The sequence below is a fragment of the Vipera ursinii genome (genome assembly GCF_947247035.1).
Source record: "Vipera ursinii genome assembly, chromosome: 1".
Classification (NCBI taxonomy): domain Eukaryota; kingdom Metazoa; phylum Chordata; class Lepidosauria; order Squamata; family Viperidae; genus Vipera; species Vipera ursinii.
The window spans coordinates 245,914,359-246,058,537 of NC_139512.1; positions in this window are offsets into that span (position 1 = coordinate 245,914,359).

Sequence of the window (144,179 nt, forward strand, 5' to 3'; positions counted from 1 at the left end):
AATAAGGAAAATGTTATGAATTCTGTGTTCAAAAAGGCTAAGGCTGAAGCTTAATGTACCTTGTACAGCATAGTTTCCACTTAATTAATGCAAAAGGGGCAGAAGAATAATAGACTGAACGTAAGCAGAGTGAGACCTTCAAAATCAACACATGCTACATTTTGGGTAATATGAAATAATATGGAAATAACCTATACCCACTGCTAGGAGTTGAAAATGACTTGATGGCACAGAATCAATCCAATCAACATTTGGACAGTTTCTTTCATAGATAAACATCGTGTCCACTTCATACATAACATGCTGTGTCATACAGTATGCTTCTACTTTGCAAAGTCGTATCTTCTAAGAGACTTTTTTAGTCCATTTAAGCCAGAGACCAACAAATCTTTACTGAAGTACACATTGGTTTATTGACCAATGTGGGAGAAGACAAGCCTAAAGAGGAGAGAGTTTATAGTCCCTTTTTATACAGTTATGCAAATTGCAGTGTGCATTCAATCAGTACAGCAAACGATTTCAATGAGTTCCAGCAAAATGTGTATCAGTGAGGTCAGGATGGAGAGATAGTGGGGTAGATACAATAGTTTAGCTTGAGCTAAACAGAGAAGTTTTGGAATGTGTTTTAGTAAGAAGTTACTTTTCTTTGGTGTCCTTGCTTCTCAGTGCCACATCAGCATTCCTTGTGTCTTGGTTTTATGGCTGAGATAGCAGTTTATTTTCCTTTGCAAAAATGCATGTAAGGGGAGAGCGAGTGCCTTTGAGGAAGGGACAATTTACTTGCCTACCCTAATCTAATTTTCTCCTTCAATCAAGTGTTTCTTGCATCTAATTAATTTATAGCTCAGCTAGTGTTTTGTTTTTCTCTGAGAAGTTATATCTAGGTTGGGGACTTTTTCAGCATGACCCTCCCAATTCTAATTCAACCTCATTGTACAATTGTTTCTTTATAACTCCCCAAATGAAAAAGAAAGAATAATAAATCCTCTACTTACATTCATTTAGTGACTGTTGAAAGTTACAACATCACTTTAAAAAAGTAACCTTATGAACTTTCACACCGTTGCAGCATCCCCATGGTCATGTGATCAAAATTCTGACTGTTGGCAACTGTCTCACCTTTATAATGGTTGCAGCGTCCCGGGATCAAATTTAGTAACCTTCTGACAAGCAAAGTCAATGGATAAACCAGATTCACTTAACAACTGTGTTACTAACTTAACAACTGCAATGATTCACTTAACAACTGTGGCAAGAAAGGTCATAAACAGGGCAAAACTAACTTAATAAATGTTTCACTTAGCAACATAAATTTTGGGCTCAATTGTGGTCGTAAGTCAAGGACTACCTGTACTTCTTACCTATCCTTTAACAATACAAATAGGCTTCAATAGGATGAATACAGCTTAGGGTGGCACAAAATATGTGACAGCTTTCACGGTGGATAGTGTCCAAAATCCTTGAAGCCCAACTTGACTGCTCATGGTTGAGCTCATGGTTGAGCTCTATATTCATATAAATATTCAGCTAGTACTATCTGTCAGGAACAATCAGAAACATGACTGTGGTCTTAAAGTTTTCTTTCCAAAATATAAATCTTTAAATTATGATTTTTATTCTTGCTTGTTGAGTTTGGTTAAGCGTAGTGAACAGATTGAGAGTTTCATCTATATTCAAGACGTTGGGTCTAGGCCAGGGGTAGGCAACCTCAGCTCTTTTATGACTCATGGACTTCAACTCCCAGAATTCCTGAGTCAGCATAGCATAGCATAGCATGAGTCCATGAGTCATAAAAGAGCTGAGGTTGTCTACCTCTGGTCTAGTCTAACATTGTGAACTGTGCAGCAAGTAAGAGCTGCAGTAGCCACATAAGAGTTTAGATCAGAGATTCCTTACTATATTCTTAGTTCCTCTCATACCCATCTAGAGGACTTTTCATCAAAGAATAAATCACTACCCCTGGTTGTATTTTAGACATATATGGACGCTATTTGTGGTATATTGGAATTAAGAATATGTTTTTATGTACAGCACATTGTATATGATTTCATAATCTACCACTAAGATACCACATGGGAAACCAGTATTTCTATAGCATCAGAGGGATTGCAATAAACATGGCTGCCCAATCCCTGATTCTTTTCAAAGCAGCCAAATATTGCCTCTATCTGGAATATCCTCAAAAGAATACTGAGGTACGTCTGTACAAAATTAGAGTGGGAACACTAGGTAATACATTGCAAAAACTAGGTAGCCATAGAGCAAAAGGTCAGTTAGAAAACTATGGAAACAGAATATCTATGGAGATTCTCAATCATCCAGGTCATGGTTGTCCCAAAGCTGGAATGGGACAACATGCTACAGCCAGCTCACTGCAGCCAACTTGCCATGAACAACTAGATGTGGGACAACTCGCTGCGGGACAATTTAACAATTTAATTTAATTATTTAAAATAAATTTTAAAAATATTTTAATTTTCATCATTTGTATTTCATGTGATCCTTCCTTTCACATCCTTTCTTTAATGATACTATTCAACCACTTTTTTCATATTAGTATAACTCTTGTCCCACAGCAAGTTGGCCATGGCAATTTGGTTGTGGCAAGTTGGCTGTGGTGAGTTGATCATGGTGAGTTGGCCACAGTGAATTGTCATAGGTACCCACCCCCCAAGGTGCTTTGTCCAAAAGGCAACTTGACTTTCTTGATTTTTTTTCTATGAAAACGTTTAACTTCTCATCCAAGAACCTACTTCAGTTCAGTCCACACCTTTGGGATATGGAAACAGAAACACAAAGTTAAATTTGCATGACAATGTTTGTGTGTGTGTGTGTGTGTGTGTGTGTTTGTATTTTATTCTTTAAAGCCTTAAATATTGAGAGATGGTGAATATTATCCATCTCAGCGAACCAAATATGACTGTCAAATTTCACTGTTTTATCACAATCACAGAAGCAGCTGAACATGTCTGAAGTGACCAATGTCAACTGAATTTGTTTTGTTTGGATACATCCACATTCAGTTTAGGAAACAACAAAACAAAATAGGGAAAGTGCAAGATTAATAGCAACATATCCCTTTTATTTAGTGAGCTAATGGATTCATCTGACTTTCAGAAGATAGATCACATTAAACCTCAATACAAAGATTAGGGATCTTCTTAGCCTAGTTTCACAGAATAGCCCAATACAGAACATTTTAGAGAAACCAACCTGTACATTAAAACAAAATTTATAACAGTAAAGCTTCACATCTTTTCTTATTCCTTTATATAAAAAACCCATTTCCAATGCTTTTAGACTTTCTGCTTGTGGCACTCTGAATTCAAACCAATATGAATCACAAAAAGCCAATTACTGCATACTGTTGCCATACCAGCAATGGCATTCATATTTCTTTAATATTTCCTTGAACCTTATTTCTCCCGTGAGAATAGCTACTGCTTCTTGTTCAAACTTGGTAGCCATGATAGGGGTAGCTGTCAGGCAGCCATAGTTCCCCTTGCTAATTTCAAGCTCTATTGAAATTCAAGCTGTGGCAGGACTATCATTCAGCATTTAGGAATGGACTCAGTGGGGGGGGGGGTGTAGAGGGAGAAAAACACCTAAGGAAATATATAGATAATACTGATGGAAGGGGAGAGAGAGAGAGAAGGATGCTTTTATGAAAGTATCTACTGTTACTCACTTCATTATGATAAACAAAACAAGTGTCAGGAATGAAATCTGAGACTTTGAAACTCAATCAGCTGCCAACAGTCATTAATACATCAATTTGGAAGACTCAATGTTATTACACATTTTTAAAGGCTCCAGTAAAGGGGAATTGTTCCATTTACCACCATTATGCATGCTTGTAAGGTCTTGACCTGTTTGAAAACTGCTATTTAGGAAGGTCTTTAAAGATAGTAGTAAGAAGGAAGAAGAAGAAGAAGAAGAAGAAGAAGAAGAAGAAGAAGAAGAAGAAGAAGAAGAAGAAGAAGAAGAAGAAGAAGAAGAAGAAGAAGAAGAAGAAGAAGAAGAAGAAGAAGAAGAAGAAGACTCTACTCAGAATAGAGCTTACTATTCTTTTAGGAACCAAATACCAAAAAATAAATGAAATATACACAAAAACCTTGGTTTTATAGGATGCTGAGATCAGAATCAGCCATGCACATTCTGGGTTAATATTGCTTCATCAAATAACAATAGACTCCATTATCTGTGACTTGTTACTATAGAAGTATTATTTAAGTGGTGATCCAGGTTTCATATCATAGCAATACTTTTTATTAAGTCAGAGATTTTGGGATCACAAAATTGTATGCAAATGGCAAAGTTCTTAAGAACCCTTTAATAGGCAAGACAGGAAGTAAAACGGGAGAAAAACAGAAAAAATGTTTAAATTCTGGATTTAATTTGAGGTTGTGTGAGTCTAGTTACAGATATTAACATTAGCTTCTATGAAATACTGTGGTTTGGGAAAATGCTAACAAAGATGCTTAAAAAGAGCCTTGGTGGAGCAGTGGGCTGATGCCTCCTTAAGTAACACCAGCTGCCTGCAATTAGTGCAGGTTCGTATCCCACCAGGCTCAAGGTTGACTCAGCCTTCCATCCTTCCGAGGTAGGTAAAATGAGGACCCAGATTGTTGGGGGCAATTAAGCTGACTTTGTAATAATGCCATTTGGGGGGGGGGTGTATGAAAGCCCTAATAAGCAGGCATATACATAGAATGAAGGCTACTGCTAAGCTTGTAAGCTGCCCTGAGTCTTCGGAGAAGGGCGGGATATAAATGGAATTAAAATTTAAAAAAAATTAGAATCTATGAGCAAAAATGGTAGACATTCAGTGCTGAAGCCCAGCATTTGCAGCCAGAACTCAAACCATTATTCTTTCAACCCATTATTCTTAGGTTGAGAGAGAAGAAATCTACTGTATCTCTTCTAGTTGCCAAATCACTATGAATCATCAGAGACCAACCAGTTCATCCTAATCTATCACATGTTCATGCTTGAACTATCTGGTCTACAGTCTTTCCAAACAACCCTGCAAAGTATGCAACCATGATTTCAACATCAGATTTTATTTATGGATTGTCAAAAAATTTGTTCACACCATTCTGTCTCAAAAAGACTCCAAAGACTCTTCTTTTAGTGAAATTTAACACTTAAATTGAATGGCATTGGAGCAGAAATTTGTGGTTATGCTTTGATATTTTTGTGGTGGCTATGGTGGTGATAAACCTATTCTTTGTTGGGAGACTAGCAGTAGTTATGAAGGGATGGATATTTAAAGTTTCCATGTAAAGTACCACTCAGAGTCATTTTTAAAAAGTAGGATGGAAGTTTTGTAAAATACATACATCTTCTAAGACTATAGAGATTTCTATTTTTGAACTGATAATTTCAATTGAAAGACTCTACAGTTAATCTTTTTCAAAACTGATTGGATGCTGCTATACAGTTCTATTCCCTTTCACCATAATGTCTTCTGAAACTAAACTAAATTCCAGGATAAAGTCCACTGTTTGCTTGAAAAGTATGTTAAGATATGGTCACCTAAACTAAATAAATTTAAATCTCCAAAATAATGAGATGCAAACAAGATTCCAGAGAAAATTCATAAGCTACTTTCATCTCATGGAGTTCTGAGTTAAATTATGCAGAGAATATAATTAACTGTGCTGTGTTAAATCATAAGTAGCATGTTAAGAGATTAGGAACCATCTGTCATCGTAAGCAGACATAGTACAACAACTTGTTTTAAGATAAATAAAACCTTAGTAGACATTGAGTTACAAGGTAAGAATCTGTAGGGGGAAAAATCCATCCAGTCATATCACTATAATCGAAACCACAAAATAGATGTTAGGTAGAGAATTTGAAAAGATGAAAACAGCATGAAAAGCTGAGCTTGAGATGAGGTTTATTTATAAGTGATAAGGTATCTATGGGATAACACAATTTCAAGATTTACAAGGAGGAACAGCATGAAAGAAACTTCTCTTACTGTATTATAACAGAAGGATTGAAACATAGTTATCTATATATAATTAAGAATTCAGATTCGTAGAACAACATATTATACAATTCTTCTGCTCTGCTCTGCTCTGCTCTGCTCTGCTCTGCTCTACTCTGCCCTAGAAATGCCAACCCTCTATATGAATATTTGCTCCAGTAAGTACTGGGTGACAAGTTCTCCCTCTTGGCTCCTGCAGATACTTCTCAATGAAATCAAAACATATTTTGATGGTATATGGAAAACCATTGAGCAAATAATAATTGAACACTTCTCATTTCTAAAAGAAGAAGGAAATAATTGAATTCAACTAATATTTTTTTTTAAAAAAATAAATTATTTCTTCATTGTTTGCCTAAAGATCAAGTTTGCAATACATGAATATAGAGTTTCAAAGAAATAATTTGTCTGCATCAAAATATTTCCATGCTGAATTGCCCCATCACTTCTTATCCATTTGTGATATTGAGCATGGACTTCCTTCAATCAAATATCCAGGACTGCATGATATAAAACATATTTTGAGAGCACATAGCTAAGTATTTGTGTAAATTAACTAGGGAAGTAAAAATTGAACATGGAAGCATTATTGGCACCTGACATCAAAGGCAAACAATAGTGTGATATCATATGGAATATATTCTGACCTGTTAATCTTGAGTTTGTGTATAGAATTCTCTGTGACATTAGTTCTTCCATTTGTGGACCTGATGTTAATTCCACCTGTTCGATGTGCCTCCTACCTGCCTGATGAAAATCAGAGACATGATAGGAAGTTGGATATGAATCATAATTAATACTTTGGACAGTGGGCAGTGGCATTGCTTGAAGTTGGTGAAGGCTCAAACAGCCATCCTTTAACCTAGTCTGTTTCCAATCTTCCCTTCTGTCAGGAAGGTTTGTTGAGAAGGTGGGAGGCTACACTTGCAGAAATACTGGATGACTTTGATGTCTGGACCTGAGACAAGGGAAGTATTTCTCAGCTTCCTTTAATACCACAAGGCATGATATCCTGGACTACCTATAAAACCTGGGAGGCAGTGTGTTACCATATTTCTCTGCCTTCTCTGCCTTCTTATGCAGTTCCAGTCAGCTGTGCAGAAGAAAGAAGTTAAGACCCCAAGCTCTTTGATTTAAGATGCCACAAAATTTGGCCATCTTGGACATCTACCTGATGTCAATGGGAGCATGTCATTCATTGACGTGGGGTAAAGTTTCATCAATATGCTGATGATAGTTTTATATTTCCATTCTATGTTGAACATGAGTTGCATTTAAAATTCCATCTTTAATCCATAGGATCTTAAGATGTATTTGGGGGTCAACCATGCTAAAACATAATACTAGCAAGATGAAGTAGATGTAAATTTAGAAGCCTTGTGATTGTGGAGGAAGACTTTCTTTAATTCTGAAGGAATTGTGCATTTCTCCAGAACACACTAACTATCCATGGATCCTTCTGGGCTCCCAATCCACTATGACCAGGAGACCTTTTGCATAACTTAGCTTCTGTGCCTATTGTGGTATAATGAGAAGCTTCACATTTTCTTATCTCCTCACATCTGGCCTCTTTGATCTTGTTTTAGATAAAACTGCTCTTGAAAGCTATTTGGAAGCTGCAGTCCAGGTAATGATGGGCTTCATTTGTTTTGTCTATATGATACCTCTACTATACACCTTCCTTTACCTGGAAGCTTATGGGCATATTTTAAAATGCTGGTGATAATCTTTAAAGCCCTTCATGGCTTAAGGAACTGGAACATAACTTAGGAACTAGAGTAAGCAACTAGATTGCTTATTCTATGTGGAATCTGCCCATAAAATGCTATTAAAGAGGAGTGGCATGTTATGGTCCCTTCCCCAGAGAATGTTGATCTGCAGGAAAGCAGAAGTGAACTTTTTTCATTAGGGCCTCCCACCTCTGGGTCAGCTTAGTCCTAGAAATAAGGATGACCCTGTCCCTTTTATTTTCCAAAAAGTCAGTTAAGATCTGGTTTTTCTTCTGCGCCTTTAGAAATGGAATAGAGGTATGATTATTTGTTCCTGAGATAAAACATGTTTCAATCTCAGAGGTCTTATAGGATCATACTGTCATTTTTTAATGTGTTGCTATATAATTTATATTTTAATCCCAATTACTGTAAAGAGCAATTTTAAGCTTGCAGAATCTGATCAAATGGAGCTTCATAGATGCTTAAGAGTGTGTGTCTAAGAGGGAGAGACAGTAAATATTGGCTATTTTTATCTCCACATTACACAGATATAATAATATGCTCATTCAACATGGATTTGTGATGATCAAATACATTTTTTGGTTATTGAGGCTTAACCAGTGGTGGGAATCATATATGTGAATAACTGGTTCTCTGTGTGGATGCCGCTTCCAGAAGTCCATTCTGGGCCTGGACAACAAAAAATTAGCTACTGGTTCTACCGAAGTGGTGCAAACCAGCTGAATTCCACCGCTGGGTTTAACTAATGAAATTCTTGGTTCAGTTTTCAGAAGTTCTTAACTATTTTTTATAGTCTGTGGACGGTATCCAAACAATGGATTGTTAAGAACTGTCATTAAGAAAATAAGAAATATCATTTAAGAAAATTAAGAAAATGACAGCTCTTATGTAAAGAAGGTAGTGCTTTAACTGTCACAGAGTCTTATTTCTGAAACAGCATGCTCCAAAATTAGAATGGCTCTGACCTTTTTGGCCTTGAAATCCAGAATGATCCTGCCGTTAAAAAGTGGTGAATGTTATATAATTGTAATTTTGGTATTGGTTGTACTGAATAGTATTGTGCATTATAATGTCTGTATATGTTACATTTCTTACTTTATTTTGTGTTTTTAATTCTATGTCACCCACCTAGAGTAACAATTTATGAATTAGTTAGCCACATACATAATGTCAATCAATTAATCACTCAATCAATTACTCTGAATTTTAATAAAACTTCCTTCAGTTTCATATGATTTTTTAAAAAAAATATTCACAATTCTCATTTTGAGTCATTAAATTTAAAAATTAAAATTAAATTAAAAATTAAAAACTTCTAAAATTCTACTTTCTACTAACCTGAGTATGCACCTTTGATATAAGAAATGTGGGTTTTTTTGGTCTTTACAATGCATCTTAATCTTCAATTACTCTTTTTCAATACATCTGGTATATGATGACAGATACCTATATGAAGGAGCCTTCAATCTAATCTTGTCATAATTGATATGAAAAGAATAGCAAGAAATACTAATGTCTTTAACCCAAAACACCAAGGAATTATCTTTCTTGAAATAAACCTGGGCACAACATATTAAAAAAGTTATTCCATCTCTGTTTGTAATGATGGTTTTAAAAGGATAATGGTTATCCCTGAACATAAAATTGCATCATTGAACTTAATAAGCTGATTTAAAAGTGGAAATATTTCTCTGATAGATTTTTACCACTAAGGGAACAGAATCTTAGACCTTTACTGTCATTACAATTGAAATGAATTCTCAACCTCTTTGATTGCATTACAAAATTACTAACATATAAGATATCGCTAAATAATTTTATGTTGGTTGTACAGTGGTTAGAATGCAGTACTGCAGGCTATTTCTGCTGAATCCTGGCTGCCAGCAGTTTGGCAGTTCAAATTTCACTAGCTCACAGCTGACTCAGCTTTCCATCCTTCCAAGGTTGGTAAAAATGAGGACCCAGATTGTTTTGGGCAGCATATTGATTCTGTAAATCATTTAGAGAGGGCTGTAAAGCACTGTGAAGTGGTATATAAGTCTAAGTGCTATTGCTATTAAAATAGAACTTTATGCAGCTGTTCTTTTTGTGAAAGATGTGGTGGTGGCAGCTAATGACTTCAAGTCATCTTGGCTTCTGGTGACTTCATGGAGATGCCAACAAAGTTTTCATCAAAAATCAGGGTATTGATCTGTCATGGTGGTCATATTTAGAAATGCAAGTGAGATATGATAAAGATGTTAAATTGTATGGATTTTTCATAATCCCCTTCATGGATTACTGCCTTTTCGTCACGAAGGAGCTTGCGTAATTCAATGAAACTATGAGCTATGCCATGCAGGGCCACCCAAGATGGACAGGTCATAGCAGAGAGTTCTGACAAAACGTGATCCACTGGAGGAGTAATAACTCCCTAAAAAACCTTGGTCCAGCTGGCCCGGCTGGTAGCACCTCATAAGGGCCCCTTTCCAGGGTTACAGGAGAAGACAGTCAATGGTTTTGAAGGCAGAAAAGGGCTCTATGCCCCAACAGTGGATAAAACGGCAGACCAATCTTCTAGGAGAAGGGAAACTCTGATTTCAAACCTCCACTGCCTTCTGGCTATATCTACTACTGGAAAAGGCTTCAGGAGTCAACCTTAAGGTAAAACCCAGAGCCGGAGTCCCAGAAGCAGTTTGTGACTATGTACAATCACGTTCTGGTAACTCCTGCGACGCAGCTGGAACTAATTGTATCGGTCTCGCTGTTCCATTGGACTATTTCAGCGACATGAAGAGGAGGGATCTTCTGCTTGGGAAACAGTCTATCCTCCACATTAATCTACCCAGGTCTTGTGCTCTGGAGAGGACACCCCAGCTTTGCATACAGCATGGAAACAACAGGGGAAGTGGCAGTTACCAGTTATAAGTCTTTGCTTGATTGGCATAGAGCATGATGCCAGGGGTCACTTTCGATGGTGGGAGAGGTCATTGTACCTCACTGGGCAGCTACCATCCACCTTAAGCTGGGCAGCCCCAGCCAGTAAGGTGCTGCCCTGCCACAGTCTGTTAACCTCATAGGGTGCATGGGGTTTAGAGTCAAAGCCAACAAGCAGATCGATAACTGCATCATGCAACAAACATAAGAAAACTTTAGCCCTAAAGTTGGGCACTTGGAATGTTCGGACAATGACCCCCAGCCTTTCTGATGATTTGCAAGAAATAGATGACGTACATAAGACAGCTGTCATCCACATGGAGCTGAGCAGACTGCAGATGGACATCATTGCCCTTCAAGAGACAAGGCTGTCAGACTCGGGTTCTGTTAAGTAGAGAAACATCTCGTTCTTTTGGCAGGGAAAACCATCGAATGAGACTAGGGAATATGGGGTTGGCTTTGCGGTCAGAAACACCCTACTAGGATTCATTACACCACCTGCTGCAGGAAGTGAAAGAATTCTGTTCCTGCAGCTCCACTCATCAATAAGACTGGTTACTCTTATTAGTGCATATGCACCGACATTATCAACTTCAGCAGAATCCAAAGACAAATTCTACAACTATCTGGCTGCTACTATCAAGAAAATTCCTGTTTATCCTTGGCGATTTTAATGCCAGAGTTGTAGCTGATTATAGTTCTTGGCCCACTTGTTTAGGTCAGTTCGGTATCAGGAAGATGAACGAAAATGGCCAACGCCTGCTGGAGTTTTGCTGCTACTATGGTTTTTGTGTTAGCAATACATTCTTTAAAACAAAGCCTCAACACAGAGTCTCTTGGAGACATCCAAGATCGAAACATTGGCACCAGCTCGACTTGATTATTACCAGGCACTCCAACCTTCCCAGTATTACAATCACACGCAGCTACCAGGGCACTGATTGCAATACAGACCACTCCTTGGTGTGCAGCAAAATAAAACTGAAAACAAAGAGATTGCATCACTCGAAGAAGGAAGGAAGACCATGAATTGACATCAGCAAGACTCGCAATAAGGGCAAAGTGGAGGAATTTGCACAAGCACTCAAGGAAACTTTCCCAGGCCCGACTGAAGCAAGGGCATCTGAACGATGGGAATATTTCAAGAATGCTGTTTATAACACCACCTTGTCAGTATTTGGTAAAGAGATCAGAAAGACAGCAGATTGGTTTGAAGCCCATTCAGAGGAGCTGACGCCAGCCATCGAGGAAAAAAGCAGAGCTCTAATTGCATATAAAACCTGTTCCAGTGAGCACAACCTACAGGTTCTGTGAGCTGCTCATAGCAAAGTCAAACAGACCACCAGGAGATGTGCTAACGACTATTGGCTGTAGCTTTGCTCTTGGATCCAGATAGCAGCTGACACAGGCAACATCAAGGGGATGTATGATGGCATCAAGCAGGCCTTAGGTCCAACACAGAAGAAATCTGCCCCTCTGAAGTCTCCTACAGGCAAGGTTATCCAGGACCAAGCACAGCAGATGCCATGCTGGGTGCATCATTACTCTGAGTTATATTCCAGAGAAAATGGGGTAACTGAAGAAGCATTAAATAATATTGAGTGCCTGCCTGTCTGGGAGGAGCTTGACAGTGAACCAACTTTAGAAGAACTAAATGTGGTCCTGGATTCCCTTGCCTCTGGCAAGGCACCCAGGAAATATAACATCCCTGCTGAATTTCTGAAGTGCTGCAAAGAGAACAACCCCACCAAACTGCAAGAAATCTGTCTCTGTTGGAGGGAAGGTGGACTGCCACAGGACATGAAGGATGCAAATATCATCACACTGTATAAGTAGAAAGGCAACAGGGGTGACTGTAACAACTACCACAGCATCTCTCTTCTCACTGTTGTAGGGAAGCTGCTTGCCCGTGTCGTACTGAAGAGGCTCCAGGTGCTTGCAGAGAGAGTCTACCCAGAATCACAGTGTGGATTCCAAGCCAACAGGTCCACTACTAATATGGTATTTTCCCTTAGACAGTTGTAGGAGAAATGCAGGGAACAAAGACAGCCTTCATAGATCTTACGAAGGCTTCTGACTTAGTTAGTAGGGATGGCCTTTATAAAATTCTCCCCAGGATTGGATGTCCACCTCAGCTCCTCAACATCATCAGGTTCTTTCATGAGGAAATGAAGGGCACTGTAGTTTTTCATGGCTTAACATCGGATTCCTTTGACATTTGAAGTGGAGTAAAGCAGGGCTGTGTCCTCACGCCAACCTTTATTCAGGATCTTTTTTGCTGTCATGCTGAAACACGCTTTTGGAACTGCAACAGAGGGTATTTATCTCTGGACCAGATCAGATGGAAAACTGTTTAATCTCTCTAGATTGAGAGCAAAGTCTAAAGTCCAGCTGAAATGCCTACGGGATTTCCTCTTCACTGACAATGCTGCCATTACTGCTCACTCTGCCAAAGACCTTCAACAACTTATGGACTGTTTTAGCAAGGCCTGCCAAGACTTTGGACTAACAATCAGCCTGAAAAAAAAAGTCATGGGTCAGGACGTGGATTCACCTCCCTGTATTACAATCTCTGCACAAGAACTGGAGGTTGTCCATGACTTTGTGTACCTTGGCTCAACCATCTCCAACACCCTCTCTTTAGATACTGAGCTGAATAAATGTATTGGTAAAGCAGCCACCACATTTTCCAGACTTACAAAGAGAGTATAGCTTAATAAGAAGCTGACAGAACATACAAAGATCCAGGTCTATAGAGCCTGCGTCCTGAGCACACTCTTGTACTGCAGTGAGTCTTGGACCCTTTATGCATGGCAGGAGAGAAAGTTAAACACCTTTCATATGCACTGTCTCCGATGTATTCTTGGTATCACCTGGCATAACAAAGTTCCAAATAGCGCAGTCCTGCAATGTGCTAGAATTTCTAGCATGTATTGAAACAGTGATGTCTATGCTGGCTTGGGCATGTCGTGAGAATGGCTGATGGTCGGATTGTGAAAGAACTCCTATATGGAGAATTAGTGCAGGGAAAGCACCCCAGAGGGAGACCAGAATTGTGATATAAGGATATCTGCAAGAGGGATCTAAAGGCCTTGGGAATGGACATTAACAGCTGGGAAACCATGACCTCTGATTCCTCAGCTTTGAGGCTAAAGATGCAGCATGGCCTTCTCCAATTCGAAGAGACACTTGTGCAACAGGTGAGACAAAGAGGCAGTCCCAGAACCAGCAAAATCTGGGGGGCTGGACAGGGGACAGATTGCATCTGCCCTCAGTGTGGAAGGGACTGCCACTCTCAAATTGGCCTTTTTAGCCACACCAGATGCTGCCTTAGGACCTCTTTCCAGAGCACAATACCTTATTCTCTTGAGACTGAAGGATGCCAATGTCAATGTAAATTGTATGGATTTTACAGAGAGCAAATCTTGTTTGAATAGATAGTATTAACTTCTGATGAGAAACTAATCAAGAAAATGTAAAACTTTTTACTTGAATTTGGTAGATGAACAAGTAAAAGAAACAATGATAATATGGGCAAAGAATTTTGGGTATAATATAAATTTAGAGAAATGGCAAAGCTTGTGAGAAAGAAATTATAAATTGACAATGTCAATCTCTCATAAAGAAAACTGGTATAAAATGTTTTATAGATGGCACTTGCTACCAACAAGATTAGCAAAAAAATGTTTTAAAATATGTCAGATAGATATTGGAAATGTAATCACAAATCAGGTACTTATTATCATGTATGATGGACATGTGTTAAAGCAAAGAGATATTGGACAAAAATACATACTTGGCTAGAAAGGATGTTGGGAAAACATGTAGATTTTAAATCTGAACTTTTTTATTAGGTATAATGCCAGAAAAGCTTGACAAACAAAGTATATACTTAATTTTACATGTATACAACAGTGGCAAGGATCATATTCACACAATACTGGAAAAATGAAGAAACACCACCAGAGGAAGAAATAATTTAAAAAATATTAGACTGTGCAAAAATGGACAGATTTACTCTGAGGTTGAAAGAAAAAGAAGAGACTTGGGACTTATTTTATCAATGACTGGAGAAACAAACAAGGGATCAGGAATTTAATTTGCATTAGGTAAAGGTAAAGGTTCCCCCGCACATGCGTGCTCGTCGTTTCCGACTCTAGGGGCCGGTGCTCATCTCCGTTTCAAAGCCGAAGAGCCAGCGCTTGTTTGAGGACATCTCCGTGGTCATGTGGCCGGCATGACTGGACGCCAAAGGCGCACGGAACGCTGTTACCTTCCCACCGGAGTGGTCCCTATTTTTCTACTTGCATTTTTACATGCTTTCGAACTGCTAGGTGGGCAGAAGCTGGGACTAGTATCAGGCGCTCACTCTGCTACGCGGCACTCGGGATTCGACCCGCCAAACTGCCGACCTTCTGATCGACAAGCTCAGCGTCTTAACCCACTGAGCCACCGCGTCCCAATTTGCATTAGTGAATGAAAAACTCAGACAACGCGTTTGTTGAATAAATACTTTTGAATTGTATTTTAAAAATCAATAAAACTTATATTAAAAAAAGAAATGTCCATGAAGTTTTCTTAACAATATTTTTCAGACATGGTTTGACCTTGCTCTGTTTCCTAAGCCTGAAAAAAGTCTCTGGACCAAGGTCACCCAGATGGTTCTGTCCCTAAGGCAAAGTAGAACTCTTGTTATTTGGTTTGTAATATGGTTCCTGTTGTGTACTGGGATCTTTGAGGCATTGACGAGGTGAAGGTGAAAGTAACAGAACGTTTATTAGGTTAACACAGAAGCGGCTCTAACAGTCGCCTTGACATCTATTTATACGGACCGCCGATAGGCGGCAACCAATGAAATTGAAGCACTTTTCCCGCCCAAAACACAAGCTTGCAAAACTGCAGACAGACAATTAATGTTTAAACAACACAGCCGTTATTCATTTATAATGGCCCGTATAATTTACTTCAATACATAACAGTTTCTTTATAGCATTCATATACCTGGGTAATATTAATTATAATTAACATTTTCCAAGGTTTTAGACTCTGTAAGTATTTGTTCATTTATTTCTCTTTGTACTTTCTTTTGCACTGACGGCAGAAAACTAAATCCACAGGAAACCAAGTCCAATAATCTACATGTTTATAGAGCATCTAAATGATCGAGAACATTTGCTTGGAAAAAATTATGTATGCTAATGCAACAATCAGCCATGAATTGTTACAATCAGTCGCCATTTGTGAAACTCAAATCAGCAGCATCCATCTTTCAAGATTAAATATACATTTAAAGTAATCATCTCCCTGTAACTGATGTATAGGCAGATGCAAATTACTTGGTTAAACCTCAGACAGGCCTAAGTCTAAATAATTGTGAAGTGGGATGCTTTCAGATCCCTAGATCATCAAGTTAAGTCTTTGTACTTTATTACATGGAAGTCAGATAGACAAAAGTGACTTAATCTCTAATAACTCATTCTAATCATGGCATTAAGACAGGAAATAGCTAAATGACATCCTAAAGACATTTCTGGAATTCCTTTGGCTTTGGCCTATAAGTACTGTACATTATAGATCAGGGGTGTCAAACTGCCAGCCCGCAGGCCGGATGCGTCACAAAGAAACTGCACCCACCCCATTGCCGGCAATGGGGAAAAAGTTCCAATACGTGATGTCACGAGTTTGACAACCAAATAATATACCTGAATTAATTATGTGCAATGCCAGTTAGAAGACTTCATGTGTGCATGCACGCACACAAACACACACCCACACATACCAAACAGACAAAAAGGGGTAGTTGACATTGAGTTCAGTTGATATATAGAGAACTGTTTGCTAGAATTCATGTACTGCAGTACACTTCCATTTACTTATATAGTCTAGGTGCAGAATTTTCCCCCAGGAAGTAACATTATGGAGACCCTACTGCAAAAAGCTAATTTGTACAATTGGAAGAGCTTCTTCCATCCTTGTTTACATAACTATTGATCCACCTAACCTTTTATTTTTAGAGCAGTGACCTGCTGGGATTCTACTACACTTATTGCAGCTTTGTTTTCACTAGCTGATATACTATGTCCTTTCTCTAAAACAAAAAGCAAGATCAAGATAAACTTTAGAGGGCGAGGAAACAACCACTGGAAAGGAGAAATAAAAGCAGAGGGAACCCAAAGAGCCCAACTACAAATTCTCGAACTACCTTTGGCTATTTGTAAGAATTTGAATGCGCTGTACTTCATGAACTGCCAATGCATAAAACTTGACGTTGAAAAACCAATCCGCTATCTCCTTAACTGGTTAGCCTTCCGCAACTTACTCTCTTTCATGCAATCTATGTTCAGCTTCATGACAGAAACCAGGGAAGGTCTTCCTATGCTTCTTTTTCCTTGTTTTCCTTAAAAGTATTTTCCTCTGTGACAATAATGGTAATGCATTTACTCTTTTCTGGGGTTATATTTTCCACAGCTTTATCTGAAGGCTGTGGGGGAAAAATGTGCCTTTTTCATGTCCAATGATAGGCTGTAAGACATGGATAGCACTTTCTAATTTATTCTAGCTGGAAGAGGAATCAGCACATAAAATTAGAATAGAATAGAATAGAATAGAATAGAATAGAATAGAATAGAATAGAATAGAATAGAATAGAATAGAATAGAATAGAATATGAATAGAATAGAATAGAATAGAATAGAATAGAATAGAATAGAATAGAATAGAATAGAATAGAATAGAATAGAATAGAATAACAGAGTTAAAAGGGACCTTGGAGGTCTTCTAGTCCAACCCCCTGCTCAGGCAGGGTACCCTATACCATTTCACACAAATGATTGTCCAATCTCTTCTTAAAAACTTCCAATATTGAAGCATTCACAACTTCTGCAGGCAAGTTGTTCCACTGATTAATTGTTCTAACTGTCAGGAAATTTCTTCTTAGTTCTAGATTGATTATCTCCTTGATTAGTCTCCAACCATTGCTTCTTGTCCTGCCCTCAGGTGCTTACGGTAACTTTAAATCACTTTAATTGTGTTGCAAGAATATAGCTTGTTAGTTGGTCTACAACCAACAAAAGGCAATACAAAAATGTGATGAATTTTCTCATGTTCCAATAAAGACTATTGCCTGATACAGCTCTTCAAAGTCTTCAAAAGAGCTGTTTTATGATGCATGGGATCATGGATTTAGTGCCTTCCATTGAATCATTCAGAAAACCACAGCTCTGCAAAACTTGCATACTGTGTGGGTGATTCTTCTGACGTGGCTTTACATATATGTGCATGCAGTGGTGGGATTAAAATATGTGAACAACTGGTGCTCTGTGTGGATGCCACTTCTGGAAGTCCATTCTGGGCCTGGGCAACAAAAAATTAGCTACCAGTTCTGCCAAAGTGGTGTGAACTGGCTGAATCCCACCACTGTGTACATGTGCAGACAGGCAGGACCAGCTTCCAAAGTAATGGGATAAGCTTTGCAAAAAAACATGGCAGCTTTAATTTCCTGAAGAGGGTTCCTACCTACTGTGAAACTCCCTTTCAAAGTATTTACACAGCTCTATTACAAGGCCCAAGAGTAAAGGTAGTCCCTGACTTAAGGCCGCAACTGGAATCAGAATTTCCACTACTAAACAAAGAGGCTGTTAAATGAGTCACATCGGATTTTAAAAACTTTTTTTTGCCATAGTTGTTAAGCGAACCACATGGTCATTAAACATATCTGGCTTCCCTCATTGACTTTGCTTGTTAGAAGCCATCTGGGAAGGTTGCAGGTGGTGATCACATGACTCCAAGAAAGCGCCACCATCATAAAGACATGCTGGTTGCCAAGAGTCCAAAATTGATGCTGTGACTGTGAGGATGCTGCAACAGTCATCAGCGCAAGGACTGCCCGTCAGTCATTTTTTTCACTGCTGTTGTAACTTCAAAAGGTCACAATGAATGGTTGTAAATTACTATGGCCAACAAATAGAATCAGTGCCACAGAATTGCTGACAAAAGGACTTAATTCATTTCTCATATAAATCCAAGGCTGTAACATGTAGGACCCAAAGTTAGGACACCAATAATAATGCATGAGTATCTTCTTATTTTTTTACTAGGTAATCAATAAATATAATGACCACAATATCCTTTATTAAAGGAAAGCATTGATTGGCAGTATATCAATTCAATGCAGCAATTTACAGACCCAATTCTAGCGCATAATACAGTTCCTAAAAATGAAATTACTCAAACTGATAAAATCCTTATTTTGTCTAACATTCCAAATTATTAAGATTTTTTTTAGTAATTCCTTTTATGTGCAACCTATAAAATGATGAAAGAAAAAAAAGAGAAATGAACAAGAAAAAGAAACAAATAGCTTTTCCCTGGTAATCCTATAAAATTCAAAAGTCTTCTTTGTTCCTCTGCCAGAGCCAAATGTAATCTAAGTATCATGGAGGGTGGCTTTAATATCCTTTTATTCATTCCCTTTCATATTAAACCAAGTCCCAGTCCTGAAATTATCTGAGCCTTCATAGAGCAAAAGAAAACCGCACATCTTCCCTTTGCAAGAGAGGTGACATAATGCATGAATTGGAGAATCCATTTAAGAATCTAATCTTGCAAGTGCAATCTTGTACGCTTGCAATCTCCGAACCAGGGGATTTTATTTATTTATTTATTTTATAAAATTTATTTGCCACCCATCTCCTCTCCAATGATTCTGGGAGGTTTACAAGATAAAAACATTGAAAAACATGAAAATTTATTTATTTTTATTTATTTTATTACATTTCTATACCGCCCTTTCCCGAAGGACTCAGGGCAGTTTACAGGGTAATTAAAAAACCGAAATACAAAAGTTAAAACAGATTTTAAAAGAAAAAGTTGTATGTGCCCCTGCCAAATAAAACCCCAGTTAAAATAAGATTGATCCTCAGCCTGGGCCAGAGAGCTCGAAGAGCCAGGTCTTCAGGCCCCGGCGGAATGAACAGAGGTCAGGGGCAGTCCTCAGCTCCACTGGCAATCATCCATTGGAGTAAAAAAACACAGCAGATAAAAATTATTAACAGATTTTTTTAAAAAAATCACCCAGCAAAATATCTGCGCAATCATATGTTCTTACACAGTAACTACATATATGGAATTCTATCAGGATGGTACTGAAGATGGTACTGCTAGAAGAAAATATTTGAAGCTCAGGGTTGAACTGTGGGGTCCCTGATGCTCTCCCAAGCCTGATTGTTTTCTTGCAGACATTTCATTACCCAATTAGATAACATCATGCACTGATGATATTACCTAGTTGGGCAATTAAATATCTTCAAGAAAACAACTGTAGGAAGTCAGCAAACCTCCCCCCCAGAAGGAAATATTTTGGGGGATATTAAAAAAAAGGCAGAATATTATATTTCTGCAAAGGAATAATAGAAAACCTTAGACAGAAGCCAGCCCCCAGAAACCAGCCCCCTCTCCCTGCCCTAAGGAGAAACCAGCTCTGTAAAAAATGCAGATTTCATAATCCTTTCAGAAAGACTGGGCCACCTATTCGTAAGCAAAATGCCTTCAGCCATTGTCCCGAAGAAGGTTTGAGCTGATGGGATTAGTTAAACAAAGACTCCAAGGACGAGTCTTTAGACCTTTAGGAGGATTAACCCACCATCATTAGAATACCAAAAGGGCATACTCAACCTCAGGTCAAAGGAACAGGAAGACCCTCTCAAATACAAAGCCACAGGAAGAACAAAAAGTACAAAGCCCAAAGAAGGTTATAAAAGCCCACAACTCCCAGCTCCATTTTGTCAGCTTTCCCAGAACTGCGTGCTGTTGCTGTTCTGTTCTTCAATGAACTTTCTTTCCTAAGCAGCCTCCATTTTGTTTATTCCTGGCCTGGACTGGACCCTGAAGATTTTTCTTTCAATACAACCAAGCTCAGAGAGCATCAGGGACCCCTTGAGAATAGTGCCCTGCTTTTCTCTTTCTCTAAGGGCCTGGACAACTGTATGAAGAAACAGGAGTCCCCAAGAAGATATAGCTAATATCCCTTTTCAGCTAAATGTTTGGTCTCACTTACTGGTTATACAAAATTAGACACATATATAACCTTCTAAATGAGTCTTACCATATGAGCATTTCTCTGAACGTTAATTTATTTTAAATATTAAGGCTACAGTCCCTTATTACTGCTGCACTTTTGTAGGAAACCTGTTGCTGGTAGGCACTGGAAAAGTTGGACTCTTCTGGGGTTCCGGCCTCCAAGGGCTTGATGGAATTCTAATATTTCTCTGTCCAGTTTTCATCAACTACGTCCACACTTCAGTGGAGCATGAAGTAATTGTTGCTAAAAGTTGGGTTTGGTTTAGGAGACAGTCTGTGGGAACAATGCAATACGATTCCATCTCTACTGCTGATGGAATGATATGGACAATTATTTCCTGGAAATCCAGGCCATCTTTAGATATCTCCAACAGCAATGTCAATCACAATTGCATTTTATGGCTACAGAAGCTGCTGTTTCTCAGAAGGGCCTCTGCCATTTATAATAGGATTATAACTGCCATGTTGCACCATTTTGCGTATCCTACAGATTGTTGATTTTTTTAAATTATTTTTTTTGCAAGCTACTTCAGATTTACTCCAATCCGCAATGGCAATATTGGGTCCATGTTTGCTTGTTTGCTTGTCCATGTTTATATATATATATATATATATATATATATATATATATATATATATATATATATATATATATATATATATATCCGGGACACGGTGGCTCAGTGGGTTAGGATGCTGAGCTTGTCGATCAGATGGTCGGCAGTTTGGCGGGTCAAATCCCGAGTGCCGCATAGCAGAATGAGTGCCTGTTACTCATCCCAGCTTCTGCCAACCTAGCAGTTCTAAAGCACGTGAAAATGCAAGTAGAAAAATAGGGACCACTACGGTGGGAAGGTAACAGCGTTCCGTGCACCTTTGGCGTCTAGTCATGCCGGCCACATGACCACAGAGACGTCCTCGGACAAGCGCTGGCTCTTTGGCTTTGAAACGGAGATGAGCACCGGCCCCTAGAGTCAGAAACGACTAGCACGCATGTGCGGGGGAACCTTTACCTTTACTATATACATACATACATACATACACATATACACATATATATATATATATATATATGTATATGTATGTGTGTGTGTATATGTGTGTGTGTATATATATATATATATATATATATATATATATATATTCGCTTGCATAAGCACGAAACCGAAGACACCAGCCTGAAGATGACGAGTGGGACCTCGTCAAAACGTTGCCAAGACACCTCAATCCTACACGGGAAAAGACCCGAATATGCCAAGACCTACGTATATATATATATATGTATATATATCATTACTAGCATGATGATACCTATGTGGGTAATGAAACATCTGCAAAAAAAAACAAGTGCTGAAAGCACCAAAGACCTGTCATTTCAACCCTGAGCCTCAAATATTTTACATATGGGTTAGCACTCCATGCTGAAGTCTGCAGATGAATTAAATTATGCTAAATACTATGAGCCATCTTAAATTTTCAACCAAAGATATTCTTATATAGGCACATAAAATTTTAATTAAGATCCACCTGCTGTACACAAACTGCAAAAAAAGCTATTATCTAATCAAAAATGGTTTATATTTATTTAAGAAAAAATATGCCTTTAAAAGTGATTCACGTAATAGTATTCTTTTATCATCTATATTGGTGAAATAACAAGTACTGGTTGCACAGAATAACTCTGTGTCTGAAGGATAGTGATATGCATCTTGAAACCCTGTTGCTCTATGTATTCATATTATCAAGTAATCAATCTCTGAAAATATTTTAGATTCCATCTGGAAACAAGAATAATAATTATTTTACTATCTGGGAAAGGAAATAAGGGAATTGTATCATCTATAATTTTATACATCTGGGAACACATTTGTAATCTATCCTTATATCCAGATGTGTTTTTGTACATAATGGAAGCTAGAAATATTTGCACAATACAGTTAATGATACAAAACTGTATAGTATATAAATACGAAATCCTCATGTCCACTGGTCCATGAAGGCAACAGAAATTGGACAAGGACCCTAGTTAACTGGTTCTCTGCATCCTGGGGTCAACTCTCTCATTGCAAAGAGATAATGATAGAGCAGGCACCAGTGTTGGAAAAAGTGTTAAGATATTGAAACAAAGCTATGCACAAGATATTGAAATAACTCTGTATAGAGATGTGTGTTTAGAGCTGTTGTCTTGCTACATGACCCACTGTCTCTTGAGCTTTAGTTCATGGACAAATATTTATATTTGTCTTACTTATATTTAAAATACTTATATTTTCCTGTACAGTTTGCTGGTACAATTCAGAATTCATTGTTTTATCTATGATCACAAGCCACCCTATCCGGAGGCAACAAAGTGGCCCAAATCATACACTGTTTCACAGATGGGATAATAGTCTTTTTTCTGGAATGCCGTGTTTGCCTTTTACCAAACATCTAAGGAGGGTAATGTTCTGAATTGCTTCCATTTGTACACAATCCATCTGACAGTGGACTGGTGAATTTAAACTCTGGAAATAGTTTTGTAACCATTTCAAGACTGGTGAGAATGAACTGTTTATCAGAAGTCTCAGAAATCTTCCATGACATGCTTCCATAGACCTGTGTTGTGAAGATCAGACTTTGATAGTGAATATCCAAAATCCTGTTCTTTAAAAATGGCAGTATCTATCATATTTACCCCTCATTATCATCTCTTTAATTGAAACTTCTGGCTCCAATTTCTTTTTCAAATGAACTGATAATTTGAAAGGTTTGCATACGTTTGCCACAAACAAATGCATAGCTTTGGATTATTTTCCTCATAAATAAATGAAAAAGTATCATGTTTTTGACTCATTTATTTAATTGCATTTTCATTATCTAGTTACAGGATAACTGTGCCTGTGTGGAGAACAGATCACATTTTAGATCATATTTATGCTGAAATCTAAATACAAAATGGTTCATAAACTTTTAAGTATCACTGTAAAGTGTGCTAAGATTAGTGCTGTGCAGAGTTTAGGGAGGGTTATATAATATAAATAGCAATAACAATAACACTTAGACTTATACACCCCTTTACAGTGCTTTACAGTCTTCTCTAGGGGACCAGCATATTGCCCCCAACAATCTGTGGCCTCATTTTACCGACTTCGGCAGGATGGAAGGCTGAGTCAACCTTGAGATGCTAAGACTCGAACTGCCAAACTGCTGGCAGTCAGCAGAAGTAGCCTGCAGTACTGCATTCTAACCACTGCACCACCATAAATACTTCACTTATTTTAGAAAGGAGCCTTACTATATTAACTGGGCTTCCAGATCTTCAGTGCATTGCTTAAAACCAAGTGGCAGTAATAGCCCATGTTTTAAAATGACTCCCTTTTCTCCTCCTTTTTTTTTCTTCTTAAATATTATTATGATTATGAATTCTGAGGTGATGTTATCTTGTTATTACTCCTTATGCATACCCTTTCTTTTTCATGAGTTTGATAATTATTATTATAAATATGCTGTACACCATGAGGTTCTCTATGAGGATGGCATTCAGTATTCACGACAAAACCATTGGAGGAGACAGAACAGAAAGACTTGCAACAACAACAACAAAAGTATTAAAAATGAAAGAAAAGCGAGCCAGAGGAGAAAAATGGATTGAAAAGTCAGAATGGAAGGAGCAGAACAGGAAATGGAAAATGGAAGGGTAAAGGGAATTGTGGATAAGCAGTATAGACTGTATTTGGGAATTAGAGTACCGGTAACTGGATTAGATCACTATGAAATGAACTTTATGCTTTTTTTGTTTTAATTATTATCATTGCGGTTGGTCATGTTTTGGGATTGTACCTAAGGCATCTATTACTATTATTGTTATTATTTTATAGGACCTAGAGAAATGCAAATCCAATAGGACAAAAAAGAATTCTATTGCATTGAAAGTCATTAACACAGATTCTCTCCAGGTTGATCTGTGACTATTCACTGGTGTCACTATACACAGAAATTGTGACAGCATTACGGTGACATAAAACATGAGTGCTAATCACAGATAACTATATCACAGTGGTTTATAAGGTATCCTTCCAGACCTAATTTCCCCACTGTTGGTTCTACTTGATACTTCTTCTCATTGTATTGGGTTGAATACTGGCTTGTCTAACTCAGGACTACACCTTATAAACTGGCAGGTGCTTTCAGTGTATCAATCAGGGGAGTATTAAGTTTTCAGATGACAAACTAAAACTTCTGTATCTGATTTTATGTGAAACGTAGCACAGGCACAAACTAGAGAGGAAGCATCAAAGCATCTTTTGGAAACCAGCTTCCAGACAAAATAGGAGTGTGTCAAATGATTGTTGGAAAGTAGAAGCACTAGGAGGATGTATCATCTTGAATGACACACTTATGGATGTGCCATCCTGTACCTGTTAGTCCTGCCTCATTGAACTACCATAAACTAAAACATAGTCAAATACATTGCAGCAAAGTTACTTATAAAGCGAAAAGAGTCTGTTAGATATGGAATTGAAATGCTTGTATGGGATATGACAATTTTATAATAGAATACTCAGGACAATAGTACTATCAAAGCAAATTGATTAGACAGAATACATTTTAAAAAAAACAGCACAAAATTATTTTTATGACAATTTTTAGCAATTTATTTGTTCTTGTTTTCAGTTCACCATCACATTCAGTGACTGACTTAGATCAATTTTTTATGGTTATGAAATTGATTTACAAGTTTATTTTTGAAATGTACTGAGGAGGAATGTGTGATGGATGATGCTCTAGTCTAATCAATTAATTATAAACAGAGATAAAGAGGCAATGTTATTAAGCTGAATATGGTAACAGATTACATATCTGAACATGTGCCTCCCAATACAGCAGCAAAACTAATTCAGAAAATCTGAGAAGTAGAGTTTCTGAACTCATGATCTATTTATATTCAGAGACAAAGATGAAAACCCTGAAGATCAGGGACGGTTGTCTTCTCACCGAGCATTTATCTTATACTAGCACAAGGCTAGGGTAATAAGTAGTTTGGTGACATTTTCCAGATTGTTGTACAAATACTTTCAGGTATAAAATGTAACAGATTTATATATGTATTCTAGAAGGTTATAGTTATCTATTGTAATTAGCATCCTGTTTCAATGTCCACAAGCTGGAAATTAGGACAATGCCAATGTAAATGCACATTATTGCTGTGGAATCTGGAGATAGCTTATAATTAATGGTATTTATTTAATCCCCCTTTTAAAGCTATTCAGATTAGTGACTATTATCCATTTCATAAAAAAGTTAATATATCATTGCAGGCTGTATGAAGAAGTGCTTCATTTTGTTCTGAATCTCTTAACATTTCATTTCATGGCTTGACTAGTTTCTAGCATTTTGAGAAAAGAAAGCAGCATTCTCTATATACATTTTCTCCAAAATACCTATAATTTATTCAACTATCATGTTCCTTCCACTGTTTTTTTTACTATATAGCTATAACTTCTTTGGCTTACTTACTCTTTCAGTCTCTCATAATATTCTTTTTGAGACCTGGTAACCAAAATACACTATAATGTATTGTACTGTACAGGTGAAACTCAAAAAAATCAGAATATCGTGCAAAACTTCATTTATTTCAGTAATGCAACTTAAAAGGGGAAACTAATATGTGAGATAGACTCATTACATGCAAAGCAAGATAGTTCAAGCTGTGATTTGTCATAATTGTGATGATTATGGCATACAGCTCATGAAAACCCCAAATCCACAATCTCAGAAAATTAGAATATTACATGCAATCAATAAAACAAGGAGTGTACATAGAACAGTATCGGACCTCTGAAAAGTATAAGCATGCATATGTACTCAGTACTTGGTTTGGGCCCCTTTTGCAGCAATTACTGCCTCAATGTGGTGTGGCATGGAAGCTATCAGCCTGTGGCACTGCTGAGGTGTTATGGAAGACCAGGATGCTTCAATAGCGGCCTTCAGCTCTTCTGCATTGTTCGGTCTCATATCTCTCATCTTTCTCTTGGCAATGCCCCATAGATTCTCTATGGTCAGGTGAGTTTGCTGGCCAATCAAGCACAGTAATCCCACGGTCATTGAGCCAGGTATTGGTGCTTTTGTCAGTGTGAGCAGGTGCCAAGTCCTGGTGGAAAATGAAGTCAGCATCCCCATAAAGCTCGTCTGTGGAAGGAAGCATGAAGTGCTCCAAAATCTCCTGGTAGACGGCTGTGTTGATCCTGGACTTAATGAAGCACAGTGGACCAACACCAGCAGATGACATGGCTCCCCAAATCAACACAGACTGTGGAAACTTCACACTGGACTTCAAGCATCTTGCAGTGTGTGCCTCACCATTCTTCCTCCAGACTCTGGTTCCTTGGTTTCCAAATGAGATGCAAAAGTTGCTCTCATCAGAAAAGAGGACTTTGGACCACTGAGCAACAGACCAGGTCTGTTTTTTTTTTAGCCCAGATAAGACGCTTCTGATGTTGTTTGTTGTTCAGGAGTGGCTTGACAAGAGGAATACAACATTTGAAGCCCATCTCCAGGATTCGTCTCTGTGTGGTGGCTCTTGATGCACTGACTCCAGCCTCAGTCCACTCCTTGTAAAAATCCCCAACACTTTTGAATGGCCTTTTTCTGACAATCCTCTCCAGGCTGTGGTCATCCCTGGTGCTTATGCACCTTTTTCTTCCACATTTTTCCCTTCCACAAAACTTTCTATTAATGTGCTTTGATACAGCACTTGGGGAACATCCAACTTCTTTTGCAATTACCTTTTCAGGCTTTCCCTCCTTAAGGAGGGTGTCAGTGATGGTTTTCTGCATAATTGTCATGTCAGCAGTCTTCCCCATGAGCCTAGAATATTGCACCTTTTCACAATATTCTAATTTTCTGAGATTGTGGATTTGGGTTTTTCATGAGCTGTATGCCATAATCATCACAATTATGACAAATCACGGCTTCACCTATCTTGCTTTGCATGTAATGAGTCTATCTCATATATTAGTGTCCCCTTTTAAGTTGCATTACTGAAATAAATGAACTTTTGCTCGATATTCTAATTTTTCAAGTTTCACCTGTATAATACAAAAGGATAGAATAGAATAGAATAGAATAGAATAGAATAGAATAGAATAGAATAGAATAGAATAGAATAGAATAGAATAGAATAGAATAGCTTTATTTGACCTTTATTAGACACACAAGGAATTTGTCTCCAGTGCAGAAGCTCTTTGTGTACATGCAAAATAACAGAGTAGTAATAATCATAATAATGATACCAATAAGAGAAGGTAGTAGAAAAGATGATACAGCCATACTATCTTGGTAAATATACATAAGACAGTACAGTGGGAATTAGGTGTTCAGCAGATTGATGGCATGAGAGGGGAAAAACTGTCTCTGTGTCTAGATGTTTTGGCATACAGTGGCCTGTAGTGGCATCCCAAAGGGAGAAACAGTTTATGTCCAGAATGTGAGAGATCTGTAAATAACTTCTCAGCCCTCCTTCTGACCAGTGCAATAAACAGGTCCTCAGTGGAAGGCATGGTGATTGCAATTGTTTTTTCTGCAGTCCTATCTGTTGATGTCTGTACATGTCCTGCTTGGTAAGAGATGGTAGAATAGGACGGCTCTTCCAAAAAAATCCACTCACATCTCTACAGTTTTAATTATGTCAGTTCAAGATTGTTCCAGTTACACCCTAGGGCCAGTTGTTCAACGTCTTGTCTATATACACTATGCAGACTTATCACCATCTCTAATGAGACAAATGACTGTTGTATCATCTGCAAACTTTAGTAGTTTAACAGAAGAATCCTTAGAGAGCAGTCATTGGTAAGGAAAGAAAAGAGTAACAGAGAGAGCACACAGCCCTGAGGGGCACTTGTGCTAATTGTTCAGGTATTCAATGTGATTTTTCCTAACTTCACCTGTTGCTTTCTATCTGTCAGAAGCCTTATAATCCACCTGCAAGTAGGGACAGGCATGGGTAGCTGAATCAGTTTAGAGTGAGGAATTTCTGGAATAATGGTATGGATATTGAACTGAAATCTACAAAAGGGAGATGTGCATCAAGATTCAAGATATAGTTCAGTGCCATAGTGACAACATCACCTATTGCCAAATAATATCACTATAAGGTTTCAGTCTTCTTCCTAATGGTCCACAACATCACATTAGGCTTTTCACAATCAAAATATTCTGCTCCATAGAAATGACAGGCTGTTTCCACAATGAAAACAATCTCAATTTACATTGCACCACAATTTATGTCACCAACACTTCATCCATAGGACAAGGATAAATAGAGGTCCCCATGTCCTGTAATGATACATAAGAACTCGGCTGCTTAGTTATAGTTATGAAAATTACTTCTCTACTTCTTCTTGAGCTTTATTGAACAATAAGCAAGCATTACTATATTGTATCTGGTTTTGCACCCTTGTACCATGATCATTTCAGGTCTTATGAAGTGCACCTTTGTGGGTACCCTTTAGATCTGGAGTAAGAGGTTGAATGCTTCAAGAACAGTAGTTCAGAAGATCCAATCACTTTTGATATTTAAATTTATCCATTTCTACACTGGATCATTATTTGCCTCTTTATCCTGGTTGTATATCTGTAAGGTTGGAATCTGAGGAGCAGTCACATTATCCCAACTCATTTATTATCTGTAGTTGGAAATCTTTCCATTTATCCAATGAAGAGAAATGTTTGTTTCAGTATCTAAAAAAATATAATCATCTTATTTACAAAAAAGAGGAAGGGAGGGAGGGTTCAGTATTTTCCCTCAGTAGAGGGGAAAATAATCAGGGAAAAAATGAAATTAAAGACAGTGATAAGATGCAAAGCATGTATATGTTAGAACCATTGCGGTTACTGGAACAGAAAGATCACAGGGTACAATTTAACATTGCAGCCCTAGCATGTATTAGGAAGTGCTCAGAAGATGAACATTAGAAAACATGAGCTCTGTAAGACACAAATCTTCTAAACTTCCTTGCTCAAATTTTGGCACTTTATCACAAATGCAGGAGTTCTTTCCAGCATACATTTGACCATCTTTGCATTACATAGATATGTACCTTCCAGCTGCTTCCTGAGAAATTTCTTAAATACACGTGGGGAGAATAAAATAAAAAGCTGTGCTTAATTTGTGGGCATAAAAATGACCTTAAGTGGTTCATAACATTATATGAGCTGATGTAAAATAAGTAAATGCTCAAATAGTCGTGCTGTATCTTAGTATTCCAAATCTGTGAATATTTATCATGTACTGTTTGGTGCTCTGAATCCATGTTTATCATAGAACTCTTTGATAACCTCTACTTGACTATGAGGCTGAAGCAGCAGTAGAAGATCAGGAAATTATGGCTGTTGGAGAGGGGAAAACCTTAACCTTTCTGAAAGTCTGCAGCTACTGCCCAAATTTATCAAAGAATGTTATCCATTTATTTTTATGCTACATAACTGGACTTAAAACTTTGTCCTCCAAAGAAATACAAATACACATCTAAAATTCACTTTGTTTTTGTTAACCGGAATAAGAAAGTGGGGATTATTTACTTGACATCCTTATGTATATCCCATAGTTATAGAATTTACTAACAGGCTGAAAGCCATCATTTGTCATTAACTAATGATAGGAAGCCATAAATCTTGCTTATTATCTGCAACATCTTCAGCAAATTATGAGGACATCAAATTGATAAGCTTTAAGTAGGGATGCTGTGGCTCAGTGGGTTAGGATGCTGAGCTTGTTGATCAGAAGGTCGGCAGTTTGGCGGGTTGAATTCCGAGTGCTACATAGCAGAGTGAGCACCTGTTACTTGTCCCAGCTTCTGCCAACCTAGCAGTTCGAAAACATGTAAAAATGCAAGTAGAAAAATAGGGACCACTACAGTGGGAAGGTAACAGTGTTCCATGCACCTTTGGCATCTAGTCATGCCGGCCACATGACCATGGAGACATCCTTGTCCTGGCCCCTAGAGTTGGAAACGACTAGCACGCATGTGCGGGGAAACTTTTACCTTTACTTTTTTAAGTAGTGGTGCCATCATGCAGCTGCCATCAATGTCTAACATCAGCACATAAGTCTTGATATTTGCATAATGATGTCATCTGTTTTGTTGCTTGTCCCAATGTTGCTTTTTCAAGAGGTAACTGGACTTTCTTGTTTTTCTTTGAAGATGTCTTCTTTCATCTTCTTTCATCTTCTTCTCATCCAAAATGCTGAAGAAGCTTCTTGGATGAGAAGCAAAATGTCTTCAAAGAAAAACAAGACAGTCCAGTTACCTCTTGAAAAGGTACCTTTGGGACAACCATGACCTGGATAACTGAGAATCTCCATAGACATGTTTTGTCTCTTGCTCCTCCTTCTGTCTCTCCTTCAGATAGTAATGGTTATTACATAAATAAAATTGTGGATTTTGGTTTTGCAGAACATATATTCATGCATTCATATCATACCATTATGCTTGAGATGCAATCTTCATTCACATTATTTACATCATCATGCTACGTATTAAACAGCACTTAATTTTCATCATATCCACATACATGAATTGGGTATGAATGCAATGCAAAAGTTCAATCCTGGTGTGTGGTGTAGTTGGTTCACATGGTGTGGTAGGATGGAGGGTTTGTTGTCACTGTGTGTTGGGGGGAGAGAGTAGGGGGGGAGGCTCAGCTAATCTCAATGTACACATGTTGTACTTTGACAATAAAGGTTTATTTATTTATTTATTTATTTATTTATTTATTTATTTATTTATTTATTTATTTATTTATTTGAATCCCACCACTGACTAGAGCTCATGGTCTCCTGATTTCTAGCTTGATGCCTTAACTACTAGACCAAGCTGGCTCCCCTAATGTATTGAAATGAATGTATAAGACTCCCCATCCCAATTAATAAAACAAATTATTGAATTAGAACAAGAGTTAAGGAATGAAAAAGATATGCCATCTCCAAATTTTAATTTATATATCAAATAAAACAATGATAAAATCTTGCAATTTGATAAAATAAAAGACTTCACTGGAATTAAGCAATACCCCTTCTAATCAATGAAATGTTGTATATTTTAGTGGAAAATATATTCATTTATTTTTACATAAATTCACAAAATAGCAATCTGCCTTTCATTTTGAAGGTAACCACTTGCATTCACTAACATCAGGGAAAAAAGGAAATTATACTCCATTGATTTACATCAGCTTTTCTAAAAACGCTGCAGCTAGCAAATCATTGGCAGCTGAAAGCTGGTGTTTGTGTGTCTGTGTGTGTGTGTGTGTGTGTGTGTGTGTGTTTTCTCTTAGCCCCTCTTTCTTTTCCATCCTTAGTGCTAGTCAATCTCACCTGCTGTGTTTTCCTTCTTGTTGCAACTATCTCCTCTCTTCCTTTCTCTTCTCTCACAATACCCTCTGCAGAATGGATGATAGATCAAGTGATCAGTTTTGCATATGGAAGCCTTGTGTTCTCCAGACATGATATATCTCATTTGAAAGGCATATGCCATGGATTAAAATACAGATGGGGGAAAAAGGTCATTGCATAATTTACACAGGGTTCTGATACTAGCCTTTGAATTCAGTCTCAGAAAGGACTTGCAAGGAAAGTATTCTCTGTAACTCCTCCTCTATCATCTCTTGACTTTAAGAAACATTGATCTAACGCTTTGTTGTCCTCTACTTTTAACTACAGTGATACCTTGGTATTCAACTGCTTTGAAACTCATTGAATTTGGTACTCAATGCATTTTGTTGTGAAAATGTTATCCCAGTACTCATCCTTTCTTTGGTACTCAATGCACACGCTAGATCTTGTCAATGTCAGCTGTCTTGTGACTCACTACATTATTCCTTATAGGATTTTTTTTTTGTTTTGTTACTCATCATTTTTAGTACTCATCAGGTCTCCTGGAACCAATTAACAATGAGTACCAAGGTACCACTGTATGGTTTCGCTGCTGAAATGTGGTACATGTGAGTTCTAATTCTGGGAGATTTGATGTGATTGAAATTCAAGGAACCCACAATTGAAAGTGATCTACAAATGTTAAGAATGCATTTTTCCTTAAATCCATTCTATTTAATCTGAACTAGATACTCTTATTTGCCAAGTTAGTACTTAATATTTTCTCATCTAAATTTGAAAATAGATTATGAAAGGGCTTATTTGAGATAAGCCATGCAAGTTAATATCATTCAGAATTTATAATTTCATCAACAATATTAAGCCTATTCCTGGAATGACTTATTTTAGGTGCACAGCCAAACATTTATTCCAAAAAACAGAGAAACACATACAAAATTCCATCACATACATGGGTAATATTTTGCAGGAAATGGGTAGAAAAAAATTGAAATATACATTCAGTTTATTACTGTAGCCATGATGCTAATGCAATTTTGTCATGATTGAGAATAATGCATGGTATTGAGATTTTTATTGCAGCCTTTGGCATTGTTTTTTTTTAAAAAATTTCTCTTTTTCCCAGCTGATGTTGATAATTATATTTTTATATTTGTTTACCACTCAGAGCTTCATTGGTAGATGGGAAGTCATATAAATGCATCTAATAGATAAATAAAAACATTCTGATGCTGGGATAATAGCTAAGATCTAAAAGATGCCAAGAATTTTCAGTTTTATTGGTCTATAGGGTGATATTACAGTGGAAATAAACACAGTTCAAACAACTTAATACTTGGAAGATATGCCAAGCCAGAAAAAGTGGATGCTTAAAAGAGTAACATATTTTAATGTTTAAGATTAATATCTATGAGACCTAAAGCCTAAGGATATTACAAGTGAATTAAGCTTTGAATGCTTTTAATTTGTGCAGAATTTTCATTAGAGGAGGGATCAGTATGAAGGGAATGAGCTAACAGATTTTGTGGCTTCCTTCTTGAAGTCCTGGTTTCCGAATAATATTTGTTAATATCCAATAACATGATAACCTGGATAAGGTGGAATGATTATTAAAATTCAAACCAATACAGAGGTCAATATAATGGTGTTATGCAGCTACGGATGAGTTATTGTAAGAATATCCATTCTAGTGGGTGGCCATCAAAGGGACTGGAAATGTTGAACATCAGTTCCATATATGGTTACATAAGTATGGTATTGCTATTGGTGAGCTTTAGGGACAAACTAAAATATGAAATATTTAGCAACTTCCCTTGCTGGAAAGCTTCCTATTGATTTGAAAATTATTTTCAAAATAATCAAGACAATAAAATTCTGAGTAGCTTAGATCAGGAATCTGAAATGTTAATTTTGAGTGGCTAGATAATTTCTTGGGTTCCAAGAAGCCATTGGATTTGTCAAAAATTCAATTCTATATCTAGTGCTGTATTTTGAACATGTGTAATGGAGAGAAATCATACAAAGACTACCAGTGAATCAAAAACAAGTCTTCAATTTAATATTTATAGCCAGCCATCAGTCTACAAAAAAGTGTCTCGCCGAGATAATGAACTCTCAATCTTCATCCTATCTGAAGACCACCAGCATCCAGTGAAAGCCTATGAGATTGCTAAAAGCCTAATTTGTTTTAAGGTCATAAAGGGAAAGAAGTATAGATGCTTTTTATTTTATTAATGGAAGAGAAAAACAGCTTCTGCTTGGCTATGATTCATTAATTTGTCCAAATATACAACTCAGTTCTAGCATTGCCCTTTAACTGTCTTTTAGGTAGAAGGCTACATCCATCCTCATGAATAAAGTTTTGCAAAATTAAGTTCAGTCTTTCAACTAAAATCATTGTAAACCACTTATAATCATTATTCAATAATGATATTGGTCTGCAGCTTCTTGCTAAAATCAATTCTTGCCCTCTTTTTAGGTATTAATGTTATTTTAGGATCTTTCCAGGTCTATGGCATCTTTCCTCCTTGTAAAATAGAGTTCATTATGATTTGTAGTGGTTGTAACAGTGCATCTTCAAACACGTATAATACAGACTTGATAATCTTCTGGTCCAGGCACTTTTCCAGATTTACTCTTAATAGCTTTTGAAACTTCTCTTATTGTTATAGCCTCATTCATCATTTGTTTCTCTTCTATAATCCTCAATATATTTTATTTTCTGGGATATTGCTCTATTTTCTTCACCAAAACACATGTCCTGCATACAAATTAGAATATTATTGATAAAATGTTTTTGTATAGCCACATTATTCATTAATACTGTATCTCCCTCTTGTAATTTCTGTATCATTTTCTTTTCTCTTTCTCTTCATGATTTATAAGCCAACCATTTCCCTGGTTTATTCACAAATTCAATTTTATTTGTTTCACATAATTCTATTTTTTCCATTTATTTTATTGCTAACGTGGATACTTGCTGCTATAAAATTTTAATTTGTTGTTAACTAATTATATTCCTTCAGGAATTCTTTAATTTTTTATTTCTTTTTATCTCATCCAAAATATATTGTATTTTTCCTTGACTCTTGCACTTAAATTCAGAATTAGGTTGTATCAGATAACCTCTAGTAAAGGCTTTACTTGCATCCTAAACCATCCTAATATCAATGCCTTTGTTTAAATTATTTTAAAAAAAATAATAATTCCTTTTTGCAATCCTCAAAGAAGCAATTTCTTCTTTCCGCAACAATGCTTCATTTAGTCTACATCTTCAAGAATTCGATTTTTATAAACCAAATGCCCAGAATTATCCTCTTAAAAAGTCATTGGTAAAATTTCTACTTTGGAAATTTTAATAGCCGAATATTTTGAAGTTTAACTCATATCTATTCTTGAAAAAGATTGGTATCTTTCTTAAAATTAAATATACTCTCTTGAACTATCATCCTTCTGTCTCTACATAATCAACCAACCTTAAATTGGCCATCAAATCAAAGACTTTTAGTGGTTTACCATGAGTAATTTTAATATTTTTATCAGAAATCCTATCTAATTGAAAAGAAATCTCTTCAGTCCAGTCCCCCTTAAATGCCAATTTTCATAAGAGGAATCTATTAGTCTCTATAAGTTCTTTGTAAAAATTCACTTTACCTTCATTTAGGGCATAGACTCCTAGCACCTTAGTTTTTAACCCATGTGTATTAACTATCCCAACAAATCTCTGATGTTAATACAAATTCTGGGTTTAATTGGGGTTAATATTCAAAGCAACTCCATTTATCTTCTTGATATCTGGTGAAATGAATTCTTCACCCAAGGATTTATAAGTCAGATATTTTATGTATTTTTCTGAAGTCTCTTCTATGCAAATAATGTCTTGCTTTAGTTTTTTTTAATAGTGATTTTTTTTCTCTTTTCAGGAGCAACTGCTTTATTTATTTGTGTGTTAGTTTGTTTATTATTTATTTATTCCATGTTGAACATTCTTAATTCAACTCAAGTCTGTTCCATGACCCCAGATTGATACAAAACAGTTAAAAAAAATGAGAAAAGGGAGGAAACATTTTATGTTCCACTTATTTTTTTAAGTTTAAAATTCAGAGATGAATATACCATCTTTGTACAAGCTGGCCTATGAAATAGTTTAGAAGTAGCTTCAAGTTGTGCTGAGGGGACATATCAGTGTGTGACTCTCCCTATGAGGATTGGATATGCATCATAGTCCCAGAATACTCTCTAAATTTGGATGGGGTAAAATGAGATAAAATATCATAAAAAACAACAAGGCTGCTTGACTAAACCACCATTACATTATCAGAAATCATATGTTTAAATTCTAAAGTGATATGTGCTCAAATACACCTGATCAATCCTCTATGAAGCCAGAAAAAAATTAAATATCTTAATAACTGGTTTTATAGCCTACTACATATATGGACCCCTTCATGGATTACTGCCTTGTCATGGCGAATGGGCTTGCATAATTCAATGAAGCTATGAGCTATGCCGTGCAGGGCCACCCAAGATGGACAGGTCATAGTAGAGAGTTCTGACAAAACATGTTCCACTGGAGAAGGAAATGGCAACCCACTCCAGTATCTTTCCCATGAAAACCCCATGGACAGTACCAAAAGGCAAAAAGTTATGCCACTGGAAGATGAGCTCCTTGGGTCGGATATGCATCCAATATGCTACTGGGGAAGAGTAGAGGACTAGTAGTAGTAGCACCAGAAAGAATGAAGCGACTGGGCAAAAGCCAAAAGGACGCTTAGCTGTGGATGCGTCTGGTGGTGAAAGGAAAGTCCGATGCTGTAAAGATTTTTTCTCCATAGGAACCTGGAATGTAAGATCCATGAATCAAGGAAAGCTGGACATGGTCAAAAAGGAGATGACAAGAATAAACATCAACATCTTAGGAATCAGCAAACTAAAATGGACAGGAATGGGTGGATTTAATTCAGATGACCCTCAAGTATACTACTGCAGTAGTATACTACTGAATCACTCAGAAGAAATGGAGTAGCCTTCATATTCAATAAAAGAATAGGAAAAGCAACACTGGGATACAATCCCCAAAATGACAGAATGATCTCAGTTTGAATCCAAGGCAAACCATTCAATATCATAGTAGTCCAAGTCTATGCCCCAACAACCAGTGCTGAAGAGGATGAAATTGACCAGTTCTATGAAGCCATACATCACCTTATAGAACTAACACCCAAAAATGATGTCCTTATCATCATGGGAGATTGGAATGCTAAAGTAGGAAGCCAAAAGATAACTGGAATAACAGGCAACTTTGGCCTTGGAGTACAAAATGAAGCAGGGCACAGGCTGACAGAATTTTGTCAAGAGAATATGATGGTCATAGCAAACACTTTTTTCCAACAACCCAAGAGATGGCTCTACACATGGACATCACCAGACAGTCAACACAGAAATTAGATTGACTATGTGCTCTGCAGTCTAAGATGGAGAAGCTCTATACAGTCAGTAAAAACAAGACCAGGAACTGATGGTGGGTCGGACCATGAGCTTCTTGATGCAAAATTTAGGCTTAAACTTAAGAAAGTAGGAAAAAGCACTAGGCCACTCAGGTATGAACTAAATCATATCCCTGACAAATATTCAGTAGAGGTGAAAAATAGATTTAAGGAATTAGATCTGATACACAGAGTGCCTGAAGAATTATGGATGGAGGTTCGCAACATTGTACAAGAGGTAGCAAACTAAACCATCCCAAAGAAGAAGAAATGCAAGAAAGCAAAATGGCTGTCTGAGGAAGCTTTGCAAATAGCTGAGGAAAGGAGAGAAGTGAAAGGCAAGGGAGAAAAAGAAAGATACACTAAATTGAATGCAGAATTCCAGAGAATAGCTAGAAGAGATAAGAATGCCTGCTCTTTAGAAGGCCAGATCCTGAAGTTGAAACTCAAATACTTTGGGCACCTAATGAGAAGGAAAGACTCACTGGAGAAGAGCCTAATGCTGGGAAAGGTTGAGGGCAAGAGAAGAATGGGATGACAGAGAATGAGGTGGCTGGATGGAGTCACTGAAGCAGTAGGTGTGAGCTTAAATGGAGTCCAGAAGATGGTAGAAGACAGGAAGGCATGGAGGAACATTGTCCATGGGGTCGCGATGTGTTGGACCCGATTTCGCAACTAACAACAACAACATATATTGAACACTGAACATTTAGAACAGGGGTGGGGAACTATGGCCCTTTTGTGATCTGGCTGGCTCAGTAATTCTGGAAGTACATAGAACACAAAAGGGCCATAGTTCCCCACCCCTGATTTGGAGCATTGCTCCAAATAGTCACCATAGGCTTCCATATGTCCTATTCATGCATTAACAGTGGGGAATAGATGAACTAACTAACTAACAAATATGAATTCCTGTATTTTTTAAAAAAAATGTTTTCATTTTTAAAAAATAGGACATACTGCTTTTATTATGAGCTCCTGAGATATAAGAGCTGTAATATTATTGTAGCAGCAGTTAAAAACCTAGCGTAGCAACAAAATCCACTCAAAAAATATTTTATGATTGAGAATCATAATTTTATGAATTTTATGATATTTTAGGAATGAGAAATATAGAAAAACTACTTGAAGGTACGAGGTGAAACCTATAGTGTGCATTGTATAACAAAGCAAAAGAAAGGAGGAATATCACAGCCTAAACAAAAATCCCGAGCTGAATGCACATTCAGAATTTCAGTGATGTGATACTGGTGACCTTCTGCTATGTGATGTGCAAATCAGAGCATGCAATGCATTGCACATTCTAATCTTTCCCTTTAGACATCTTCTTCCAAATATCTATCAGCCGCAAAAAATAAAAGTACATTACAATGATTTGTAAAAAGCTGATGGCCAGACTCTTGGAAGTTTATTTTATCTTGCTGAATTCTTTGAATATCACATTTTAAGCAAATTTTCATGCCTCAGAGCAGCTTACCACACCCTAAACAACAATAAAAAATATCACAAGAATTCAACATTAAATATAATATTTAATAACAACTAATTAAAGTCATATCATTTCTACAGAGCTGGTTTCTGCTTGGGGGAGGGAGACAGGGCGATCAAGAAAACTGGGCATGTTTTTCTGCCTCTTTAAGATCCTTTGAGGAAATATATTTTTCTGCCTTTTTAATATTTCCTTCTCTTGAAGGGGTGACTTTCCACACATGTTTAAGATGTTGTGTATAACAAGCACTATATAATAATAATAATAAAATAATAATAAAATAATAATATAATAATAATAATAATAATAATAATAATAATAATAATAATAATAATAATAAAGTTGGAAGGGACCTTGGTGGTCATCTAGTCCAACCCCCTACTCAGGCAGGAAACCTTATACCATTTCATATATATATATATATATATTTCTGATATATATATATATATATATTTCAGATATATATATATATATATATATATATATATATATATATATATATATATATATATATATATATATATATCAGTCCCTTCCAACATTATTATTATTATTATTATTATTATTATTATTATTATTATTATTATTATTATTATTTTATTATTATTAGATAGATAGATAGATAGATAGATAGATAGATAGATAGATATAGATATAGATATAGATATAGATATAGATATAGATATAGATATAGATATAGATATAGATATAGATATAGATATAGATATAGATATAGATATAGATATATAGATATATAGATATATATACACAGACACACACATATATAAGGCTATGGTCTTCCGAGTTGCAATGTATGGCAGTGAAAGTTGGACCATAAAAAAGGCTGAGCACCAAAGAATTGAGGCCTTTGAACTCTGGTGCTGGAGAAGACTCCTGCGAGTCCCTTGGACTGCAAGGCGATCAAACCAGTCAGTCCTAGAGGAGATCAACCCTGACTGCTCTTTAGAAGGCCAGATCCTGAAGCTAAAACTCAAATACTTTGGCCACCTAATGAGAAGGAAGGACTCACTGGAGAAGAGCCTAATGCTGGGAAAGATTGAGGGCAATAGAAGAAAGGGACGACAGAGAATGAGGTGGCTGGATGGAGTTACTGAAGCAGTAGGCGTGAGCCTAAATGGACTCCAGAAGATGGTAGAGGACAGGAAAGCCTGGAGGAACGTTGTCCATAGGGTCGCGATGGGTCGGACACGACTTTGCAACTAACAACAACAACATAACAAGCACTTCTCTGGTTTGGGCAAATCCAGATGGAGCAAGCAGTCATGTAAATACTTAGGTGTCCAGCTTTCTAAGCTTTCTAAATCAAAGCCAGCACTTTGAATTATGCCCAGCAACCTATTGGCATCTAATGTTCGACAAAATAGGGACAATATTTTCAGGCAGTTAATACCAGACCACAGAAGATCAGTGAACATAGCTTCCTTGGTCTTTGAAGTGGCTGGAACAGACCACTCACGACAGCTGGTAACTTTAACAGATTTATTAGAACAGAGCAATAATAACAGGAGCCTTTCGGCTTTTTATAGTCTGGCGTTGGTCGTCTGGTCCAATCACCGGCCGGTCTTTTTCCCGCTTCGCTTCCGCTCCAATCAGCTCCGCGGAACGCCTGACAGCTCGGCTCCTCGTGCTGGCGGCGTGTGTTGCTTTGACAGCTGAGAGCTGTCAGCTAGTGCGCCTGCGTAAGTCGGGAGTTTTGACAGCTGTCAAAACTCCCTCGTGTTCGGCTGTCAAGCGCTTTACCTCATGGCCAGCTGTCAACGCTTTTACCTTATGTTATGAATCACTTAATGAACTATATACATATAATACACCCCTTACCCTTCCCCTGGATCGTTTCCACCCCCGTGTGTTTGTTTGTTGCTTCCTCCCCATTCATAGTCCTGTAAATAAGCCGGTGGTTTCCTCAATCGGCTGGACCATCGCGGGGGAGCCTCATTTCCGAGTTCTCCTTCCTCCTGTGGTTGTTGTGGCTGTGCCTCTTCGGGTGGCGGAATACTTGGTATGAAGGGGGGTAAAAGGGGTTGTTGAGATGGTGGAGGTGTGTTTTGTGGCTTGCGGATTCGTAGTTGATCTAAGTGTCGCCGTAGTTGACCTTGTGTGTCTGAATGAATTAAGTATGAGACGGGTCCGGTTTGCTTTATTATGACCCCTTGAATCCATTTTTGGTTGCCGGTGTAATTTCTTGCCCAGATAGTTTGGCCTGGGGTGAAGGTTCGTGGTGCGGATGTAGGAAGTTCTTGGTCATTAGGAGTTCTATCAGGGTGCAGTCTGTCTAATCTCGTTATTAGCCTCCTGCCCCATCGTAGCTCGGCTGGTGATTTTCCAGTGGTGGTGCTGGGTGTGGTGTGTTGGGCTAGGAGGAATTGGCTGAGGCGTCGGTGCCAGTTCCCTTTTATGAATTTATTAAGTGCCTCTTTTGTTGACCTCACCATTATTTCTGCCATGCCATTAGTCGATGGGTGGAAGGGCACGGACGTCACCAGTCTAATACAGTTCCTCGAAGCGAACATCTGAAATTCACGAGAGGTGAATTGTGGGCCGTTATCTGAAACTATGACGTCTGGGAGGCCATGTGTTGCAAAAACTTTTCTAAGTGCTTGTATAGTGGAGTATGTTGTTATTTTATTTAGGGGTATCACCTCGAGCCATTTAGAAAAGCTATCAACAATTATTAAGAAATTCTGCCCTCGGATTGGTCCCGCAAAATCTAGGTGGATACGGGACCATGGGTTTTTTGTTGTTTCCCATTTATGGACTGGGGCATGGGGTGGTTCGCTTCTTGTTAGTTGACAAGTATAGCATCCCCCTACGTGTTGTTCTATGTCCTTATCAATTCCTGGCCACCATACATAACTTCTTGCAAGTAGCTTCATTTTCACCATCCCCGGGTGCCCTTCGTGCAGGGTTTTTAATGTTTGCTGTATGTTTATGTGTGGTATCACCACTCTATTTCCCCATAGCAGGCAGCCTAAGTGAGAGGTTAGTTCTAGTTGTTTGGAAAAAAAGGGGCGGAACGTTTCCTCTGGGCATTTGTGTGGCCATCCTGTTGTGACCCATTGCAGGACCCTGCTGAGAGTTTTATCCTTAGCGGAGTTGTCAGCAATGATTTTTGCTGTCAGGGGGAATTCTGGTAATTCATTGATAGCCAATATGTTGCCAGCGGGGGCTGGGTCTGGGTCGTGGCGTTGTATAGGGAGCCTGCTTAGACAGTCTGCATGACCTAGTTCCCTGCCTGGCTTGTATACTAATTTGTAGGAGTATGCTGATAAAAAGGTTGACCAGCGCAGGATTCTAGGGGATAATATTTGGGGGGTTGTTTTATTCCAGGTAAAGATGCCCAATAGGGGTTTGTAGTCTGTAAAGATAGTGAAGGGTCTGCCATACAGATAGTCATGAAATTTTTTAACCCCGGCGACGATGGCTAGAGCTTCCCTATCAATTTGAGCGTAATTTCTTTCTGTTTTAGTCAGGGTCCGGGAATAAAATGCGATGGGTCTTTGGGTGTCGTCCTGGTCCAGGTGGCTCAAGACGGCTCCTATTCCGTATGGGGACGCATCGCAAGCGATGCAGACAGGGGCGTCCTCCTGGAATAAGGTGATAGTGGAGCTTTTACAAATGATGCTCTTAAGTGACTGAAAACTATTTTCATGCACTTTTGTCCAGGTCCAGGGGTTTCCCTTGTCTAATAACCTATGAAGCGGCTCTGCAATAGTAGCCTTCTGGGGAAGGAAGGCATGATAAAAATTTAATAGTCCTAAAAACGCCTGTAGTTCCTGTTTGTTTTTGGGGCTGGTGGCTGCTTGAATGGCTTTTAGTTTGTCGTTTGTAGGGTGGATGCCCTGGGCGTCAATTTTGTACCCGAGGAATTCCGTAGAGGGAACTCCTATAGAGCACTTTTCTCTTTTTAGTTTAAATCCGGCAGTTCTGAATCGCTCTAGTACAGCTGACAGCCTGTCAGCTAGAATGGCTTCTGTTTCTCCGGCGATGAGTACATCGTCAAAGAAAGGGGAGACCCCGGTAATTCCTTTTAATGTTTTTTCCATAATGCTTTGGAATATGCCTGGGGCGGTCGAAATACCAAATTGCAGTCTTGTCACTTTAAATGCTCCGCGGTGTGTGACAATTGTCTGGGCGACCGCGGTGTCATCGGTCACAGGCAATTGCAAATACGCCTGCGTGAGGTCTAATTTCGCAAAAATGGCGCCGGAGCGAATAGAAGCTAGGACGTCCCTTACTGCTGGAATGGGGTAAGAGTGGGCATTGAGCGCTAAGTTTAGGGTCCCCTTATAGTCCGCGCATATTCTAATTTGCCCGTTAGGTTTTACTGGTGTTACGATGGGGGTTTCCCAACTGCCCCCGTCAGTAGGTTCTAACACTCCCAGCTTGACAAGGCGTTCCAGTTCGTCCTCAATTTTTTGTTTGAGAGCGAAGGGGACCCTCCTGGCCCTAATTTTGATAGGTTGTATGGCGGGGTTTAAGTTAAGGGCAATGGAAGGGCCTGTATATTTGCCTAAGGAACCGTCGAAAATGTCTGCATATTTTCTGCAGACGGCCTCGAGGTTTGAAGTTTGTACCGCATTGATGCCGGTAATGGCAATTCCTAAGGGGCTGAACCAGTTTAACCCTATTAGATTAGTGCGATCCCCTTGGGTGACTATTACTTCTAGAGGTCCCTTGAACTTTTTGTACTCCACCCAGACCCTAGCCTTGCCCTTGAGTTGGATCGGTGTTTTCTGGTAGTCTGCTAACTGAACCTGTGGGTTTTCTAACGGTATTGTTTTTTTACTGCGCCTGCAGATTTCCCTAAACGTCTTTAACGAAATTAGGGTTACCGCTGAACCTGAGTCCACCTCCATGTCACAATAAACTCCCTGCAGCTTAGTTTTAATTTTTACCTTAGGGCTCAAATTGTGCACCTCATCAACTGTCTCCACTAATACCTCTGGGGGCTTTCCCTTACTGGCTCGGTGGGTGATCGTACCTGGGGAGGTAGCCTCCACTTCATGCAGGTTGTCGCGGGGACGGCCTCTGCAGATGGGTTTAATGTGGCCGGTCTTGCCACAATTATGGCATTTAGCGCTCCGGAACCGGCAATTTGCCCGGGCATGGTTGCCCCCGCAGCTGGCGCAGGAGTTCCGTTGTTCTCTTTGAGCTGAGGTGAAGTTTCTTGGGTTGGGACGATCGTTGTTGTCACTTCGTCTATATTGCCTTCTCTCCATTCGGCGTTGTATCGCGTCAGTGTCTGTCAGGTCTATGGACTCTTCGTCGCTGAAAGATGCTTCGTCCTGATGGACGCTGCCTTGGGGTTCCATTGCTGTTCGGTTGAGGGACTTCTTGTGGTTATCTTCATACGCCAAGATCTCCCGGGAGACCTGGGCGAGTGTCATCTCGGGTTTTGACGTGATTTTTTTCGTGAGGCGTTCGTCTCTCAGGCCGATGACCACTTGGTCCCGGATCCGGTCTTCTAAGTCTGGGAAGTTGCAGCTCCGCGCAGCGTGCCGGACTCCCGCGATGAAGTCGTTTGCGGCTTCATCCGGCCGCTGCCTTCGCTGGGCGAACTGTACCCGCCAGTACAGTTCTGAACGGGCCGGCATGTAGCGCTTGCTGAGCCGGTCGACGAGTTCGGAATGTGGAACCTCTCTGATCGGCACGGGGCTGAATAGCCCGACAGCAGCATAGTAGACGGGTGGACCGCTGATGTATAGAAGTGCTGCTGCTTTGGCTCTGTCATCTGTAATTTTGCTGACAAGGAGGAACCCCTCGACCTGCCCCAGATGCGACTCCCATCGCTCGGGGTGGCGAGTGTCGAATTCCCTCACTCGTCCGAAATTTGCCATGCTGTCTGGGCTCGGTGGTCCGCTTCGCTGTGGAAGTTAAAACTCCCAGTGACTAGCTCTGCCGGCCGAGGACTCTTCCTGGCCGTGACTTCAGCTCTGGAAGCGGATCCCACCTTCGTCGCCAGTGAAGTGGCTGGAACAGACAACTCACGACAGCTGGTAACTTTAACAGATTTATTAGAACAGAGCAATAATAACAGGAGCCTTTCGGCTTTTTATAGTCTGGCGTTGGTCGTCTGGTCCAATCACCGGCCGGTCTTTTTCCCGCTTCGCTTCCGCTCCAATCAGCTCCGCGGAATGCCTGACAGCTCGGCTCCTCGTGCTGGCGGCGTGTGTTGCTTTGACAGCTGAGAGCTGTCAGCTAGTGCGCCTGCGTAAGTCGGGAGTTTTGACAGCTGTCAAAACTCCCTCGTGTTCGGCTGTCAAGCGCTTTACCTCATGGCCGGCTGTCAACGCTTTTACCTTATGTTATGAATCACTTAATGAACTATATACATATAATACAGTCTTATCCTCACTTCTGGGTTGCCCAATTGCTAATACAGGCCAGCAGTTATTTCTGAAGGGCAGGAAAAAGATAACATCGCTCTTTATTCATTTCCTACCATTGCAAATGTGACCTCTAGAACTATTTTATTGCTCCAGTTTAAAAGTAGTTTTTCTCCCTTATGCCACCTCAAATGTTTTAGACAATTCTGGAGGGAGCATTTTATTTCATTACAGCATAACCTCAGCCATTTTCTAGCTCTACTAGTCACTTAGTCTGAGGTTTGTGATATAGCATGTGGCCTAAACATTTGTTGTTGAGGAAGCTTCAAAGCTATTACTTGCTCTTTTGCTTTTCATTTTGAACAGTGCTCAGTGCTCACTGAAGAATTTGATTGTGCTTGTGGCCTTGCAATGACAAAATATTTTCCATTTCTTCCCTACTTTCCCTCAAGGCTAAGCTGGTTTCAGATTTATGTTTTTATTTTGTCCTCATTGTCATCCATAAACAACTCATGTGGTAGTATAGTACTATTGTCTGTTTTCAGATCTGCCATTCTGCTCATTTCTTGTGTCTTTGTCTCTTAACATTTTAATATATTTGTTGTACTGAATTGTCTATTATGTGTCTGGGCTTCTAAATTCATTTAGACAGCATCTCAAGCATATATTAGAGAATCCTAATGTTGGAGCCAGAAAGGGAAAAAAAGTTTTTTAAGGATATTGTAGAAGTGAGAATTGGAATGCACTGTTTTATTGGCCCTTTTTAAATTAACAATTTAGAATAAAATATGAAATAATATCACTAAGATATACACAGGGCAACTGGGAATAAATTATTGCCATTAGCTATGGTACACAGAAATGATAGATAATTTATTCAACAATTATAGAATAGCAAAGTTTTAAAACAGTTTATGCTGACTTTTTACATTTTGAGGGCAAATGACTAAATCCTTGGATAATGCGTGTAATGTCATATTTAAGTATACTATTATAATTTGTGATGCATGGGCATCACTGTCCATTTTTTTTCTTTTTATGACCTTGTAATCCCTTGTTTCGGGATGGGTCAGGATGATTGAATGAAACTAAGCATTTACTGGGTGGATGCCCTTCCTGATACCTACACAGAGATCACAGCAGATATTTTCTCTGTGCGCCCTGATAAATAAACGTCTGTCTCTACCTAGGATTGAACTCTCAACCTTCTGAATGGGAGGTGGAGTCTCTTCACCTCTACACCACCGCGCCTCTCACTGTGCATTTAATTTTGTTTTTTAAAAAATACTCCTAATTATATATGAGTAGTATGAAATGTGAATGCTCTTCTTGATGTCACTTAGAGGGATTCTTCCTTGGGTAAAAGGAGCTAAATATTAGTTGTTTTCCTAAAAGCAACATCATTCTAGGCATCTGAGAAAGATATCTATAAAGCTTTTCCTAGGATCTGATATTTAAATAGTGCCTAATCTGATGCTGTATCCAATAATACAAAACTCTGTAATTTTGTACTGTGGCAAAAACTGTCTAAGAAAGAATCTCATTGTATAACTGAAAATGCTTTCATTATTTTCCCACTTTTCCTGGATCAGCACATTTTCTAAACAATGATTTATACTGTTTTTACTGTTGTTGTTTTTTACTCTATTTTCAAAATCACAATGAAGGAAGATCAAGAGAATTATGGATCAAAAGACATTCTCTACTGGGACATTTTCTAAGGAGACCATAAAGAGTTGAATTGGTACAGTAAGTATATGTAATAGAAGGAATATTTAAATCTGCAGATTAAGCAATGTTAATAAAAACTAGACAACCCATGCCCCATTGGGTCATTGGTTCAGAGATATTTCCTTACCTAAACAGAGAAACAGAATCACAAAGGGCAGGCAAAAAACAGTGGGGGGAGGAGCAATTTTCAACTTCCTGCCAGCTTCTCCACTGAGTTTCCTTTTGCAATGCTGGCAAGGAGCATTATACATTTTCCTTCCTTCCTTCCTTCCTTCCTTCCTTCCTCCCTTCCTCCCTCCCTCCCTCCCTCCCTCTCTTCCTCCCTCCCTCCATTCCTTCCTCTCCCTTCTCCCTTCCCCTCCTCTCCCCAAGCAAGAGATTGGGAGACTGGCTGGGAAACTGTCATGGAACATTGAAAATTAAGATCATGTGACCACAGTAGCAGCCCAGTAGCACTAAAACAACCATAACTTTACCAAAGTCAATTCCCTTGAGAGTCATGGATCTCAGATTTTGGTCACATTCTGTAAGTTAACCCAATTGGTTCAATAATTGTTACCCCTCTGATGCCCCATTTTGCCCAGTTAAAGGTCATGACAACAATAATTTTAATAGTATGTAAATAGCCCAGTACTCAGAAACAAAATTCAAAGTGGATCTTGTAAGCTTAGAAAAATGGACTGAAATAATACAATAAAATACAATTAAATCTAGGAAATAGAACTAAAGCTCAGAAAAAGAAATCAAATACAGATCTAATTGTTGGTATTACCTGAGAAAAAGATAATGAAATAATAGTTGATTGCAAATCATTATTTGTATATCAGTTAACTGTCTGAAAATAGTGGCAAAAAAGACAAATACAGTTTTAGATGTACCTTTACCTTTTTCAGATCATGGGAAACAACAGCTCTGTGTTTATTGTGTTTTGGCCAAACTGTCCTATGCTGAACATCACATTTTAAGAAAATTTCATGGAAACTGGTTCAGATTCAGAGAAGTGTCAGGAGGATAATCTGGGTGGTAGATAATAAATTCTTTGAAGACAGATTTAAAGTGCTGGGCATGTTTAGCCTTGAGAACAACAGGCTGAGGAAAGATGCAATACCACCCTTCAAATATCCAAAAGAACATCACAACAAAGTAGATCAGGACCTGTCCTCTCTCATTCTAGAGGGCAGGACATAGACAAATTAATTTAAAGTAACATCTCCTCTGAGACAGGTTTGGCTTCTGATGGCTTGATAGACAAGAACTACGTTGTTCTCTTGGCAATCATACAGATATGGATTAACAGATACTTGAACTTTACATCTTAGAAAAAAGAGCAGCAGTTTTAAAGAGTTCTGGGCATGCTCTATATTCAAGCTCAGGTTGCTCCCAGATGATCCAAAACACTTTTTAAAAATAAAATTCAAAATGCTGCACATTCTGAATAAATATTCCAAAGCATTTATTTATGATACAAAATAATATATTTCTACTTAGAAATTAGCCCCATTCAGTGAAATGGCACTCAGTTCCAGTGAAGTATTGGCTGCACTGTAAGTTTACCATCTATCCACATTTACATGGAAGTGTAAATCTGTTCAATAGTGACTGCTCCTGACTAAATATATGGTTGGCTTTGCCATTTTAAACTGTAATTAGGTAAAGATAAAGGTTCCCCCACGCATGCATGCTAGTCATTTCCAACTCCGGCCAGTGCTCATTTCCATTTCAAAGCCGAAGAGCCAGTGCTCGTCTGAGGATGTCTCCATGGTCATGTGGCCGGCACGACTAGACGCCAAAGGCGCACAGAACGCTGTTACCTTCCCACTGTAGTGGTTCCTATTTTTCTACTTGCATTTTTATGTGCTTTCAAACTGCTAGGTTGGCAGAAGCTGGGACAAGTAACAGGCGCTCACTCTGTTACGCGGCACTCGGGATTTGACCTGCCAAACTGCCGACCTTCTGATCGACAAGCTCAGCATCCTAACCCACTGAGCCACCGGCGTCCCTTTTAAACTGTAATTAGCTGTTCCTAATCTTTAATCCTTGAAAGCTGATGGAATATTGCTTCTCAACTTCAGTCTTTATTCTAAAGCATTAGCATAGTCATACTGTATCAAAGTAAGAGCCCTCTAATGGCAAAAATTAAAATGACTATCTCAAGTGTTTGTTTATTTTGTTTCTTTATTGATTATAATGCTGTGAATGCTGATTTCTTATCTCTCATCTACATTAAGAAGCCTTATATTCACAATGATTCTTAAAACAAGGAATGTTCATCACGTGATATTGTACCTGTTGGCATTTTTGATTGCCAATACTTCATTTTTTAAGTTTCAGTGCCAAAAGACAATCATCCTTGTCTTTCTCCAAGTGGTGTAACATCTGGCAATAAGTCAAACTGTGATTAACTCATTGTATATTGTGAGGAATCTCTGGTACAGTCTAAGCCATTGTTTTACTGGTTAGATTAGAATGTATTGTTAGATAACATATAATGCATCTGCCTAACTAGAAAGACCAATGCAGACCTTTATTAATAGGATCCATTTTTAGATCCATTTAAATTAGGCTTCAGAACCTGTTTTGTAAGTAAATCAGCCGGATTGCTTTATGGACTTTATTAGAAATTACTTTTGTGACTCAAATTACTTTTCACAGTTTTTTAGATTTAAAACCAATAGAAATCTTCTCTGGACATAGATAACTATAAAACAAAATATTCCCATTCTAGTAATTCCTCATTTGGACAAGATGGTGTGATGCAACATTAAGCAAATGTCTTGGCACGTGCACTGGCTTCCAGGCATTTCAGGGTCCAATGTAAAATTTTACTGTTAACTTTTTACAACCCTTAATGGCTTGAAGAATTGTCTACTTTGATACATACCCATTTGAACCTTAAGGTCATCTTCTTTCTCTTGCTGTCTCCAAAAGTGTAATGGATGCCACTGGCAAAGTAAGTCTTACAAAAGCTTCCAGAAATAATGTGAAATGACTTCCCAAGAGTCATATCTTATGAAGAATATTTCCCCCATAGGCCTTTTAATCTTAAACTCTTTGGGTAATCAATAGACCCTTTTGGTATTTTTAGAGTTTTAAGATCTTTAAAGATGAGTCATTTTATTCTCTATTGCTTTTATTAAACTGTAGGGTTTAATGGTTTTGTTCTTTATGGACTTGTTTTTATTTTTTTATCATAAGCTGATAAGAAAACTTTTATTTATATTACTACTCAGCATATAAATTTCTTCTGCGCGTATGTGTATGTATATTAAACATTTCTCAAGTGAAACCATAACATTTCTTGGAATGCTTTTAATTGTCTTATAAAATGAAGTGTCTGCATAGTAGTTCCTCCTCTTTCCATGCTCGCACATATACACACTGGATATTCACAATCTGCATTGAGAGACAGTTTATTATCAATTTTGTATCCAAAAGAACTATATGTGTTTTTTCCTCCTGCAAAAAATGCAAGTCCAAATGCATGTAGTCCTCAATTTACAATCACAATTGAGCCCAAAATTTCTGTTGTTAAGTGAGACATTTATTGAGTTTTGCCCCATTTTACAATTTTTCTTGCCCCAGTTGTTAAGTGAATCACTGCAATTGTTAAGTTAGTAACATGGCCTTTAAGTGAATCTGGCATCCCCATTGACTTTGCTTGTCAGAAGGTTGCAAAAGGGGATCACATGACCCCTGGACACTGCAACCATTATGAATATGACCCTAGTAGCCAGGCAACTCAGTTTTGATCATGTGACCATGGGGATGCTTCAATAGTGTGAAAAATGGTCATAAGTCACTTTTTTCAATGCTGTGGTAACTTTGAACAGCCACTAAATGAACAGTTGTAAGCTGAGAACTATCTGTAAAAGCCCAACTTTCCTAAAAGGGCCTTCAGGAGAACCTCTTAATTTAGTAAGCAATTCAATCCCTGGCAGGTTCTCTGGAAGTCATGTGATACTTCTTTCACTGATGATCATCTAGTGCAGGGGTAAGTAACCTTGGCTCTTTTATGACTCATAGACTTCAACTCCGAGAATTCCTGAGCCAACCATGCTGGCTCAGGAATTCTTGGAGTTGAAGTCCACGAGTCATAAAACAGCCAAGGTTGCCTACCCCTGATCTAGTGGAAACACTCATGAGATATTTATCATGGAGGTTTTAGACAGTCTTCTCAGCCAGGGAAGATTGGTATAGCTAGAATGAATGCTAGGCTTTTTCCAGACTGAATAAGTGGTGGATATTCCATTGATACCCTTGAGAAAAATTACAGGATGAAGAAAGAGAGAGAAAAAATCTGTGATGCTTGCTGACAGTTCAGAAATAAAATCACAAAAGAAGGGAACATAGCAGAAAGGCAGCCATGACATCCAATAATGGCTATTTTTCAAAGACACCACATGTGGAACAGTCTGAAAACACCAAGTCCAGGTCTTGTTGAAATTGATACTTTATACAGGAAGATGTAGGATGTGAAAATTAACTACTGCTCAAAGCCTTGAAATAGGTATGGGAATTATTACTGCCATTATCAGTAATTTCCTGCCCATTCCTATTTTCCAATGACTTCAATTTCATTAAGGGCTTTTATTATTTGGCAGTATTTGTGACATGAAAGCCTACAGCTTTCTGTGACCTAAAATATATACTACCACAAATAAAAGGCAACAGCAGAAAGCTTAGTGGCATAATTTGTATATATTCACAGCAGCTCTCTTTCAAACCAGCACTGGCAAGAAGCCATAAACCTGAATGGATTTGTTACCTTTTATTTATTAGGATAAAGAGGCTGCAGATTAACTTCCCTTGTGCCTTATTTATTGTTGTTTGATTTAACTGTGCATACTGAGACTGGCTGCTGAGTTCAATCAAAGAGTGACAGGTTTTCTGATATTTAATTTGATTATTTTTTTTGATACAAGTCCTAATTTCTGTTATTTTAAACTGTCAACATTAACTTCAAACAAACTGTATTTTAATGGCCATTCTTACTTCTTACAGTAAAACAACTATATTTCCCTTTGTGCCTGATGGAAATATAGATTCCAGACTTATGCATGCATAAGTAAAGGTAAAGGTAAAGGTTCCCCCGCACATGCATGCTAGTTGTTTCCAACTCTAGGGGCCGGTGCTCATTTCCGTTTCAAAGCCGAAGAGCCAGCCCTTGTCCGAGGACGTCTCCGTGGTCATGTGGCCGGCATGACTAGATGCCAAAGGCGCACAGAATGCTGTTACCTTCCCACCGTAGTGGTGCCTATTTTGCTACTTGCATTTTTATGTGCTTTCAAACTGCTAGGTTGGCAGAAGCTGGGACGAGTAACAGGCACTCACTCTGTTACGCGGCACTCTGGATTCGACCCGCCAAACTGCCGACCTTCAGATCGACAAGCTCAGAATCCTAACACACTGAGCCACCTCGTCCCCTTTATGCATGCATGTGGTCCACCAATATCTGGGAAATTATTAATAATTTGGTCTTATGTCATTTTTCTCTATATTCTGCTTCTCTTGGCAATTCTGATTAAAGCTGCTGAGCAGATTGAGAGGTATAGCTGCAAAGGGAGGAGTGGAAGAAAAAGGGAGGAGTAACCAGAATTTGTTCCATTGGCAGAAGGAAACAATGAAATGCAAGTGTAAGCATCATGGTTCTTCTAGTTCTTTCATTCAATCCGTTGGTTATAGGTAGATGGCATGATGCAGAGAATCCTTATCCAGTGGTTAAAAGACATGTATTTTAAGGAATACCATTTGGAGACTTAAAACCAATTCAGAATGTTCTTATTTGTTGGGTAAACTAAAAATAATAGGGGGGCATGGTCTAGTAAGGTGGTGTTATCATGGGTTCAAGGGAAGCTGGGTATCAGCTTCTGATGGATGCTTTAATTGGATTTTTGCACTGAGCAGCATGTTGGCTTTAACAGCCTAAATGGAGCTTATGATTTATTGTTCATTTTCCAAAGGTAATATAGAATTGCAATTTATAATTTATATGGAGATATAAAGTGGAATTTAGATAGTTAGGTGCTGAGATGCACAACTCTGAATCAAGTGTGAGATTTCCTTATCCTGTACTTGAGGTTTGATTTGTATTCTTATAAAAAGAGAGAAAGTCCCTTGTAGACTATGCAATGCCTAAGACCAAAATGTCCAATCTTGTCATCTTTAAGACTTTAAGACTAAACAAGGCAGGCTGAGGAGTTCTGGGAGTTGAAGCCCACAAGACTTACAGTTGCCAAGGATGGACCCCTTGCCTAGGACAAGGACGTTTAGATATTTGATGTATCCAGTGAGAACTAATTGGATATTATTGTTATATCTGTATACATAAAGCTGATGCAGAAAGCCAAATAATCCAGCTGGAACTCACTGTTCTATTCAAAGGGCGGTATAGAAATCCAATAAAATAAAATAAAATAAAATAAAGACAATTTAATTAGAAATATAAAAGCTAGGACACATTTCTACCAAAGCCAAGTACAGCTGCAATGATTAATTTTAAATTTTTATTTCATGCCAAATTTAGGAGATTGCTATTGCTATTGCTATTTCAAAGCTGCAGAAAAGCAAAACAAGAGACCAAGAGAAACCAACTATTCTCTGTTGTGTAGAACACCTCCGACCAACTGCCTTCAATGATTGACTCAATAATTTCCACTACAGATAAGAGTAATTTCCCTAGAGTTCTCCATCATTCTTGACAGTTATTCCCTCTAGATTTACATACCCTTTTTTCGGTTATAGATCATGTAAAAAAAACCCACAGAAACACACAGACACACAGACACACAGACACACAGACACAGACACACACACACAGAGACACACACACACACACACACACACAGAGAGAGAGAGAGAGAGAGAGAGAGAGAGAGAGAGAGAAGGACTTCTGTAAATCTTTTTTTTTCCCTTGGTTGTTTTAATTAAAGTAAATGCACTTTCTGGTTTTGTTCAGAGTAGGGGATATAAAATCCAGCACCTCCCCAAAATATAAATAAATATTTATTATTGAATGTATTTAGGTTATATAGCAGCTACTTGTTTTCTGTTGAACTTTAGCAAATTTGTTGTCTTCATTGACCAGATCTCTCTTTTTGTCTGGTTGATCACTATACTTCAAATACAGTTTTTCCAAGGCTTTGCTTTTCATGGACACTTGCCACAATGGAAAGTTCCAGGTGGTAAGGAAACGAGGTCTTCGGTGTAGGGTGCCAGTGTCTTCCCCCTCTTACTATTTAGTATCTTCCTGAAACTAAGGGAGGTTATTCAATGACATAAGGTGAAATATGCTCAATAAACTGATGGCACTCAGCTTTGTATATGCTGAGTGAAAGAGAAACCAAATGGAGAGAATCGGGTTTATTAAAATTCAGCAAAAGAGAGTGACTGTGGATTTAAGAGGTCTCTTGATTCTGGAGCAAGTCCATCTTTGGCTTTAGATGGGATTACCGAAGAAACTCAGAATCGGAGGGTCCTTTTGAGTACTCCACTGCTGCTGAACAGGAAGAGGCTATGGCCAGGAGGATCTTTGCCACTACAGTTCTCATATAGCAGAAAGTTTTATCATTCATGTTTGGGCTATTGGAGCACACTATACATGTGGCTGTCCTTGAAGATCATTTGGAAACTGCAGCTTGTCCAAAATGAGGTATCCTGGATAGATGGGCTTTGTTGTTCATGTAACACCTTTATGTCAAGAACTATGCTGGTTATTAATAAGGATGCAAATCAGTGTATTTTTAATTGTTGTTACTTTTAAAGTCCTTGTTGGTTTAGGACCTTGATATCTTAGAGAATGCTGTCCATCCAGAGGGAACAGATATTATAAGTCTCTTTTTCAGGGTACACTGATGAAGAGAACAGGAGATGAGCTTTCCCAGTTGTGTCCCCTCCTTTGGAACTATTTATTCTAAGAGAGAAAGATAGTCCTATCCCAATTAAAGGACTAAAGTGACATAGAAGTCTAAGTAAATAAAATAATAAAAATAATATCATTTTTGGAGTAGATTAGTGAATGAACCTTTTATTGTCAAAGTACAACCATGTACACATTGAGATTGGCTGAGCCTCCCTTCGTGCCCCAACCCCCAACTTACAGTGATATAACCCTCCATCTTATTACACCATGTGAGCTAATTGCACAATGCACTGGCCTCGCAAGTCAATCATGCATAAAGTTTATAAAATTATTTCCCATTCAAAGGCCTAACAGCCCATTTTTTAGTAAAATAATTGGTTCATTTAGCTTAAGTTGTCACCTTCTTACATGACTACTGTGCACTGTGGTGATAGTAGATTCCTTTGTATTGATGTATCTGAGCTCTTTTTATATTCAAAAATGCAAAATTGTATCCATCTGTAATATAGTGAAATTTATTTATTAAATTTGAAACAGTCTCTAAATGCATTTTCATTTAATCATTCTTGTCTCTGAATTTTTCAGGCTCAACAAGAACCATCCTAACGTAATTAACGATACTCATATAAGTCTAACCAGTATGGCCAATAGTGTTGGCATGAGGGCCATTTTAGAATAAATCTGGAAAAGCGATTGTTGGCTCAAATTACGATAGTTTTTTGATATGTGTAACAAATACCCTGTGACTGCATCATGGAAATGTGTTAATTAATATTAAAACTCATATCTATTGACTATTATTGTAGTTCATATCTTATAGATATCTTATAGTTCATATCAAAAGATTATTTAATGTTGATTAATTACCTAGAAATTTTGGCAATAAATATAGGTACAAAATATTAACCTGGTTACTTTGCAGTTGGGTTTCTATAGGCTTTATACTTTTCAATGTATATTTTGGTACATAATAATTATATATTTCAATGGTACAACCAAACATTACAGGAAGCAATTGTTGGCAAGTGTAGAATGGCAGTCTGTCTCTCCTAAAGTCTATCCCCTTTTTCTCATTTTGTTAAACTGTAATGATTTCTCCAAGTTCCTATCCTCAAATAATCTTGTAGATTTCTTTAATAAAAGAAAGAAAATCCCGAACATAACATATAACCTGCCAATACGTATTCTCCATGCTGACACACTAAGTTGTCTACCTGTCTTCAAGGATGACTAATAATTGTTATTTATTTTCCCTTGAAAGTATTGCACTCCAATGAAATTATGTATCAGGAATCATTGGCTCTCCATCTTGGGCATTATCTGCGTAGTTGTCTCTTTCTTTATCTGGAACTATCTTTCATTTTTTATGACTTGCATTGTCCCGTGAAACAAACAGAATGAGTTGGAATGACATCTTGAATTATGTACTCAGGTAGAGTGGTCAGAAAATTTGAAGGGTTTGAAAAGGTCACTGGAAAATATAATTAATGACTTTAGTAATCCCCCCCCCAAAAAAAATCCTGGTACTCAGCAATGTCTACTCCAATCAAAATGTAGAATTGCAAAATAGCACCCTTTACTGTGCACCCTGATCACACAAAAAGACATAAAATGTAGATTAGCAAAGGGTGTGATGAATGATGGGCTTCTAGAAGAAGGAGAAGAATCAAATAACAAACTCCCTCTGTGAAGAGCACAGCATGTTGCATTCTCAAGCTAATCAAAATGCATAGTGCATATTTCAGCAGATTGAAATCAATTGCAACATGAGATAGCCTTTTATTTTATTCATCTTGACGTTACTGAATGATTACTTTACCTTCTGCTGCTCAGCAACTTTCAGGATAGTGCACAACTCTGGAGGCTAGCTTAATATTATGTGCTGCACCTCTATTTAATTTATTTTGCCCAGTTTACCAGCAGAGATGGCTACAGCCTTCAAAGAAAGGCCTTCGTAAAGAGCAGTCAGGTCAGAAATTTGCTTATGAAAATAATTTAAGTTTTGTGGGTTTGAAGCTATGCTTAGCATTATCAAGTGAAAATAAAAAATGTATAAACAACTCTAAAGGTTAAATGAATTAAAATTTCAAATTGGCCTTAGCCTTGCCCAGATTTTAATTCTATGGTTTTGTCTTCATTCCAGCAGATATTTTTGTTATTATGTAATGACTTATGTAAATAACATGGACTTCCTTGTCACTTGATTTTCATTTGAAAATGCTAAGCATAGCTTCAAACCCTCAAAACTTAAATTGTTTTCATAAACAAGTTTCTAACCTGTTTGTTCTTATAGTTCCTGCCTTGTAGTTCTTCTGTGTTGTGTGTATGGGATAAATCCCACAGCCACATTCACAGGTTACAGTCTTAGAGGGGTTCATATACAGTTCAGCACAGAACCTATGTTTTGTTTCTGATGTATTTTAAAAAATAAAAAATGATTTTATACATTAATAAAATATACATATGTACACAGGGGAAGCTGTAATCTGGTTTGCATTGCATTACTGAAAGTCTGTTCTTTCCTAATTTGTTCCTTAAAGTTTTTGTACATAGCAGTTACTAGACTTTTAAAGAAAAAAAACCCATAAAATAGTATTTAGAGAAATTAAAAAATCTCAAAGCATAGCCTTCATCTATTTTACAGCCAAGTTATAAAATGGGGAAATGAAGAAATTCAAAAAGGAGCGTTTGTTAAAATCTGTTCAGAAACTTAATCAAATGCTTAAAAAACAGAAAGAGGTTGCATAATATTTCTAGTGTCTAGATTAGAAATGTTTTTGTGCTGAAAAAAGGCTAAATGCTTATCTGTAACACTGCAGTGGAAGGAGCAACAAACCATGTGGGCAGGACAAAAACCAGTATGCTGCAGAGGTAATTTCCTGTTAAAGTCAGTGCTTACTTGTTTATCATTATTAGAGTCTTATCCTTACTGCAATCAGAGAAAGGACCAAAAAAAGAGTATACATAAATAGGAAGGCACAGTTGTAGAGTTCAGAATGGCTGTAGATTTCAGTTTATAGCATAAAAGCTAATAATTCATCCTGTCCTCCTTTCTCATTTCTCCTGATGGATATCTGTTTTTCTGGATAAACAGCATTTACATTGGATCAGTTTAATTAACGTTAGCATTTATCAAGATCTGCATAACATTCTTTATTACTTTTTATAGATATTTGCTTTTTTCCCTCCAAGGTCCATCTAATTTTATCTTCAGATAACAAGCTTAGAAGATAGTGTAGAATAGTATAGGCTTAGAGATGTTGAATAGCCGCAAATCATCCTGTATCACATTCCACTAGAATCAAACTTAGCTTTACCCAGTTCTAGTTCAGTACTTAACCACTGGATGCCCAAAGATCAATTCCTTTTGAGTAGGCCATTCAAGCCATTAAATCCAGCTCTTTGCTCAATGCAGGACTTCAAATTTAAAAACTCCCTGTACTTGTATATACTAATGAAGAAGCCATTAGTTCCTTGAGCAATTATTTCCAACACTGAATTATTGTTATGGTTAGGAGGCTTTAATCTTACTTTAACTCAAATATGCCTTTAGTTTGAAATAATTTAGTATCTATCATTGTGTGTTTTCCATCCTGGAATGAAGGAAAATTCCTTCTTTCTTTCTTTCTTTCTTTACCATTTCTACCTCTTTGACAGAAACAGAATGAAGCTATTTCCCAGGCACCCTCCCCTTCCTCCATGTCAATGAACTGATCATCAGCAGTATAGTAAACGTCAAAAAGAATTTGTAAATCCAGTTGTTTTTAGGAGATTTTAATATTTTGATTTGGTCATGCTAAATTTCTGAATATTCTAGTTTATGGCATGCCACATGGTTAACAGATATCAGTTACATTTTGAAAAGTAAATAAATGCTGACTTGAAAGAGTATGAGTCTTAAATCCAACAATCTGCAGAGTATCAGGTTAATTAATATATTTATATTTGTATGCAATTTGAACAATTGGCTTCAATAGTTTGACTGAAGTGAAAACTTATCTACTAAAGGAAAAGCTATAGTTATGCCCTGTCTATACAGAAAAAACAGTCAACAAATGTCTCAGTGGTTCATGAACATTTTATAATGTATGGGCTCTTATTTATTCTATAGACTTGAGTCAGGTCCTTGAACTGTCAGTTCGGTGTCAAAGCTTTACTGACATAGTCTTAAAATAATGGGACATAAAGTCACATTGATGTATCAGTGGGATGCAGGTAACTGTTTACTGCGTATATAGAGGGTTGTTTAGTTTTGCAAATATAACATGGGGGGCAGGAGGAAATACAGTTTAAGGGTAGGGGGGAAATACAATAGATGAAGAAATCTGCTACCAATAAATTACTTATTTTAACCATAATGCATAATTCACAACATTACATCATAGTAAGCTCAGTTTAAGCTTCCTAAAACTCACGTTCTATGTGTCAATGCTGCTAACATCAGATGATCTTGACTACAGATGAAAATGAAACCATTTTCTCTATGCTTTTAGAATTGGTTGGTGCTGGAAGGGGGGAGTTGGGATGAGAGTTCAGTTAGCCATAATAATAATAACTCTGCTGTGGAAATCCAAGGACAAACTGGGTGCAGAGCTGATAACGTTTGGCAGGCTGGAGAGCTGGGGAAAAAGCCTCTGCTTCAAGCTCATTGGGGAATGTGATTTATGACAGTTTATTGGGGGTGGGAATTGTACTTTGTTACTTTGTATGCAGGGGAGGGGAATTTAGTTTTTGTGTTCAACTATGTAGTGCCGATACTTTGTTTCCCACATAAAAGATTGTTTAAGGAAAACAATGCCTCAAAGTTCTTTTGAAGGGTTTCATCTGTTGGAACCATGACACTATGCTAATAGCTTTATGAGACAGTCAGCTAAGAAAAGACACATGCTATTTGGAAACTCAACCCCAACCGGTCATGTATTGCAACAAATATTACAAAAGGTAATATGTGCATAAGTGAAAAGTTTCAGTTCATAATTACTGCAAGAGATTTGGTCAGGGACCTTGGAGAGGGATGGGGAGATCACTCTGTCTCCCTACTCCTTGCAGTCCTGATACTTCATAAGTTTCTTCTATAATTATTATATGCATATCCAAAGTGGTCCTGTTAAATGTAATAATAAAATTCATGTCTCTTCTGTTTTGGACTCAGCCCATTTATTTGGATATACTGAAATAGGAATCAGTTATCCAAAATTACAGGCCCCTAATCACATAAACTATATGAACAATCACTGAGTCAAAATCTTGTTGCAAAGCAATCTTGGTCTGAAGAGTTTTCAAGAGCCACTAAAAGGAGAACTTCTGCCCTAAATAAACAAAATACAGATTACAACCTAATGCACTCACCCACCACCACCACCACCACACACACACATATATACTTTGAGAGATGCTTTAGCAATTTAAACTTTTCCAACAAGGGAAATACATGACAGAAATAACTTTTAATATACATTTTTACTTAATTTCTATATGTTTTTTTAACCAAAGGCAAGAGAACCGGATTCATAAAAAGAAGAAAAGGTAATAGTCTTTTGTTGTTATCTGAAGAAGCAACCTTCCATTTCTTTCAAGTAATTACCCCCATGCATGGCTACAGACACCAGAATGGGTGCCTTATTGATCTGTCCAGTATACATTGTGGTGCCATTTGTAAAGTGTGTAATGATACCTCATGAAATAAATCTAAATCTGAATGTGCTTATTTTTGAAGAATCGCGTGCCAGGGAGTTGTTAGTATGTGGATTATTGCTTTTCCTTAGAAATGTACATTTCCTGCCACTTAATATGATAGATAACAGCAAAGGTCGTACACTGTCAGGAGGAGATATAAATTTGGACATCCTATTTAAAATTAATAAATGGTTTGTGTCTCAGAGGTGAGCAGTCACAGAGTAGCTATTGAACCTTTGAATGCTAATGTATCTTCGTTCCCCTTCTATGTAACTTTGGCTAGAGGGATGCGTTTCTAGGATTGCCTTTCCATCTTTCCACCTAAAGATGTCTGTTTGCCAGTATTTATATCTCATTGTGTCTGATTTAATTGCAGCTAATTATAGATGCTGTGTATGACTTCAGTTCATGTAAAGCAGACATGTCAAACACAAGGCCCGGGGGCCGGATCCGGCCCGCGAAGTGGTTTCATGCGGCCCGCGAAGACATCCTGGAAACAGTGAGGTAACGGCCCCCACTGCCTTGGCCCTGGCCTAGAGACCCTCCTTCTGCCAGAGACCCTTAGATCTGTCCCACTCCTGCCCAGGGCCCCATAGCCACCCTTGATGTGAATGATGTAGAGCTGGCCACGCCCACCCAGTAGGCCATACACACTCTAGTCACGCCCACCCAGTAGGCCACGCCCACCCTGGCCATACCCACCCAGCCCCCTGAGGGCAACCGCAATTCTGATGCGGCCCTCAATGAAATTGAGTTTGACACCCCTGATGTAAAGCATGAGTTAACTGAATATTTAAAGACAGCAAAAGAAGTAGAAGGGTATGATGTCACTGACATCCACTGCTATCACCTAGAAAACTGTAACTCACAAGATCCAGTTATTTTAAACGGGATCAGGGGACTGTCTGTAAATTTATGATAGTAAGAATGCTGCTTTTTTAATATGTAGAATCATTTCTAGGTCTCATCAATGAATAGGTATTGCTAATTATAGACCTTATGGTACATAAATAACATTTTAAAAAATCAAACACATATAAAATAGTATGTATTCTATTTGTCTGGAATTTTAAAATAAAAATTTATGAATAATTGTCATTATAGGTGTTTTTCTTTTATTAAGAATGACAAAATCTTACCAAATCAGCTGACTTCTTGTGAGCTGATTGGATCAGAAGGATTCATTTTTTGACTTAATATCAATATTAATTCACATGAAACTGCGTGGAACCCTGTCAGTCAATCAAGTACAAATGCTAGCTCATTGTTTTGTTCCTCATTCTTGGAAAATTCTCACAATCAGACAATATCTTTCTGTTCTTTCTGCTGCTTTGCAAACCCATTTGTTGACTGTGCAAGGAAGGTAAGCTATTTACTTCTTGTTGCCAAGGCTTTGTAAATTTTGATCCACAACATTAATGCTATGCAGACCTTGAAAGGGATCCAATCCATTGAAATATATTTTTTTTGAAGAGCCAAAGCACAGCCCTCTAATCAGAGATCAGAACAGCAGGCAAGCAAGGCAGACTCCAAATGAGGTATTCATCATATTGAAGCAACAAGATGCATTTTTATGAAGCAAAACCCCTCAGTAAAATGGACTGGCAATAATCCCTAATTGTAATCCTCCATTCTTTTACATAAGACCTGTTAGTTTTTTCTCCTTTTCAAATAAGGATAGCCATTGCCAAGGTCTTTGGAACCTTTAACTATTTCTGCTTTTTAGGTGTGTCACCATGAACAAATCACTGACTGATTGCCTTTAAGATGACTGGTAGCACCCTTGTTTGCAGGGAGATAAGCCACTCTAGTCAGTTGATGAACCCAATAGGTTTCCAGATAGATCTTGGATTATTTTTTTCTTGAGTGTTAGGAGAGTGGTTTAGTGGAGGCCAGATCACCTTGGGTGGAAGCTTCAACTGATCCAGAAACTAGAATGCCTGTAGTGAAGAACATGCCTAAATATTCCCATGTAACAGCCCTTCTTCCTGAACTGATAGTTATTAGGTTGCTTCTGGGTGCGATTCAACGTGCTGATTGTTATCTCTAAAGCCTTTCATGGTATGGGCCCTGGTTATTTGAAGGATCACTTGTCCCCCCCATAGCATCTACCCAGCTGGTTCAACCTGGTAGGATTAGTGTGATCCTTCAATTAAACAGTGCTATTTATTGAGTACCTGGAATGTGCCTTCTCTGTAACAGTGCCTGCTGTCTGGATCCAGATAGCCTCCACCATGAGTTTTTAAAAAAGCCTTAAAGACCTGGCCTTAAAATCAGGCATTTAGTGAGGATGGTTGAAGCCCCATCCTGGGTGATGTGAGTCAGTTGTTCATTATAGCTCAGTTTTGCTATCTTTTGTTCCTTGTTTTGTTTTTTTATTTCATTTTTATTATTTTATTTTACTACATAGTTTTTGTTTGTAAGTTTTACTTATGAGCCACCCAATGTTGCTGAGCGTTGAGTGTTGTACAATTTAAATTATTTCTGGGTCCCTTACTTTTTTTCTTTTCTTTTCTAGATGTCATATTGCTTTCCTGAACTACTCAGGCGTCCATATACTTGTTTTGTAGTATAACAGGATGAAATATTTCAGACAGAATACTTTTCTTTTTCTTTTCTTTTCTTTTTTTATAATGTCCTGGATGCTACTCATCTTTCTTTAGATATCTGGAGTAGATTTTTTGTCAGATTTGGAGCATTGAACTCTGTCTATAAAATTCTCCATTTTGCTTACTTGCAACCATGTGATTTAGTATTTGATTTCATATGCCATTATTTTCTCTATAAGGCATCTAAGGCAGCTAGCCATTTAAAAAAATAGTTAAAAAGGTTCAAAAAGCAGGAAAGAGAAGCATTAGAGAGCAATCCTGATAACATTTGAGAGGAATATACGTTTAATCTCTTTCATGAAGACTGGCTGAAGAACTGCACAATCCTATACTTATCTTTCAGAACATGGATTTCCTAATAAATAAAGAATAATATTAATATATTTGCCAGCCTGTCATTGGTCTCTCAATCAGACATTCAGGGATTTATAGTACCAGCATTTCTTGGGGCACCAGATTAGGGAAAGCTGAATGAGAACAATAATTTTATGACTGACATGTTGGAACTAAAATCAAGTATTGTGAAAGGCATCACCTTGCAAGTTTACAAGTCTTCATATATTCTTAGGAGGGCTTTTGGAAAAGAAATAGAGCCAATGACTAATTAATATGTTGTGTCCAACATAACATAGTCATCTTACTGGAAGCAGCACTAATACTGTCTGTGTCTTTTAAACACTTATTTCTGGTTCTACATGAAATTGATAGTTAATCACCTTTCAAGTGCACAGCAGGCACTTATTGCATAGGGAAAACATGGATAATGGAAAGTTTATAAAATCTCTGTCAATCTCGACTCTATATGAAAAATGATTCATTATAATGGGCCACAAGTGACAGAATGCCTCAGAATGGAAGCCTGTAATTAACTTTGCTTCATGTTTTATTGATAGCATTTGCTATTTTCTGCGACCAGCAGTCATACATCTTGTAGAATGTGGCACCTTCTGGATATACACTGCACTTGAGCAAACTTTTCATGAAAGAAGTCTCACCAAATTCTTTGGAACGACTAAATTTCTCAACGGATAAGATATATGGCTTGATAAGATATATGCAGCCTAAAACTGAAGCAAGCATCTTTTGGGGTGGTCGGTTAGTATTTAACAGCTAATTTAAGCTATTCATTAATCCTCCCACCCTTACCGCTGATGTTTTAACATTTGCAAATGACTTTTAGAGTAATTACCTCCAAAGCCTAACCTAAAATGTTGGGGTACACAGATTGTGTAGCTGGTGTTGATACAGTGAGGAAGTTAACGGAGTAAAAATTAAACAAAATATATCCTTTAAATATTTAGGGTTCTCAAACATATCATACTCTTTCCTTTTCACAGATAAGAGAAAGCCAAACAGCAAAATACTGGGAATTCAAGGAGCTGCATTCCAGACACTGTGCAACTGGGACAAGCTTTTTATAAGTACCTGTAGTTGCTATTAAATCTAGCCAAGTATCTTTTATTTTAAATAACAATGTTTTTTTTTTAATTTTAATTCCATTTATATCCCGCCCTTCTCCGAAGACTCAGGGCGGCTTACAAGCTTAGCAGTAGCCAAGGCCCTTTCCCTAGGCCCATGCAGAAATCCATCAAGTTTTATGTAGAGAACCCACAGATTAATTTAAGGTTCCTTTGCTGTATCCCAGGATCATGACTATTCTCAGGAAAACCATGGGCTTCCTTTGTCTTCTGCCATTTGAGAAATCACTGTCTGAATTCTGGTGCAACCTGAAAAAAATCATTCCACAGGTGCCAAAATAGAATATAATGAGAGAGGGGGGAAGAGAGGGAGACGGAGGGAGGGAGGGAGAGATGTGATATTGACACTAGGCATCATGCATTCAGGGCTTCCTGTGTCCAGGACAAGAACGAAAACACCACCTAAGAGCAGAGGTAGGCAGGGCCAGGAGTATAGCCCTCTTTCCCATTACAAACCAATACAACATGCATAATTATTAACTGATTTTATTTTATTTCTATCCTTCCTTACTTCCAAGAGCTCACAGCAGCTTTCATATCCACATAACAACAACGCTGTGAGGTAATTGAACTGAGGGAAGGCAGTTGCCTCAAACTCTTCAAAGTTTCCCTGGCTAAGGGTGGACGTGAACTTAAGTTTCTCGAGTTCTGGTCCAGTATCTTAGCATTAAGCCACACCAGCAATCTATAGGAGTTTATCTTTGACTTGATACCCTAGGACAGTGTTTCTCAATCTTGGCAGCTATAAGTTTTATGTACTTCAACTCCCAGAATTCTCCAGCCAGCATAATCAGGCTGGTGGCTTCTGCTTCCTTCTTCTGGGAGAAGCATGTGGTAGTGGCTGTTTGTTGTGTGGTGGTGATGTCATGTGGTGTTATCATGACTTTGGGTCTATCATTCCTTACCGCGGAGGCCGAGCCAAGATGGCGGCGTCTGAGGCGACGGGAAGATACAGGAGCACGATGACCAAAAGCAAGGATCCCTCCGGCCTGCTCATCTCCGTCATCAGAATGGATTTGGTGATCACATGAAGTGCTAATACCACTTTACAATGCCTTGGTAAGGCCACACTTGGAATCCTGCATCCAGTTTTGGTCACCACAATGTAAAAAGGATGTTGAGACTCTAGAAGGAGTGCAGAGAAGAGCAACAAAGAGGATCAGGGGATAAAGAGGATAAAACATATGAAGAACGGTGGCTGGAATTGGGTAGGTCCAGTTTAATGAAGAGAAGCATGAGGAGGGACATGATAGCAGTCTTCCAGTATCTCAGGGGCTGCCCCAAAGAAGAGGCAATCAAGCTATTCTCCAATTGATTTTAAAAAAAACAAAACTATCGCCAAAATTGAACATTTTAACAACAGAATAATCAGAGAAGCCATTGAGATAGAAAAACGCCCCCACAGCATAAACAAACGAGATGATACCTCTTGCCTACCAACCATTTGGAAACCCGCCTTGATTGACAGACGAGTCCCAACCACCAAGAATGATAGACCCAAAGTCATGATAACACCACATGACATCACCACCACACAACAAACAGCCACTACCACATGCTTCTCCCAGAAGAAGGAAGCAGAAGCCACCAGCCTGATGATGATGGATGGGATTCCGTCGAAACGTGTGTGGCATGGGGGGGGTGTCCTTTCAGGACAGCAGATAAAAGAAAAATAACAAAAGGCACATAGGATCACAGAGCAAGCTTTCTAGACATGATTGTGAAAGCAGAAATATGCTTCAAAGAAAAAGTTAATTTTCTGCATTTTTTCACCTTAAAGCTCTTAATCTCCCAATTAATCTCAACTTGAATTGCTAGGGCAACATGTAGCCAATCACCCATGAATCCTTAGGTGGTTCACAGTCTCTCAAAAGAAGGGCTGCCAAACTGCAACATTTAATATGTCAAAAGGAAAATTCTTTAGCTAATAAATACTCTCATTCAGTGAAGTTGATTACCTTAAACAAGGTCTATCTAAATTAAATCACATAAACTTTAGCCTTCTTTTTTTCTAGCCCTATCCATATTTGGAGCATACTCACTGTTGTACCATTGGAAGGCAAGTGTGATCCTCAGGTAAGCAGCCCTGATATAATTAATTCACACTATTCTTATGTCTTGACAAGCCCACTGTCCACCATTTCCCCATAGAAAGGCATTATCTTTTAAAGTAGGGTTTTTAATCTCATTTTAGAGGGCTAAATGCATTAGTCTGTGACAGCAACAAACAATGAAGTTGCTACCCCAGATTTACTCAATATTATCAGGAACACCATCTTATTTGATTCTCCACTGCATAGAAAGGGAGAGGAAATGAAGTTTTGTACAAATAACATTGGAAATTTTTGGTTGGATACTATTTGGGGAGCTGTGAGAAAATCACCCACTGAGTTTCATCTGCTGTTAAATTCTGATTTGGAAGATCAATAGGAGGAAAAATCTAAGAGCATCAAATTGTGGAAGTCTAGTCCACAAGGTGGGGGCTTAACAAAGAGTGAAAGGAGGATGCTATACTGCTCAAAAAAATAAAGGGAACACTTAAACAACACAATGTACTGTATTTAATAGTAGTGTTCTGTACCAGCCTGCTACCGGCCTTGCAGAAAAGGCAACCCCTTTATAAACGGCAAGACGCTGGAATACGTCTGCCAAATTTATTACAAAAACAAACAAAACACATACCAAGATACAGGAGCTTTGAAACACTATCGGAGCAGTTGCTTTCAGCAAACCAGCCCTCCCCAAACATTCCCTTTATAAAGAGTTCAGGGCGTGGCCTCTCTTTGCCTCCTTCCGAGAAGCCCCACAGCCTTCCTCTGCTTGCTCCTACTTGACTGCCTCCTGCGTCGGGCGTCCTTGAACAGGGCCAGCTGTGGGTCATCTTCATCCACACTGTCAGGCTCACACAGCTGGGTCTCCATGGTGACAAGTGGGAGGGGCCTGCCTGAGGGCTATCATCAGCAAGATCTTCAACACCCCCCTCCTCCTCTGAGTCGTCATCTGACCCAACTGCCGAACCCACAGGCTGACCCTGAATCACAACAAGTAGGATGTCTTATCTTGTGTTCCCTTTATTTTTTTGAGCAGTATATATCAACACCTATACCAAAACAAATTAAAGTGATCAAATTTGCACACGTGGAGGGTTTGTTGGATTGTTTTCTTGTATACTGGACTTTAGAAATACACCGTGTTTTCAAGGCAACTGTTCACTCAATAGTTCAATGTCATTTTAATTACTCTCCTATGGCGTGTTATCTGATTCATGCATCAATGTGCTGATTGTTAATTATGCAAGTAAAAGCTGTAATAAGTTCCAAACTTTTTCTTACGTGGCTACCCCCAAGAGGGAGAGAAATTGTCTCTTACAGGTTTCCTTGCTGGCAGAAGATTTGGCAACAGGCTCAATGAGAATAACTTATAGAGGAGCTGAAAGAGTTTCTGTCTGAGAAGATCCTGTAGTAGGGAATTAGCTCTCAGACACAGGATTGGGTCTTGTGTTATAATTTTTATATGTACAATACAAGTGACAAGTGTTTCTACAATTCACTCAACTTTAGTCTTTCTAGTAGCTTTTGTCCTTTCTCCTCCTTCCCCCCAATAAAGTGATAGTGATATTCAGTGCTAGGTAGCAGCTGCAGCAGCTGAGGTAAACAGAACAGACAAAATGGTGGTTGAGGCACTGGGTCCAAAGCCTTATCTCTCTCTCTCTCTCTCTCTCACACACACACACACACACACACACACACACACACACACACACGGCAGGGCTTTAACTGCGATGTCGCCACCTCCCTCTGCCTGATTGACATGACCCTGTGGATACCATTAAAGCCGGTGTAGATTCACCTGGAGTTGTCATCGCTAAATAAAAGAACTACTTCTCAGTTTTTTTGTTATTAAGACTTCTATGGATTTTTGAGTCACCCCTTTTTATTGCTTCTTGGCTGTTTAGTTGACTCACAATCGCCACAGAGACTGACATGGTAGTAGGAAGTACCAAGTTGTTCATTCTTTAAATAAATCTGAAGTTTACCCTCAAGCAAAGTCACCACAGCTTTAATTCTTCTGCTTCTCTCTCCTCAGATACTAATTTAGACTATTTGCGTCAGTGCACTAGGCAATTTATATTCCATATCCTTCTTACTCTTTGCATGAAATATCTCTGTTGGAATTCCTGTTTATTCCTCATTTCAGTTGTTACCTTTGTTTTTGGAAACAGCAGGCTTCAGTTAATTAAAACAAATTTGAATACAGATACATTTACTAAATAGAAAACATTAGCAAATTGAAGCAATCTTTCTTAGCAGCAAGATTCTGAAATCTTATTAATAAAGTTGGACAAATAATAATCTACATATACAGCCTTATATTCAGGTAATTATGAAAAAAGGAGGAGGAGGAGAAGAAGAAGCAAAATGAACTTTTATTATTGTCACATATTGCTAGGTCACAACATGCAGGTTAGGGGTTAACACAAGAAAATTGGACGTGGCAAATTAACACGGGAAAAACAATTGTATGGCAATATAATTATATTCCAAGATCTATGTTCATTCTAATTTATAGTAATGCAATCATTAATGAAAACAAGTTCTTGCTTTATGTTTCCTATTCATAATGCTGTGAGAAGTCAATGATTCCATGCCTATAAAATGCTAGATCATAAATGATGTAATTCTTAATAGGTCAAGGATATTCTCAGCATGTATTGTCAGGTTTGAAAGAGGTACACAGTTGATCAAATTGGGTCAAATATAAATAAGATAGAGTTAACAAGGGTATCACACATCTAATTCAAATTTGTCCAGAGAATTAAAATTAACTAGGGAATATTACTGACCTTACTGTATTAATTTTAAAATGCCACATTTATTGTTGAAAGCAGTAATCATGGATGAAATTTCAAGATGACAATATTTTCCTACTTAGAAACACATATTTTAGCTGTGGAACGGGATGGAATGGTTTATTTCAGTTAAGAATATGTTAGTGGTATTTCAAGTAATCTCTGAATGGCTTTTTATTTTCATCTGGTATTTTAATGGTAAATTTTATATTGAGTGCATTGTCCTGATTTTATTAGTTTGAGTTCACATACTAATGTGCTAGGGAACAATAAAGAACATTTATGTATTATGGGTGATATATTTAGTCAATTGTGGTTACACATAATGATACTGGATTTTTCTATTTTTGTTTTTGATACCTTCAATTCAGTATTGATTCCTGGCAACTAGCTGAGCAAATCCCTGGTATGATTTTTAAAGTGGTTTTCCATTGCCTCCATAAGATTTAGAGAGAGTGACTGGCCCAAAATCACCCAGCTGACTTTGTACTTAAGGTAGTTCTAGAACTCACAATCTCCCAGTTTCTAGCCTCCGATCACTACATAAGACAAGTTCTCTACAGTCAAGCTAGTACCATCTTACTCTAACTCCTTCCCCACTCCAGGATCTCTTCCCAAATTATGGTTTGATAATTTTATGCAAGAGACTATTAAAATGTTGCACACCAGCATTTCTGAAATGGGGTCATCTGGAACCTTAAGATTCTACAAGAGGTCGCTAGGGATTTTGCAAGAGATCATGACTGAAAAGAAGTAAACAGATTTTAAAAAAAAAACAAAACTTAGTGCACCATGCAATGTTAGCATTAAATGTGGTGTGAACTTTTATGCACTACAACCAGCTACCAGCTGTCACTTTGCTGTTGTTGTCAATATAATAAAACATGGATGGTGTAGATTAGCAGTAGATTTTGTTGTGAAGTTTTCATACTTTTGCTATTTTTACGTAAGGTTGCTTGAGATACGAAAATTATTTCAAGAATTCAAGAGTCAAATAGTTGAGGTAGCTAATTATACAGACTTCACTTAGAACAGATAGATACAAATATTACATTATGTTACCATGTATAGGGTTCTCTATGATTTCCACCATCCCCCTCTGAAGAGGGAAGAATTGTTTATTTGTAATTTATGCAGCTCTGTAATTAAAATCTGTATCTCTCTGCTCTGAGATCTTAAGTGAACATGGAAAACCCCTTGAATATCAGGAATATCCGTAAGATTATCTGGAACACTACACATCCTCTACATGACCTGTTTTCCTTGTTACCTTCTGGGAGGAGGTTTCATGGTATCCATAGTAGAACATCCAGATTCAGCCATAGTTTCATTCCATACAGCATTAACCTTGTGAATTCTTAACCTTCCTCCTTCCATTATATATTCAAGATGGACAGTATTTAATATTTTATTGTTATGTATATGTAGGGATGTGCATCTATACATATGTTGTATATAGTATGTTTAGGTGTGTGTCATGTATGTGTTTCATTTTGAGAGCGAGCAAATTAGTGTTGACTCCTGACAGTTGCCTGGACAAGTCTCCACAGGGGTTTTAGAAAATTTTGGAAGGGTTGAGAGAGAATGATTAGCCCATGGTCATCCATCTGGCTTTAATCACTAAGGTGGGACTAGAACTCACAGTCTCCTAGTTTCTAGCCTGGTGTCCTACCCACTATACCAAACAATGATAGCAAATTCATTGCTCCCATTAATCATTTTATCTTCCCTAATTAATGAAAAGCAAACAAAATGCATTTCCTAAGTAACATCTGTGGAGAGAGGTTATCATTCATGTCCCTATTCTACATGAAGCTTTGTAACTGTCTCAACTGAATAATACTAAAATAGGATTGTGTTCAATAGTGACTACTATATATTGGAGCAATGTTTTTTTTCTCTTTTTATTCAGAGAAATACAGAAACTAGGCCTCAGTTCTGGAAGCTCATATGTCCTGTCAAAATGGTGTTTTTTATTTTATAATTTCATTTGTTTACTTCTGTTTTTATTTTCAGGTCTTATCAATAATCGATAAGCAATATGAATACTGCAGAACATATTTGACTCATTAACAAATGCAGCACAGAATGCTCACTGTTTACAGGGCTACGGGGAACCATTCTCGCCTAATACAAATATTGTAACATTAAATACAACAATATTACTATATTATACTATTAAAATATAAAAATATTATTATGAACATCCCCCATATTATTTCTTTTTTAAAAACAAAAATAACTGCTTGGAGTGATCTTTCCAGAAGCCCTTTCTATTGATGGTTATGTTGGGTTGATGTACACAGCCACAATTTCACTAAAGTGAACCAGCTCTTTGTCACTAATGATTTCTTAGGGAATTCCATACTTTGCAAGAACTGCTCTAGGCTGTAATCACTGAAGTACAGGTAGTACTCGTTTAGTGATCATTCAAAGTTACAAAAGCACTGAAAAAATGTGACTTATGATCGTTTTTTACAGTTACGACTGTTGCAGCATCCCTGTAATCATGTGATCAAAAGCCAGATGCTTGGCAACTGGTTCATACTTATGACCATTGCTGTATCCCAAGGTCATGTGATCACCTTTTGCCACTTCTGACAAGCAAAGTCAGTGGGGAAGTCAGATTCCCCTTAACAACCAGGTTACTAACTTTATCAACTGCTGTGATTCGCTTAACAACTCAAGCAAGGAAGGTGGTAAAATGGGGCAAAACTCACTTAACAAATGCCTCACTTAACAACAGAAATGTTGGGCTACATTGTGGTCATAAGTCGAGGACTACCTGTACTTGCAAAGTATGGAATATAAAAAGACAAAATCTCAATTGCAAAGAAACTGTTAGAACTAGAGCTGAATTGTGTGTGGGAGAAAAAATAGTGCCAACATCTTGCATACCTTCTACAGAAGTAGGTAATATTGCACACTCAAACTATTGCCATCATTAACACTTTTAAGCAGGTGAAGCAGTTTGTACTGACACATTTTGATTGACCTATAGCCAGATCAGGATGGCTCGTGCCCACTACTTACACTTTTCAATGCCTAATTGACTTTTATGGATTTTTAGCAGCCTGTCTTGCCAGAGGCTCTTGAAAATGACCACTTTCTATTGAAAGTGAAAATATCTTGAAAATAACCACTTTTCTAATATAGCCTTCCAACCTTTCTCATGTGCTGATATTGCAACTGCAGTATGGTAAGGAAATTCCATGTCTCAATGTGTCATAGTCTGAGGGTGTCTGAAGGTGGCATAATCAGTTTTGAAGGTGACTGTCAAGCCCCAGGCTATGATGCAGGAAGCGGGATTCACAGATTTCAATAAGAAGTTTTAATGTAAGAACTGAGGGTAAGATATAGCATTTTGGAAACTGCAATAGGAACCTCTAGCCTGCATTTATTAGTAAATCCATAAACATAGAATGTCTTTCAACATCTCTTGTCATCTCTTCTTCTGGTGCTTCATGTAGCCTGGCCTAAGTGAATATTTATGAGATAAAGTACTAATGAACTCTTCTCCTATCTATTAACTATTAATATGTGACGTGCCCCTCATTACTTGCCCAGCCTTCCCACTCACAATGATCAACACCATTGCACCATTTATTATTGGAGTGGCATTGATACCATCATGAATAAATGCCATTTTTTTTATTTTGCAACATTAACATTTCCAACGGTAGCCTTATGCAGTACCACGTTAAGTGAGGTGGCCCACATCCCAGGCAATGAGGAGGGAACAACAGATGGTGGTTATGCTATTTATTATGGTATGCTATTGCTATTGTAAAGGAAATATCTCGTGACCTTTTCTTTGTCTCAGTGGCAAAATTAATTTGTCTGGCACTGAGTATAATTTTGAGTGGAAATATCAGGCAGAAAAGTGTCTTAGTCTGATCTCAATCTACTTTATAATTTTGCAATGTACTACACTGAACCATTTCATATTTGGGGTCAAGAAGAGACATACATCTTTCTTGATGTGTAGACGGCATGTTTTAGACATAGCTGTAGATCCCTAGAATATACATCTGTGTGCTTAGTTATATGGTTCTATCTTTAGTGTGTGTGTGTGTGTGTGTGTGTGTGTGTGTGTGTATACACATACACACATACATATATATACAAATATACACACACACATATATAGATACACACATACATATATATACATATATATATATACATATATACACACATATACATATACATACACACACACACACACACACACACATATATATATATATATTTTAATCTTTGGTCATTCGGGTTTTTTCCCGCGTAGAGTTGAAGCATTCTGGGATTCCGTCGAAACGTTGTAGGAGCAACGTTTCGACGGAATCCCAGAATGCTTCTCCCAGAAGAAGGAAGCTGAAGCCACCTGTTGTGACTCAGGGCCAGCCTGTGGGTCCGACAGCCGGGTCCGATGTATCGGAGGACTCAGATGTGGGGGAGGAGGGAAACGAACCGGCTGATGATGATTTGGAGGCTTTGCAGAGTCCTCAGCCGGGGACCTCTTCTCAGCTGTGTGAGCCCGAGAGTGCGGAGGATGATGACCCACAGCTGGCCCTGTTCAAGGACGCCCGACGCAGGAGGCAGACGAGCAGGGACAAACAAAGAAAGGCTATGGGACTCCTCGGGAAGAGGCACAGGGAGACCACGCCCTGAGCTCTCTATAAAAGAAGTGTTTGGGGAGGGGCTGGTTGCTGAAAGCAACTTTTCCGCTTGAGAAGACAAGCTCTTGTGTTTTTGTTAACTGCGTAATTAAATCTTGGCAGAAGCCTTTTAGCCTTGGACGCTTTCCAGACTCTTTTTTTGATTAGGGGTGCGAGAAGAGGGCTGGTTCAGAACACCACCAGCCTGAGGATGACGGATGGGATTCCATCGAAACGTTGCTCCTACACCTTCAACTCTACGCAGGAAAAAACCCGAATGACCAAAGATCCACATACAAACACCCGCGAAAACCTCAGAAAACACACACACACACACACACACACACACACACACACACACACACACACATATATATATATATATATATATATATATATATTGCTTTGGGGGTTATATGAAGAAATGGAGACATAATTGTGTCGAGGCCAGTCCTACATGGTAATAAGATATATCAAAATACTGAGCATTTGAGATAGAAAGCGTGAGAGATAGCAAAAAAAAAAGAATGTTATATGATGGAAAAATATAAGGACTTGTTATGTTTATTTTGGAGACATTACACACTCGATTATTACTTTAAAATCATAACTTTGCCTAGGCAATTGTTTTCTCATTATCTACATTAAAATAATAAAGCATTTAAACTCAGTTTCCGAGAATCAAAAGTATGTTTCCAAAATGATTTATATTTTCTTTTCTGATCCAAAATAATGTTTGCTAATTTGAAGGAAGGAATAGGGAGTCCCTAGTTTCAGTTGTTCATAATATAGGAGTAACAAATGTCTTGACCCTGGTGTTAAACATAAAATTTCAGGAGGAAAGCTGCCTCTTTTTCCTCTCTGATCATTGCCATGGAGGCCCAGTTAATTCTGACATCCGTGTTCCATCTCCATCCAACCAGTGAATAATGTAAGTTGCCCTTTTTCTCTTCCTCATGAAACTCAGGCTACTGAGGTCATTTTTCAAATGAGCTTTCTTCTCACAATTGATTTTCAGCTATTCTTCAGTTGGCAACTATTAAGAAAGAACCTTTTTTCCCAGTGATGTTAGTCACATCAGGGCCTGTAAGTGACAGTTGGCTCTATAGGGACTCAGAATAGGTGAGGCAGCAGTTCATAGAGTTGACATCAATTTTTCTTGATGTGACTGTCTTCAACCTGACAGAAACTATGGTTAAAAGTGTTGACACCTAGAAAATATGCCAGGCCAGCAAAAAAAAAGGGCAATATCAGGCTGTGGCCCAAGAGATCTACCACATTTTTTATATTTTATATAGATCCATTCAACAGTGTTTATAATATCACATTAAAATTTGTAGTATAATACATAGATAAAATTATCTAGGTTTTTTTGAAATCTCAAAATGTATTGTCTCCAATTTATTCCAGAGGAAGTACTGGTCAAATGGATGTTTCCAAACAACTAACTTAAAATTAAGTTGAACAACAAATATACTTTTTAATTGTTTTGTTGAACTATCATTAACAAACAATATCACATAACTATATTAATATAAATCTAAAATAGATATATAGAAAATATGTATAGAAAATACATATAACCCTCTACTTCAGTGTAAAGAAAGAGACAAATACTGCAATACTTCTAGTTAAAAATGCAAACAATAGCAAGATTTGGAATAAATCAGGATAATTTAAATTACATTAGTCCTTCAGTATGATGATTGCCCAGATCACTCTCTGTTTGTTTCTTTGATTATTCAATTTATTATCATCAACTAAATAATGCAAAAGGAAAAGGAAAATGTGCCTTACAAGTGGAGTATAATATAAAAGCCAAACAGAAAGGAAAAAGGAACTATTTTATTTTTAAATTCAGAAACAAAATATTTATGTTGTTGGATTAGAATCTGATTTCTGATCTAGAAATCACTGTAACAGAATTTGGCCACTGCCAAGGGAATAGAGTTAGTGATCAATAGTTCAATATAAAAACAATCTGTATGTCCTGGGACATCTATTAAAGTGTGATTATACCTATTTTCAATATCTAAATGTCTATAAAAAAGGAAATATAAAAAAAATGACTTAAGGATTTGACCTTTATAAGGGATTCTTTTGAATTTTCTTTTCAGACAGTAGTGGACAAGATACTATACCAAGCCAGAGTGAATATTTCTATTTCTGTATGAAATACATACAAATTCCACATTAGGCAGATAGCAAAATTAAAGAGAAATACTTGGTGCTGATAATATATTGATGCCTGAGGTAGTTTAAACTCCTGAAGATTGCCTAAATGAGTACCTGCAGTTTTCTTAGTGGATTATTTTCAGAAGTTATTTGCCATTGTCTTGTCCCAAAGGAGCAATCATGACCAGGATGACAGAGAATCTCCATTTGCCATTTCCTTCTTCCTAGGGCTTAGAGAGAATGACTGGCCCAAAGTCACCCAGCTGGCTTTATGCCTAAAATCTCTCCATTTCTACTTTCTCTTGGTTTGTAGTTTGGTGCCTAAACTGAAGCATAAACTGGCTTTTAATTTAATATAAATATTGCAATATTAGCAAATTAATTTTGAGAAGATTGTCGGGAATGTTTTGTTTACAAAATCACTTGAAATCAGATTATATAATATAGTAGGAGCTATGGTGGCACAGTGGTTAGAATGCAGTATTTTAGGCTCTACCCACAGCCAGGAGTTTGATGCTGACCAGCTACAAGTTGACTCAGCCTTCCATCCTTCCAAGCCCAATAAAATGAGGACCTAGATGTTGGGGAAAATATGTTGACATTGTAAACTTCCCAGAGAGTGCTGTAAAACACTATAACCCCGAAGGTGCTTTTTCATGAGGCAACTGAACTGTCTTGTTTTCTTTGAAGACATTTCACTTCTCATCCAAGAAGCTTCTTCAGCTCTAACTGGATGGTGGGGAATGGAAGAATTTATATTCCTTGCAGACAGCTGGTCATTTGCGTTCTTTCAGAGAGTCTTTGAGGCCATTTGGAGGTTTACCTGTATCACTTGGGTAGTGCAAATGTATCTGGAACCTTCTTTTGCTGCAGGATGTTTTCTGCCCTGTGTCCCTTCACTGCTGAAGACAGGCGTAGGTGCCAGGGATGAGACCATGCCACCTGCATCCCAAACTGAAGCACAAATGGCTTATTCAATCTGCAATGCCCTCTGGAAATCCATTCATATGCCCTCATCATTCAAAGGGTGCTCATCCCAAAAGGCATAGCCAAATGCCCATGGAGATTGACAGTCATCCAGGTCATGGTCGTCCCAAAGGTGCCTTTCCAAGAGGCAGCTGGACTCCCCTCTCTCTCCTTTAAGACATCTCGCCTCTCATTCAAGAAGCCCCCTCAGCTCCAACTGGACAGTGGGGAATGGAAAGATCTACATTCCTCTGCACTAACCCTGAGGACAGAGGTAAACTGCAAATGGCCTCAATGACTCTCTAAAAGAATGCAAATGACCAGCTGTCTGCAAGGAATATAAATCCTTCCATTCCTCACCATCCAGTCAGAGCTGAAAAAGCTTCTTGAATGAGAAGTGAAATGTCTTCAAAGGAAAAACAGGACGATCCAGTTGCCTCCTGAAAAAGAACCTTTGGGACAACCATGAGCTGGATAACTGAAAATCTCCATATCTCATTTGCTATTGCCAAATGAGTCAAACAAGTAGGAGACAACTAACGTCTCCTTTTTTCTAGAGTCTTCCTTGAATAGTTAAATATGGCTTCTCCGAAGTATATCACAAGCAAGAGTAATCAGAGTAGTCCCTATGGAGAAAAAAAATCAAAATTCGCAGCTAGTCAAAATCTTTAATGAGAATTAACCAAAATTAACACACATATGAACAGTCAAAAAGAGCAGTCTTTTAAATTTTTCTAAAGCAAACTTAGCTTATAATTCTGATTGGATTGCTCTAAAGTTGGGCATGAAGTCATAGATTAAGAAGCAATAGACTAGGAAGCAGAGTTATACAAGAAATGAACCCTTTTCATTGATGAAGGGCACTTGCCAATTCTCATGTGAAATTGAGTTTTAAATGAAATCTCGAGTTCTATATCAAAGAATCAGTTACAGACTTGGAAGGAAATTTCCAAGTACGCTTGTAGTTTCTATTCAGTTCTGATCTGTCCTGGTTATATTTTTTGCTATATTATGTAAGGTATTTTTCACATGTTCAGTTGCATGAGCTCTGTATTAATAATCACCCTGCAATTATAGGCTGTAGTGTCAAATTGTTGAACATATTGCACAGCCTGTCTTTTTGTCTTCTATTTATTTTTTCAGTTTTAACAAAAATGTGTATCTGATGACATTGATGTCTGATTTAATAGAATGGAAGCAAAGGATAAAACTGAAACATTTCCTGTAAGGAATGCAGGGAGAAAACTAAGAAAATCTCCGGATTGTGACAGGGTAGAAATGTGAACAATAAATAAAACGGGGAGATGTATAAGGAATGAGGGGGAAAACTGTCCACAGGGTAAAAAATAAGAAAAGTTAAGAAAAATAAAATGATCAGAATATATTAAGAGTTTTGCAATAGTTCAGCTTCAGTTGGAAGAGATGTTTCAGAAGGACTTCAGGACCTGTGATACGTAAAAGCAGCCATATCTCTTTTTCAGAATCACATAGATATTATGTAGTGCAGGACTACTTCACTAGTAACGCCTTTCAGACATTATTGCACTATACTTTGGTTTCCCTGTGTCAGCTGTAGAAAGCTATAGTATATTCCTTCGCAATGAGAGTGTAGGCATAAAATTTGAAATCCCTGCCTTATTCTAGCAATTATACACTGCATCTTGCAACAGTGATTTAACTCAGGATATACAAAGCATCGATAAAAAAAAAAAGAAACCTGCCATAGGATCATTAGAGTTCCTGCAGTGGAAACTATTTTTTTGTGGTTCTATAAAGTGTATCAACTTATTTTTAAAAATGAGTGTTGAAACCATGGCACAATTATTATGTCCAGGACCGATGACCAGCAAGGAACATCAAAGCTTGGTCAATCAAAACATGAACTAAAGGATCATTTTCTCCTATTTCAAGAAATAAAGTCTCTGTTGAGCTACTTATCTTGTTGTATATAGAATAACTTTAGTATCAGAGGTTTGAAACTAAAAAAAACTGAAATCCTTATAGGCATTTGGGAAGGAAGGAAGGAAGGAAGGAAGGAAGGAAGGAAGGAAGGGAGGGAGGGAGGGAGGGAGGGAGGGAGGGAGGGAGGGAGGGAGGGAGGGAGAGAGAAACAGAGAGAGAGAAGGGGAGGGAGAGGGAAAGGTTAAGTTATCCAGAAAATAAAATAATGAAGTCTTTTGACTTCAAGCTGCAGTGGTGCTAGAATGACAATATGAATGAAATAAAACTTTTATATATAGCAGTCCCTGGGTTAAAAATGTCCAAGCCCAGACACAAACAGGTTGTCTGTTACTAAAAATAGTAGGCAGTTTTGTCTGTCCTTGAGCTAAAGAAGCACTAAAGCTCTACATTTTTTTATATACAGCCTATTTTCAATGGTTTCTGAAAGCATTGCATGGTTTCAGAGCTTCATCGGCTGGAAGAAGGACAATGCCAGATGCCATTTTCATAATAGACTGTCCGCTTGTAAATATGATTTTCTCCTTAAATACAGTTCAGCTTAAAGTCAGAGTTAAGTAATGGATTTCACTTTTAATCCATGGACTGTCTGTAAATGCCACAATTATGTACTAGCATTCCAATATTTGATTCAAGTACCTAAGTTGAAAACTTGAAAATTGTGCGTACTTCATACTTGCCCTTTGCACTTGTCCTATGGATAGCCAGTCTACTGAGAAGTAAATTTGCATATCTTTAAGCTTCTGATGACCATTCATTATTTCAAAGAAAATGGTTCCATTATACATTATTTATCCACAAAATTTGGTATATTATTTTTAACTTATTAATATCCTCTGGGGAATTATGAGGCAAAGTGAGATTCAGGAAAAAAATAAAATATATTAATCATTATGGCTTATAGTAAGTCAAGTTTGCATACCTGCTGACAGTTATGAATCATTGACTTAATCTCCGGGATTGAAAAAAAAGAGGTAATAACAATCCTACAGAATCTTGCTGATTTATCATCAAATCATGTTTTATATCTGTTTTAGTTTCTGTAGTCATGTCTATGGATCAGTATGAAATTGAACAGTGAAATCTGGGGAAAATATTGATGTATTTTTGCTCAGAATATGCTTAGTTAAAAAAAAGGCTGTTTGCTGAGTGAAAAAATGTTTTTTTGAGTCACTTTTTGGTCCAAAAAATATTCCCACTGATAAATAGTTTAGCCACAGAGATAAATTAAAAACATGAATTATCTATATTTTAAAACAAAGAACTGAATTAATTGCATTGTAAAATATTCAGAACACCAATAATTTAATAACTTGATTTAAATTCTGCTAAGACAGACTTAGTCTAATTTCCCAGTGGAAGGGCTTGCAGTTAAGGTACTGCCATTAAAAAAAAAGCATCTTCTAAAACAGATTTTATGCTAGAGATATGGTCATAATTGAGGAGTGGTGTTTTTAGGTGTCCTTTCCTAATGCTACCACATCTGAGTGACAAAATTCTGGATAAGCTCTAGATCAGGGCTTTTCAATCTTTTCACAGATTGTACCACTTTTAGGACATGTCAATATTTGAGTACCACCAGTACTTAGCATTTTTAATGACTAAAAGGGAGGGGGGGATTTTGGGCTTTACTGGTTAGAATCATTTGTTGTTATGGAAATGGCTAGTTTATAATATTATGGAAAAGTAAAAAGTTGAGGTTCAATGTTAATGCTTCCTTCTACTGCAACAGAGGAAGTCAGAAGTCAATGCCTTTTCTTTTTCCCTTCTCCCCCTCACTTTTCCCTTTTTCTCTCACCCTTCACTCACAAAAGCCCCTCCCTGGCTCTTTTTCACACTCTCACGTTGCTCGCAAAGCCTCCCACTCACTCTTTCCCTCACTCACAAGTTGCTCACAAAGCCTCCCGCTCGCTCTTTCCCTCACTCACACATTGCTCGCAAAGCCTCCCACTTGCTCTTTCCCTCACTCGCATGTTTCTCACAAAGCCTCTCTCTCTCTCTCTCTCTCTCTCTCTCTCTCTCTCTCTCTCTCTCTCTCTCTCTCTCTCTGTGTGTGTCACTTACTGCTTCACTAACAAAGCCTCTTCTCTCTCTTTCTCCGTATGTTTTTTCCCTCCCTCTCCCTCCAAAACCTGTTCCTTTTATAGCTTTTCCTCTCTCTCTGCCCTCCTCCTCCTCCTCCTTTTCTCTTCCAGGTGTGCAGGAAGCTCCAATCAGCATGTAGCCACACCTGCAGATCCTGGGGCTTCTGCAGAGCCCTGCAGCTCCAGCTGAACTCCTCCAGGCCTGTGTAGCACCACTTTAGCTCTTTCTGTCCCCCCACTATACTTGACTAGGGATCGCGTATCACCTTCCTGGTGCTAAAGTATCACCAGTGTGTGCATACCACCTGCTGAAAAGCCCTGCTCTAGATGAAGTAAAGAGATAAATAAAACTGTAATTCATTGCTGCCATCTAGTGGCTATCTAGATTTCCACAGACCTGATCCAGTAATTCAATTCATTCAGATTATATATGTAAGAACCGATCATGATCACTGAATTCCTCCAGAAAACAAAAAGGAAGTCAGAGCATAGTTAATATTGTCAAGAAAAAAAAATATTGTCAAGAAAGCACACATTAAAAAGCAGTCTGCCATCTAAAAGCCACTTCAAACAGGAAAATAGGACACAACTCGTCAAACTGGGTTATAATGAGAAGATTGAGCATATCTGTTATGTCTACCACAGTGGAACTTATAATCGGGTCTATAATATGAAATATTCAGATTGTAGCTTGGATAAATAAGCAGAAATGGTCTGCCTGTTCTTCCTATCATGCACTAATACTACAGAAAGTGCAGTGAAGTGAAAACAGGCAATAAAACTGAATGAGTATTGGACAATAGCTTCTCTTCCTCATGATCTGTCTGTATTGTCCTAAATGCTCAGATTTGCTGCTTTCCATTGCCATAAGTTGACAAAAGTTGTGGCTTCATCTTCTTTTCTGCATAATAGTTGAAACATGTGTACAAGATGGTGAATGAGACAGGTAGATGTCAAAATTGCAATTTGGAGTTGCATGGCTTTAAAGATAGGAATCCATGATGGTTCATAATTGGAGGAAGTGGGCAGAGAGGTAGAAGAGACTTTTCACATAGACCAACTCAAATATACTCGTGCACTTGCATTGTTGAACCACAACACTTGACATGACTAGCTTAAATTGCCATGATAACTCCACTATCATAATGCCCTGATAACTTCTATCACTAAATACAAATAAATGTAGAGAAAGAAAAAAACTTGCATTTTAACTTTGGCTGAATGTGATCTGGCTTTGCAGAAACTATTTGGCCAGGTAGCTGTTTAAAGAGAATAGTATATTTACCAGAAGCAAGAAGGATGGACTTATTTAGTGATGAAGAGTGTCCTTTTCGAAGACCTGAAACACCACATTGGGAACAGATAATCGTGGAGAAAATAATATCTGTGTGATTGGTAAGAATGGACAACTATATAATGGCAAATATTCATTCATCATTTATTTATTATTAAATTTATATGCTGCACATCTTACTGTTGAAGCCACTCTCATGCCTTTACACAATGTAAATCCTGTAAATATTTAGTAGTCTGTTTGTAGGGACTCCAACCATGAACTGCCCAAAATCTAGAAAGGCTTTAATTGTGCTGTAATTGAGGTTGACCCATGTTATCAAAATTCAGTCAATGATCAGAGTTTTGTGATCCATGTAAGATCTGTGGACCGCACCACACCTTTAAACTGCAGTTCAGAAGATTGTAGTGGAAGGGGTTCCTATCTGACTCCACAGTTATAAAGTGGCCCATACTTACATTCATAAAGGAACAATTCTGGCTTGTTGATTTATTTTTTCTCATTTCAGAGAAAACTGTAGCATTTTTACATTTATGAAGACTGTATAGAAAATGCACAGCAGCAAGTGCAAACTTTTCAAACTGTTGAAGCAACTTTCCATATTTGTGCATCAGCCTCTCTATATATAATACTAATGTGTTCCTTTGAGCACATGATCTAAAACATCTGGAGAGTATCAATCTAGGAAATGTTACCCTACTTTAAAGTTGAAAGGATTTGCTATAAAACTGATATTTTAACATTATCGCCTTTTAAAATCTGTGAACATGTTTGAGTTAGTTTTTAACCACATTTGCTTGCCTGTTCAAATGTTTTTGTGTTCTGTTTGGAATTCTGGCATTGCAGTGGCCTCTGTTGTTCTTATCTTGGTATCACACTTTAGAAGATCTTTGCTTTGTTTAGGAGATTTGCAGAAATCTCTGTGGCTTTGACAAAACTGTTTGCTAAACCGGAGCTGAGCAATAGCTAACCTTTATACTTAAGACCAAAGAAGAATCCAGATGGATTATATGAGTCCTGTTCATCTAATTCTATGTTCTTTTTCCAACAACCATCAGTCAGTTATCTCTGGAAGAGCCTTAGCTGAAGATGGTTTCCTATAAAAATAGCAAACAAATTTAGTAAATGGCTACATTTGTGGCCATTTACTTAGTAGACATTCTTTGTCCAGTTTACAAGATTTAAAAAATGACAAAAATTGAGTGACACAACGTTTTTCAGTTTTTAAAAATATGAAATGAAAGGGGACTTCTAGTATGGATGAGTCATATCTGACTGAAAATGGCTCCACAAACAAGCAGGGATATTGACCACTGTGATGAATAAGAGTGGTGAATACACCAGTCCTTTGAGTCTCTCCAGAGAAAAGAATGGGAGATCACCCACTATTCCTGTGAATGGCAACTCCTTGCAAGGAGACCATAAACAGTAGTCTCCTGCAGGTTTAAACACCACGATTTGCCATCTTTGATCTCAGTAACAAATGAGTGTTTAATAAGGACACTAAGCCAACCAAACTCAATTTGAATCACATTCAGAAATGTTAAATGTAACCTCCTTATAGATATTAGAGACCTTAAAAATGGTGTGCTTCATTTGGCACCTGATGAGTTTTACCTTCTTCTTTGGAGTTAAGAAATTTTAAACAATGATTTAAATGTTTAAAACAATATGTAATTGACAAAAAAAACGAAGAGAGAAATTTTGATTTATGTTTTAAACGGATTAGGAGGCCAGAGAGATTTAGAATATTAGTTATTTTTGCTGAAAGATTTGTAAAACAAAGTATATAATTAAATAATAAACCCATATAGAATGTATTATTAAATATTAAAGCCACATTAGGAAACAATGCTTGATAAAGATTGCAGCTAGGCACTAAAGGAAACTAAAGGACAAGGAAGAAAAGAGATTTCTTTCATTCATGTTAAAAGCACGTAAAAATTATAGACATATAGCATTCAACACTGAGCAAGTAAAATAGATATAAAATATATTGGACTTCCAGTTTGCCGCTGCAGCTGCCGCAGACATTTAGAAGGCAAGCTCCATCTTCCACGTCCGATTTCGCATTGCTGGGGGACCCTGGAAAGGGTTGAAAGTTGCCCTGTAGGGGCAAACACCAAGGAGGGGATCCCTGCTTGATCACAGGAGGGTGGTAGCCCTTCTGCTCAATCCAGCGCAGCCCTCCAAACCATCGGACAAAAGACCAGCCATAGAAATATGGCTCACCACCAGGCTGCAGACAGCCGAAGTCAAACTTACCACCAGGCACCTACAAAGCAACATAGATGAGACTGGTTGAGATCTGAAGCTCTCTTCAATCCTAACTATTTTTTCCACCTGTATAAGCTGCCCAAAGTATTTTTTTTCTCCTGTGGAGAGAGGGAAGGGAAATTCTATCCCACCGTCTAATAACAGCAGTGACTGACTATTCAGGGGAGTTTAAAACGTTGAAACAATAACCTGATTTTTAACTGGATTTCTATCTTTCCATAACTTGAGGACTAAAAGACTTCCTATTCTTTTTGAATTTGGGGGTTTTTTACTTACAAAACAGAAGTAACATTGGAAAAAAGACTATAAAAATCTTGGGTTGTTTTTTTTAAAAAAAATCCTAAATGGTATGGGCAACATCTTGTGACTAAATCTGATATTACAACCTGTTATTGTCTAAAAAAGACTTGGCTTGAAGCCCACACTATACAGTAGATAACCTTGGCAATCAGCTGTGAGAAGCCCAGCTGTGTTCTATACTCAGTGATAAAATTATTTTCATTCTCTGACTGTAAAGCTTTTAATTCACACCACTATAAGAGAACATGGACGAAGATCAGGAACAGATTTTATTTATGTTGAAAGCAATTCATGAAACTATTCTTAAAACCATTGATGAAATAAGAGGCTACAGAAAAGAACAAGATGTCAGCCTAGATATACGCTTTGATTACAACCAAAGAATTAACTACACAGAATATAATAGAAGAAGTGGAGCAATCAAATACTATGATAGAAGATTCAACTGATCAACAAACACAGTTAACAGAAAACTCAGAAAAGGGATTGACAACTTTGAAAATGGAAAAGACTTTCTATATAAACCAGAACAAACCTGAGGATCAAGACGAACAGACAGAAGGAAGATAAACATTTCATGACAACTACACCAAGAGAGAAAAATAGAGAAACAATTTGTTAGCCCGTTCCAAAAAATGGTGACTTGATGGCCTTTCTTCTTTCAAACAATATATAATAACAGAGGGAGATCTATACGATGATTTAAAAACATGGATATGGAAGGCGAGTTGGCAAAGAAAGAAAGCTAGAATAAGGCTGAAGAAAATCGGGGCTTTGATTTATTAGTAAGGATTAAAATAGAATATACTCAATTTGAGAAGATATGTACTTTGAATACTAGATTTTGTTATGAACTGAGATAAAGAAAACTTTGGTTATTTTAAAATTTGGAAGTATAAATATTAAAAGTTAAATTTGAATACTGATTTGTTTATAAAGGTTAAATGTAAAGCTAATTAATATATATATATATATATATATATATATATATATATATATATATATATATATATATATAAAGCTAAAAATATATTGATAAATGTAATAAACATGTTTTTACTTAGCTCAGACATGTCAAACTCACGATGTCACATGACGTTCTGCAATGTATCAGCATGGTTTTTCCATTGCCAGCAATGGGTTGGGCGGGGCTTTAGCATGACTTGTCCGGTCCATGGGCTGGCGGTTTGAGACCCCTGAATTAGCTGATATAATAAAAACTGTACTAGCTTAAATATGAGCTAATAGACATTAAGAGAAAAAGAGAGGAAGTATTTGATGTTGAAACAAGATAAAATTTGGTTACTAAATTTAAAACATTTGGAAATTAATAGAAAATAAGAATGTTATATTGTATTATTAATTAGTTGATATAAGATGTGAGAAATAGAATATATTCAAATAAATAAGATGTGTATTCCGAAAATTAGATTTTGTGATGTATTGTGATAATGGGAACTTTGATACTTAAAACTTGGAAATTATAAATATTAAATGTTAAAGTTAAATATTAATGGGAAATTAAAAATTGGGGAAAACTAATTGGGACATTGTTTGTCTATAAAGACTGAATGTTAAAATAATAAGGATATGTATAAGCCAAAAATTATTGATAAATGTAAGAATGTCATTTTATTTAATTGATTTAATAAGAATTGTATTAGTTCAAACAGGAGACAATAAATACTAAGAGGAAAAGAGAGGAAAAATTTAATGTAGCAGCTTGAGACTTGTACTAAAGATACTTGTATGTCATTGTATTATTGATTAACCCAGCCACCACACTGCTTTTCAAATACTTAAATGTAAAACTAGAAAATCAATAAAACATTTTTTAAAAAAGATATAAAATAGGTCATAGAAATATAGCACATATAAAAAGTACGTAAAATAAATAGGATTTGACCCAGAAGCACCGATCCAAAAATGACTGTATCTAATAAGAAAAGAGTTAACATGGCTAAGTTGGCAGCCCCTCAAATACTGGAATACTGCTATCATGTCACCCCTATTTCTTCTTTTTTTTAGACTAGCCAAACCAAAGTCCTGCAGCTGTTCTTCATATGTTTTAGTTTCCAGGCCTTGGATCATCTTAGTTGTTCTTCTCTGAACTTTTTCCAAAGACTCAATATCTTTTTTGTAGTATGGTTACCAAAATTGATTGTATTATTCCAGGTGTGGTCTGTTCTGTACCAGCCTGCTACCGGCCCTGCAGAAAAGGCAGGGACAACCCCTTTTACAAGTAGGCAAGAGGCTGGAACTAAGCCTGCCAAATTTATGGATACAAAAGCAAACAGAACAAGACACGAACCATGAAACAGGAGCTATTCAAGCGGTTGCCTTCAGCAAACCAGCCCTCCCACGCATTCCCCTTTTATACAGTTCAGGGCGTGGCTTCTCTCTGCCTCCTTCCGAGGTGCTCCATTGCCTTCCTCTGTTTACTCCTGATTGACTGCCTCCTGCGTCGGGCATCCTTGAATAGGGCAAGCTGTGGGTCATCTTCATCCACGCTGTCAGGCTCACACAGCTGGGTCTGCATCGTGACCAGGTGGGAGGGGCCTGGCTGAGGGCTCTCATCAGCAAGCTCTCCAACCCCCTCAGCAACCTCTCCAACACCCCCCCTCCTCCTCCTCTGAATCGTCCGACCCAACTGCCGAACCCACAGGCTGACCCTGAATCACAACATGGTCTTACTAGAGTTTTATAAAGCAGTACTAATACTTCACATGATCTTGATTCTATGCCTCTGTTTATACAGCCTAGGATTGTATTAGCTTTTTTGGCTGCTGCTGCAACACTGCTGGCTCCAAGGTCCCTCTCACAGTTACTGTTTTTGAGCCATGTCTCGCCTAATCTGTACTTATACTTTTAATTTTTCCTGCCTAAATGTAAAACTTTGCTTTTCTCCACATTAAATTTCATGTTGTTGGATAGGGCCCATTGTTCAAGTCTGTCAAGATCTTTTTGGATCCTGAGCTTTTCTTTTGGGGTGTTGGCTATTCCTGCCAGTTCAGTGTCATCTGAAAATCTGATGAGTTCCCCGTCTATTCCCTTATCTAAGTGAGTTCATGATCCACTTCCCCTTTCTGTATGAAACAAATTGAAAGGGTTTTTATTCCTGTGTAGCTTCACTTTGTACATGTGCATGCAATACAGGAATCCTTTTGATTGAATACCAAAGGGAAAGAAAGAGGAAGTTGAACCTTAGTCCCTCCATCCCCTTTGATCTTCTCCTGACTTGTGCTTGGAATAATTATTTGTGCATATATAGTCTGATAGACAGACAGATAAAAAAACAGACAGGGATAATCAGTCTGTGTAGGTTATGTGGAGATATAATTATCTAAGAGGAAATGCTATATATGTGGATTTAATTAAGCAGCTTAGATATGGTGCAAGTGAATGCTTACTTTTAGAAATCCCACAAGAATGAGATGTTATTTCTTTCTATCACCATTTCTTTAGGATAGACCAGGAAATCTAATCAGAAACTTCAGCAATGGCAATAAGGTCAGTGAAAGTGGAGCGGCTTGCTTTCAGAAATTATGGGTGCTTCATCACTGGAAGCTTTTAAGGAGAGACTGGACAACCACTTTTCTGGAATGGTATAGGGCAGTGATGGCAAACCTTTTAGACACCAAGTTCCCCACTCCCACCCCACCCCACCCTTCACCACCCACCTCACCCACCCGCAGGGCCACTTACCACCTCCATGGCCCGCTGCAACAGATCACCCAGGCGGCCCTACAACTCCATGGCAGCCACACTGTCTGCCCATGCTTTGCAGCATCATCTGTGCGCAACGGGGTGTGAGGGCGGAGTCTTGGCCCTACTGCCTGGCTGCCATGTCCTTGGCTGTGCTGCTCCACATGGGCTGTTACCGGGGGCGATTCTCTTCCAGGGAGGCTGCTACAAAGGAGGGGGCCGTAGGGGAAGTGGGGCTGGGGTGACGGCGTGTATGCCTACAGAGAGGGCTCTGCATGCTGCCTCTGGCACACGTGCCATAGGTTTGACACCACTGGTATAAGGTCTGCTGCTTGAACAGAGGGTTGGACTTAAACACCTCCAAGTCCCTTCCAACCCTGATATTCTGTTAATCTTCAGAATAAAGGCAAAATATAAGCTGCTTGTTTTTGTTTTTGTTTTTCTCCTAATAAACTGATCTTGATTCCTGGTTGTCAGAAAACATTATTGTTTAAGACAGGCTACTGATCTCAAAAAAAATAATAATACAAGAGTTGGTACAGCCCATGAAGAGGTTAATTTTCAAAACTTAGCAATTCAGAGGAGTTGCTAGGAAACAGAGCAATGCCCTCTGGATATGGGCAAACAACAAGCATTTCTTCTGAAAAAAAAATCTAAGTATGAGAACTATGTCCTTCTGAAACCTGCTTCTGGGCAAATTTTTGTTCTTTTGTTCTCAAAACAACTTCTGCCTGATCACACAAAAACAAGCCTCCCATGTCCAACAACAAAATGCAGCACTACTTCAAAACTTATTTAGTCAGCTATCAGCCCTTCGTGTGATTCTGTTTTCTCCAATAGGGATGATATTTGAACTAAATTTACGGAAATAAAGAGAGACCAAAGAAAATTACTCATCATATCATACATAATGAAATTAAACAAACTGTCATCAGCAGATATGTTGATGTCATCAATTCAGATAATTCTAGAACAGACATGTCAAACTCGTGACTTCACGTGATGTCGCGAGACGTATCGGGACTGTTTTGCCATTGCTGGCATTGGGGTGGGTGTGGCTTCTGGATGATGTGTCCAGCCCGTGGGCCGGAGGTTTGACACCCCTGTTCTAGAAGATAGGTCAACGTTTCTTCTAGAATTATCAATAATATTTTCAACACCTAGGAGTTAGTTACAGCTGTATACAAGGGAATCTACAATGGGGGAAGGAGAGGTTCCACATATGATACCATAGGCATAATTGGGTGGTTAAAGACCTATTCCTTACTAACATGCTTCACAAAAATAAAAAGGAGCAGGATTTTGGTCACCAGTCAGACCAACTATTTTGATGTGTTGATCCCTGCTGCAGAGCACTGAATTAGATTGAAATTATTTTATTACCAGTATATTAGGCAATCTCCTTTGCTGCCCAGAATTTAGTAGCTCTTCACAATTTGATGCAATCTGGTTGAATGATATTTTACTGCATCTTTATGATGTGTGATCTTCATGGAAACTTTATGATGTGTGATCTTCAACTCGCAGAATTCCCTCGCCCAGTTGGTTGGAGAATTCTGGCAGTTGACATCCATACCTCTTAAAGTTGCCAAGGTTGAGGAATACTGCCATATTGATACAAGGTCAGTGAAATATAATTGGGTTGTTTGCTGCCATTGGCTTCCCATCATTAAAATGGACTGTAACTTAAGTTCAGCCATGTTCTTTCAATTTTTTCTACTATTGATGTTCTAGGTCAGGGGTCTTCAAACTTGGCCCTTTTATGACTTGTGGACTTCAACTCCCAGAATTCCTCAGCCAGCATAAAAGGGCCAAGTTTGAAAACTCCTGTTCTAGGTATTTTTCTTCCTGAAACTTTTCACCTGTACCAAACCCATTGACTGAATACATAGAAAGATGTGTGTGTGTGTGTGCTTGTTTGTTAGCCTTCTCTCCTATCTCCTCATATTTAGTTCTTCCATGCACATGAAGGTCTTTATCTTCAGCCAGACATAAAGGATGATTTCACTTTTTCCTACAGATTCAGTTTTGACATTACAAGGCCTGAAAAGGCCTAATACTATATACTGTATAGTATTAGTATATATATCTTAATTATACTGACTAATACTAATACCATATATTCAGATATTTGTATGTTAAGCAAGCTAATAGTGCCAAATTTAATCTGATCTAGTCCCTAGAGTATCACTAACCCAACTAATTTAATTACATTTAAACTGCAGTTTGAAGGGCTATGAAGTTAGTAATTTCAGTGATCAAAACACATTTGCCATTAATCACTGAGTGATCAAATGCATTTTGACACAGTTTGATTGATTTGTTTGGATGCCCCAGACGCATGTGCTCTGTGCCGTTCAACAGATAATACTGTCTGAGGTAATCATTAAACAAAAACATAAATCTTGTTTGTTTTTTTTAGGATTTATGATTTTCCTGAGCATGAAACAGAAAATACTTCAGTTCCAGATTTTATATAACCTGCACACAAGGATACCATTTTATGAGGTTAAAGACAACACCTATTTGGCTGAGAATGAGTTGCTGCCTCCAAAGTTGAATGTACAAGTAGTTCTCGAATTATGACTACAATTGAGCCTAGAATTTCTGTTGCTAAGTGAGACAGAAGTGAATTTGCCTCATTTTACGACCTATCTTGCCACAGTTGTTAAATGAATCACTAGTTGTTAAGTTAGTAAAAAGACTGTTAAGTGAATTTGGCTTTGCTTGTCAGAAAGTTGCAAAAGGTGATCACATGAGCCCAAGACACTGCAACCGTGATAAATATGGGTCACTTACCAAGCATCTGAATTTTGATCACAGGACCATGGGACTGCTGCCACAGTCATAAGTGTGAAAAACGGCCATAGGTCACTTTTTTCCATGCCGTTGTAACTTCAAACGGTCACTAAACAAACTGTAGTAAGTTGAGGATTACCTGTAATTAATATGTGCAACATATTCTAAGAAATCTTACATTCTGATTTTCTGCTCAACACACACATCAAAAGGGCTCACGATTGTCAGCTTGTCGTTCAGTAGATAAGATGTTTTGCAAGTCAGGTTCACTTTCCCATCCAACAACATCAAAGGAGAAAGGCATGAAACAGCCAAAGTGTTTGGCCTTGGCTGCACATTTTCTTGACTTTTGGATGGAAAACAAAAATCCAGAAAGCTCAGCATTTGTTTTGTTTTGACTTTGGTTCATATTCCTCTCGAAAAAGAAAGAATCAGGTATTCCCAAAAGGGAAATGTCTAGAGATAAGAGAAAAGCACAAAGTAGCTAACACAGACAACAGCAGATATTCCAGTTAAAGTGCCTACCAAAAAGAGGGCAGTAACCATTGATGATGGAGAACAAGACCTGCAGCTCTACACTACAATACCAAGATGTCCAGAGATGTCCTTTGTATTTGTGCACAGCTGCATTCCACAAGAGGAAGCCCAGACTTTCAGCTCTGAACATCAATGAAAAATGTTCACTGTTAGGAAAATATGGCCATCCAGGTGACCACTAGAGAGCAGAAAACAAATTCAGAAGTCTCACTCTTTGCTGTTAACTGGTGCTTATCCAGATATTTTACATCCCAGATATGGCAATGCTGACAAGATTAGCCTCTCCTGGACAATGTAGAAAGCAAGCAGTCTTATTCTGCAGTGGCCAAAACCAGGAGAAATCTAGTAGCAATTTTTCCAACTGATGCAAGTTATTTATAGCACAAGCTTTCATGATCTACAGTTTATGTCACCAGAAAGTTTATGCCTTTTAATAAAGCAGGTTAATCAGGAAAGGTGCTACTCTTTCTGAACTTCTGGCCACGATAAAAGAAAAAGAAAAAAGACATTCTATCTGTGTTAGTTCTTATCCAAACCACAGGGGCTTCTGGATTTCTGGTGTATTTCTACGTATAGTCTTGTTTCTGCTGACCATTGCCTTTTGTCTCTTAGTTCTCACTTTGTCTTTAATTCCTAGCTTTCCATGTTACATTGTTGTTGTTAGTTGCAAAGTCATATCTGACCCATCGTGACCACATGGACAATGTTCCTCCAGGCCTTCCTGTCCTCTACCATCTTCTGGAGTTCATTTATGCTCACGCTTACTGCTTCAGTGACTCCATCCACCCACCTCTGTCGTCCCCTTCTTCTCTTGCACTCAACCTTTCCCAGCATTAGGCTCTTCTCCAGTGAGTCCTTCCTTCTCATAAGGTGGCCAAAGTATTTGAGTTTCAACTTCAGGATCTGGCCTTCTAAAGAGCAGTCAGTGTTGATGTCCTCTAGGACTGACCAGTTTGAACGCCTTGCAGTCCAAGGGACTCACAGGACTCTTCTCCAGCACCATAGTTCAAAGGCCTCAATTCTTTGGTGCTCAGCCTTTCTTATGGTCCAACTTTCACTGCCATACATTGCAATTGGGAAGACCATAGCCTTGACTATACGCACTTTTGTTGGCAGGGTGATGTCTCTGCTTTTTAGTGTGCTGTTTAGATTTGCCATGGCTTTCCACTCCAGGAGCAAGCGTCTTTTAATTTCTTGGTTGCATGTTTCATCTCTGAGCTAATTCTCTGGATACCTGTTTTTCTGCTTTGCAGCTCTTCGACAAATCCTAGATATCTGTCTCTGGCTCATCCCTGATACAGAGCTATTTTAAGCATTATTCCAAAAGTATTGTTATTTTGCCCTAAATAACTATTGTCAATAATATTATATATCTGAGAACATAAAACCAATTCCTTCCTATAATGTATGAGTAACTCAGGAAAGAATAAATCAGATATGACAAACTCGTGACGGTATGTGACATCGCACAACGTATTGGAGCCTTTTTGCCATTGCCGGCAATGGGGTGGCCATGGTTTCCCAGTGACGCATCCAGCTCATGGGCTGGCATTTTGACACCCCTGGAATAAATCATTGGAGTCCACCAAAATTTGGTATGTCAATAAAAGAATGAATTGGGGTTATAACTCTCCTGGCATAATCTCAAGAACTGTTATCATACAGTATGCTCCCTGTGTTCAGACAACACACCAAACCCCAACCAGCCAATTACATTTTAAATTGGCAAGCTGTATGACATGCCTGGTCTGTGCGATTAGCTTATGGTTCAGTATACTGACTGAATTTTAAGCAATTGGGTTAATTGAGTAAACCATGGGTAAGTATGTCGTGTAAATATAGCCATTGTAGATCACAAAAAACACCACTAACAGAAGAATAGCTGGATTTGTTGTAGTAAAGTAAACATTTTCTGTGTCAGGAATAGCTCTAGCAGCTGCTAATTAGACTTTGAACAGCCTGTAATAGTTAACTGTGTAATTAGAGGCATTTTTAATCTGTTAAAATGAGAAGGATTTATTATGGGTTGTTTACTGTTACTTTGACTATTGTATTGGTGGTATGTATTTCCTGACTTTGAGCCTAATAAGAAAATACTAATGAATCTCATAATATTTGAAATATGGCACTTATTGCCTTGTTATTTTTAACAAGAGGAAAATACTTTTAAGAAGGTACCCTAAGAAATAAGACTGGGGTCTTTTTCAGAGTTATGGGATTATATGTGTGTGTGTGTGTGTGTGTGTGTTTTCTCAGTCCTTTGCAAAAAAAAATCTAGATTGGTTTGCCTTCTGTTGGAGATGGGTGGCTTGGAATGGTCCCTACAGTTGCCTACTTTTGCTTGGAAAAGATGTCAGAAGGAACAATAACTTGGTTCTGCCTTTCATTTTGAGGCAACCACAGCAAGAGAAAATAGAGGTGGAATCTGAAGAGATGGAAGCATTGCATCCATTGCAAGAAGCAACGGATGGAAACTAGTCAAGGAGAGAAGCAACCTAGAACTAAGGAGAAACTTCCTGACAGTTAGAACAATTAACCAGTGGAACAACCTGCCTCCAGAAGTGGTGAATGCTCCAACACTGGAGGTTTTTAAGAAGAGACTGGACAGCCATTTGCCTGAAATGGTATAGGGTTTCCTGCCTGAGCAGGGGGTTGGACTAGATGACCTCCAACTTCTTCTTCTTATTATTATTATTATTATGATGATGATGATGATGATGATGATGATGATGATGATGATGTAATATCATGGGAACTCTACAAGAAGCTCACTGTCTTTGCAGTTTAAGAGTGGATTCCTTAAGGGGAAAATTATTATCTGTGGTCCTTTCCTGATGGATAGTTTTAAAAAAGAAAAGGAAGCTAAAAGGAATCATAGAGCCATGTCCAATATTATTTTCTAAAATCCCAAAACTCTCCTACCCCTTTATTATCTCTATAGCTTAGGGAAAAATTACAGGTGATCTTGAATCAGTCAGGAGGATTTCCTTTCCACTCCTTGCAAAGAGAGATAAATAGATAGACAAGCACACACACACACACACACACACACACACAGACACACACCACTATATTTGATATAGGAAGAGTGACAAATGCTTTTAGAATGTTAATCTTCCATATTGTTGGTAATTAGTGTAAAGCAAAACCAGCATGATAGCAGTGTTTCAGTATTTGAGATGCTGCCACAAAGAAGAAGAGGTCAACCTATCCCCCAAAGCACCTGAAGGCAGAACAAGAAGGAATGGATGGAAACTAATCAAGGAGATAATCAGCCTGGACCTAAAGAGAAATTTTCTGATTGTGAGAACAATTAACCACTGGAACAGTTTACCTTCAGAAGTTGTGGGTGCTCCATCACTGGAGGCTTTTAAGAAGAAACTGGAAGCCACTTGTCTGGAATGGTATAGGGTCTCCTGCTTGAGCAGGGGATTGGACTAGAAGATCTCCAAGGTCCCTTCCAATTGTGTTATTCTGTTTCTGTTTCTGATGGAGTAATTAAGGCCCAGCTAGAAACTGGGGGGGGCATGAGTTCTAGTCCTGCCTTAGACACAAAACCAGCTGGATGGCCTTCAGGAGGTCATTCTCTTTTAGCCCTAAGAAGGAGTAAAGACAATCCACTTTTGGAAGAGCCTTGGTGGAGCAGTGGGCTGATGCCTCCTTAAGTAACACCAGCTGCCTGCAATTAGTGCAGGTTCGAGTCCCACCAGGCTCGAGGTTGACTCAGCCTTCCATCCTTCTGAGGTAGGTAAAATGAGGGCCCAGATTGTTGGGGGCAATTAAGCTGACTTTGTAATAATGCCGCTTGGGTGTGTGTGAAAGCCCTAACAAGCAGGCATATACATAGAATGAAGGCTACTGCTAAGCTTGTAAGCCGCCCTGAGTCTTCGGAGAAGGGCGGGATATAAATGTAATAAAAATATAAAAATAAATAAAAATAAAATAAATCTTGCCAAGAAAACTGCAGGGACTAGTCCAGACGGTCACCAAAAATCAACAATGACTCAAAGGCATAAGAAAAATAATGAATATAAAATAGTAATAGCACTTAGATTTATATACTGCTCCACAGTGCTCTACAGCACTCTCTGGACAGTTTACAAAGTCAGCATATTGCCCCCAACAATATGGGTCCTTATTTTACTGATCTCAGAAGGATGGAAGGCTAAGTCAACCCTGAGCCCTTCGGGATCCAGGCTGTGGGTAGTGTTACCTGCAATACTACATTCTAAACAGTGTACCACCACATCAAATTGAAACCATATTCAGACAATCATATTTCTTTCATTCAGGTATCACTATGGATTCTAAGTACTTGGAACAAAGTTGTGCATTCTTCTCGCTGGCCATGGAGTGTCAGTATTTTCTCAAAATTTCTTTTAAACCAAAATTCATAAATAGCACACTGACTATTCTAAAGAAATGAAACCCTACAGTAAAACAGGTTATTGCATAAAGAGCACAAAAAAATACAAAAGCAGTTGTTTTTTTCAAAACAAGATTATATGACTTAGATAAAAATGAAATGTGTTCTGTATATAATCATTAATTTAAATTATAAATTAGAAGTTATAGACCAATAACAACAAAATCTCTCACAAAATGAATGCCTGGTTAATATTATTTTGGCATTTCAGTGATGCTGAAATTGGAGTGAAACATTCAGGATTTTTACTAATTCTAAATAAGTTTAAAAATCCAAACTTTATTTATCTAAATATGTATATGCATATATTGTGATAAAATATAATATTTAAATTTGAATTAAACTGTGAGAAACGAAAGATATTTTAAAAAGAAAATTGGCTCTGTCCTTTTCCTTTAAATGTAAAAGGGGATCTTCTGTGCAAATTCATGTTACATTTCTTGGAAAAAATAGATTGAAAAGGATTCCAACAGCATTAAAAATTAAGCCAAACCCCACTAGAGGGCGTATTTTCATTGTCCAAAGGCATTTTTAAAAAACACAGTAATACTACTGGTATTTTTGGCCAAGAAGTTAAGGCAAATTGCAAGCAAAAGAGAATTCCTGAGAAACAAAAGAGAATATCACCATGGTTAAGGACACAGAAAGAGCCTCGCAGAAAAAGTGGGGAGAAACACAACGTATGTACCAATAAAACCTCTTCCTTCTGATCATGCCGTGTCACTGCTCGTGATTAGTTTAAAAACAGCGACAGTTAAGTCTCAAAGGTGCCTTTTCAAAAGGCAACTGGACTTTCTTTATTTTTCTTTGAAGATGTTTCACTTCTCATCCAAGAACTGGATGAGAAGTGAAACATCTTCAAGGAAAAACAAAGAAAGTCCAGTTGCCTTTTGAAAAGGCACCTGTCAATGCTGCTATCATTGGATGTTCCTGTTCTGACAACTGATGAAAATGCCACCATTTTCTTTATTCCTTTAACAAAAAGAGCCTTGGTGGAGCAGTGGGCTAATGCCTCCTTAAGTAACACCAGCTGCCTGCAATTAGGGCAGGTTCGAGTCCCACCAGGCTCAAGGTTGACTCAGCCTTCCATCCTTCCCAGGTAGGTAAAATGAGGACCCAGATTGTTGGGGGCAATTAAGCTGACTTTGTAATAATGCCGCTTGGGGTGTGTGTGAAAGCCCTAACAAGCAGGCATATACATAGAATGAAGGCTACTGCTAAGCTTGTAAACCGCCCCGAGTCTTCGGAGAAGGGCGGGATATAAATGGAATTAAAAAAAACAACAACATGCATTTTCCTATTTTATAAATTAGGTGCAGCAGAGGGGGCGGGGTTGGAATGTAAGCTCAGCTAGCCATAATAATAACGCTGTTGTGGGAACCCAAGGACAAGTTGATAACATTTTGGCAGGCTGTGGAGCTGAGGAGAAAGCCCGTACTTTAAGCTAATACAGTTGCTCTTTTTGATGAACAAATCCTTCTGCTGATTTCACTTTTCCATGGAGAAAAGTGCCGGTATTCAATAATAAGAAAAGAGGACATAAAAGTAAAAGCATTATTTAAAAAAATTTTGTTAGCACAAATCTTTAAATAATGAAAGAATATTAACCAAAGCAGAATAAAATTTTACTTATTTTACACCATTTTGATTAAACCTCCATACAGAGCTACCTGTGACAATCCTGATGCAGGAAACCCTAGGCTGCCAAATTTCCACAGCCTATTCCTGATGTGGCTACCCATGTAGAACTAAAAGATCAAAGTGAGCCGCTTGGAATTTCAGGGATTTTCAGACTGTTGGAAGAAAAAACAGGTCCAGTTCCAAGCTAGGAATAAAATGGAGGCTGCTTATGAAAGAAGGTTTCTGTTTATTGATGAGCACAACCAGCAACAGCATGCGGTTCTGAGACAGCTGATGAAAGTGGAGTTAAGAGTGGATGGATCTTTACAAGGTTCTGATTAAGATGCTCCAGGCAGTTGTGCAATGTAGTGAGCCTTGTGCCTTTGGCTATACTAATGGTGGTGGGTTAATCCTGTGGGAAGTCACACACACACCCCCAGAGAAAGAAATATTTGGGGGAGTATAAAAAAGCAGAATATTATATTTCCCGAAAGGATCTTAAAGGCAGAGAAGCAGAAAGAATGACTGGTCCAGCTAGTTTTCATGCCTGAGGTGGGACTAGAACTGGTTTCCAACCTGATGATTTAACCACAAGACCATACTGGCTCTCAAGATGCACTAGAAGAGTAGGGGACTTCCGGTGGTGACGCGACGCTGAAGACAGCCATCTCCGGGCTGTCTGCTCTGCGGCTTTGTTTGAACTGCTGAAAACAGCGCCGATCAGCTGTTTTAGTGGTTCAGAAGCCCCCTCCTCGGGAGAAGAGGAGGGGGTGAGGCCCCAGGTAGGGGTTGAGCTCTCCGGGGCCGCCTGATCTTTTAGATCGGGCGGCTGAAGGATCGAGCCCCCCCAAGCCTGGGTTTGCTCCGGGCTGCGCAGTGCTTCTGCTCCGTGGTTTTGGGAGCAGAACCAAGCGTTAGCAACCACCCCTGCCAGAAGGAAAGACTTTCGAGTGTGAAGAGGCAGGCAGAGCGATACAGGAGGTCAAGGTGAAGTGGATTTTTGTTCTCTAGCTCAATGGACTTTATGGACTTTAAAAGTGAAAGTGCGTAGCAAGTGAAAGTGGGGAAAGATGGCGGCTAAAACTTCTAAAGCTCTCCGGAGTGCGGGGGCTTCCCCAGTGCAACAGTCCTCGCTGCAAGCCTTACTGCCTCCTGCACCTGCTCCGGTCGGTAACAGAAGAAGAAATTCTTTTAGCAATTAAGCAACTGAAGGTGGATAAAGTGCCAGGCACGGATGGACTGACTGCGGTGTACTACAAAAATCTACAATCAGAGGTGATAAAGCCATTAAGGGAATTGTTTCAGACAATTCAAAGGGGAGGAAGGGTGCCTCTGTCTTGGAGAACTGCTTTTATTTCCCTGATACCGAAGGAAGATCAGGATGTTACTCAAGTAAGAAATTACAGACCAATATCACTTTTGAATATGGACTACAAGATATTTGCTAAGGTTTTAGCTAACAGATTGATGAGGGTTTTGCAACAGATGATTCATGGGGACCAAACTGGGTTCATTAGTGGTAGACAAATGAAAAATAATGTGAGGCATATAGTAGATTTGGTGGAATTTTTGGAAAGGAACAACCCTGCGGCGTTGATCTTTTTAGATGCTGAAAAAGCTTTTGATCAACTGGATTGGCAATTTTTGATGAAAGTTTTAGATAAAATGAATTTTGGGGATAAATTTTTACAACCAATTAGGGCATTATATCAAAAACAAACTGCCTGAATAATAGTAAATAATAGTTTGACTGAAGTATGCAATACTGAAAAGGGCACAAGACAAGGGTGTCCGTTATCACCTTTATTATTTGTTTTAACATTGGAGATATTATTGATTAAAATACGGAATTCGGAAAAAATTAAGGGTATCCAAATTAGAGATCAGGATTATAGACTGAGGGCATTTGCAGACGATCTGGTTGTTACGGTGACCCAGCCAGAAAATTCTGTTGTGGATCTGATGGAGATAATAATGCAATATGGGAAGGTTTCTGGATTTAAGGTTAATGTACCAAAAACTAAAATATTAGCCAAAAATATGACAGTATCGCAAAAGGCCCTTTTAGAAGGGTTAACTGGATTTGAGATTGTTAAAAGGGTTAAATATTTGGGGGTGTATTTGTCACCCTCAAATGCAAAGTTATATAAAAATAATTATGAAAAGCTATGGGGAAAAATTCAAAAAGAATTGGAGAGTTGGGAAAAATTGCAGTTGTCTTTATTGGGAAGAATTGCAGCAGTGAAAATGAATGTTTTGCCCAAATTTATTGCGGTATATAAATGCAATAAAATAAATAAATAAATAAATAAATTTCTATTTTTATTTCAAATGATACCTATTCTTAAAAAAGATTTAAATTTGGAGGAATGGCAACGGGGTATCAATAAATTTGTATGGGCAGGGAAAAGGCCACGAGTTAAACTTAAGATTATGCAGGATACGCGTGAAAGAGGTGGTCTTAAAATGCCCAACTTTAAATTATATTATGAAGCTGCTGCGTTGTCAGCAATAAGTGATTGGATTAATTTGACACAAGGGAAATTATTAAATCTTGAGGGCCACGACTTGTTATTTGGCTGGCATGCATATTTATTGTATGATAAGAAGGTAGATAATGTGTTTAAAGTGCATATTTTAAGACAGGCATTGCTGAGAGTTTGGAAAAAGTATAGACATAAGCTAAACTACAAGATACCTTTGTGGACAATTCCGAAACATGCAATAGAAAACATAAATGTTGGCTTCAAACATGATGTGACTACGTACAAGGAGATCTTAAGTTTGGAGAGGAACGTATGGTGTTTGAAGCCATATAATCTTTTACGAGATGAGAAGATTGTTCAAACTTGGTTTCAATATGGTCAATTACGGGCCAGGGGGAAAGAAGACCAGAAAATTGGTTTCTCAATGACTGATCAAAATTTGGTAAAGCAAATTAGAAATCAGGGTCCAGCACATATCAAACGGATATATCTTGCATTGATAGAAATTGACTCAGAAACAGAACTTGTTAAAGATTGTATGATAAAGTGGGCTCAGAATATTCAAGAAGTTATCACAATGGACACTTGGGAAAAGATCTGGGTGAGGAATGTAAAATTTACACAAGCTCAAAACTTAAGAGAGAACTTTTACAAAATGTTTTATAGGTGGCATTTAGATCCTAAAAAGGTTGCAAGTATGTATCCGAACTACCAACCTAAATGTTGGAGATGTGGTGGCGAAGTTGCAACGTATTTTCATATATGGTGGACCTGTAAAAAGGTTAAAGCTTTTTGGATTAAAATCTGGTGGAATATGCAGAAGATATTTAAGCAAAGGATAAAGTTTTGTACGCAATTGTTCTTATTGGGCATAATTACAGATACTACTGTTGTGGACACTAAGTTGATGTTGAACTTAATTACAGCAGCAAGACTTTTAGTAGGTCAATATTGGAAGAAGAACTGCCGACTATAGAAGAATGGACTCTAAAAGTTTCTGACCTGGCGGAAATGGCAAAGATTTCGGCTTATTTGAAAGACCATTCGCAACAACGTTATATTATGGAATGGAAAAAGTGGATTGATTATATCCAGAACAAATATGGGACCAAAAAGTTTCACTTAGCATTTGAATAAGTTTTTTTTCTTTCTTTTTTTTAATGTGATACTAGTATTGCTTGTAGTCATCTCATATGAGCTAGAGTGCGATAGACTTAATAGTTTATTGTTGTTAATATTTGGTTGTTTATGATTGTTTTTTTTTTTGCTTTTATACCTTGTATTTAGCTCTGGGAAGTCGGGGAGGGGGGAGGGCGGAAGGGGGGAGGGTTAGGGAGGGTTAGGAAGGGCTGGGTGGAGGGAGGGGGGAGGGATTGTTAAAGATAAAATGTATTGTAAAACTTTTCAATAAAAAAAAAGATGCACTAGAAGAGCATAATTAATAGTTAAACTAAACGCTTAAACACTTTCTGTAAGTGCACGAACACCCTTCCACACAAATGATAGACAGATTGCAATTCTTTTACAGGGATTCATGATAATTCCTGGCAAATTTAGTGGAGGCCATTTGATTTTTTTATTAGTAAACATCACCAGAGAAGCCCATGTTGATTAGATGTGTCCATCTCAGAGCAAGATAGCTAATTCTCTAAAAGTTTTCCTTTAGGTAATGTTCACCAGCAGCTGCTAATCTTGTATGTAGGTTTGCCTTAATCACAGAACAGCTCCTCCCTTTAGAATATATTTTTCCAGTTCAGTTATGCCTCCTTTACTGCACCACATATAACTTCTTCTGAGTGCACAACCCAGATATTTTAAAAAGCAATCAATCCAAAATCTCAGTTTTTCCAAAGTAGGGTACCAAAAGGTTTCTTTGCAAATTTATGCAGAAGACTCTCTAAATTCAGAGCATGGGCAAGTAAATCAGTAAGGGAGGCTGTCCTTTAAATACTTTAGGGCTCAATTATTTAGCAGAATGAGAACTTTTGTTTCATCAAGAACATTTACAGAAATATAAAGAGATGTTCAAACTTCCATGAAGGATTATTAATTCTGTCCTAAGTGCTGAGCTGCTGTCATCTCTTCAGATTCCTGCTTTTTAATCCGCTGATTAAATGGAGAAGTACTATCACTTTCCTTGAGCACATATTGTTGTTGTTGTTAGTTGCGAATTCGTGTCCGACCCATCGCGACCCTATGGACAACGTGCCTCCAGGCCTTCCTGTCCTCTACCATCTTCTGGAGTCCATCTAAGCTCACGCCTACTGCTTCAATGACTCCATCCAGCCACCTCATTCTCTGTCGTCCCCTTCTTCTATTGCCCTCAATCTTTCCCAGCATTAGGCTCTTCTCCAGTGAGTCCTTCCTTCTCATTAGGTGGCCAAAGTATTTGAGTTTTAGCTTCAGGATCTGGCCTTCTAAAGAGCAGTCAGGGTTGATCTCCTCTAGGACTGACCGGTTTGATCGCCTTGCAGTCCAAGGGACTCGCAGGAGTCTTCTCCAGCACCATAGTTCAAAGGCTTCAATTCTTTGGCGCTCAGCCTTTCTTATGGTCCAGCTTTCACTGCCATACATTGCAACTGGGAAGACCATAGCCTTGACTATACGCACTTTTGTTGACAGGGTGATGTCTCTGCTTTTTAGTGTGCTGTCTAGATTTGCCATGGCTTTCCTCCCAAGGAGCAAGCGTCTTTTAATTTCTTGGCTACAGTCCCCATCTGCAGTGATCTTGGAGCCCAGGAAAATAAAATCTGTCACTACCTCCATTTCCTCCCCATCTATTTGCCAGGAATTGAGAGGGCCGGATGCCATGATCTTGGTTTTCTTAATGTTAAGTTTCAACCCAACTTTTGCACTCTCCTTCTTCACCCGCAACACGAGGCTCTTTAGTTCTTCTTCACTTTCTGCCATTAGAGTGGTATCATCTGCATATCTTAGGTTGTTGATGTTTCTTCCGGCAATCTTAATTCCAACTTTTGATTCATCTAGCCCTGCATTTCTCATGATGTGCTCTGCATATAAGTTAAATAGGCAAGGCGACAGTATACAGCCTTGCCGGACTCCTTTCCCAATTTTGAACCAGTCAGTGGTTCCGTGTCCAGTTCTCACTGTTGCTTCTTGGCCCGCATATAGGTTTCTCAAGAGACAAATAAGATGGTCTGGTATGCCCATCTCTTTAAGGACTTGCCAGAGTTTGTTATGATCCACACAATCAAAGGCTTTAGCATAGTCAATGAAGCAGAAGTAGATGTTTTTCTGGAACTCTCTAGCTTTCTCCATGATCCAGCGTATGTTAGCAATTTGATCTCTAGTTCCTCTGCCTCTTCGAAATCCTGCCTGTACTTCTGGTAGTTCTCGATCCACATACTGCTGGAGTCTAGCTTGTAGAATTTTAAGCATAACTTTACTAGCATGAGAAATGAGTGCAATGGTGTGATAGTTTGAACATTCTTTGGCACTGCCTTTCTTTGGAATTGGAATGTAAACTGATCTTTTCCAATCCTGTGGCCACTGTTGAGTTTTCCAAATTTGCTGGCAAATTGAGTGTAGCACTTTTACTGCATCATCTTTTAAGATTTTGAATAGCTCAGCTGGAATACTGTCACCTCCACTAGCTTTGTTGTTGCTCAGCTTTTCTAAGGCCCACTTCACTTCACATTCTAGGATGTCTGGCTCGAGGTCAGTGACCACCTCATTATGATTATCAGGGACGTTAAGCTCATTCTTGTATAGTTCTTCTGTGTAATTTTGCCACCTCTTCTTAATCTCTTCTGCCTCTGTTAGGACCCTGCCATTTTGGTCCTTTATCATGCCCATTTTTGCATGAAACGTTCCTTTCATCTCTCCAATTTTCTTGAAAATATCTCTGGTCCTCCCTATTCTATTGTTTTCTTCTATTTCTTTGCATTGTTCATTTAAGAAAGCATTCTTATCTCTTCTAGCTATTCTTTGGAATTCTGCATTTAATTGGGCGTATCTTTCTTTTTCTCCCTTGCCTTTCGCTTCCCTCCTTTCCTCAGCTATTTGCAAAGCTTTCTCAGACAGCCATTTTGCTTTCTTACATTTCTTTTTCTTTGGGATGGTTTTGGTTGCTACCTGTTGTACAATGTTGCGAACCTCTGTCCATAGTTCTTCAGGCACTCTGTCTATCAGATCTAATTCCTTAAATCTATTTGTCACCTCTACTGTATATTCAACAGGGATATGATTTAATTCATACCTGACTGGCCTAGCGCTTTTCCCTACTTTCTTTAATTTAAGCCTAAACTTTGCAACAAGCAACGAGCACATATATGTCCCTTTAATTAAGCTGGCGTAGTTTTAAAAGATGGGGTCAGGTAAAGGTTGCTCAACAATTCCTGCAGCAATACTGTAGATAAAAGAGAAGTCTGTCTGATGTTGCTAGAAATTAGGCATATCCAATGGTGGGATTCAGCCAGTTCACACCAGTTCAGCAGAACCAGTAGCTAAATTTTGCTGCATTTGGAGATCTGGCTGGCTTCCGGAAGTCCAGTCTAAGCCTGGGAGGCCTAGAGGAGGATGTGCATGGATGCCACTTCTGGAAGTCCTTTCTAGGCCTCGGAGGCCTGGAGGAGGCCTCCTAGGCCTAGAATGGCCCACTGGAAGTGCATAGATGCCATTTTTGGAAGTCCGTTCTAGGCCTCGGAGGCTCAGTCCTGCATTTGAATAAGAGAACCAGTTGTTCAGGTATTTGAATTCCATCACTGGGCATATCTCTGGTCATCCTTTCCCTTGAGAAAAGCTGCTGAAAAGCAATAGAAAGGCCAACTGGTTTCTTTGCTCCCTTGGCCTTCATTAAAAAGGTAAAGGTTCCCCCGCACATGTGTGCTAGTCGTTTCCAACTCTAGGGGCCGGTGCTCATCTCCGTTTCAAAGCCGAAGAGCCAGCGCTTGTCCGAGGACATCTCCGTGGTCATGTGGCCGGCATGACTAGACGCCAAAGGCGCACGGAACGCTGTTACCTTCCCACCGTAGTGGTCCCTATTTTTCTACTTGCATTTTTATGTGCTTTCGAACTGCTAGGTTGGCAGAAGCTGGGACGAGTAACAGGCGCTCACTCTGTTACGCGTCACTCGGGATTCAACCCGCCAAACTGCCGACCTTCCGATTGACAAGCTCAGCGTCTTAACCCACTGAGCCACCGCGTCCCTTTGGCCTTCATTAGATAGAGGTTTTTCATTACATAAAACATAAAGGATTATTTGTTATATCTTAAAACACTTGAAATTTGTAAAAACAACCTCATATGCTTAGGTGCCAGTTTATGCTACTTACTTGGGAACTATTTTTTTTCATTGTTTATTTCTTAATACAGGTAGTCCTTGACTTACAACCATCCATTTAGTGACTGTTCAAAGTTACAACAAGAATGAAAAAAGTGACTTACAACCAGTCCTCACCCTTAGAACCACTGCAGTATCCCCACAATCATGTGATCAAAGTCTGGGCATTTGTCAACCAACTTTTATGTACAATGATTGCAGCATCCTGGGGTCATGTGAATGCCATTTGTGATCGTCCTAGTCAGCTTCCTACAAGCAAAGTCAATGGGGGGGAGCTGGATTTGCTTAACAACCGCCTCATTCACTTAACTGCAATGATTCCTTTAATAACCATGGCCAAAAAACCCCCAGCCATAAAATTGGGTACAATTCACTTAACAACCACCTTGCTTAACAACAGAAATTCTGGTCCTGACCATGGTTGTAAATTGATGATTACCTGTATACATGTACTCATTTTGTATTTTCATTCTTGTTAGCCATCCAAAGTCACATTGGTGAGAGGAATGTCCATGTAAGTCAATATAAATAAATAAGCTACCTGCTTCCAATACTTGAGGTATCATTGTCATCAGCATGATAATCTATGTTTCCACCAGTGAAGGAAAGACCAACACTACTCTGGATAATTGGTATTCCTGCTACTTTCCTGTTATGAAGCTTTTTTGAATGCTCAGGTTGACTGGTTTCTTTCTTGTTGGAACTTATCAGGCAGAGGAGTCCAATATATTAGGTCAACAGTGAATATAACTACTGTGATGCCAAACCACAGTTTAAGCCTGTTTCAGTCATGGGCTAGAGATGAGATAAGGCCATCTTATGGGACATGACAGGCAAAAAAAATGTTATCTGATCAAATCTGGGCTGTGATTAGAAGCAAGTGAGCAAAAGACATCAGTGATTTTTTTTCCAAACATTTGAAAAGTGCCAACACTTTCCCCTCAATCTTCTTTTCTCATGACTTAACATGCTTCTCTACTTCTGTGTCCCATCATACGATTTAGTGTCTAGTCCCCTAATTATCTTTATGGCCTTTCTCTAAATTTATTCCAATTTTTCAGAAGTATTTTTAAGATGCAGTGCCCAGAACTAGACAGAACAATCAAGTGATGTCTAGTCAAAGCAAAATAAAGCAATATAATTACTTCCTCAGATTTGGAAATTATGCTTCCTCAGATGCAGCCAAAAATAGCATGTTATTCTACTATTCTGAATTTAATCTGTCGCCTGGCATTTTAGCTTTCTCAGCCAATTTTGTGTCACTTGCAGATTTGATAAGCATTTTCTCCACCTCTTCATCTGGTCTTTCTTTAAAATGTCAAGGAGAACAAAGATCAGAGGTTGAATCTTGTGACATTCTTTACCCTGAGATACTCATCCCAGATTGATGAGGACCCATCTGTAAATAGTCTTTGAGTTACTCTATTTAATTTAACACCATTTGACACTTAGCTATCTTACTAATCAGAATGTTGTGCAGTAATTTGTGAAATATTTTGCTGAAGTCAGGACCGCTAACAAAGCTAGCAGATTAAAAAAATGTGCTAGGTGCAATCTATTAAGAATTTTTGTTGGAAAATTCATGCTGGGTTTTGGTATAGCTACATTTTCAATAGGGCTGATTCTAGGCCTTTTGATACGCTAAATGCTTGAATATAAGTGTAAATGTGTGGATGAATACAACTTTAAGTTTGGTAAGTGAGCAATAAAATCGAAAATATTTGTTTCTAGAATGTGAGTCTCTGGATATGAAAGAGGAAAAAGCAGTGAATTTCTTTATGGCCCTTATTGGGAGACCTCAAGGTGCAATGATAATCAACAACAGACAGCTGTCATTGCTGAAGAAGGCTGTGACTACAATCAGAGGAAAGACAGAGGAAAGACTGTCAATCCTCTCTGTCAGAAAGCCAAAGCAGCATCCCAGAACATCAGACGTCCATGAAATGCTAAGGGGAAATGGGGCAAAGATCCACAACGAATAAGATTTTAGGTTAAAAGAACTTAAGGGGGACAAAAGTACAAGAATTGAATTACCATGAAGTTCAATAAACATCACAGATCCAAAATGGGTGACAACTGAGTTTAGGTTTAAGAAGCAATAAAAATGTGTAAGAACTTGTTTGTTTTGCACAAGTACCTTAACCTTCAATTACAAAATTTACTAAAAAGAATTACCCTAAGCAGGAAAAGTCTTCAGATAATAAAGGCTAAAATATTGATGGAAACTTTTAGCTGAATCTGTTTACTATGCCCTATTATGATTCTTGGCAGTACATATTTCTGCATTTCTAGGTTCAGCCAGACTTCAGTTAGATTCTAGACTTTTCTCAGAGACTTTAGGGCAGGGGTCGGCAACCTGAAACAGTGAAAGAGCCACTCAGAACCGGTTCCCTCACAAAATAAAAAACTGGGAGCCGCAAAGAAGGGTGCGCATGCGCGCGCATGCGCAAAACAAGAGGCTTGACAGAACAGTGGAGTCTAAGGGGAGATATGCAGCCGCCCTGCCCCCTCCGCTTTCATTCACTCGCCTTTGCTTGGAAAAGCTTCTCTCTTGCTCTCTCATTCCCTCACTTTTGCTCTAAAAAGCCTCTTTCACGCTCTCATTCACTCACACTGCTCAAAAAATGTTTCTCTCTCACTCTCATTCACTCACCAAATCAAAAGGCCAGCCACAGCGCCTCCATTGACTTCCATGGGGATGCTTGGCAATTAAAACCATTCCTGCTACTGCTGCTAACTTTTTCACTTGCTGCTTGGTTCAGATTTAACCCGCAGAAACAAATCCCCATGCCGGCCCCCATGGCAGCAGCGAGCCCCAAGGAGCGGGGCGGCCCAGTGTGCTTGCCGAGACGCTGGAGCATCTTTGGTGGCAGGAGTAGTAACGCCTGCCTGCCGGGCAGAAAAAACAGAAAGGTTGGTGGCGGCGGCAGCGGCGGCTGCTTTTCAGGTAGCTTAGTGCCCTTGCTGAGATATGGAGGTGCTCCAGGCCCGCGCTCCACTCTTCTCCACTGCTGGCCCTGACCTCCGCCAACTGGAGCCCGTCGGCAGAGGTCAGGGCTGGTGATACAGAGTCGTCAGCTGATCAGCGGCCCTGTGTATGCATCCTCCCGGGCCCATAGGAGCTTTGGCGACTCCGTAATGCCAACCCTGAACTTCACAAGTGGAAATCAAGGGAGATTGCCAGGAACACAAGATCGGCGTTTCTCAGCCCGTGCTGATCTCGTGCTCCCTCTCTTTGTTTCAGTTTGCTTTTTGCATTTGGGATGAAAACTCGATATTCACCAACCATGAAACAGGAGCTATGAAACAGGAACTAATCAAGCGGTTGCCCATTTCCTCTGCTGAGCCATCCCAGTTACTTCCCTGGAGCACCTCCATATCTCGCAAGGGCGCACAGGGAATCTGTGTTTCTCCACGTGCGCTGATCAGCGCGTGGGGAGAAATGCCCATTCCCTCTGCTGAGCTGTTCCAGTTGCTTGCATTGCAGAAGGCAAGTATTTGGGATGCAGACTCAAGATTTGGCGTTTCTCAGTCCGCACTGATCTCGCCCTCCTTACAGTCTCCCTCTCTTTGCTTCAGCTTGCTTTCTGCATTTGGGATGAAGACTGGAGACTCGAGAGACGGAGATTGTAAGGAGCGCGAGATCAGCACTTTCTGCATTTGGGATGAAGACTTGAGATTCGGTGTTTCTCAGCCCGCGCTGATCTTGCGCTCCTTACAGTCTCCCTCTCTCGAGTCTTCATCCCAAATGCAGAAAGCAAGCTGAATCAAAGGGAGACTGTAAGGAGCGCAAGATCAGCACACACAGAGAAACACCGAATCTCGAGTGTTCATTCCAAATGCTTGCCTTCTGCAACGCAAGCAACTGGGACGGGTCAGCAGAGGGAATGGGCATTTCTCCACACGCGCTGATAAGCGGGCACGGAGAAACGCCGAATCTCAAGTGTTCATTCCAAATGATTGCCTTCTGCAACGCAAGCAACTGGGACGGGTCAGCAGAGGTAATGGGTATTTCTCCGTGTGCAGGAGAGGTCTGTTAGGGAGGCGGTGGTCCAGCGTTGTTTAGCTCCCTCCTGTGTGTGTGTGTCAGACCCGTGGGGAACGGCTGGTAGAGGTGGCCGTCCGGCATTTGCCCCCCTCCTGTGTATGTGTCGGGCCCATGGGCTCAACACAAAGAGAGATGCAAACACCAGACTGCCACCGCCTCTACCAGCCGTTCCCCATGGGTCCGACACACACACATACAAATGAGAGGGGGGAAATGCCGGACTGCTGCCTCCCTACCAGCCATTCCCCCCGGGTCTGACACACAAACACACACACAAATGAGAGGGGGAAAAATGCCAGACTGCCGCCTCCCTACCAGCCGTTCCCTGTGGGTCTGACACACACACATATACACAAATGAGAGGGGGAAAAATGCAAGACTGCCGCCTCCCTACCAGCCATTCCCCATGGGTCTGACAGACAGACAGACAGACACACACACACACACAGAGAGAGAGAGAGAGGGGGGGGAAGAAGGAGGGGATCTGGCAGCACCCGAGACTCCATATGCTGCTCAGAAACACCACCACCACACCCGCACACCCCATCCGACTGACCCACTACTTACCTTTCCAGCAGTCCTCCCATCTCTTCCTTCATTGCCGCCATGTGCAGTCCAAAGAAGAAGAGGTTTGTGGGCAGTCCCACAAACCAAAGAACTTCAACCAATCAATTCAAACTTCACAAGTTTTTTTTTCTTTTCCATGAGAAGTTTGAATTGATTGGTTGAACTTCTTTAGTCCCACTTTTTTTCTTTGGACTGCACATGGCGGAGGACTGGGAGCCGCAGGAGACAGCTGAAAGAGCCGCTTTAGGGTAATTCTTCTCTGTTCCTCTTTCTTCCCCCAGAGATGTTTCCCAGCAAGTTGCCACCATCTCTTTTCTCCCAAATATCTCTCCTATCACAGTTCTCTCCCCAAAGGCAGAGATTTAATATCAAAGTTACTTTAACATCCATTCCATCTATTCCAGCCCCAATCCACAGAAATTAGAAAATTATGTTTTTAATGAGCAACTTCCATCTCTGCTTTCACTCAGAGACCCCTCAGTCTCAGATTTCTTTCAGATGTCCTTCCAAACTGGTTCTTCTCAGTTACTTCTCCTGGCAATCTCATTCTGTCAAAACAAGGCTTATTAAACTAAGAGAAGAGCTGAGGAAATTCCTCTCTTCTTTAGTCTGGAATTCCAAAATGATTGAACTCTTGTTCTCTGTAGTAAAGAGAGAGGCTGTGGGTCATTCCCTGAGTGTATCAGTTATCAGACATGGAAAGAAAATTGTGGATTCCTCATCTTCTAGATTTGTGAATCGGCAGTTTGTTGCCTTGTCTACATGTGGCAATCTTTTGAGGGAATTGGGCTAGCCTATTCAGTATAATTAGCTCTAAAAAGCAATCAAAGAAATCCATGGAAGACAAAGACAAGGAGCTATGGCTCCTAGCCACGATGCCTGTAAAAAAATGGCCTTCTGAAGCAGAGGCTATAATAGTGCCTCTTGATATCAGTGACTAAGAAATGGAAGGCATCACCCTAATCTGTTGCTTGAGTGCTATTGTTGCTGATCATTGCCTCACCAACACTGTTAAGAGGAAATGAAGAGTGGATTCCAGGAGAGCACATCGAAGTGTCGGTGGGATGGCCCATTCCTGATTTCAGTAGAAACAGACTATAAAGAAACAGGTGTCGAAGCAAAATGATTTAATGTGGAATGACTGCTCTTACCATTCCCCCCCCCCCGATTTCCCCAAATTCCTCAGTTATTTTTTTATCACTGGGAAATGGGTTAGGTAAAGAAACTGTAAGGACACATACCTGTGGGGAAAAGTCAAGAGTGGCTTTTGAGGCAGCTGTATTTCCCTGAACAAAAACATGGCTGATTTAACAATTCAGAAATAAGCAATCTGCATAAGCATCTCTCTGAAAGCATTTTCACAGCTCTAATGCTTAACGTTTGTAAGGCTGGTTGTGGCTGTCTCCTTTTTTTTTTTTACACCCCACCCGCTTCTGAATTGTATTCTGCAAACTTCTCTTTTGTATGTTTCTCTGACTCCATGAAGGAGAGCATTTGTAGCTTGAACAAATGGAAATTATGAGCTCTCCATTTTTAACCACAGGTGTAAAAAGGAGTGAAAGGTAATCTATAGATGCCAGCTGCTGACTCTTGGAAAGGAAGTCAGGAAATAAGCAATCCCATTTTTGTGGTGGTCATTAAGTGAATCACTATGGTCATTAAGTGAATCCACTGTTGTTAAATGAACCTGTTGTTTGCTAAGGGGTTTGCTTGTGTTTTTTTTTTGCGGAAAACCAGACATAAATGCTGGTTTTCACAAAAAATGTCATAAATTAAGTGTCTGAGGGATATTGTAAATGGCCATAAATGTGCCCAAAATGCTAGTGGCAGCTGTCAGAACTTTGGAACCAGTTCTTAAAGCACCTTTTTGAGAGTCCATGGTAACTTCAAATGGACACTAAGGGACTGGTTGTACATCAAAGACTACCTGTATGGCTGTATTTGTGGGGAGAGAAGAGAAAAAGAGCTCCTTTGGATGAGCTCCTCTAAGATTCTGGACTCATTTTTGAGATGTTTTAATTTCAGTGTCCTGCTTCAAGCAAAGGAAGGGGCTACCATTGCTTGATGCAGGCAGATAAACTCCACGGAAAGAATTTCATGCAGATTACTTTAATTCATCAGGCATTCTCTAAACATTAACTCACAGTTACTGGAGAGATGCTTCTGAAGTACATTTCATAATCTGATCCCAACACATAGGTGAAAAGATATAGTATTTCCCACGTTGAAGGGGCAAAATGCTCCCGTGGCTAGAGTTCATTAAAACCCTGATTTTGCATGTAGCCAGCAATACTAGGTATCCAAATGGAAGTCCCTCCCAGTGGCCAATCCAAAACACAGATGTGACCAAGTAACTTAAAACTACATTACCCAAAAGGCTATCCCTTAAGGGGACAGTTCTTAATTCCTAAAATAGCTGTTTACTCTGACCAGCACATTCAGTGTAGCAGAAATATGATAGCTGAGGACATGCCTAGGACTATTTCTGTTACATTTACAGCATATTTCAGGTGTTTAAAATCTTTTTTTTTAATGATGTTCTTATCCTGGCATCTGAAAGGCTGCAAATGAACCCAACAAATTTATCATGCAAAAATAAACTCCATGTCTTTATTATCTGAACGAACTTTAAAAAGCTCATGCTAAAATATTGGACACTTCCTAATTAGGACTCTTCCTAATTAGCTAAGTGAGTTAGATGGATGGAGATTGGAAACTGGTGGAATTGTAATGTGATCTCCAGATAGCGCTTATTGATTTTAAAGTCAGTAGGTTATGATATCTATTGACTTTCTTAAAATGGAGATGCTCCCTGTGGCAAAGTAAATTCACTGGACAGCCATCCCGTTTCTTTATCTACTGATCTTATAAGATATCAGGTAACAAAACCTCTGAGGGCTCTCCAAAGGACTCCATGGATATTACAGTTAAATGAGTGCATTTAATGTTTGATACAAAACATATACAAAAATTGACCAGATCTCTGTTGGAAAAACATAGAGAAGTACAGCATAAAGGGAGAGTTACACTAAGTTCAAATTGCAATGCAGGCTGTTGTGTCTCTAAGACAACCTGAATCAGGCATTGACATAACTCCAAGGTGGGGTATAAAGAGAGGTCAGTTTATTGTTGTTGTTGTTTTTGAGAAACTAGAGTCAGTTAGATTGATCAGAGATATGGCTGTCCAAGTTTGTCTCCAATAGAACTATACCTGGAATGTTCAGTTTTTACATTTGTATTAATTGGCACCACAATAATTTGGCAAGAAATGAAAGACAACAATGAGTGTCACAATAGGCTCAACAAAGCAAAGATCAGGAGCTAAATATAATCTGTTTGAAGACTGAGTAACAGAAGAATGTTATCATGTACAAAGAAAAAGACTATTCAGTACATCATCATCATCATCATCATCATCATCATCATCATAACAACAACAATAAAGTTGGAAAGGATCTTGGAGGTCATCTAGTCCAACCCCCCTGCTCAGGCAGGAAACCCTATATCATTTCAGACAAATGGCTGTCCAGTCTCTTCTTAAAAATTTCCAGTGTTGGAGCATTCACCGCTTCTGGAGGCAGGTTGTTTCACTGGTTAATTGTTTTAACTGTCAGGAAGTTTCTCCTTAGTTCCAGGTCGCTTCTCTCCTTGATTAGTTTCCATCCGTTGCTTCTTGTCCTGCCTTCAGGCACTTTGGAGAGTAGCTTGACTCCCTCTTCTTTGTGGCAACCCCTCAGATATTGGAACACTGCTATCATTTCAACCTTAGTCCTTCTCTTCATTAAATTAGACATACCCAGTTCCAGCAACGGTTCCTTATATGTTTTAACCTCCAGTCCTCTAATCATCTTTGTTGCTCTTCTCTGTACTCTTTCTAGAGTCTCAACATCTTTTTTACATCATGGTGACCAAAACTGGATGCAGTATTCCAAGTGTGGCCTTACCAAGGCATTGTAAAGTGGTATTAATACTTCATGTGATCTTGACTCTATCCCTCTGTTAATGCAGCCTAGCACCGTGTCGGCTTTTTTGACAGCTGCAGCACACTGCTGGCTCATATTTAAGTCATTGTCCACTAGGACTCCGAGATCCCTCTCACAGTTACTACTATTGAGCAAGGTACCAGCTAAGGTAAGAGAAAGGAAGGAAGGAAGGAAGGAAGGAAGGAAGGAAGGAAGGAAGGAAGGAAGGAAGGAAGGAAGGAAGGAAGGAGTAAGTTTCACTTAATAAAAGACCCAACAAGTAGACTTTGTTAAAGTTTGCTGCTGTTTTCACAGCAGAAGGAACCTCAGAGACAAGAGGGATTAAGCAATGCATTTCTTCTTGAGAAATGTCATACATTTCTTTCATCATGAGAGAGCAATTCAGTCTATAAATAATTGGCTGAGGGAAAACATGTAGGCAGGCCTCTGTGAGTAAAAAACAATATGATTTCCACCAGACAGTTGTTAAGATGTGAAATTAAATGCATGGGCTATATATAATACAAGCCCCTCCCACAAATGTCGAGAGTGAAGGGTCACGTACTACTATATTTACATTTAATCTGATTATGCAAACTGGTAGGTAAAATAGTATTTAGTCACCAATGCCAGATGTTTTCCGGTTTTGTAATTGCTTTACATGTAGGAACTTTCAAATATGGGTTTCAAATCATGCGGTGCTAACTGATAGAATCATCAGCATAACATTAGTATTTGATCCAACATATTTGCAATGGATGATATCAAATGTCTATTGCTCACTACAAGTCTCTGCCCTATTATTAGCTAAGAATATATAAATGAGACTCTGAAAGACAGAAGATTTCAAAATTATAGCTTTGCTTGGGGAGAGGGGCATTAAAAAAATAATCATAGAACATCAAATAACAGAGTTGGTAGGGGCCTTAGAGATCATCTAGTAGTCCAACCCCCTGCTTGAGCCGGAGACCCTGTACCATTTCAGACAAATGGTTGTCCAATCTCTTCTTAAAAGCTCCCAGTGATGGAGCACAATTTCTAAAGGCAAGTTGTTCCACTGGTTAATTATTCTCACCATTAGGAAATTTCTCCTTAGTTCTAGGTTGCTTCTCTCCTTGATCACTTTCCATCCATTGTTTCTTGTCTTGCCTTCAGGTGCTTGCATTAAAGACTGCACCTATAAACTACTCTTGACATTATCAGCTAGAATGCATGCAGACCCTGTGCAATTTTCTGTGGCTGCATATAAGCAATGATGGGGGGAAAGTAAATGTAAATTTCATTTAATTTTAAAGAAGTCAGTATCTTACCCCTTCTATATCTGTCCTGTGCAGGATGCATGGCATCTGTGTAGCAAATATTCAAATTCCATCAACCGGCACATACAGTAGATGAAACTGTTTCATTGCTAGAAATTCTCTTCTAATTTATGAAAAGTCCATGGAAGCTGTCTGACACGGGAATGTTCTAAAGTGCCCTATATCTGCAGATTTCATTATGAACAAAATAGACTGGTAGAGCAAGAAAGAAAGAAAGAAAGGCATTGCTTTAATGTCACACTAATAAATGATTTGCTTTGGTTACTTGCTGGGGCAAGGTTTTATTATTATGTGCTTACAGATTGGTCTAATTGAAACAGTGATGATGGTCTTGACCTGTCGTCCTTTGTGTGATCAAATGTTTGGCTGGAATAATGAAAGGTTTCTCAAGACAAGCTTGGCAACAGATCTAAAGTGGTATGATTACACACAGAAGCAAGTTGTATTGACAGGATATTGAGGCTTATCAATTCACCACTTACATTCATCAACTTTGGCTGAACCCTACTACAGACCCCTGATCACAAAGCATGATTCTAAAATTTTTAACCAAACGAACAACTCTTAAATCAATGTATTTGCTACTTGGATTATTCTATTCTAGTATTTTTTACAAAATAGCCCAGGGTGAACAGGTAAAACCTGTCTGCTAATTTTTGCATGGATCCTAGTTACGGAATAACGATGGGTACAGCTGATAAACCAAAGGGAATTTATATAAGAACAAGTTTTTGTCATAGTTTCAATAAATATATTGCTTATATTTGTAATGGATCCAAACATGGCACAGATATGTAGAAAGGGCATGTGTGAATTGTGTGATCAAATATTACCAGACCTAATCTATATCGCTTACTCTATGTGATATCACGCTAGTGTGATTAACTGGGATTTGAGAAATTCCCAATTTTTATATATACATACATATACACACAAAAACAAAACAAAAAAACATAGAAAGATAATGATTGAAGGTACCAAATAACATTGATTCTCTTTTGAGAAAAGTCAGTAACTAGTTTTCCATGCATTCCATTAATCTTACAGCTTCTAATAGCATATCTCATTAGGGGTGAGAAACCAGAAGGGAATGGTTTCTGGCCCATTACATTATCTATGACATGGAAGGGAAAAGGAAGTGCAAAGAATATGACTTTCATTTCCTCCATAAATAGGCCTTACATTTGAAACATAACACCTGCTGGAATTCTTTCCTAACAACTTCCATTAACTTTGCTTCAATAAATCTACTTGTCACAGTTCAGAAGTCCTTGAAATTCTGTTCTTGCATTTTTTTTTTACTTCATTGGCTGAGAGAAGTCTGAGAGTATCACTCCAGATTTACTTCTATATTTTATGAAATAGAGTTTCTGTTGCCATATTGTTTAATATCGAGGACTGTACATTAAATAGACTATGTCCATTGGTATTTCTGTTTTCCTATATTGTTATCTGGAATTGTGGATATATTGCCATTTTAAGAACATTAGTTCTATTATACTTTTTATTTCACATATTTTATCCACAACTTAAGTCATTTCTTCATTAGTGATGTATAGTGTGTTCTAGTTCACCTGCAATTGTTAAGGCACTACAACAAGTCACTAAATTACTGTTCTATTGGATGTTGGCATAATGAGAGGTGAAGGATGTGAGAATATGGTAAAAATCATTTGTGAATAGCCGGCTTAGTGTTTTTGAATAAAGGTTGTTTAATTGCTCAGATCTGAAGGAGGTGGTCTGTTGTTGTTCACTCAAAACTAGTTGCCATGTACCTGTTTACACAGCATGAGCCATGTGGATGCAGCCAGTAGCAAAACACCCATTTGCAAGAAGATAATGCCTGCTTCTCCTCTGGTACCTCTTCCCCCACCCCAGTCAATGGAAATTGACATTCAAATATGTTTAGCAAAAATTTTACAAAATCAGGTTATGATTGAGGCTATGGGAATTTCCCCTTTCCCATAATTAAAAGGAAGGCTTTCATTAATCTGGGAAAAAAGCTTTTAATAGTTCAAATAGTTCAAATAAGAGCCTTGGTGGAGCAGTGGGCTAATGCCTCCTTAAGTAACACCAGCTGCCTGCAATTAGTGCAGGTTCACATCCCACCAGGCTCAAGGTTGACTCAGCCTTCCATCCTTCCAAGGTAGGTAAAATGAGGACCCAGATTGTTGGGGGCAATTAAGCTGACTTTGTAATAATGCTGCTTAGGGGTTGTGTGAAAGCCCTAACAAGCAGGCATATACATAGAATGAAGGCTACTGCTAAGCTTGTAAGCCGCCCTGAGTCTTCGGAGAAGGGCGGGATATAAATGGAATTAAAAAAAAATATGCACCTACTTGTTAACAGGTGTAAGTATATACTGGAAATTCAATGAAAGTTTGGGAAGTGGGTGTTTAACTGAGATCGCAAAGGAGTGTATGTGTGTGTGTTTATTCTTTCTTTCTATTTGCGGGATCCTATAATTATTATCTGCTATTTTTACTTAGCAGATTAGAGACTATTCGTGCTTGACAAAGGTATAACTGTAATATCAATCACTGCACATATTATTTATTTCAAGGCTATTTTGGGCCACCTCTCAAAATATCTAAAATTCCATTTTTGTTTCTTTCAAGATCCAGCATATCAAGGGAATTTCATAACTTGCTGCATTTCCCATTAAGCCATATAAATGACCCTGATTCATTAGAAAACATTATTCTCTTTCTTGATTTCAGTACAATCTTTGTGAGTAACCCAAAATGTAATAAAAAGAAAGAACTTGAAACAGGAAAAGGGAACAGAAATGTGACATTAAAAGTAGCCTTAGGTTGAAATAATACCTACATTTATGCCTCTTATGATTTCCCTGCCTGTACTGGTTGTCAATTTCACATTTGTATAAAATGCCAAATGAAAAAACAGGAGAGATGAAATCCTTTAGTGCATTCTTACCAATAGTTTAATATACAGAGTTTTATTTGTTGCATTAGAGGATTAGAGCCTTGCTAAATTCCAGTCCTTTATTATCTATGATTAAGGTGCCATGCAGCAAATTTGTTAAAAATCACATATGTCCAAACATTATATCTGTATCTACTTCTACATCTATCTACATATATTAGAAGGACTGTAGTTTATGATTTTAATACATTTCACTCACAACCAAATTCCCATTTAAAAGTAGAACCAAATTGAATTGAATCAAATCGAATCGAATCAAATCAAATAGAGCTGGGGCTTCTAGTCCAGCCCCCTGCTCAAGCAGGAGAGCCTATACCATTTCAGACAAGTGACTGTCTAGCCTCTTTTTAAAAATCTCCAGTGATGGAGTGCCCACAATTTCTGGGGGCAAGCTATTCCACTGGTTAATTGTCCTCACTGTCAGGAAGTTTCTCCTTAATTCCAGGTTGCTTCTCTCTTTGATCAGTTTCTAACCATTGTTTCTCGTCCTTCCCTCTGGTGCTTTGGTGAACAACATGACCCCCTTTTTCTTTGTGGCAGCCCCTCAAATACTGGAATACTGCTATCATCTCTCCCCTATTTCTTCTTTTCTTTAGACTAGCCAACCCAAGTCCTGCACCCATTCTTCATATGTTTTAGTCTCCAGGCCTTGGATCATCTTAGGTGCTCTTCTCTGAATTTTTTTCCAAACTCTCAACATCTTTTTTATGATATGGTGACCAAAATTGGCTTCAGTATTCCAGGTGTGCTCTTACTAGGGTTTTATAAAACAGTACTAATACCTCATGTGGTCTGGATTCTATGCCTCTGTTTATACAACCCAGGATTGTATTAACTTTTTTGGCTGCTGCTGCACACTGCTGGCTCATGGTTAAGTGATCGTCCACTAGGACTCCAAGGTCACTCTCACAGTTACTGTTTTTAAGCCAGGTCTTGCCCAATCTGTACTTGTACCTTTGATTTTTCCTGCCTAAATATAAAACTTTTCTCCACTCTGAAACTCATTTTGTTGGATAGGGCCCATTGTTCAAGTTTGTCAAGATCTTTTTGGATCCTTAGTTGGTCTTCTGGGGTGTTAACTACTCTCGCCAATTTGGTGTCATCTGCAAATTCAATGAGTTCCCCTTCAATTCCCTCATCTAAGTCACTTATGAAGATATTGAAGAGTACTGGGCCTAGAACAGAACCTTGGCATCCCACTGCTTACTTCTTTCCATGTGGATGTAGTGCCGTTGAGGACTACTTGTTGAGTTTGGTTTGCCAGCCAGTTATAGATCCATCTGACTTCATCTTTGCATGTTCTGGCTATCTGCTGATAATCGGCCTTAGTTATGTCCCCCTCTTTCCATTTTTTGTATTTGTCCTTTTTGTCTTTCAGTTTGTCAGAGAGATCTTTGTGCAGCCATGCTGGTTTCTTCCTGAAATTCTTGTTTTTCTTTTTCACTGGCATTGTCTGGTCTGGGCTTTTATGATCACATTTTTGAGAGTTTCCCATGCTTCTTGGGTTGTTTTCCACTTTAGGATTTTCATCCATGGGATCTTTCCTAGGTTCTCTCTGAGTTTGTTAAAGTCAGCTCTTTTGAAGTTCAAGACACTGGTTGAATTGTTTTCTGTTGCTAGTGTTTGTGTTATATTAAATTCCAGTATGCTGCTAAGCTTGTAAGCTGCCCTGAGTCTTCGGAGAAGGGCGGGATATAAATGGAATTAAAATAAAATAAATAAAATAAAAAAATGACATGGTCACTTTCGCCCAAGGTTGCAGCAACTTCAAACTCCCTCTATCACTTCTTCTCTATTAGTTAGAATTAAATCTAGTATGGCTTTACATCTAGTTCCCTCCTCCTCCTTTTGATGACAAAGTTGTCAGCTAGGTTGGTTAGGAATCTGTTTGATCTCCTGCTCGCTGCAGAGTTTGTCTCCCAGTTGATAACTGGATAATTGAAGTCTCCCATTACTATTGTGCTATGCTTCCTACATACATTTGTTAACTGGTTGGCAAAGAGTTCATCTATTTCTTCTGATTGGTTGGGTGGTCTGTAATATACACCTATGGTAATGTCATTTTTCTCTCTTTTATATTGACCCATATGCATTCTGGAGAGATTTTATCTTTGATCATGTGTGTTTCTGTAGATATGTAGTGTTCTCTTACATATAGTGCAACTCCCTCTCCTCTTTTTGTAGACCTGTTTCTTTTGAACAATTTGTATCCATCCATAAGTCCTTTCCATTCATGGGTTTCATCTCACCAGGTTTCTGTAATACCAACCATGTCATACCCTCCCTCATGTACTATTGCTCCTAGTTCTCCCTGTTCGTTCCCCAAGCTTTGAGCATTTGTATATAAGCATTTAAGGCTTTTGTGTCTGTGTGTGGGTATGTTTCCTGCACCTCCTGAATATTGTTTGAGTTTTTCTTTTTTCATCTCTGCCCACCTCATTGTTTGATTTGTTTTCTTGGGATTTATGATTGGTTTTGGGTTCTAGAGATTCTGAAGATTGGTCACCCTTCCCCCTAAATTTTAGTTTAAAGCCCTCCTGATGTGTTGGGCCAGTCTTTTTCCAAGTACATTTTTCACTGTTTTTGTGAGGTGCAGCCCATCCCTTGCCAAGAGTCCTTTGTGAAGAAAATGCAATCCGTGATCCAGGAAACCAAAGTTTTCTTGGTGACACCAACCCTTTAGGCAGTGGTTTATTTCTAGAATTCTTTTCCCCCCTAAATGGGTGTTGGCCTCTCTTTGGAAGTACTGATGAGAACACTACTTGTGCTCCTAGCTTAACTTTATTGCCTAGTTGTTTGTAGTCACTCACTATTGTACTCAGGTTCTTTGTTGTGTCAATGTGGAGGAGGAGGAGGTGGTAGTAATCTGTAGGCCTAATTATTTTGGTTAGGTTCTCAGCCACATCTTTGATTTTTGCTCCAGGGAGACAACCTACCTCCCTGGATTGTATGTCTGGTCTGCAGACGGATGATTCCATTCCTTTGAGGATAGAATTTCCTATTACCAACACTTGCCTTCTTTTTCAGGGGGCTGCAGTTTGGGGTACTTTTTTTGTTTGTCTCTGGTGTGTTTGTTGATATGACTTTTTTTAGGGATGTTTGAGTTGACTTTAAAAAAGTTGTTTGAAGTTGTTTCTTTGCTAGGTGTCTGCATGTCTTTTTGAGGGGAAGGTTGTGGGTCTGTGTGTTTCCATCTAGGGGGAGAAATCGATTGCTCAGTTTTAGTGGGGCTGCTTCTGGTTGGGTTGGATTGGGCAGAAGAGGTTTGTTAGTTGTATGCTGCTTCTTTCTTTAAGTATTGTGTTTCCTTCTTTGTGTGACATACCTCCATTTGTCTTCCTCCAAGGGTTTATCAGTAGGGAAGTTATTTGTTCATTAATTGGTTCTGTTTAGGTAGAGCTTTCTTTTGTACGTTGTACATTGTCTAGAGTTGCCTCTAGGTTCCTTATCTTTTCCTGTAGCAGTTCACAGTGATAAAAAATTATATAACTCCTCTTTCAATAAATAACTCTTCAAAAATATGTATGTCTGATCAAGTTTGACACAAGCATCAATGTCCATCTAAATTGGGTCAGTCCCTCATGGATTTTTTTCTTACATCTCCTGTACTCTTCCTCTAGATTGGTTATTGCCTCATCTATTTCACATGGGAACTAGCTGTTCTGGTGAGAACTGTATTTCTCTTATCTTGTCTTCTGCAAGTCTGTATTCTCCATATGCCGAGAAAATGAAATTTTCTTGAACAACCTTCTCTACCTTTTTGGCCCACACTGAATGCATCTCACATTTTACATCTTTTATACATGCCCATTTACAAAATTGCATGGCATTAAGCAACATGATTACTCTATCCATGGCAATATTCTGACTGAATATTATGTGCTGGTGACAGTATACTACCATTAACATATGTAGTGATATATATAGTTCATCAAATATTTTGTCTGATTAACATGGTTAACAATGCTTTGGATACATTGTGCGAAGACCCAGCTCTCTGGAAAAAGCTATAAATGTTGGAAAATGTGGAAGGAAAGAGAAGGAGTCTCCCTTCCTCCCAAGAGGATGACCTTGCTCTGGCCATCCTCTTGAGAGGAAGGGAGACTGTTGAGAAACATGAAAGACCAGATTAGAGATACGTCAGCATGGAGGAAATCGGTCTATGTGGTTGCTACAGTCAAAATCAGCTTGATGGCACATAATAAATGTGACATATTTTAGCATTGTTTATGTTATATATTCAGTGTTATATGTTTAGTATTATGGTTAAACTTGACAGCCAGCTGGGCATCAGCTGAGCCTCTCCTAGCAACAGTATGCTATTGGTCCAACAGCCAGCTGGGCATCAGCTGAGCCTCTCCTAGCAACAGTATGCTATTGGTCTGGCCGTTTTTGGTGGGATCCTTGAAGTATGTGGATTGGCCGGCGGCTAGCCGGCCACTGTATATAAAGAGTGGAGCTGTGGAGAGTTCCCTGTTCCAACCACAATAAACCTTAGTTCTAAGGCAGCGTCCTGTCATCTGTGTCTGACGGTCAACCCACAATACACAACAGTTTATTATATTTCAATTATCTTCTGTATCAGCTCTGATAGTTTATATAAATAAAATTTAAAAATCCATAAAAATAGCAGCAGGCTAAAATAGTAGAAAGTGAAAATACCAATCCTGTCAAAAGTAACTAACTGGCATTACATACTACAAGATTTCCTCAAGGAAAAACTCAGTTAAAGAATAAATCAGTTGAAGTAACCCCACGGCATCTTACAAACAAACAAAAAGTCATGACCCAGAGTTGCTTCCACATAAGAAGTCATCTGAGTCATTGTCAGTCTGCTCAGAATCCCGAGGCCCATCCCACTACACCATGGAGCAGTGATACAATTTTGTGCCAATACTGCTGTGGCAGGATGAAACCAGAACCCCGGGCAATGGAAAGCCTTAGTTGATTGCCAAGGAGCTCAGCTCTGGTTATGCCAAAGGAAAGTTTCCTTAGCTTCATGGCTGACTTTTAAGCAAGGGTCTGAGATGAGGTAAGAGTTATGCAAGCCATCACTGCTGAGGAACTAAGCCAGAACTACAGGGGGAAAAATGGGTCTGAAGTGCAAATTGAGAATTAGGACAAAAGAGGAAACCAGAAAGCAAGATCAAAAGACAAACCGAGGATAGAGAAATGCAACGAGCACATAATCTATTGCAAGGAAGATCGGAAAATCAATTGGGAAAAGCTTAGACGAAAAGAAGATGGATAGAGGTCTTGGAAACACAATTTTAAGAAGTTATATAAGGGGGAAGAAATAGATGTCAGCAGAGGGGAAAAAATGTGGTTGCCTAAGAAGCTGAGTGAAGAATTGAGAACAGCAAATGAAACTAAAGCCAACTAAGAAATGGAAAGTCAGTCATCAAAACAGAGTACTGTATCTATAAACTGCACAGACTGTAATGTTGGAATCTAAAGCTCAGCTGAATTTGGCAAACAATTGTATAAAAGGTTCAGCACAGTAGCTGCTCAATGCAGGTGGCATTTATTATCTATTATCTATTTTGGCTCAGTTTTCTCAAACAAAGGGGCATGTTTTCCCACTAAACAACTGTGAGAAGCAGGATGAAATGATACGGCTGACTGATAAATACATGATTAAGGAATAGTTGTTTCTTTTGAAGAAGTTTGACGTTCCTAAGGTACTGATGGAAGTTGTCAAACTTTTATGTCCTTATTATAATTCTGGAAAATGGGAGACGGTCAGATGACTGAAGTTTGGTAAACACTGTTTACATTTTCCTAAAAGAGGAAGAGGGATTCAGAAATCTGTCTTACATTGATATCCTAGAAAATCTTAGAGCAGATCATAAAAAGAATGACCTATAAGTAACTTCAAAACCAGGACCAGTTCTAGGCTAATGCCAAATAGGCACCAGCCTAGGGTTGCCAAATTTTAGGGGACACTGACATTGAGAAGACTTCGGAATAACACAATTATAAACTGAAAACAGCAATGGTGCACTCTGTGAGCCAGCTAATCCGCTTTAGGGCTTAATATAGTTTCACAGAAATTGTGCTGAATGATAACAAAGTGTGCTTATGTAATTAAAATGATTGTCTAAATAGGGTGAAAATGTCTGAGAAAAGGAAACAAAAAATGGTCCAGGCCTGAAAATCATAAGTGTAAAACTAAAAACCTGAAGAAAAAAAACAAAACAAGAAGGTGTCTTTTGTAAATTCCCAATAAAATCAGAAGAGGAGCCAAACCATATGGGTACTAGAATATGACTTTGCCTAGCGCACAGGTCGGCAACCTGCGGCTCCAGAGCTGCATGCAGCTCTTTCAGCTGTCTCCTGCAGCTCCCAGTCCTTCGCCGTGTGCAGTCCAAAAAAAAAAGTGGGACTAAAAAAGTTCAACCAATCAATTCAAACTTCTCATGGAAAAGAAAAAAACTTGTGAAGTTTGAATTGATTGGTTGAAGTTCTTTGGTTTATGGGACTGCCCACAAACCTCTTCTTTTTTGGACTGCACATGGCGGCAGCGGAGGAAGAGACAGGAGGACTGCTGGAAAGGTAAGTAGTGGGTCGGTCGGATGGGGCGTGCGGGTGTGGTGGTGGTGTTTCTGAGCAGCATATGGAGTCTCGGGTGCTACCAGATCCCCTCCTTCTTTTCCCCCTTTTCTCTCTCTCTCTCTCTCTCTCTCTCTCTGTGTGTGTGTGTGTGTGTGTGTGTGTGTGTGTGTGTTGGACCAGCGGGGAATGGCTGGTAGGGAGGCAGCAGTCCAGCATGTTTCCCCCTCTTGTTTGTGTATGTGTGTGTGTGTCGGACCTGCAGGGAATGGCTGGTAGGGAGGCTGGTAGGGAGGTGGCAGTCTGGCATTTTTCCCCTCTCATTTGTGTGTGTGTTTGTGTGTCAGACCCGTAGGAAATGGCTGGTAGAGGTGGCGGCAGTCTGCTGTTTGCGTCTCTCTGTGTGTCGAGCCCATGGGCCCGACACACACACAGGAGGGGGGGAAACACCGGATGGCCACCTCTACCAGCCGTTCCCCACGGGTCCGACACACACACACAGGAGGGAGGTAAACAATGCTAGACCACTGCCTCCCTAACAGACCTCTCCTGCATATGGAGAAATGCCCATTCACTCTGCTGAGCCATCCCAGTTGCTTGCATTGCAGAAGGCAATCATTTGGAACGAAGACACGAGATTCGGCGTTTCTCCACGCCCGCTTATCAGCGCACAGGGAAAAATGCCCATTCCCTCTGCTGAGCCATCCCAGTTACCTCCCTGGAGCACCTCCATATCTCGCAAGGGCGCACAGGGAATCCGCATTTCTTTGCACGTGCTGATCAGCATGCGTGGAGAAATGCCCATTCCCTCTGCTGAGCTATCCCAGTTACCTCCCTGCAGCACCTCCATATCTTGCAAGGGTGCACAGGGAATCCGCATTTCTTTGCGCGCACTGATCAGCGTGCGTGGAGAAATGTACATTCCCTCTGCTGAGCCATCCCAGTTGCTTGCATTGAAGAAGGCAAGCATTTGGAATGAAGACTCAAGATTCGGTGTTTCTCCACACATGCTGATCTTGCGCTCCTTACAGTCTCCCTTTGTTTCAGCTTGCTTTCTGAATTTGGGATGAAGACTTGAGAAAGGGAGATTGTAAGGAGCGAGAGATCAGCACGGGCTGAGAAGCACTGAATCTCGAGTCTTCGTCCCAAATGCAGAAAGTGCCCAGGAGGATGCATACACAGGGCCGCTGATCAGTTGATGACTCTGTATCACCAGCCCTGACCTCCGCCAATGGGCTCCAGTCGGCAGAGGTCGGGGCCAGCTGTTCAGAGCCACCAACAGTGAAGAGGAGCGGAGCACGGGCCCGGAGGAACTCCATATCTCGGCAAGGGCACTAAGCTGCCTGAAAAGCAGCCGCTGCTGCTGCCGCCGTCAACCTTTCTGTTTTTTCCGCCTGGCAGGCAGGCATTGCTACTCCTGCCGCCAAAGACGCTCCAGCATCTCGGCAAGCGCACTGGGTCACCCCGCTCCTTGGGGCTTGCTGCTGCCATGGGGGCCGGCACGGGGATTTGTTTCTGCAGGTTAAATCAGAACCAAGCAGCAAGTGAAAAAGTTAGCAGCAGTAGCGGGAGTGGTTTTAATTGCCAAGCGTCCCCATGGAAGACAATGGAGGTGCCACGGCTGGCCTTTTGAATTGGTGAGTGAATGAGAGTGAGAGAGAAACGTTTTTTGAGCAGTGTGAGTGAATGAGAGCGTGAAAGAGGCTTTTTAGAGTAAAAGTGAGGGAATGAGAGAGCGAGAGAGAAGCTTTTGCAAACAAAACATGAGTGAATGAGAGCGAGAGAGAAGCTTTTCCAAGCAAAGGTGAGTGAATGAGAGCAGAGGGGGCAGGGTGTGAGCTGCATTGGCTACCAGTTGCCCTCCGGGTGAGATTTAAGGTGCTGGTACTTACCTTTAAAGCCCTACATGGCTTAGGTCCGGGATACTTGCAGGACCATCTGCTGCCGGGAACGAATTCCCATCGTCCAGTACGCTCACACAGAGAAGGCCTCCTCAGGGTACCGTCAGCTAGGCAATGTCGGCTGGCGACCCCCAGGGGGAGGGCCTTCTCTGTGGGAGCGCCAGCCCTATGGAATCAGCTCCCCCCTGAGCTTCGGATGGCCCAAAACCTCCAATCCTTTCGCCGCGGCCTCAAAACACTCCTGTTCCACCAGGCTGACCTGGACTGACAGGCATTTTAATTAATTTATATTTAGAATTTTTAATTTATTTTTAATTCTTTAATTTTAATTTATTGCACAGATGATTTCAATTTTATTTTTATCTTGATTTCTGTACTTATTATATGTTTTGTTGTTAGCCACCCTGAGTCCTTCGGGAGATAGGGCGGGATATAAATCCCATCAATAAATAAATAAATAAATAAATTTCTCCCCTTAGGCTCCACTGTTCTGTCAAGCCTCTTTATTTGTGCATGTGCGCGCATGCGCACCCTTCTTTGCGGCTCCCAGTTTTTTCTTTTGTGAGGGAACCGGTTCCGAGTGGCTCTTTCACTGTTTCAGGTTGCCAACCCCTGATTTATTCTATGTCCAAGAAGCAATTTGATTTCCAGAAGGATCAAGGTTGGAAATCTACTGGGCATAGTATCTCATCCTGAGTGGGGGCTTCCCAAGATTTACATTTTCATACATTTTTCTAGATTCCAACAAGGTTTGTCCAGTCCATCAAAGTTTAGTTAGCCCATCGTAGAACTTTTCTCACCCCTCCTGGTAGTTTTCTCCTTGTGTGCTATTGCCTCATCCAGTTCACAGGGGAATCCTGTATTGCGTTGGGAACCATATTTTGCTGTGAAAAATAAAACTTTTTGTATCTTCTTTGAAGTCTTCATGCTAGTACTTTTCCATTAGCTGCAATTCTCCTAAGCAAACCTATTGCCTCCATGGCTTGCTTTGGGTAGATCTCATGCATTCCATGTTTCACATATGTCTATCCATAGAAGCAAATGGCATAAAACTCTGTATGTGTATATCATAGCATTATATCTTGATAAGGCATTATATGCTAGTGGCATTCCACTGGTATAAATATGGTTACACATGATTAATATATTCAAAAAGAGTTAAGTACTTCAATGCACTCTACATTGTAAAGCTTTTGGAAACTTCAACTTGTGCAGAGTGTGGAGGTGCAGGCCCATGCTATACCACTGTTTTGAAAATGGCACTGGCTACCAGGTTGTTTCCAGATGCAATTCAAGGTGTTGGTTATTACCTATAAAGCTTGGGTCTAAGTAATTTCAGGAACCGTCTCACCCTTATGGGACAGGCTTGTATTCTTCTCTTCTGACTTTCTGTAAGAGCCTGAAGACCTGGCTCTGTCAGTTGGCTTGGGGCCCACTGGAGATGGTTGATCAACTAATAGCAGTTCCCATCTCTCCCCCCTCCCATATATTCTCCTCCCTTTCTCCCCATCTTTAATTATAGCTTGTATTTTATTGTAATTTTATTGTGATTTTATACATTTATTCATATATTAATGGCTTCAATGTTGTACATCACTCAGAGTTGTCTTGTGAATAAATGAATAAATAAATAAACAAACAAACAAACAAATAAATAAATAAATAAATAAATAAATCAGTGAATAAGTTCTTTTTCTTGAAGTTACAATGAACCTCCCCAGGGTTATTTACAACCTAGATTTGAAGTTCTGATGGCCACTCCAGCCCCCCACACACACCTACAGTCACATGATTGGAATTGGGGCATTGAGCAATGGGCCAACATTTAGAGATGTTTGCAACATCCTGCAGTTATGTGACCATAATTTACAATGTTTTGCCGGAAACCAGCATTTGTTTCTGGCAAAAAAGCTTCTATTGCGAACAATGGATTTGCTTTACAACCATCATATTCGCTTAACAACCACTGAAAAGAAGGTTGTAAAATCAGGGGTGGTTGTATGATGACTCGCTTAACAACCACCATGACATAAGATCATAATTAGAGTGGTAAGTTGAGGACTCCCTGTAACTTATTTCATCTAAGCTCCTGGAAGAAGATGCTGTTTTTCTAAAAGTCATTTTCTCCCTTTCTGATTTGTTTATAGGTATCCCTTCCCTTTTTCTACCTGATTTGCTTATCAACAATTTGATAAAAGTTACAGAATTCATTAAAGTATCTTTTTAATTGAAAATTTGAAAGCTTTCCTGAATATGTCTATTTAGATATTTTATTATCACCATGTAAGTTACACCAACCTTTGAAATGAAATATGACAGTGAATTTAAAAAAATGTAGGGTACCTGTTAGCTGAAGCCCCTGGCTATTCATTTACTTAGAAAACTGATTATTAAGGTTTATTCTCTTCTTGCAAAATGTGTCTAATGCAGAATAGCATGCAATAAAGCAATCACACTGTAATAATATCTTCTACATATTCGAGGGAAGTGGGTATTGTTACCTGGTTTGAGTTACACATCTTCCATTTCAGACAAATCTATTTGTTATGTAATTAAATAGCTCTGGGGTGCCATCAGTGGGTTTTGCAAACACCCATGCATTTTGCAAGAATACCCTCTATTTCCCTTGGTGGATGTCAGGGGCCTCTATGTTAAAGCTAGTGAGGGGGTTGCAAAAGGAAACAGAATAGAGTGGGGATACATTTCAGGTCACTGCTCTCTGAAATAGAAGCTGATTTATAGCACAAGCCGGCCTGGCCTGATGGGGGATTGGTGGGGTTTTTATTGTATTTTAATGGGGTTTTACTATGTATTAATTGTTTTTAGTGGGCATGTATTTAATTATTTTTTAACTTTTGTAATTCTGTGTTTTTTATTCTTGCCCTGTTCACCGCCCTGAGTCCTTCGGGAGAAGGGCGGTATAGAAATATTAATAAAATTTAAAAAAATAAACAAATCAAATCAGTAAAAATAATTATATATGTTAGCATAAATAGAACAATCTTCCATTCCTTAGCATTACTAAGCTACTCTGATCTCAGCCCAAGGGTAGCTTGGGCATGTGCCTAGGGCAGTGGACTCACAGTGTTCTCAGCTATTGTAGACTCTCCCATCCCATCCATGGCAAAGACCACACTAAGAAACCAGTGCCTATCAAGACTATTGGAACAGCTATGGTAACAGAATCTTGCCTATCTGAAATGTCCTTCCTTTGTTCTGTACTTCATTGTCACTTGAATTAGAAAGGCGGTGTGTGATGTTTATTTCAACTAGGAGTGGACTCATCACTGCCTTGGGAGCAGCCCCCTGTCCTTCAAGGCCATTTCTGATTCCCTCTAATATAAGAGAATGTAGGGGAGCAGCTTCTTTTCAAAGGAAGAGGTTGAAGCTTCTGTTTTCCTTCCTAAGCAAGTGCAGTCCTGCAAGTCCAGATATACACACATGTGCATACACACACCTTAAGCACCACACACATACCAGTGATGGTTTAGCTTGTCAAAGATAAATTTTTAACAAAATCTAATGATTGAGCAGAAATCTATGAGTGCAGCATTTGTTAAGATGGCTAGCTTTCTCTGCTACTTATAAACAATTTTAGAATCCTTCAACATGACAATAACATTTCAAGTCTAATCACACTACCAAGTAAGGAAGACTCTTCTGTTCATCTCCATGCTTAGCTCATGGTCATGATAACATACATGAAAGGAAACGTGTAGGAGGGCATTGGGACATGCAGGCTAAACTTGTATATGGAAAACACACATACCCTTCCTTTTCACAATTACTGTATATAATATGAGTTTTGAAGAGGAAATCTTTACACAAAGGTGAAACTCGAAAAATTAGAATATCATGCAAAAGTTCATTTATTTCAGTAATGCAACATAAAAGGGGAAACTAATATATGAGATAGACTCATTACATGCAAAGCAAGATAGTTCAAGCTGTGATTTGTCATAATTGTGATGATTATGGTGTACAGCTCATGAAAACCCCAAATCCACAATCTCAGAAAATTAGAATATTATATGCAATCAATAAAACAAGGAGTGTACATAGAACAATATTAGACCTCTGAAAAGTATAAGCATGCATATGTACTCAGTACTTGGTTTGGGCCCCTTTTGCAGCAATTACTGCCTCAGTGCGGCATGGCATGGAAGCTATCAGCCTGTGGCACTGCTGAGATGTTATGGAAGACCAGGATGCTTCAATAGCAGCCTTCAGCTCTTCTGCATTGTTCGGTCTCATGTCTCTCATCTTTCTCTTGGCAATGCCCCATAGATTCTCTATGGGGTTCAGGTCAGGCGAGTTTGCTGGCCAATCAAGCACAGTAATCCCACGGTCATTGAACCAGGTTTTGGTGCTTTTGGCAGTGTGGGCAGGTGCCAAGTCCTGCTGGAAAATGAAGTCAGCATCCCCATAAAGCTCGTCTGTGGAAGGAAGCATGAAGTGCTCCAAAATCTCCTGGTAGACGGCTGTGCTGACCCTGGACTTAATGAAGTACAGTGGACCAACACCAGCAGATGACATGGCTCCCCAAATCAACACAGACTGTGGAAACTTCACACTGGACTTCAAGCATCTTGCAGTGTGTGCCTCTCCATTCTTCCTCCAGACTCTGGGTCCTTGGTTTCCAAATGAGATGCAAAAGTTGCTCTCATCAGAAAAGAGGACTTTGGACCACTGAACAACAGACCAGGTCTGTTTTTCTTTAGCCCAGGTAAGATGCTTCTGACATTGTTTGTTGTTCAGGAGCAGCTTGACAAGAGGAATACAACATTTAAGCCCATGTCCAGGATCCGTCTGTGTGTGGTGTCTCTTGATGCACTGACTCCAGCCTCAGTCTACTCCTTGTAAAAGTCCCCAACACTTTTGAATGGCCTTTTCCTGACAATCCTCTCCAGGCTGTGGTCATCCCTGCTGCTTGTGCACCTTTTTCTTCCACACTTTTCCCTTCCACATAACTTTCTATTAATGTGCTTTGATACAGCACTTTGGGAACATCCAACTTCTTTTGCAATTACCTTTTGAGGCTTTCCCTCCTTATGGAGGGTGTCAATGATGGTTTTCTGCACAACTGTCAGGTCAGCAGTCTTCCCCATGACTGTGATTCCCAGTGAACCAGACTGAGAGACCATTTAAAGGCTCAGAAACCCTTTGCAGGTGTTATGGCTTAATTAGCTGATTAGAGCGGGACACTTTGAGCCTATAATATTGCACCTTTTCACAATATTCTAATTTTCTGAGATTGTGGATTTGGGGTTTTCATGAGCTGTACACCATAATCATCACAATTATGACAAATCATGGCTTGAACTATCTTGCTTTGCATGTAATGAGTCTATCTCATAGATTAGTTTCCCCTTTTAAGTTGCATTACTGAAATAAATGAACTTTTGCACGATATTCTAATTTTTTGAGTTTCACCCGTATACATGGCTCATTTATTCTGAGAAGTATCTTGCATTTAGTAGTTCTGTGCTTTTCCAAAAGAAGCATTGCTAATCTTTATGGTCTTCATGTAGTCTTTCAGTGCATGGAGGAAGCCATATGTATCCTCAGGTGTTTGACAACCACTTCTCTAGACTAAATAAACCAAGAGTCTTGTAGCATATTAAATACTAACAAGTTTATTTCACAGGTTTATTTGAGTGTCTTGTTTCATAAAATGAGTTGAGCAAAATCCTGGGTAAGAGTTTTGCTCTTACTATTTCCCATTCAGAATTACATTCAGAATTGTTATTTATACATCGGTGAGCCTGCAGCTTGCAGATAATTTCTATTCACCAGAGTAAAGAAGAAATACTGACCTGGTTTTATGGGTAATGTTAAGGCATGGTTTGGTTTAACCACTTTTTAAATCATATTAAAATAAAACCAAAGAAACCATATTTTGATTTCCTCTCATTATTCCATACAGTATAAGCTTTTTTAAAATCGCTTTTAATAATAACAATATCTTAGTCACATAAATAGAACTCCATTTTTACTCTTTTCAAAGTTCAGAATATGGAGAACAAGAGGCACATCTTATTGACACGGGACAAGAATTATGTGAGCATTCATTTGAGGATATTCATTTAGTTAAGGACACCTTTCTCAATCAACTGCTTTCATTATTGTTTCCACTGGCAATTTTGGGGCGGGTTCGGTCCAGTGGTTAAAGCACAAGGCTAAAAACCAGGAGACTGTGAACTCTACTCTCACCTTAGGCATAAAAGGTAGATGGGTGACTTTAGGCCAGTCACCCTCTCTCAACTTAACTCACTTCAAATGGGCTATTGTTGCAGGGAAAATAAGAGGAGAAAGGAGAACTAGATATGACTGCCACCATTTATGAAAATAATGATGTCAAGTTTCTGATGTATGGGCTTTTCAAGTGACTCTGAGGCATTGTTTACCTTAAAAGTCCTTTATTAGCCTAATACACTGGCAAATGCTTGCTCGAAGGAAGCTGGAATCTGAAATCTCCGCCCCTTGCACAATATATTAAATTCTCCACCTTTCTAATTTTGTTATTAATCATATTCTCCAATTAATTTAAAGAATCAGTTTCCCTTCCGTTAGAAAACCCGCCAAGGTCTTATCTTCTTTAGTTAGAGATGGCCTTGAAGGTACAATCCTCCTCTTCCACCTAGCAAAGATAAAAATATCTAACACCCCCTAGCCAGATCTTACAAAGAAATCATAGGTCTATGAATTTTATCTGCCTTCCTGGACAGATGCTCTTTCTTTGTATTTTTCAGGTGTACCAGGCAATTTAATCAATTTTGTTTATGAGGTATATCCCCCACAGTACTTGAAAAGAATTAGTTAGCTTTTGATGTGCTGTATCAGATACAAGGTGCATACAGTACAACTCTCCCATATGTGGCCACTGAGCCATTTTCACTGCTGCTGTCTGGGGCAGATATCAAATGGAGGGCTAGCCCTTGAGGAAATTATTTCTGGATTAGGCTGCTTAGAAACCTTTCCTATTGATTTCAATGATTAGTATCCTGAATTTTCATAATTTCAGCTTTATCTTGTGAACTCTCAGTTTCGTAGGCTAATCATCATTGCATGAGGCTGCAAAAAAAATCTATTAGTGGAACTATGAAAGTTTAAATCTATCACTCTGCACAGAACTTTTCTGCCTGTAATTGTTCACATTTAGATGTTAAGAAGAAGAGAAACACATCACCAATCTATAAAATAAGGGAGCACAGGAAAAAAAGTGGGGGGGAGCCACAGTTACGGTTTGATCAATTGGCTAATAAAATGCAGGGTTGATTTATTTGAGCAAAAGGAAAATCGACCAGTGAGAAAAATAGCTTCCTTGGTGACAAAAGTAGATTGCTTTTTGGCAAGAAGACGGGTTCCTTTGCTAGTACTCTAAACTCAAGTACTTCAGTATTGTATTAACCATGTAAGAGAAAATATTCTTCAAGAACTGCATAATTCAATATGCAAATTTTCTGTCAAGGATTCAATATGCTCTTGAGTTGCTACCAGAATTTAATCTGAATTTAAAATAGCTACAGATTGAGTGTTTCTGTAGTGGTTAGGATATTTCTAAATGTCCTGCTTTCATCACAAGATTTTACTAATGCCTAATAAAACTTGACAATAAGCACCTTTTCTCTCCATTTCTCCCCTACAACATGAGATGGGGATAATGGGAGCACTCAGAGGCAATGAGTACTGTAAATCCTTGTGTTCCCATTTGATTTAGATTTCTCAACATTAGGAGATATGGCTTATGTTTGCAGCAATCAGTAGGCCATTCTCTCAGTCCAATTCACCTCACAGGATTGTTGTGGGGAAAATAGGAGGAGGAATGTGTGTAGGATATTTTCACCGTCTTCAATTATTTCTAAAAATAAAAAAGGTGGGACATAAATAAATACATACATAAATACATAAAAATTCCTTAAATCAGGTTTGTGCACATACTCAGCTAAACCAAGTAGAGATCATTTGCCATGGAATGTGAGCTGTCACCACTTACTTGGTAACACATCAGCTTTTCACTCAGACAGAAAAAATAGGAAAGTTATAAAGATATTTAAGTACCTGATTTATTGCTTAGTGGGCTGCTTTTAGCTTGTTGAGTCCCATGGGCAAATCTATTTTTATATGTCATGAAGATTTCACCAAGCTTTTAGGGACTGAAATATCTTTTATGGCATCCTTAACATTATGCTTGAAATTTAGAAGTGTAGGATGGTTGTGAGTTGTCAATCTGCTATATCACATGATAATTATAATGTTTCTAATAAGCACATGGTTCACCTTGCATAAGACAATAACACCTCCAATTCAGAGTGGATTTTTTTTATCATTCTTCATATCAAATAATTTCTGGAATAAACACACTAAGGTCATTCCTTAACATACGTGGTAAAGTTACACATTAAAATTTTGAGACTTGAGAGCACATTTGTATTTCTGACAAAACACCATCAAGGCTGTATCTCTTGCCAACTATAAATATTTCAATCACTTGATTAAATTATTTGATTCAAGGAGTCATGGAGAAGTGCTAAATGAACTCTCAATTTGGCCCTTCAAATCCAAATGCACAGACTGCTACCTAACAGCACACATAGAAATTCGAAGAAACCCCATTACTGTCAATTGCTGTCCAGATTCATCTGGAGGTGGGAAACCTTATAAATATGATTCATAAATAAATACAATAATAATAAACACAAAACAGATATAGTATCCATGTAAGTTTTACTAGCACATTCTAGAGTTTCATTAAATGTAGAAAGCCACCAGGCTTCACCCTTATCTACTCTACTGTTCTCAGACAATTCCCTAAGTAGAGCAACTCAAAATCCTGCAGGTAGTCTTCATCTTATGAACACAATTGAGCCCCACTAAACAAAACAGTTGTTTAGTGAGTTTTTCCCCATTTTACAACATTTCTTGCCACAGTTGTTAAGTGGATCACTGCAGTTGCTAAGTTAGCAACCTGGTTGCTAAGTCAATCTGGATTCCCCTTTGACTTTGCTTGACAGAAGGTTGCAAAAGGTGATCGCATGATCCTGGGACACTGCAATCATCATAAGATGTGAGTCAGTTGTTAAGCTGCTGAATTTTGATCACGTGACTGTGGGGATGCTGCAACAGTTGTAAGTATGAAAAATTGTCATGTCTTTTTTCCAGTGCTGTTGTAACTTTGAAAAGTCACCAAATGAACTGAATCGCCAAATGAATTCTGAATCAAGGTAACGTAGGCCTGTTTGGATTTGTTGACTTCTAGTATAGCCAGTATTGTCGATAATGTGGGATTGTGAGAATTGCAATCTAGCAATATTTTTTTATCCCTGGTTTAAAGAAGAGGAAGAGGAGTTGACTATTTGCTGCCTTATTTTAATGAGGATTTTCAGGCTATCATTGCCCCTTAAATTTCTTGAGTTTGGTGACACTGTCTCAGCCCAATTACTTTACTTCTTGTAAAGAGCCTCAAGCAGAATGTGAGGGGAGAACAAAAGTTATAGTTGTTTAATACTCATAGTACAAAAAGCTACTGTTTAATTGTTTGGAATGGGCTTTTAAAACAAATTCATTTCCCCCTCACTCTCTTTTTAGAACATGCACTGACAACCAGCAAAAAAAAAAAAGTTTAGCAATAATATCTTTTAAAGAGACACAGTTTTCCAGTCTGATGTCAATTGAGTGGGGGGGGGAGAACAACATGCATTATTTATGAGAGAAATTTTTTTCCCCTATTAAATGATGGCTACCCAATGTCAAAAAATATTTAAATGATAAATGAAAGAAATCAAAGTGCAATTCCCCTTGAACTGGTGTCTCATGCAATAACTCTCATCATCGCTAACTAGGGTCTAATGGGAAAAGTAAGCCAAACTATTTAAGACACACATTTGAGAAGATTGCAAGAGTGCATGGACATGATAAAAATAAACCCGATCTTATACAAAATTTCCATCAGGTATTGTTACTAAGAAGAAATCCATTAAATGTTATACAAGCATATGTGCATGTATACACATACACATGGACATAAAACACACAGAGACACAGGGAAACTATAATAATACATGATTTGTAAAAACCTGGTGTCTATTTTCTCAGAGGAACCCCCAATGAACTCAACAAGGCTTTCTTCCATATAAATTTGCATGGGACCATTCCTTAATTCAAAGAAATGATTACAAAGATAATACCATCCACTGTTTAGAGATCAGAGAGTTCCATGTGCTTAGGCAGTTTCTCTAGGCCTATTTTAGTGTTTTAGAGTCAGACAACATGGCTTCCCCCAGGGTATCATGTAGCTTTAATTTATTGAAAGTATAGGAAATCCCTCAGATGATGGTTTCCAGCTTTCTCTGAAATCAATACAAAATCATTTTGAGTAGACAGCGTTAAGCTTTATTACCAACATATGCATTCCATTTTATTCATTGGGGCCTGCTTCTGAGATAAACCTCTAAGGTTTATCTTCAGCCCTGGCATAATCCTTCCCATATATTGTTTGCTATAACTCTATTTACAATACAAAATAGTGGTTAAATTAAGTCCAAGAATTCATAATAGATTGTTTCCTATAAATTGGAATCTGTTTTCACTTTCTTTCTGTTTTCTTAGTATTTTGGTGTGTATGCATGAAAGTGGTAGATCCTTAGGTTTTTGGAGTGCTCCTGGAATACAGCTAGTTCTTGACTTGTGACCACAATGGAGCCTGAAATTTTGGTTGTAAGTCATTGTGATCATAAGTCAAGGCACCACTTGGACTCAGTTTTACAACCATTTTTTTTATTGAAAAGTTTTATCATACATTTTATCTTTAACAATCCCCCCTAGCCCTCCCCTAGCCCTCCCTCCCTACCCCTCCCCCCTCCCCCCCCCCCGACTTCCCAGAGCTAAGTACAAGGTATAAAGAACAAAAAAAAACCAATCGTAAACATTCATATGCTAACAACCATAAACTCTGAAATCCATCTCTCTCTAGCTCATATAGGGTAGTTACAAACACTATTAATATAAGATATATAAAAAAGGAAAAGAGAAAAAAAGAGGAGAGAAAAAAGGAAGACTTATTCAAATGCTACATGAAACTTCTTAGTCCCATATTTGTTCTGGATATACTCAATCCATTTTCTCCACTCCATAACATAACGTTCTTGCGAGTGATCTTTCAAATAAGCCGAGATCTTTGCCATCTCTGCCATTTTTATGACTGTCATAAAGTGAGTCAATCCTGGTCATTAAGCAAATCTATCATGTCCAATGCTGTCTTCTGCTAGAAAATGGCAAAAAGTGGCAAATTTCATGTGACCAGGGAATGCTGCAACCAGTCATAAATATGAGCCAGTTGCCAAGTGTCTATAATGTAAATACTGTATATGAACTCTGTGTGTCTGTGTGTGTGTGTCTGTGTGTCTGTGTATGTGGGGGGGGCAGCAATCATAACTTCAAGAACAGGCTGTAAGTAGCATTTTTAAAGTCCCTCATAACTTTGAATTGGTGTTAAACAACTAATTTGAGGAGAAATACCTGTATTCAACATGAATAAAGCCACCTAGTTTGATGAACATTGGGCTCCCACCACATCTGATTAATTTTATTTTTTTTAGATTTAAAAAAAAAACAAGGAAGCTAATATACTGCAAAGCAAAGCAGCAGCCTCAAATTCAATCTGTTTTTCCAACAATCTTTATGCTCCAGGTAGACATTTTCAGAAATTTAAACTATAGGTGGTTGTAGCTGAGTGGTTTGCTTAGAGGAGTGTCCTGCAAAAACACAAAATAACATGACAGACTACAATGGATAATAAAAAGCAACTAAATCCATTTTTCTTCTGATAAAAAACGTGGCCTAACTCAATATGGTACTTCTTTTGTGAGGGTGCCCTTAACCAGCTCCCTACCACAGTTTGATTACATTAATCACAATGGTGCATCCCCCCAGAATTTTCTTTCCCAGTCATATAACCCTGAAAACCCTCAAAATGATGAAGTCGCTTTGAAAGTATCTTTTTTATTAAACAGCTTTTATGGAAAGAAGGAAAGGCATCCCAGTAAAATGGTCCTTTATAAGCAATGACTGGTGGGGTACCAACATCAACTGTTCCATGCTCTTTCCAAAGAGGAAATGTTTAGCTTGCTAGTGCAAAGAATGGAGCTGCTCTTTTAGGTCATCTGTCTGGACTATCTGCAAACCTTACCGTCCTCTCTAATAGTGAGAGTTGCGACTGAGGAAAGTGAAGGCCTTGCTTGTGTGGCAGGTTTGATTAGACTCATACGTCAGAAGCTTCCCATTCCTCATAGGGATGCCTCACAATATAATATACGCTTCCATGTTATATAACAATAGCAATAACACTTAGACTTATATGCCACTTCACAGTGCTTAACAGCCCCCTCTAAGCAGTTTGCAGAGTCAGCCTATTGCCCCCAACAATTTGGCTCCTCATTTTACCAACCTTGGAAGGATGGAAGGCTGCGCCGATCAGGACTGAACTACTCGCAGTCGGCAGAGTTTGCCTGCAATACTGCAATACTGCATTCTAACCACTGCATCACCATCATCTGGAACTACCCAGAGTTGCTCTGTCAAAAAAGATAAGTGGTTCCTAAATACGGTAAATATTTAAATAAATAAATAATCCTGGCAAGGAACAGTACATAGCATCAGATCAGGAGTCCACAGATGAGTCCCTTAGGTTTTGCTGCAATAGTTAGAAAGAAGTCCAGTCCAGCTCTCGGATTATTTGAAATCACTTCTTTCTAGTTTCATTTAACAGCTGCAGCCTGACAGCTCTAAGCTGGTAATGGCCACTTGATTTTTCACTTTACGAACACGTCACTGGGGAGCTCTTGGTCCCAATTGCAGCTGGTGAAGTGAGAACTACCTGTATTGTTTCTTTTGTCTGTCTTACAGCTTGTCTCCTTTTTTTTTAATTTAGGTTTTGTACTGGTTTTAATGGTATGTTGTCCTGGGCCACTTTTTAGTTGGACCACCCCCATACATGAAAAACAAACAAAAATAAAGACTACATACAAAAGATACTCCAAAGCAGACTTCTTGTCCTCATTCTCTAGGTGCTTTGAGCAACAACTGGCCACAATTTTTGACCACTGACCTTTTGCCCATTTCTGACCCATCCAGGGTTCTACTTTGAAGAAAAGCAGCTCTAAAATATATAAAAGAAAATGTTTCCTATTCAGACTGGAGAGTTCTTCAGTAAAAGCCGCAACAGTAATAAAAACAGAAAAAGAAGGTTAGATCAGGCTTTTGAAAATTACCAAAATCTTTTCTGTGCTAGAGTGTTGCTGTTCACAGAACTCAAGTTCTCTTATATGGAATCTGTCAAATGTGGCCACAAAGATCAAAGACCTTAGCAGCCCAATGCCATAATATGCTATGAAGTGACAGAAAAGTTCAGGCTGAAATTACTGGATTCCCAGCTCAGATGCATGAGAATACAGTGTTCTGTAATACCAGTATTATACTCAAATCTGCTCCTTTCACAAAGTGCTCTGCTACTTCAAATGAAGCTTTTCAAGAAAAGGAAGTGGTATAAGCCCCAATGCGTACAGCTATTGGTGCCTGATGATCTCACTGCCTCAAGGGGGAAAAATGGCAAAAGTGGGAAAGAAGTAATTCCATGACAAATCAGAGACTTGTGCCAACAGGTGAAAAAAAGGAGATTTTTTTTACCTCCTTTTTGCCTCTTTCAAAACTGGTGAAAGCCAACTGCATTAATGCTTTGTTGATGACTAACTGAGATGAAGAACATACTCATTGCATATCCCAAAGGTGCTTTTTTCAGGGGACAACTGAGGTTTCTTGTGTATCATTGCATACCTGGACTTTCTTGTGTATTTTATTTATTTATTTATTTAATTAGATTTTTATACCGCCCTATTCCGGAAGGACTCAGGGCGGTTTACAGGGCAGCATAAAATACAATATAAAGATAATATAAAATTAAAATAGATTAAATTAATTAAGCCCAACAATTAAAACAATATATAAAAAGCTAAAACCCCTTCAGTCCAGGCCTGATAGATCGAAAAACCAGGTTTTCAGGTCCCGGCGAAATGAACGCAGATCGGGGGCGGTCCGAAGTTCCACAGGTAAATCATTCGAAAGGGCACAGAGAATGCCCCCCCTCTGGGGATCACCCGCCCGCACTCCTTAACCGGCGGCGCCCTGAGAAGGCCCTCCCTGTGGAAGCGCACAGGACGATGGGAAGTTGATGCTGGCAGCAGGTGTTCCCTTAGATCTGGACCCAAGCCATTTAGAGCTTTATAGGTCATTACCAGCACCTTGAATCTCACCCGGAGGGCAACCGGAAGCCAATGCAGCTCACAGAGAAGAGGCGTTACATGGGAGTATCAGGAAACTCCCATAACAACTCGCGTGGATGCATTCTGCACCAGTTGAAACCTCCGTGTGGTCCTCAAGGGCAGCCCCATGTAGAGAGCGTTGCAGTAGTCTAGCCGGGAGGTCACGAGCGCATGGGTGACTGTGCGTAGGGCATCTCGGTCCAGATAGGGCCGCAACTGGCGCACCAGACAAAGCTAGTGTATCACTGCATATCTGGAACTTAAGTGCATGGAAGAACCAGAAGAGAAACATCCATTCAGAAGTCCAAGAGACCCACTGTAGAGGTTGTCCCACAGCATTATGGGCTACCCATCAATCTTGATTAGCAGAACATTGAGACAAGGCTGATCAGGCTCCCATAAGCTGCTCCAAAAGCTGCTGCATTATTATTATTTTTTTACTGGGGTTGTTCATATGCAGGAGTCGCTTTCTGCTTGCAAAATGAAGGGTTATTCTGAGTGTGGTGGATGAAATGGGAACTTGCATTCTGAAAGAAGTAAATCAGGACATGTAAGCTTGACTTTAAAGCTTTTAGAGACAGATAAAACTGAACCCTAGCCCTGTTCAGAAATAGTTCAGAATGTTAATAATAGATTCAGGCATTCTCCTGTAGGAAACTAAAACTTCATCATTTTTTTGGGCCTCTCCCATTAGTGATAACTGAAATCAATAAAATCTGCAATGAGATGAAATAATGAATTGTCATAATTTGCAACACACTGTAACAAATACACAGGGTGGGACTTCATGAAGGAACATTTCAAAGAGTAAATTCAGACCTATCTGTAGATAAGTAACACTTATTCCAGTTATCCCATTTTGATTCATAACTCAGGCTTCAGTCGATCTATGGCAGTGGTGGGATCCAGCTGGTTCGCACTTCGGGAGAACCGGAGCTAATTTTTTGTTGCTCAGGCCCAGAATGGACGTCTGGAAGCGGTATCCACACAGATAACTGGTTGTTCACATATTTGAATCCCACCACTGATCTATCAGCATTATATAACTCCTGAAAACCGATCTTCTCTATTGCAGTGTGTGTGTGTGTGTGTGTGTGTGTGTTGTTAAAGAATGTAAAATACCTTAAGTAAATCCTGAATGAATGCCCCAATACCAATCTTTCTTCTCTTTAATTACAGATATCCAAGGAAACACTATGAATTAATATTATTTCTAATAAAAATTATACAGTCAGTGGTGATCATTTCTTTTAGGTAGAATGATCCAATTTGACCTCATCAAATACAAAACTTTATTTGACATTATGGTTGCACTTTTGCTCATCTGTCAAACTTTATTAACCAGCTATTCTTCCTCCAAATCTGTTTACTTATGTTTTGATGGTCAACTTTTATCAACATAATAATAATGGAATATATTGAAATAATTTAGTGCATTATTAGTACAACTTATAAGTCAGTTACATATGCCTATCGGAGACAATCATTTTGACATGAGGCTGCTTTTCTATAAAGTTTAATCAAATCCTATCAATCAAATGCTCGTATGAAATCCAGAACGTGTATAAGAAGCTTATTTTTACCACCTTACAAAATATTTGAGACTCTTAATTAGAATGGACAGTCCTATTTACTTCAGGGTCTACTACTTCAATTTAGAAGTTAATATTCTATTGTCACACTTCATCTTCCTTCTTCACACACACAAAAAGAACATAACAATCGTCTGTTACTTCAGTTTTCATATTTCATGAACCAGACACTGAAAGTATTTTACAGTGCTTCTTTATATAAAAAAAATCTTCATAACCAAATCCATACTGTTAAATAAAGTTGAGCATTCATTCATTCATTCATTCATTGTGTGGACTTATTGATCTTTTCCTACTCCATTTTTCCCCCTGAAATCTCTGTGCCTTAAGAGCATGTTGTAAACTGCGAATAAGAAAAAGATAAACATTTGTGTCAGGACCCACCCCAAACCATGTCTTAGGAAGACAAAATTCTTGGAGTCAAATCTATTCCAAAAAGAATCTTTACTATGACATGCTTGGTTGTAGGAATACAAGACAGGACTTAATATTTCCACGAACTAAACCCTTATATAGAGTTCCCGGTTTAACCCCCCTTAGCCCCATTTGGTCAGTCCCCCATCCTTTATTTATTTTATTTATTTATTTTAATTCCATTTATATCCCGCCCTTCTCCGAAGACTCAGGGCGGCTTACAAGCTTAGCAGTAGCCTTCATTCTATGTATATGCCTGCTTATTAGGGCTTTCACACACACACCCCAAGCGGCATTATTACAAAGTCAGCTTAATTGCCCCCAACAATCTGGGTCCTCATTTTACCTACCTCGGAAGGA